The 110251-nt window shown below is 43.6% G+C and overlaps 1 protein-coding gene across 4 annotated transcripts; it reads right to left on the bottom strand.

Annotated features, from left to right (window-relative positions):
- Positions 1 to 20577: 20577 nt before the first annotated feature.
- Positions 20578 to 63704, bottom strand: RGS8 (regulator of G protein signaling 8). 4 transcript variants are annotated; one of them, XM_058430810.1, is made up of 8 exons: positions 63469 to 63679; positions 56765 to 56888; positions 51940 to 52053; positions 50779 to 50852; positions 45981 to 46082; positions 45080 to 45144; positions 26862 to 27028; positions 25421 to 25654 (listed from the first exon to the last, which is right to left on the bottom strand). In XM_058430810.1, exons 3-8 carry the CDS (start codon positions 51943 to 51945, stop codon positions 25472 to 25474), a joined length of 597 nt encoding a protein of 198 aa, XP_058286793.1. In that variant the 5' UTR covers positions 51946 to 52053; positions 56765 to 56888; positions 63469 to 63679; the 3' UTR covers positions 25421 to 25471. The 4 variants fall into 4 exon arrangements, with proteins under 4 accessions (XP_031992939.1, XP_058286793.1, XP_031992943.1 ...); XM_032137048.2 differs by lacking the exon at positions 56765 to 56888 and having other exon boundaries at positions 20578 to 25654; positions 63469 to 63704; XM_032137052.2 differs by lacking the exons at positions 51940 to 52053; positions 56765 to 56888; positions 63469 to 63679 and adding an exon at positions 50971 to 51079.
- Between the last annotated feature and the right edge of the window lie 46547 nt (positions 63705 to 110251).

The following is a 110251-nucleotide window of genomic DNA, read 5'->3' as shown; positions in this document are numbered from 1 at the left end:
AATAATATAATAATTATTATTATATTTCTAATAATATAATAATTATTATTATATTTCTAATAATATAATAATTATTATTATATTTCTAATAATATAATAATTATTATTATATTTCTAATAATATAATAATAATTTTTTTTTGAGACAGAGTCTTGCTCTGTCGCCTGAGCTGGAGTGCAGTGGCACGATCTCAGCTCACTGCAACCTTTGCCTCTCAGGTTCAAGTGTTTCTCCTGCCTCAGCCTCTTGAGTAGCTGGGATTACAGGTGAATGCCACCACGTCCGGTGAAAATTATTTTCAACCTGGAATTCTATGTCACCCAACCCAAGAGTGAGCAGAGAATGAAGATTTTCAGTCAGAAAACTCTCAAAAAAATTATCTCCCATGTACCCGTAGAAAGCTACACTAGAAAATATATAAGTCCATAAAACAAGAAAGGATGAAGTGGAAGACAGAACTCAAGAGATAAGAGGAAGCTGGAAGGAGTTCTCAGGAAGTAGGCAAAGGAAGGGTAGGACAACAGCAGGCTATGAGAGCAGCCAACCCTGAATAAGACATCAAAGAGCTCCAGGAAAGATGTCTCAGAGGCAAAAAAAAAAAAAAAAAAAATCTGATAGACTTGACAATGTGGAAATGTTATTGAGCCATGTTTCACAGAGCTGTAGGAGTACATGGGAGGGCTTAGTCAGGTGCTCATAGAAAACTAAACAAATAAAAATTAGAGGCAATTACTAACTCCAGGAAAAAAGAAAAACAATATGCAAGAATGTACAGGTAATTAAGATATATTACTTGGCTTAATAGTAAACAATATTTATACAATCACAATAACAAAAGCTTTGTTAACCAGAAATTGGAGGACTAGGGAGCTAGCAGAAAAGAGGAAAATATACGTGATTTTAATATCTTCATTACCATAATAGGAAATCTATAACTAATGTCTGAAATTAATGACTCAAGAGACAGCCGCATACTCTGTGAGTTAGAAATATAGGGGAAGTACCATATGAATACCTTAAAGTTGAAAGTGGTTTTCACTGGGGAAAGGGATGTGGGGCGGAGGGGAGGTGAATAAGAGATAGTTAATTTTATTATTTTTTTCTACATATACAACTTAAAACCACTTGCCCAGCAATACTTTTATTTCAAATAAAACTATATTAAATAAATTTTAAAAACAAACACTACTGGTCATGTATGTAATACAGACACATAAACAAATCAGTGAAGGAAAAAGTTCCAGGTGCTACCTGTGCACAGGTAAGGTATGGGCATGAAAGAGAGAGTAGCCAATTCCATCTTGGAAGGGCCAAGTACCTCCTGACTCCTACTTTCCCTTCTTATGCAGAAACACCTCTGCCTATGTGCATCTACAGATTTGGCTCTCTTGAGAAAACCTGAGGATCAAGGTAGAAACTCACCAAACACGGATGGAGAGGCGGTGAAGTCTACTGGCCAGGAACTAACAGCAGAGTGCCAGACCACCTGGGTTTGAATCCTGGCTCTGCCACCGACTAACTGTGTGATTTTGGACAAGTTATATACCTTACGTGCCCTCCTCACATGTTCCTACCTCATAAGGTTATTTCAAGGATTAGATGAGTTAATGTGCCAAGGGCCCAGAACAATTCTTTGTACATGTAAACATCATGTTCTCTCAGCAGACATGAGATGAACCTGCTGAGTGCAGTCACTGGATAAGCACTGGAGGGCACAAACAACCCTAAGCATGCCCCTGTCCTCCAGGAGATTAAGGAGGGGTGGGGAGTGGTGCAGAAGATACAACTGTAAATAGCATATTATCAGCAATATCATCTAGGTGGCTAGATGTAGAATGAGGGGGACCAGTTTCTTAGAGAGGTGGCTGTTAAAATTTGCTCCATGAGAGGGTCTGGGAGACACCTTTTGGATTTTGGCCCCAGTACCCCTCTGTAGAAAGTTTCCCTTCCCCTCTTGCATCCAGGTGGTTGCAGCAGAAATGCTGTGCTCTGATAATGTGATCTTGCCTCCTTGACCAGAGTGAGCATGTTTAAATTAACCTGGGCCAATCCGTCTCTTACCTGGGAATTTTGGACCCCAGGCTGAAGGATAGATTGATTTCCCTCTCAGTGTCTTTTTTTTTTTTTGAGACAGAGTCTGGCTCTTGTCCCCCAGGCTGGAGTGCAATGGTGCGATCTTGGCTCATGCAACCTCCACCTCCCGGGTTCAAGTGATTCTCCTGCCTCAGCCTCCCAAGTAGCTGGGACTACAGGCACCCGCCACCACGCCCAGCTAATTTTTTTGTGTTTTTAGTAGAGATGGGGTTTCATCATGTTGGCCAGGCTGGTCTCGAACTCCTAACCTCGTGATCTGCCCTGCCTTGGCCTCCCAAAGTGCTGGTATTACAGGCATGAGCCACCGTGCCCGGCTGTGTCTTTGTGTTAAGACTGATGATGTAAATGTGGGAACTATTGACCATTTTTTGCCATGTGAACTGGTAAACAGAGAACAGTCTGCAAGAAAAGAGAAAGGTAGTGCACAGAGAGAAACTGAAAAGAGGAGGAAAGTTAGGCCCTCTGCGTTCCTTAGGGTTCTGCTCACTGTTTTTGCTCACAGATTCCATGGGGTGTTCCAGTATTCTCACCAAAACTCCCTTTTATTCATGCTGGTTTGAGTTGAATTTCTGTTGCAAACCAAAATTCTCTAATAATAGAAGGGGACTCCCCCACTTCTCCCTCCTGTATAGGCAGCAGAAAAAGAAATCTGACTATATTCCCTGGTCTGGCAAGATGTTTGATAAGTCTAAACCTGGAAAAAACCCCAAAGAGTCCCTAGGGTTGCATCAAAATATAACCTGGCTCTGGGCCCAGGACAGAGCAGCTCTGGCTTCCTAGCGAAGGGTTAGGACTGTGGGAAGGGATGAAAGGAAGGACCGGAAAGGCTGAGGTTCTGGACTGGAGGGGGAGGTGAGAGCATCTGCAGCTGAGGTGCATTCAAGCTTGAAGTGCAGGGGCTGCGGTGGGAGGTCAGGAGGGTGGTATGGGGAGAGGACCAATAGCCATGGCAACAGGAGGGTCTTCCTTTGCCACTGAGGCAAAGGTGAACTCGGGGGGAGGTAGCCAAGCAACGTATAGGGAGAGGCCAAGTGGTGGTCTTTGCCATCCATTGATTGTGTCCTTTCCTGCCCATTGTATGCTGGGCAGCAACATTTTAGGCATGGGAATGAAAGATTCGATTTTCAGGGACCCAGCTATAGAGGTGAGTCATGGAGCTATGGGGTATTCCCATTGTGCTCCCTTAGGTACAGGTGGCTGAGGAGTCCTTGGTCAGCAGGTGAAAGCATCGTTCAAAGCTACAATTGAGGCAAATACCAGTGATTACAGCTGATTAAGGAACCTAAGAAGACTTCATGGAGGACGTGGACCTTGAAGGATGGATAGGATTTAGACATTTAAAGGCCAAGCTTTACAGGGTACTGTGGCTAGATATTATTCCTTTTTGTAGCTCTACCTCTCACAGTTCTAACACAGCAGATGCTCAAAAATGTTTGCTTAACTGAATTGGATTCCAGGTATAGGAAACAGTATAAGTAAAGTCAAGGGATGAGAAAGGGATGGGGTGTATGTGTTGAGGCCTCAAGGAGAAATCCTGTTTGTTGGTTACAGCAGGCACAAAAGGAGTCAGTCAACAGAAGATATGCTGAAAAAGAAAGCTGAGGCCAGAGCTGAAACTTGGAGATGGCTGATGAGTCCTCCAGCTCCCTGAGGACAGGGAGAGGTCAGGACATTTATCCTGGCCTGCCTAGGGATGAGCTCAGGGCCTATTGCAGGATAGGTGCACAAAAACTATTTAAATGAATGAAAGAATATAAAAAGTTACCCATTAGCAAAAAGTTCACCACTGTGTTCCTTCAAATCCAATGTCCCCTGGTCCATTTAATTTAAGATTCGGTGCACATAAATTAGCTTGCACAAAATTTTTAGAATGAAAACCATGGATGTAATAAACGCTTTGGCACATGAATCTGGGTCTGAATCCCACTTAACCTTTCAGGGCAACACTTCTTTTTGATTCCTGTGTTTTCATAAGAAGGGGTTGCCCTAAAGTTATAATTGTGGCCTGTCTCCCCAACTTTCCCCCTAAATCTAGTAAGCCCTACCCATAGAAGTAGCAACTCATTGCTTGGTGAATTTAGAAAAAGGAACCAGACACACCCACTTCTCTTCAGGAGTGGCCTGTCCCCAGGAGACCCGCAATTCCTACTCTATGGAAAGTTTAGTGGAGCCTGAGAGGAAGTCTGCAATTTGAGAATTAAGTTCAATTCAGGAGAATCTATTAGCAGACCCATTTGGCAGCATGTGGCTCTTAGCCAAGCCCTCAAAACCAGCTTTTTCTGTAATAAAGCTGACGTTTCATCATCAGGTGTCTGACTCCTGTGTCAAAGGGTTCTGAACTCAGGAAGTGAGTGAAAAGCAGAGGAGTTAGTTATTGGCTCCCTCAAACCCCAGCTATTACTGGCGTGAGAATTTCCTTACCAGGAAAATGGAAATGATGATAATATCCGTCATGCAGAGTTTAGTGAAGATCAAAAAAGATAATATGTTTGATGTTCAGTAAATGTTTGTTCTCTTTATTTCCCTGTTTGAAACCCTCTCTTTTAAGCATTTTGCCCATGAAGGCAGGGGGATATTGTACCCCTCTGCATATATCCCCTCTGTATGTCTAGCATGTACTTGGATGTTCTGTAAATGTTAAAAAGGTGGAAATGATTATTGCAGGAAGGCCCAGCAAGTGAGTCATTTATGCCCATATTTTTTAAAATAGCTTTAGTGAGGGTAATCAACATACAGTAAACATGGTTGAAGTGGACAACTTGACAAGTTTTGACATAGGCAAACATCTAGTGAAATCATCACAATCAGAAGAGTGGGCACATCCACTATCCCGAAAGTCTCTCATGCCTCTGTGTAATCCCTGCTGCCCTCCTCCCCACCCTCCTAGCCCCAGGCAACCACTGATCTGCTTTCTGTCACTATGGATTAGTTTGCACTTTTTAGAGTTGTATATAAATGGAATCATATAGTATATTCTCTCTCTCTTTTTTTTTTGTCTGTCTGCCCATATTTTTGAAGAGCAATAAGCACTCATCACTGAATGCTGAAATACTGATCTTGAAGCCCAGAGTCCAGGACTGTGGTTCTGGTTAGACAGCAACATGTTGTTTGACCTTGGACCGGTCATATAACCTTTGTGTGCCTCAGTTCCCCTTATCTGCACTATGGTAGGGAATAGTTGTGTCTGCCCTACCCCCTAGATTTATTTAAGGTGGAAATACTGCATAAGGTATTATACTAAAAAATGGATAATGCACAAGCCATAAAATATTTATGTGTCAGTAGCTAGATGATATTTGGCAATATTAATGTGTGTGTGCCTGTCTGTGTCTGTGTGTTTTTTCTACCTAAAATTTCCTATTTCCCTTCATTCAAGCAGATAGCTGACTGTGCACCTTATTTTGTCAGGCAAGTATTGTACAGAGTAGAAAAACAAAAGTAGCGTGCAGATCTTGCTGGCTTTGGATTTCCCAGACCTAAAGCCTTTAGAAGGGTTCAGGTTTACAGAAAAGGAAAAGGAGAAGGAATTTGTGGGTTTATACAGATGGTATCTTAGGGAAGTGGAGGGAAGGGTAAAGTGAACACTTCTCAGCAGGTTCTGAAACAGTCCTGCTTCCATCAGCTGCCCACCTTCCTGCTGATTTCTCTAGTACCTGAGCCTTTCAGGGTCTCTTGAGGCGAAGAACTTGCCCCTTGTCAGTTAACCCCCACCCCACCCTTCCCTGCTCACCCTCTGGGCTCAGGTTTGGCTTCCATCCTCTCTGGTGAGTCATTTGTCATTCCTGCCTCTGCTGTCTGTCTTCATGTGGGTTACAGATGTTATTCTAGTTTCACTGGGCTAAAGTTTATTTTGCCGTTTCTTATTCTAATTGTTTGCCCATTGTTTTTAAGAAAGAAGGGTACAGAAAGGACTCAACTCTGCCTTCTTGAAATAGGAAACTAGTGATTTATTTGCTTAATTATGCTTTAAAATTAGGCTTTATTTTTTAGAGCAGTTTTAGGTTCACAGCAAAATTGAGGAGAAGGTACAGAGATTCCCACAGATTCCTAGCCTCTATACATGCACAGCATCCCTCGTTATCAGTATCCCCCAGCAGAGGGGTACATTTGTTACAACGGAGGAAGCTGCATTGGCACATCGTTATCACCCAGAGTCCACAGTTTATGTTAGAGTTCACTCTTGGTGCCCTGCATTCTACAAGTTTGGACAATATATAATGACATGCATCCACATCACAGTATCACACAGAGTCATCTCTCTGCCCTAAAAATCCTCTGTGCTCTGCCTATTCTGCTTTCCAAAGCCTCTGGCAATCACTGATCTTTTTACCATCTACAGTTTTATTTTCCTGAATGTCATTGCCTAACATTTCATATTGAGATGTAATTTACAGAAAGCAAAATGCTGGGATCTTAACAGTTTTAATTCAAGAAGTTCTGACAAATGCATTCATTCATGTAACCCACCTCAATATTGATACATGGAACATTCCCATCACCCCAGATAGTTCCCTTGTACCCTCTTCCAATTTCCCACTGCCACCCTGTCCCCAACCAGGCATCTACTTTCCTGATTTTTTTAAAACACAGATTAGTTTGCCTGTTCTAGACTTTGATACAGAATGTAGTCTTTCTGCATCTGGCTGCTTGCACGCTGCACGTTTTTGAGATTCATCTGAGTTGGTGCATTTATCAGTAGTGTGTCTTTTTCCATTGCTGAGTAGAATTCCACAGTATGACTACACCACAATTTCTTATTCATTGTCTTGCTTGTTTGGGTTGTTTCAAGTTTTTGCCTATTGTGAATAAAGCTGTGATGAATATTTGCAGATATGTCTTTTTGTAGACATACATTTTTAGACCTGTGAGTGGAGTAGCTGGGCCATATGGAAGGTATATATTTAGCTTTATAAGAAACTATCAAGCTGCCTTCTAAAGTGCTTTGTACCATTTTACATTTACACCAGCACTATATAAGAATTGCAGTCATGCTACAGCCTTACCAACCCCTTTTTGTTATCTGGATTTTCATTTTACACATTCTAGTGGATACATAGTGGAACTTCACTGTGGGTTTTGGCATTATTTTTCCTAATGGTCCCTAGTCCCTGGAAGACCCTCTTACAGCTCTGAGCAGGAGCCTCTTAGTACTCTTTTTGGTTGTCATTTATATTTCACATGTGCAGCTCTTTATGGGCAGGAGAGAGCCATTATGGTAATACACTAATAGTAATGTGCGTTTCATGTTTACAGAGGGCAGTAACTGCAGCTCACTGGGAGATTGCTCCCTAGCAAAGAGAAATATTAATATGTCATTTGCGAACTTAGAAAAGAGGCCTCCAGGGCAGTAAGTGAAGAATTACATAACCATTGACATCTATGGAAATCTAGCTGTCTCCTCATGGCTTTAGTACTGTAGATAAAAATAATTTGGAGGCAGAGAAGGGATATGAAAAACTCTATAACTAAAATAGGAAAATGTACTTGGAGATCCATGGAACAGAGAAGGGCACAGGCTGTTTCCAATTCTGGCACCACTGTTTACAAAGCAAACTGTTGGCAAATTATCTGATTTGCATTCTCCTAACAAGTGATGGTGTTCACCAGGTTTTGATTTGGTTTATTGGCATTCATGTATATTATTTTGTGAAGTGTCTGTTTAAGTCTCTTGATTAATTTGAAAATTGTATTTTGTTTGTTTCATATTGAGTTGTAGGAATTCTTTACATATTCTTGACATACGTCTATTGTCAGATATATGTATTGCAAATATCTTCTCCCAATCTCACTTCGCTATTTATTTTAACAGTATTATATGATAAGTGGAATTTTTCACTTTTGATGTAGTATAATTTATCAGTTTTTGTTTGTTTGTTTTTGTTTTTGATGGAGTTCGCTCTGTCACCTAGGTTGGAGTACAGTGGCATGATCTTGGCTCATTGCAACTTCTGCCTCCCGGGTTCAAGCAATTCTCCTGCCTCAGCCTCCCGAGTAGCTGGGATTACAGGAGCTCACCACCACACCCGGCTAGTTTTTGTATTTTTAATAGAGACAGGGTTTCACCATGTTGGCCAGGCTAGTCTTGAACTCCTGACCTCAGGTGATCCACCTGCCTCAGCCTCCCAAAGTGCTGGGATTACAGGCGTGAGCCACTGTACCCAACCAATTTATCAGTTTTTTTCCTTTTATGCTTAGAGCTTTTTATGTCCTAAGAAATTTTTGTCTGTCCTCAAGCCATTACAATATTCTCCTGTTTTCTTCTAGAAGCCTTATGGAAATTGTGGCTGCTTGAACTGGCCTCTGAGAAACCCTTGAAGGGCCTCTGGGGGCAATGGTGAAGTCCAGCCAACAGCACCCTGGCCTCCCTCCTCCTCCCCTACCTTCTCTGCCTCTCCTTTCTTCTACCTCCACCTTAATCAAAGCAGCTCCCTTTTCATTTTAGGTACTGGAGTTTTAACTAAAGTTTTCTTTAACAAAAGGATTTCCACATTTTTAAAAATCTCTCCACTCAGCTGTAAATTCCTTGAAGATAGGAATCATGTATATATTATTCTCCTTTATATCTTTAGCTATATACAGTGCCTGCGCACATTGTGAACACTCAATAGAAACTTTTAATTGAAATAAATCAACCCAAATGTGGACTGGAAAAATGGGCTCTGTTCAGTTTAGCCAAATCTTACATAAGATACATTCCTGAGTGTCCAATCTGGGTCGGGCTCCAGTGAATGGAGAAAGGCTCCCATTGGGAGTGAGATCAGAGGCCTTCTCCTGCAGCTGGCTCCATAGGAAGCAGTAATAAAAGCATCGCCTTGCTCTTATGTAACCTTTTACTATTTATAAAACACTTTCATATACCTTAACTCAAAAAAGAGCTCCCAAATATCTTCCCTACTCACAAAGACACAAAAACAAGCAAATATCCCAGAGTTTCAAATATATGGGAGGGTAGGGGAGAGAAGGCAAGCTGCATTTTCAACTAAGACAAAACTCAGCTCCTCTTGCATGGTGAGCAGGGCACCCAAAGGGCCTTGTGATTAAACTCTTCCTTCTCTCCAAATTCTGACTGATGCTCAAAATCTCACCAACTGTTATCCCCAGCTTGGTGTAACTGAGGCTTTTGTCTCAGCTAAATGCAAATGTGGCTGTTGTGATGGGCACACATTAGTCACCCCCCATTTACCACATAGTATGGCAGGATTGGCTCTGTGGAAAGGTCAGTAATGAATGGGAGGGATATTTCTAACTGAGCTGGGGACCTCCAGAGTCACCTTCCCCCCTGAAGTCTCATAACTGTGCCCTGGTCAAAATCCGCAGACACCACCCCCGCCTCTGAGTTAGACAGGCAGGGGTGACCTAAGATACAGGATGCCCTCACTTCCTGTCTGTGGCAGCGGGCAACGCCCACCACCATCAGTCACCTCCACCCCTACTCCTGGTGTCTGCACCCACATTTTCACTGTTTATCTCTGGGTAACCCCATCTGACCTAAGAAACTGTGGCAAGTCTTTTTCTTACCTAGAAAATGAATATTTGGAGACATTCAATGGTTAGATACTGTGAAGATTTTCTTTTTTTAAGTATATAAAAAGCTTAGCACCCTGGCCAGCACATAATGGGTGTTCAGTATATCTCTGTTTTGAAAATAAACGGCAGAATTCACTCCAGGCTTCCTGTCTGTCTCACAGACTGAATCATGCTGCTGGACTGGGCTAAGTCACGTTTTTGGTAAAAAGAGGTAACTTTCTCCAGCCAAGCCTCTCTCCCCTCTGAACACGAAGAGCATGGCCATGTGTCCTTTCCACCTCTAAGTGAGCCTCACAAAGGACTGGAAGCTACCTAGGCTCAAGAGTTGTGTCTTCTTCTTTCATCCACTGATGGAATGCAGGGCACACAGGAAAACAAGAGTGTACTGGGGGCACCGAATAGTCTCAAAGCCTTCTCATATATCCTGTTCCCACAACTCTGTAACATAGGACAGAGAGGATTTATTTACTCTGAGGTGAAGCAGGAGGGTAGAGGAAGGGAGGGAAGAGATGGAAGGAAGTTAGTGGGCAATTTAGGATTCATCCCTAAAGGATCAAAGCACTAAGAATCCTGAATTATTGGAAGCATGATAAGGTCCCTGCTTGGCTAGGAGAATAGAGAGATCAACTTTATTTTTGAACACCTACTGGATGACAGCTAGTGCATTGGTAGGTCATGATGTACATTATCTCATTTAATACGATCTTGCAATCCCATCAATCATATTTGTTAATAGACTTCAGTGCACAAAATTGAATTAATCTTTATAATCCTTGATTCATTTCGTGCTATAATTATTGGTGCATGCTTGGGTCTTAAATATTTATTTGTTCTCTCTTTCAATCATTTATTTTATTGATTTGGTGAATAGCCTTGAACCTATACCCAACCCAGGAATTACACTGATGGCAATTTACATCTATTCATCTGCTTGTTCCCCTCCCTTCCCTTACCCAAGCCAACACCATCCCCAATCATTTCCTTGCTCTCTCTTAGATTTTTTCCATGTATATGGAAACCTTAAAATATATTGCTTATTTTGATTATCTTTAAATTGTAATAAAATAACTTGCCTTTTTCTAATATTATTTTGCTAAGATTCATCTATATGGTTACTATAGTGTCCCTAGAGTTCATTCATTTTCACAGCTTTATGACATTCCACTGTGCACATGTACCACAGTTTGTCCTTCTCATTCTTCTATGAGAGCCCTTTGTATGGTCTCCAGTCTTTTGCTATTGCTAACAACGCTGCTAAAAGCATTCTTGTACATGTTTTCTGGTGTTCACATAAAAAATGTTTCTGAGACTTACATATTTAGGAGTGGAGTTGCTGGGTCCATTTTACAGATGAGGAAACTGAGGCTGAGAGAAGTTAATGAGACTGTTCAAAATCACACAGCTAGTAAATAACCAGAATCAGGATTTGAATCCAGGACTGCTCTAAAGAACAGAAGTTGAGGAAAAAGTTGGAGATGGGGGATGTAGGGGGAAATCAGAGCGATGAGGAAACTACACAAGCTTGAGACAAGAATTTCTATTTACTAGGGGGGAAATGAGAGAAGAGAGACAGACCTTTTCATATTGTTTTATATTGTTTTATACGCAGAAAAAAAAAGAAAAGCGAAACTAAAGGCAGGTAGCCTGAAGCCTAGGAACCAGACCCGAAACCAGGCCTGGGCCTGCCTGACCTAAGCCTGGTAGTTAAAGATCGACCCCTAACCTAACCGGTTATGTTATCTATAGATTCCAGATATTGTATAGAAAAGACATTGTGAAACTTCCCGGTCTGTTCTGTTTCACTCTGACCACCGGTGCATGCAACCCCTGTCACGTACCCTCTGCTTGCTCAATCGATCATGACCCTGTCACGTGGACCCCCTTAGAGTTGTGAGCCCTTAAAAGGGACAGGAATTGCTCACTCGGGGAGCTCAGCTCTTGAGACAGGAGTCTTGCCCGATGCTCCCGGCCGAATAAACCACTTCCTTCTTTAACTCAGTGTCTGAGAAGTTTTGTCTGCGGCTCCTCCTACTACACCTTCCCTTACCCAAGCCAACCCCATCCCCAGTCATTTCCTTGCTCTCTTTTAGATTTATTCCATGTATATGGAAACCTTAAAATAGATTGCTTATTTTGATTATCTTTAAATTGTAATAAAATAACTTGCCTTTTTCCAATGTTATTTTGCTAAGATTCATCTATATGGTTACTATAGTGTCCCTAGAGTTCATTCATTTTCACAGCTTTATGACATTCCACTGTGCACATGTACCACAGTTTGTCCTTCTCATTCTTCTATGAGAGCCCTTTGTATGGTCTCCAGTCTTTTGCTATTGCTAACAGTGCTGCTAAGAGCATTCTTGTACATGTTTTCTGGTGTTCACATAAAAAATGTTTCTGCATTTTACAGATGAGGAAACTGAGGCTGAGAGAAGTTAATGAGACTGAGACTGTTCAAAATCACACAGCTAGTAAATAACCAGAATCAGGATTTGAATCCAGGACTGCTCTAAAGAACAGAAGTTGAGGAAAAAATTGGAGATGGGGGATGTAGGGGGAAATCAGAGCGATGAGGAAACTATACAAGCTTGAGACAAGAATTTCTATTTACTGAAGGTTCTGGGCACTTGTATTCCTGTTTTCGTGTGCCTCGGCCTATGCTGGGAAGCCCCAGAAGTTAGGAAACTTCTGGCCCTGGTTCTGAACAAGAATCCTTTAATCTCCAGGACTGAGGGCTTTGTTATGGAAGGGGCAAATCTTTCCGGGCTTCAGGACAAGCCTGTTCCCAAGACACTTACTCTCTCGCATCAAATAAGGTATTCCCAGGCTCTGCCCCAGTCGGGCCCCACCCTCCCCCACAGTACACTGACACAAAGCCTGAGGCTCCCTTGTTGGAGACTTCTGGCCCTCTGGCCTGGGCTGCCCCCAACCCCAACCCATACATCCAGTAACCAGGGTGAGGCCACCTACAGAGCCATTTAATTATCCCTGAGTGCAAGGCCATGCCGCAGGCGCATGAAACAGGAAGGAAAAACAAGACCTGCAGCTGCACTATGATGTCAGCGATGGGGCAGATGGGCATTCAAATAAAAATTAAAATTACCAGGCAAATATGCCCTTGGCACACCAGCTGTTCACTGCCCTCAGGCTTACAGGGTTCACCGATCTGTGTCTATTTATGTCGTGGTAGGGCCTATAAAACTCCTCTTCGGAGTCCCTTCAGGCTCAGGGACAGGAGTGTCACTCTTTCCCAAGACTACAGATCTTCCTTCAGCCTGGCCTTCTTCTGGTGGAATTTGCTAAAGATTTTAAGGGAGATAAGGGGAGAATGTGGATCCTAGCTGGAAAAATGACCTAAAAAGCCCTACATATAGAGGGTCAGGATATCATCTTTGCACAGAAGGACAGCCCCATGTTACCTTGATGCATCGCACAGCATGTAGATGTTAATCATGTATCCCATAAGTGTCCCGGCCAGGAGGTATCAGATTTGAGTCTTGCCCTCTGAGAGTTTATAGTCTGGGTAAAAAAGGAGAGAATGAACATTAGAGAGGCAGTGTGGCAACTGTTGGCTCTGATCGGGCCCGCAGGGTAGGCTGCATGTGTCCTTGTGGAGGAGAAAGGAGAGTAGGCTGAAGCCCCAGAATTCCTCCAAAGTGGCCTGGCTTTACTAACCTCTGCCCAGCCTCCTGCTAGCTAGTCCAGCTCTGCAACAGATGCTGCTTCTGGTGCAAGGAAGTGGGAGCAGGTCTAGATATTACTGAGACAAAAAGGTCAGCAGGCAAGGACAGCTAAGGGGTTCCTATGCATGGAACCTCAGCATGCTGAGGGCTCCCTGTGTATGGGATCTTAGGTGCGGTGGGCACCCAGGCCACCTTGGAAAACTAATGGCCCAGGCTAGCAAAAACACACCATGCTCACTCACCACTGTACCTCTAGCCCTGTATTCTAGGGATCCGGCTCCTACACTCCTGCTCAGAAAAGGGCTTAGCCTGGGCTTGTGAGCAGGTGGCCAGCAGCTGCTCCCTTGACAGAGCAAGTTTGTCTCCATGGCTGCAGAGCAGGCCCAGATGCTGCCCCTCTGCATGAGGATGTGTCCTCTTAGCTGAAACAAGTCTCTCCACAGAGTCACCTGCAAAGGACCATTAGCCAGCGGGATGAGTGAGGGTCCCATAGCTCCCTTTTCTTCTGCAAGTCACTTTATCACAGCAACCGCAGCCCCTGAGTCTGGAATGCAAGCCTACTTTCCCTCTGGTCTTGGATCAGTCCTCACTGGGCCTGCCCCATTTCAACCAGGCCATGGCCAAAATGAAAGCCAAGACTATTTATGAGCACTTGCTCTATATTCATCCCCCAGAAGCCAACTCTCCTTCTCCCCATGTTGCAGGGAGACGAGAGAGGAAGATTGCCCTGACCCAGCATGCCACTGTCTCCTAGGCTGCTGTGATTTGCATGTGATTATGATACACACAGTCCCACAACCCCTTCCCAGCTCCTCACCCCCTCCTCACTATTTCCTGGGAGATGCTGCCGATCTAGGCTCTGAGGGGTTGCAGGTTTCAATCAATCTTGCTTATTGGTAAAAACTGACCTAATAAAGCACTTACTGGAAAATCCTGACAATTTCATTTTTAGAACATACAATTAAAACCATTTCCTTTAATATCCAACAAACCGGCTGGGCACGTTGGCTCACTCCTGTAATCCCAGCACTTTGGAAGGCCGAGGCGGGTGGATCACAAGGTCAGGAGTTTGAGATGTGGTAGCACATGCCTGTAATCCCAGCTACTCAGGAGGCTGAGGCAGGAGAATTGCTTGAACCTGGGAGGCGGAGGTTGCAGTAAGCCAAGATCATGCCACTGCACTCCAGCCTGGGTGACAGAGCGAGACTCTGTCTCAAAAATAAATAAATAAATAAATAAATAACTCCCCCAGCAAACCTACACACAGCTATTCTGTCATCAAGATGGGTTCCATTTTAATCTATTCCAGAGCCGCTTACAAACTCTACACCTTGAATGAGAATATCCACATCAGTTATGTTTCCAGTGTTTCCCAAAAGTTAAGTAAAAAGTACAATTCTGTTCATCCCAGGATAAATGAGATAAGAGCATATCGAAAGTACGTGATCAGTTGATTTGGCTCAGGGATTTTGTGGTTTTTTTTTTTTTTTTTAACTCTGCCAACTCAAATATCCAGTTAATCTGCTTGTATTTTGGGGGTTGCAGTGAAAAGCCTGTGTGACCAGTGCATCATCCCTGTTATATTTAGCTCATAGGGCACCTAGGGAGGACTGCTAATACCCTAGTTGGGGCACAGCACAATTCTGAATGAAACGCATTTTGTTTTGTTTCTAGCTGACAGAGGACCTCCTTTTCTGCAAGCACACTTACATTCAACCCAACTCCATTGACTGTCTGCTGCTAACTGCTCTACAACATGCGCTGTCCCCCAGACAAGATTTAGAGACTAGCCGGGTGCGGTGGCTCACGCCTGTAATCCCAGCACTTTGGGAGGGAGAGGCAGGCGGATCACGAGGTCAAGAGATTGAAACAATCCTGGCCAACATGGTGAAACTCTGTCTCTACTAAAAATACAAAAATTAGCTGGGTGTGGTGGTGCGCTCCTGGGCAGAGGCAGGAGAATCGCTTGAACCTGGGAGGCAGAGGTTGCAGTGAGCCGAGATCATGCTACTGCACTCCAGCCTGGCGACAGAGTGAGACTCCACCTCATAAAAAAATAAATAAATAAAATAAAGATTTAGAGACCTAGTGCTGCGATGTCTATAAGCCAGGATATCTCCAATACTCACAGCTTCTAATTTTTGAGCAACTACTCAATACCAGGTCCTGCTCCAGATGCTTTGCACATCATCTCTCATCCTTGCAGCAACCTGCCTGGAAATGTGGGTTTTGTGATCCCCCTTTTTCTAATAAGAAAACTGAGGCTATGAGTTGCCAAGTACCATCCCCGGCATCTCACACACACTGAGTAAGCAACAGCATCAGGATTTGAACTCAGGCCTGTCTGCATCCAAATCTCACCTCTATTCCCACATCCCATGGCTCTGGGGAGAGCCCCCTGCCACTCGTGGTGCCTGTGAGCTGGTATTGGTGTGAGAGGAGATGGGGGCTACTTCTCTCTCCTTGAGAAGGGCATGCCTGCAGCCTGCACCCCACTGGTGTGTTCTTTCGGCAGATTCAGGGGATGGAGCAACACTTGTCTTCGGAGTTGTGGGCAGGACTAGGACTCCGCCTCCCCAGGAAGAATGACATGCTCCGAGGATGTGGGACAAACTCGCATGGCTGCGCCTGTACCCACTGCCTGGAAACGAACAGCTTGGGCGGATAATTGGCTGGTCCAATTTCCAGCGGGCTTTGCAGCATGTCTTTTAGCCACCACCATTTCCCACCAGGCCTCCAGCTTCTCCAGGAGCTCAGATTTCTGAGCAAGAAAAAGACAGAGAGAACTGACCCTCCCATTTCTCCTCCTACTTTCATCTCTAGCCGACCAGCATTGGTGTGGACTCATCCATGACATCCTATGAGCAGTTTAGCTCCAGCACCGCTGACAACACCCCACCACCCACATTTCCCTGCCCCCCGGCACCTAGGCACCTGCCCCACTCCCACCCCTTCCCCGTATTTCCATCTAGTCCACAGCACAGTAGAGGTTCAGAGCACCAGCTCTGGATTTCTAAATCCAGGCCTTTAAATCCCACTTCTGCCACGCACACACTGTACGGCCTTGGGTAGATCACTGAAGTACCTCTCTGTGCTTCGGTTTCCTCGCCTGTACATGGGGATTAATAATAGTGTCTATCTGTGATGGGCTGAACTGAGTCTGCCAAATTCCTATGACGAAGCCTAACCCTAGTACTTCAAAATATGTCTGTATTTAGGGATAGGGCTTGTACGAGGTGATTAAGTTAAATGAGGCAATTAGGATGGGGCTTTAATATGACTGGTGTTCTTATAAGAAAAGGAAGAGACACCAGGGGTTAGAATACAGAAGAAAGATTGTGAGGACACAGCAAGAAGGCAGCCATCTACAAGCCAACAGGAGAGACCTCAGAAGAAACCAACCCTGCCAGCACCTTAATCTTGCACTTCTAGCTTCCAGAACTGTGAGACAATAAAACTCTTGTTTAAGCCACTCTGTGTGTGATACTTTGTTTTGGTAGCCCGAGCAAACTCATATATTGCCTCATATAGTTGTTGCAGGGGCTGGGCTTGGTGGCTCGTCCCTGTAATTCCAGCTACTCAGGTGTCTGAGGTGGAAGGAATGCTTGAGCCCAGTTCAAGACCAGCCTGGGCAACATAGTGAGACACTGTCTCTACAAAACAATTTTTTAAATTAGCTGGGTATAGTGGTGCACACCTGCAATCCCAGCTACTTAGGAGGCAGAGGTGGAAGGATTGTGGCGTCCAGGAGTTTGAGGCTGCAGTGAGCTATGATAGCACCACTGTACTCCAGCCTAGGTGACAGACGACACGCATCTCTAAAATAATAATAATGGTAATAATAAACTGTTGCAGGGACTCAACTAGATGAACCATCTAAATTGCTGGTAAAGTACCTGGCCCCTAAATGTTTCCTATTAGCATAGCAGCTTCTCATTATGCAGCCATTTACTTTCTATACCACTCATTTGGTAAGTGCCAAGGCTTATAAAGCGTTAAGTCTTTCTAAGAATCAAGTAAGTTCTATGAGGGTCTAGGTTTTAGATTTCTTGCCTCCACCCCCAATCTACCGAAGTGACTAATCTATAAGAGGTGCTCGGCCGGGCACGGTGGTTCATGCCTGTAATCCCAGCTCTTTGGGAGGCTGAGGCAGGTGGATCACAAGGTCAGGAGATCGAGACCATCCTGGCTAACACGGTGAAACCCCATCTCTACTAAAAATACAAAAAATAGCAGGGCATGGTGGCAGGCACCTGTAGTCCCAGCTACTCGGGAGGCTGAGGTAGGAGAATGGCGTGAACCTGGGAGGCGGAGCTTGCAGTGAGCCGAGATCGTGCCACTGCACTCCAGCCTGGGCGACAGAGCAAGACTCCATCTCACACACAAAAAAAAAAAAAAAAGAAAAGAAAAGAAAAGAAAAGAAAGAGGTGCTCAAAAAACATGTGTAGATGTAATGTTCTTTCAATAAATATTTAGGAACTAGGGCAGTAAACCAAAGAGACCCAGGGAGTCTGGGTCTGGAATTACAATCTCTCTCTACCCTCAGGAATTTTAGAGTTTAGTAGGGAAGGGATGTGATGTTGATTCTGTAATATCATTTGCTTTGAGTGTTTTTCTTTTGGATTTATCTGAGAAGCAAGTGAGCTATGAATAAGGTGCTGGCTTGACTCCCTAGTGATTCCAGTATGAGAGAATGATGCCACTTAGCACACACTGTGCGCCTGCTAGGTGTCACGTTCTTCCTAGCTTAATGTTCATAATGACCCCAAGCAGTTGACTCTGTTATTATTTTAGTTTTACAGATGGGAAAACTGAGGCACAGGGAAGTAAGTTCCCTAGGATCACACAACTTGTAAGAGTTAAAGCTGAGATTGAAACCTAATCTGGCATCACAGCCCAAACTATCAGGAAGAGCATGCTCACATAACCCTAGTCAAAGGCTCTCAGGCTTGTGACTTTTCTGTTTCCATGGCTGAGCATCCAGCCAGTGACCCGGGGTGTGGACTGGGATGTCCCTCTGTGCTGTGGAATGAGGCATGAACATGGGAGGCAGCACGCATAGCATGTCCCCACCTTTTCCCTCCAGCTTTGCTCCCCTTTCTGGATAGGGGACAAGGACAGATTCTAAAAAGGACTGAATATTTGTGTCCAGACCCCAACACTTATATACTGAAACCATGAGCCCAATGGGATGGTATTTAAAAGTGGAGCCTGTGGGAGGTGATTAGGCCATGAAGGTGGAGCCCTTGTGAATGGGATTAGCGACTTTCATAAGAAACCAGAGAGCTAGGTAGCGTTCCTTCCACCATGTGGGGATATAACAAGAAGTTGACAGTCCACAACCTGGAAGAGAGCCCTCCCCAGAGCCCGACCGTGCTGGCACTCTGATCTCGGACTTCCAGGATCCAGAACTGTGAGGAACAATATCCGTTGCTTATAAACCACCAGTCTACGGCACTTTGTTACAGCAGTCCAAACAGATTAAGACAGGCCCCAACTAAGAAGCATATCCTCCAGAGGAAGTTATCTCAGTGACCTCTTCTGTCTATCTCTCCCTCCATGGCTTTGTTTGTAGATCCTAGGACCAGAAGGGACTTGGCTTGTGTTGTTCTACATGTGCTGCATGTTAGTGAGATGCCAGGCAAAGTGCTAAGTGTCTTACAGGTGTAAGAGCCTCTGTCAAGGCCTAGGAGAGTGATCTCAGATACCAAAGCTGGTTGCAGACCAAACCAACACTCCAGGGAGGGAGTGGAGAACCAGTGAGTGGCACTGAGAACCCGTCCCTTAGCAAAAGATCAGGGGCTGGAGAGAACTTGTGAAAGTTTTTGGAGAGAACTATTTGTGTGCCGTGAGCCCCAGCCCCCTGGAAGGATGGGCAGGGTGCCTACGTCTCACCTCACTCCAAGGTAGTGTGGGTTCTGTGGGTCCTTGGAGCCTGACATGTGCCCCCTGATGCTTGAGGACCCAGGAGACGGGTGTCTATTCCAGCCGGGAAAATAAAAAATGTTAGCAGCGGGTTGGCTGGTGGCTCTGGCTACAGAGCAAGAAGAGCAGCTGCTTTCTTCTAATTCTAGGGAAAAATAAGATCCAAATGGTGCCAATGGGCCCACTGTGGGCCTCTGGAGAGAAGACTAGCATGAGTTCAACCTAGGACCCGTCCAAGTGGGCAAGCGGACTGCAGCAGAGAGAAGCTGGGGCACTGTCAGGAAGGACCAGTCCACCCGCCAGAGGGAATCCTTCACCCTCACTGGCAGACTTGCAGGGAGCAGATTCCCAAGACACAGAGACTCCAACGAACCAGGAAGGACTCCCCTTTCCCTCCACAGAGTCCTCCAAGGCTGGAGAGCCCACAGCCTATCTCAGATGGCATCTACATCAGTCCTGACCCCCCACCCACACCCCTCATCCCTGACCTCTCATCTTTCCCCTTCCACTCTCTCCTGGAGGGGTCAGGAGCCCCATGTGGGAATAGGGGTAGAAGGAGTAGAAAAGCAAAGCCAGAAAGACAGAAACCAGCCACACCCCCTCCCCAGTGGTGGACGCCTGTCTGCAGCAGCCCAACCTGCCACTACTCCTTGCCCAGTCTACAAAATTGGAATTGAGGGTGATCATTTGCTTTATAAAAGGACTTTTCTTTTAACCCAAAGGATTCACCTTTGAAGAAATATCAGCTTTCCTTTAAAGACAGACCTTTTCCAAAGCATTTTCAATTATTTGGATGGTTAAGGTTTTGCATATCTCTGTCTTATCACCCCACTTTAAGAATGAGCTTTTGTGAGCAGATACAGTGCCTTATTCTCCTTCTGTCCCCTCCACAGGACCTGATCACCAGAGGCACTTAAAGATCTGATGACTAATACACAATTTTCGGGGACACACTGATTGTATAAAGTGAGGTACAGCCCTAAGCAGGACCAACCCACTGCATTTCCAGATTGCTCCAGCTGAACAAATACACAAACCATCCCCACCCTTTTTTTCTCTTTGCATTTTCAAGCAGTAGGTGGTGGTAATAAAAACACCACCTCGAATTGGGCCAGCACTTTACAGTTTCAAAGCCACTTTCCTAACCCATAGTCACTCTCCACCCCACGCTCATCCCCAAGCCAGGCCCATCCATTTCCACCCACACCCCTGCTTCTCCTGATGGCCAGCCCTGTGCCAGCCACTGCCAGGTGGGGCCACGTGCCCTCCCTCCAGCGAGTCCACGTGTGATGTGGACAGTTTCCTCAGAAAGAGTCAGCTGGGCAGAAATGTGGGCAGAGAGCAGAGAGCAGCTTGTTCAGGTTCTGTTTATTATGTTCTCACAGCCTTGTTTATAGTAAAGGTGAATGACATGATTCCACTTCACACGGTAATGAAACAACTCAATGAGGACTCCATCAGCCGAGCGGTTTATATGGCAGATGAGCTGCTACAAATCTATTGTGTGCTCGCCGCGTGACTCAGCTAATGCTACCGGGGTTGGAGCGCACACCGAGCCCAGCCACCTTTTCCATACCTGACAGAGGGAAGGGAGTGGAAAGACCTAAAAGGGAGTAAGAATCAGGAAAGGAACCGTTTATTGAAAGGACCCAGAGCCCAATCTAGGAAGGCCAGTGGCCCCATCCTGAAATCTCTCATCTTGGTCCACAGCATCTTGTGGAGTCCTGAGAGGCCATGGAGACAGGAAGGCATCTCTGCTCTTGGCTTCTTCCTCCACCATCTCATGCTGAGTGGCATGGTGGGACAGGCTCTCAGTGCCCGGGAGACTTTGCCACCTCTCTTGCTTCTAACCCAGAGGGATGCAGATTTAAAGAGGTCTGACACTTGGCAGAGTGAAGGGTGGCCTGCGATGGAAAACTGTGATGCCTCTGCCTTGCGTGGAAGTGGGCGCAGACAGGGTCAGGAGAACTCTGGACACTCTTGTTGCTGGGAGACCGCCCTGCTTCCGCATTTGCTACTCATCCCTTCTCCTCTGATCCACGAAGAAGTAGACACCATGTTAGCGGCTGGTCTCTCCCACCTGCTCCTTCTTCTTCAGTCTTCCACATTCTACCCTCATCCAGCTCTCAGCATAGTTAAGTTCACAGCTTTCCCTCACAGCAGAGCCAGCTGAGCTGCTCAGCTCAAGTGCCCAGGGCCTGCACCCAGAGGCTGGGCCCACAGCCTGCGCAGAACGCTCTTTCACAGCTTTGGTTTATTCAGAGCAGCAGTTCTGGGGAGAGCACCGGAGATTAAAATCAACTAGGACCTTCCCAGCTGCCATCCAACCTGGGACCAAAGAGGGAATGGTGAGGGCTTGGAAAGGCCTCACAGATCTTGATATCCCCAGGATGTGACACTCTCCACTGAGAAATTTGTAAGTTGTGTTACTACTATTATTATTACCATGACCCTCTTCACTCACCACTTGAGTGGGGATTCCAACTACCTTGTCACGTGGCCTTGGGTACAGAGACACAGCCTAATGCAAAAATGGCCAAACACAAGGGCACAGGAAAACAGACAGGGGAAACAGCCTAGGAGACAAGCTTGGAGGAGACAGGACTCAGAAAGTATGGCAGAGCGTCTTTCAATCAAGGGTCCCTTCAGCTACCACCTTCAGCATGGCCACTGCCCAGCAATGCACGCACCTTTATCTCAAAGGAGCAAGTCAGACCCAGAGGGCATAGAGGCAGCCATCCCGAGTCCGGCTGCAGGGCTGGCCAGGTTCCTCGGTATCTATGTGCTTGCATGTGGAGATACGCCAGCCCCCTTGGCCCGCACATCTGTGTCTCCCCCCAGCCCCCCGCTGTGTTCCTCCTCACTCCTTAGACCAATGCTTCCTAAGTTCAGCTGCACATTGGAATCACCCGTGGAGCATTAAAAGTGACTGATGCCTGGGTCTCTACCAGAAGCTTCTGATTTGGCTCTTCTGGGGTGGGACCTGGACATCTGGGTTTTAAGAACTCCCTAGGTGATTCTAAGGAGCAGCCAAGGTCGTGAGCCTCTGTCTAAGACCATCTTTTTTCCAAGTCCACAGGCCACTAGCCACCTAGGAACTTATTAAAAATATAAATTTCTGGGCCCCATCTCAGGTCTATCAGATCAGCATCTCTGGGTGTGCACCTGGGAATTAGCATTTGTCACAGGCTTTCCAGGTGATTCCTGTGCATGCTCAAGTTTAATGAGAAGGACTGCCTCAGAGGATTCTTCCTCACCCCAGAGGTGCCCAAGGCCATGAATGGTTGATACTGACAGTATTCTATTTAGTTTGCCAAGGGCAATGACGAATCTCACACCAGCCCCCAAACAAGTTAGCCCTCCAGTGGGGCAAGGTCATTCAGGGATGGAGAGCAATTCTAGAAGTCACAGCTCTGCCTAGACTTGCCTGGACTTGCCCTGCCCTGGCTTGCCTGGAGCCTGCACAGGCCCAGGACTGAGCAAGCCTGAAGTCCAGAAGGCAAGTCCACAGTACAGGCCCGGCTTGAGGAGCAAAGGAAGACAGGAAATAAATGGAATGATACCCAAGGACATGGGCTTGTGGAAGAGGCAATGGGAGAGAGGGCAGAACTGGGAAACATGGAAGCTCAGGGATGAGGTATGCTTGGATATTGCTCTAGATGTTGTAAACATTTCTCTTTGTTTTATCACAGACCAAAATCTGGGTTGGCACGACCAGAGTGCCTAAAAGTAGGCATCAGAGTGGAGAGCTCTGCGCCTCTTGTGGGAAGCAGGGCATACAAGGTATGAGGAAAGCTCCACCCCACAGGAAGATCATGTCTGCCGTGTACTAGTCTAATGCTCACAATTGTCACACACACGCAAACACACAGAGACGCTCCACAGGAGTACCATAAATTTAGCTATCACGTTCCTCTACACACGGACACACGCCCACATACCCTTGCTTAGCTGCAAAATTCAGGATCCCCAAGCTGGGTCTTTCACACCTCTCCATTGTGGGAGGAAGTCACCAGGGCCCCATGACACCATCATCTGCAGCCTTCATTTCCTCAATAGTTGGCGAGAACTCTAGGCCTCTCTATGAGGCCATCGCACGACATTCTTGTTCAGGTTTTTCTCCTTGGGATAGTGGAAGTGGTGAAAAGGCCCCTTTTAGAATGTTTACATTTCTATAACTCTGTGCAGTTCCAATTTATATGCACCTCATATTCGACAGTAGAGTTGGCAGCAGATGCACATTTCATATGTAAACAATGTTTAAAATACCCTGTTAGAGAATTTAATCATTAAATTAATTCTGGCAGCTTTATCTAAGAAAGAATGATTTGTTTTTTTAACCACGGTTGGGAGGATGCTACCTAATCTAACTAGGAACACCCATTTCAGGCTTTGGAGTTCTCAAACACAAAATTCCACAGGTCTTTTCGGTGTGAGGGCTAAGAGACATGTATTCTTCTCTCCCCTTGAGGTTCACACAGTCATGCCCACCCTTACTCACAGATAACAATGTGCCGTAGCAGTGCAGTGGCCCTAGCACTAGTGGGACTCAAGGGCCTTCTTGGCCTGGTCTAGCTATAGCTAAAAAAGGAAGAGATTCTCAAAGTTACCAGAGAGGAACACAAGCACTAGAACACCACCAGCATAACCTTAAAAGGCCCCTCACCCCTTAAAAGGAGAATGGTTCAGCCCAGTTCTCAATCGCCTGCACTCCAGAGCTTATGCCTAATCATGTGCTGTTCCACTTAGTCAAGCTGAACGTTTTGTAGATCTGCAATGAATCCAAATCCATTGGTCGTGAATTATCCCAATAGTAACTCCACTCTGTTATCCTCTCCACCTGGAAACCAGCCTCTTACATGCCCCTCTTTCATTTTCTGGTCTCTCTGCTAAAGGTTCATCTCCTTGGCACTAGTCTTGTGCCAAAGTCAGCTTTTTCCTGGGTAGCTAGAGTAGGTTCCAGGCTGCTCACTCATCCTCCAAGGAAGAATTGCCTGACATATTTCCAAGAGCAGCTGCAGGGTACCATGAAAGCATTTTAGGAAGGTTCTCCACGTCCAGATGTTCACAGTGATCTTCTTAGCCACACCTCCTATTTCATGCTCAATTCCAAAAGGTCAAAGATCAAGAAAGAAGCTGCTTCATGGTACCCAAGAGAGACAGATCTTTCTAAGAAAGCATGTTCTCAGGAAGTATGCTGGAAAGAGTTTCAGCCTAAATTCCCATTCTCCCCCATCATAATTACATGACCGGCATGGAAGGGGGGAGGTGCAGATACAGGGAAAGTATTAGGCACCGTGGGAGCACTCCATGCTATAGGAATTCACCTCCCTTTGCCAAGCTGTCATCCTAAGAGATCGGTGATGTATGATGCTGCAGAGAGGTGAGGGCAGAGAAGACACTGAGCAACAGACAGGTTACATGGTACCCCTTTGAATAGAAGTCTACTGGTGCTACATATCCTCGTCTCTTGACTTCTGGAAAAGTTCTTCATAGAATTGAGGAAGATTTGCAAGCTGTATCTTTCTTAATGGCAGTTCCACTTCAGAAGTCATGAAGGACATCTCCCAAGACTCTGGAAATGTAAGGTTAGGGTAGTCTTGTGAATTTCCTAGGCCAAGATGGGAAGTAATCACAGTTTTTCACACTGGTCCAATGGAAATGGAAGAAACAAACAACTCCATGGATTTCACTCCTTCTCCAAGAGGTCACCTGTCAATGACAGAACTAGAAACCTGGAATTCCACAGAAACCTCTCTCCTAAGCTGTGAGGTCCCAGTGAGCAGAGCTGGCCACTACAAATCACAGAGTTGAGCCCAAGTCTTTCAGCTATTCCTCCCAGGGATTTACAACAAGTGGAGAGTCAGGAATCCTAACTGAGGAGGGTGTGGAGGTGGTGGGAATTGCATTTGCATTATTTACAGATTAGCCTAGCACAGCAAATCTGCCCTTTCAGCGGAGGTGACCCAAGGCATTATATGAAGGGCAAGTTGCTGACCCAGAAAAGGGTGACAGCGGCAAGGCGCTACCACTAACCAAAACACAAACGTGGGTAAATGGAATAGAGTCCAAGCTCCGGCAGCTGGGTCATGCTTTGGAATGGCCCTTCATTCCCTCCTCACCCCCGCCTCCCACCCCCAATGCCACCGCTTTTGAACACCTATGACATTTCACATTAGAATATGATCTTGGCAGCAAGGGGAGGGGAAAGCCGGTGATTTCCAGGAGTCTCCTTCTGAGGTCTAACTGAGCCTCCTCTGGCTTTGGGACAGCAGATCTAAGTACATTTTGGACCTCAGGAACCTGGGGTAAGAGTCTTTCTCCATGAGGCTGTGTACTTTTCCTTGGGCTTGGTCAAAGCAAGTCAGGGACGGCTCCTGCAGGTTCTTCCTCGTGGCTTCTCGGGTCTGGAAGTCAATGTTTACCTAGAGATACAAACAGAGAGCAAGGTCACATGCCCTCAAGGGCCAAGGTTTCTGGTAGTTGGCCGTAACTATGCAGTAATTATTAATGACAGCATCTACATGTTTAAGGTGATTTCTGCTTTTCAAATTGCTTCCATGGAGGTCATCCCTTTGATCACAGCAAGAGTCTGAAGACCAGATATTCTCAGTCCCAATTGATAGACAACAATATTGAAAAGAAGAGACTAAAAAGCTTGTTTAAAGTAGTATGGAAAGTTAGTAACAGAGCCAAGGCAAAATCCCAAATTACTTGAATCCCTAATCCAGGGACCTTCACCGTGGCAGGCAAAGGCATAGATCCAAGCCAGTTGTTAATGCACGTCCCCTGAAGTAAGCTTTCTCTCCCGTCCTTTCTTGTCTACTAAGGAAACAAATGCCCTGTGGAGGGAGGCCCTGGTTAGAATGTACATCTCTGTTCCAACCAGTATTATAAAGGGCCTGTGTCATCTTAGCCAACTGGTAAAGACTTCTCGCATCCCAAGTCAAAGCATAATTGAAGGAATCTAAAAATGCAATGCACCTAAACTTGTAGCAAACATTTTTCTTCATTTAAACCCTCCCCTCCCAAGTAACATTCTGTATTATAACTCACAACAGCAGTATAATAGAAATTCATCCTATTATTATAAATAAGTATAATTAAATAATATAAATAATTGTAATTACTCATTAACGAGCAGTGGCAAATGCTGAACAGGTGCCTTATCTCTCATGCTCTGAAAGGTAGGTACGCTTTTACATTGGGGAAATTGAGACCCAGAGAGGTTTAGTAACTTGACCAAGATCTCATAGCTAGTAAGTGGTGGAGCTAAAATTGAAACAAGATTTCAAAGCAGATCTTGTTTTGAAAAGCTATGCTGCCTTCCATCAGGAAAATGAACACAGTCTCGATAGCATTTATGCTTGCAAAATCTCTGTAGCAACACAGTTCCTGCTAGCACATGTTTAACTGACAGACAACTAAAACACTCTTAATGGAGCTCCTTTGATGGAAGCCCTGGGTTTCTGTTTCTTAAAAATGATCCTTTTTTCATCAAGGGCCACCAGAGTGATGAGGCTCAGTTTAGTATAAGAAAGTCCTCATCAAGCCTGGCTCAGATCGTCTCTGAGGAGAGAAATGCAAGCTAGGAGCCGTGGATAGACAGGATGTTCGCTGCTGCCAACACACCTCCCGTGGAGCCTGCACATCCACAAACTCCTCAAAGATCCTATGGGCCTTAGAGACCAGTTTTGCAGTTGACCTGGTCTTCTTGAACTCCTCACAGGCCAACCAGAACTCCAGGTTCTCCTCACTGAACTCCGTCTTCAAGAAGGCACGGAATGCAGCCACCCCATCTGCGGATGTGGGAGGAAGAAAAGAAGAGAGATAGGAAGCAGCTTAAGTTTAAGAACTGTAGACGAAAGAAAGGAATAGTGTGAGGGTGCCCCTAATTGTCCAAGCTCACTGCTCCTCCACACCCTCTTGAAGACCCCATTCTCATCTGGGTGCAGTGGCTCACGCCTGTGATCTCAGCACTTTGGGAGGCCGAGGTGGGTGGATCACCTGAGGTCAGGAGTTTGAGACCAGCCTGGCCAAAATCTCTACAAAAAATACAAAAACAAATTAGCTGGGCATTGTGGCACATGTCTATAATCCCAGCTACTTGGCAGGGAGGCAGGAGAATCACTTGAACCCAGGAGGCAGAGGTTGCAGTGAGCTGAGATCATGATATTGCACTCTAGCCTGGGCGACAGAGCGAGACTCCATCTCAAAAAAAAAGACCCCATTCTCTTAGACACACAAGTGTCCTCAGAGGCAAGCCATGCTTCGTATTCAAGAGCCACAGGGCCGGATGCAGTGTCTCATGCCTGTAATCCCAGCAGTTTGGGAGGCAGAGGCAGGTGGATCATCTGAGGTCAGGAGTTCGAGACCAGCCTGGCCAACATGGCGAAACGTCATCTTTACTAAATACAAAAAATTAGCTGGGCGTGGTGGTGCATGCTTGTAATTCCAGCTACTTGGGAGGCTGAGGTGGGAGAATTGCTTGAACCCGGGGGTCAGAGGTTGCGGTGAGCCGAGATCACGCCACTACACTCCAGCCTGGGTGACAAGAGCAAAAGTACGTCTCATAAAAAAAAAAATAAAAAGAGTCATAGTGATATTACAAAGCCACATTTAGGAAGCTGTAGTAATATATTTGAGGCACAGTTGTCTCTATCCCCTGGGTCTACTGGTGAGCTATGTTGCTATTTAATAATTTGGTCAAATTATTTGTTCTCTAACCTAATCCAAGTCAACCACCCTGAGGAAACACACAACTTGTTACAAGATGAACTAGAGGGAAGTGTGAATGTCTCATCCTTTGCTACCACCAAAAAAAATCTGAAAGTAAACTACCTACTGAAATGCAGTCAGCAGTGTCATTCTGTTACCTGGACGGGGTTGCAAGCCTCTTTTAAAAAAACCCTTTGAGGTGCTGTAATTTGACCTTTTATTCCATGTGTCCTTTATTTTAAAAGATATTGCCTATCAAATTATGTTTTAATTAAGATTGATCATGATTTTTCTGCCAAGTGATTTAACAAATTAATATGCCTTTTCATTTTGATTAATCAATTTCATACATATTGTCAAGCAGTGTTTCCAACCAACACAAGATGAGCAGGGTTACCATGTCGAGTTAGAAAGAGAAATCACATTTATTGATAGCTTATGCATCCAGTTAATGTTTTTATTTAAAATTTTTTTTATAAGTTATTTCAACCTCAACACATTCCCCTCTAATCAAATAACGCTATAGTTTTCTATAAACTGTCCTCAGGGGAAGGGCACATACAACCTAGAATAAAGAAGTGTTCTACTGGTTATAAAAGACCCTGGCAATAATCTTTTCTTTTCTAAAATTCCCCAAAGAACAACATGTTAACAACTCTTTTTTTTTTTTTTTTTTTTTTTTTTTTTTGAGATGGAGTCTTGCTCTGTTGCCAGGCTGGAGTGCAGTGGCACAGTCCCGGCTCACTGCAACCTCTGCCTCCCAGGTTCAAGCGATTCTCCTGCCTCAGCCTCCCGAATAGCTGGGATTACAGGCGTGTGCCACGACGCCCAGCTAATTTTTGTACTTTCAATAGAGACGGGGTTTCACCGTGTTGGCGAGGATGGTCTTGATCTCTTGACCTTGTGATCTGCCTGCCTTGGCCTCCCAAAGTGCTGGGATTACAGGCGTGAGCCACCACTCCCGGCCAACAACTCTTAATTCTAGGTGACAGGATGACCTGGGCATCTGACGTCCACCACTATCCACCAGGACCGTGCACTGGCCAGGGTCATTTGATGGATGGCTGGTGCCATGCTGTTGATATATTCAATGCTTACTTTTACTTTCTTGAAATGTTTTCATTTCTCTGAATAAAAAAGGTCATTGTATATCTTTGTCTTTCAAAATACATATTTTAATGTCTATACTAGAACAGTATCAAAAAAGCCACACCTTTACTTGCAAGAGCCAGGAACTTAAGAGAAAGGTTTCCGGGTGACTCCCAACACTAAGCTTTAAGTCACAAGGAGATTTAAGTTTGGAAGCCTGAGCTTAAAGTCATTTTAAAAAGTAGGAATGGCCGAGCGCAGTCGCTCATACCTGTAGTCTGAACATTTGGGAGGCTAAGGTGAACAGACTGCTTGAGCCCAGGAGTTTGAGACCAGCCTGGGCAACATGGCAAAACCCTGTCTCTACAAAAAATACAAAAATTAGCCAGCTGTGGTGGTTTGTGCCCAGCTATTCGGGAAGTTGAGGTGGGAGGATCACCTGAACCCTAGAGGTTGAGACTTATCCAAGTCAGGTCATTTTGAGAGTGAAGGCTGCATTACTGTTAATTACATGCAGACAATAATTATAAACCATGACCACCATAGGCAAAACCCAGGACACACGATCACCTTAACTCTAAACCACAAAGCATAGAGAAAGAATATAATGTAAGGTTACTTCCTGTCAGGCAGGAGGAAAATAAAATTGTTCCTGTACCAAAAAAAGAAGAGAAGAGTAACGTACTTTAGACTCAAATGAGAGGTCTGCTCAGGGCACCTCCTGCTCCCATTCCTACATTGGATTCAAAACTCTGGAGGAAGGGAATAGAAACCCAAGATAAACTGAAAATCAAAATGAAACAATGACACGGCAATGTTTAGGCAGAGATGGACTGAGAATCATTCATTCAATTCAGCAATGTCTTTTAAAACAACTACTAATGTAACAAAGTACAGATGCTTCTCAACTTATGATGGGGGTATGTCCTGAAAAACCCATCATAGATTGAAAATACCAAGAGTCAAAAATGGGCTTAATAAACCTAACCTACTGAACATCACAGCTCAGCCGAGCCTACCCTAATTGTGTTCAGAACATTTTTGGTACAGTATTTAGTAAATTGCATGAGCTATTCAGCACTTTATTATAAAACAGACACTGTGTTAGATTATTTGGCCCAGCATTGCAAGAGAGTATCACATCACATATTGCTAGCCTGGGAAAAGATCCAAATGCAAAATTTGAAGTATGGTTTCCACTGAATATATATATCACTTTCACACCATCCTAAAGTCAAAAAATCATAAGTTGAACCATAGTAAGTCAGAGAACAAAATCATAAAATCCTTGCCCATGAAATCTCTCAAGGAAACTCTGTCACCCCTCCCTCACTCTGTCCTCTCCATGGAGAAGATCCAGAAGTCTCCACAGGCTCTAGAGGGAACTCGGATTAGAGAGCCAGCCTGCCTGCCAGGAGATCCCCACTGCTTGTAGGAGGGGCCCCTGAGGCAGAGGCTACAGGCAGAGGTTGGAGGGAAAAACAGCTGGAGCTGTGGAAGCCTCAGTGCTCTTGGAGGAGGTTTTCTCCTTGAAGGAGACCCAGTGCCCTTGAGAACTAAGTGAAGGGCTGGTTTAGCAAAGGGGGACTCTGAGCAGTGACCAGTCCACGATTTCATTATCAATGGACACAGGGAGGACCCGAGGGACCGTAGGCCAGAGGTTCCCTCTCTGCCTCCATCTTACCACACTTTCCACTGTATTCAGTGAATGAGGAGGAGAATGAGGGGGCCCTAAAAGACTGTGAATTTATCTAAAAGAGTAACTGGAAAGTGACTTGGAAAAGCAACTCGGAAGAGCCTGTTGTTGGTTTTAAACCAGAAGAGACTACATTTTTCTAATGGGAGAGTTTAAGGTTGTTTGTGTCAGATTTTAATTTTTAACCAAACAGAAACAGGTGCTTATGAGCAAGGTGAATGCAGTTATGAACAAGGAAAGAATATTATCTTTCTGCCTTCCTTCATGGTACTGGTAAAGATAGCCTTGCTAAGGAAACTGTCTGGCCCTGTGCTAGATGAGGCACAGGCATCACCTCCCTAAATCCAGGTTTCAGCTCTGTTGGGTCTTTGTGTGGATGAATAGAGATAACTTCTGCAAAGTGCTCCAGGAGCCTGGCTTTACTTCTCATCTTACAGATGAGGAAACCGATGCTAAGAAAAGTGACTTGCCCAATTTCACACAGCTAACAATATGTAGCATTGAAAACTTCATATAAGGTACACTCACCTTCAATCCAACATAACAATAATGTCATCTTCATTCATTCATTCACTTGTTATGTGACTCAGGCTATGCTATGTGCTAAAAGCAGATATAATCATGACTTCACAGAACTTGCCATCAAGGGGAAGTTTGAGCCAAGAAAACGTAATGATGATGATTATGATGTAGTGTGATAAGTTACATGATAGAGAAAGCAGAGGGGTCATGAAGGACCCAGGAGGGGTGCCTTTGCCAGCCCTGAGGAGGGAAGGGAAGACCTGTGGGAGGAAGAGGCTTCTAAGCTGACATGGGAGGTAGGGGAGAGGGGAGCTAAGCAAGGGAAGGAAGGAGAGGAAGAAGAGAATTTCAGCAAAAGGGAACCACAGGAATGAAGGCCTAGAATTAAGAAAGTTTACTTGAGTAATTGGAAGTAGTTCATTAAGACTAGCATTTAATAATAATACAGCTGAAAATGACTAGGCCTGCTTATAGGATAGCATACACCAAGAGGCCTGTGAAAGAGCCAGAGAGACAGAAGAATTTTGCGGCACTACAAAAGGCCAGGAAGAGAACATTTCAGGAAGGAAGTGGTCACTGTGTCTAGTGCTGCCCAGAGGTCAAGCTAGATACAGTCTGAGAAGCAGTCACTAGATTCAGCAAATGTTGGCAAGAAGAGTTTTCATGGTGTGGTGGGGCTCTAGCTGTCCCATGGTATGTACAGTGGTGAATGAGACTGAAGGAAGTGGAAACAGTCATTCAGATGATGCTTGCAACAAATTTGGTAGAGAAAAAAGTAGAGAAATAAGACAGCATAGCTGGAAGGAAACATGAAGTCAGGAAAGAGATTTTTTTTTTTTTTTAAGATAGACTTGGGTAGAGCCGGGCGCAGTTGCTCACACCTGTAACCCCAGCACTCTGGGAGGCCGAGGAGAGCAGATTATGAGGTCAGGAGTTCGAGATCAGCCTGACCAACATGGTAAAACCCCATCTCTACTAAAAATACAAAAATTAGCCAGATGCAGTGGCATACGCCTGTAATCCCAGCTACTCAGGAGGCTGAGGCAGGAGAATTGCTTGAACCTGGGAGGTGGAGGTCGCAGTGAGCCAAGATCGCACCACTGCACTCCAGCCTGGGCAACAGAGTGAGACTCTGTCTCAAAAATAAAAAAATTTTAAAAAAGTAAAGAGATAGACTTGGGTATGTGTAAATGTTGATCTGATCAGAAAAGACCAGTTGAGCAGCAGAAGCTGAAGTTCAAGAAAAGAATCTGACAAAATGTTGCACCCAGGAAGGTAGAAGAAATATGATGAGGAGCAAAAAGAGGAGCTATGTATGAATGCAGGGAAGTTTCTCATTTCAGGCAGGAACTTGAAAGTCTGTCTGATGTTACCTGGAGAAGATGGTAGGGCCTAGGAAAGGCAGGGTGTTGTTTTTACTTATTTATTTAGGATCTGGGGCAAAGAATTTTACTTATTTACTATACACCAAGCTTTTTGCTCAGGACTTTACAAAACATTAGCTCAATTTATTTTCACAATGCTGATCCATAGATAATATCACTCCACTTTCCACAGGAAGAAACTAAAGCTTAGAGAAGTGGAATGCATGGCCGAATTACACAACCAGCAAGAGCAGGGCCAAGATTCCCAGCCAGGTCCATATGACTCCAAACCAAGGTCTCTCCAGATGTGTGTGCAGACAGAAGGGAAAGGGCACTGAAAATGAGAGATTAAAAGAAGCAAAAGAATAGTATTTGGTGAAGGCAAATTTTAGAGTAGAGGGACCAAGAAAAAGTGAAAGAACTTCTTTTCCTTAAGGACAAAGGCAAAGAAAAAAAAGAGAGAGGTAGAGGAAGATAGAGAAAAACAGCCAGAAAAGGGACATATTTGAGAAATGTCAAGTGAGACAGCCTTAATCTTTGTTATTAATTTGGGATAAGGTCATTGTGAATGTGGGCTGCACCGACGTGCTAGGTTTTGGGGCTACGGCACAAACACATAAGATAAAGTCACCACCTCATAGAATTTAGAGGCTAGTCTAGTGTAACTGACATTAAGTGATAATTTACAATAATCAGTTGAGTAATTACAAACGCAGAGTGGGCTATAGTGGGGAACTCTAAGAGTGGGAAGGGTTTGGAACAGCGACCTTGGAAAAGTAAATAAAAATGTGATAAAAAACAGTCAAACAATTGTAAAGGCTTAAACTTAGATTCCTGGTGGAGTGACAATGCACCAAAAAGGGAGCAAGAACTTTTAATTTGATGGTGCATCTATTATTCAAAGAGAGGATCCATCAGTTCCAGGCTGGCAGATGATCCTTGAATCTGGAGAATAGCAAGGATTTAGCAAGTGGCAATTGGGACAATAGAGGAAGAGGAGAAAGATAAGCAGGAAGTTAAAAAAAAGGTTGAAGCCGGAGAAAGAATTTTAAAGTAACATCAGAAAGCATTGATAGCACACTTACTTTGGGCCCAGCACCACACCTGGTGGTTTATGAATCTTATGGTACTGGCTTCTCATGGCACATCTATAGCTTAGGTCCTGATATTTTCACCACTTTTTAGGAGAAAAAAACAAAGCTTAGAGAAGCCAAATAACTTCCCCAAGGTCACACAGTCTGTAAGTGGCAAGGATGCTAAACTGCAAAGCCAGCATTCTCACGCATGTAGAAGGACTAGCCTCTAGCTCTGTGTGACAGTAGCCTGAGGGATGCCTGTGCCAGTGACCACTGAAGTGGAGGGAGAGGACCCCCACTGTAGGGCAAGACAAGGAGGCCACAAGTGACACCATAGATGGTGACATTTCCAGGTGGGGTGTAGAGAAAATGAGAAAAGTCACTGCAGAAGGCAGAGGGGTATCTGAGCATATGTCAACATAGAAACAGGGTGCACATGGGCAGGAGAGTTCAACCAAGTTACACCACAAGCAGTTAAGGCTGACTCAGCAGGGATGGAGATTTGGAGTTGGAGATGTGTGGTGAACTCATAGCCAGCTCTCATTACCTAGCAGCCTGCTGAGGCAGAAGCTCCACAAGTCTTAGCTGGGAGCACCAGTTCTGACCAAAATCAGCCCCGTCATTAACTGTGTGACTTTGGACAACACACTCAACTTCACTGGGCCCCAGCATCCTCATCTGTAAACTAAGGGGGTTGGATATGATGAGCTTTCCCAGGTAGAGTTAGCTCCCTGTTCCATGTCCTCATGGCAACTTAGATTAGCCTGTATCAGACACAGCTCTTAGCTGATTGATTTTCACAGCTCCACAGTTCCATCCTTCTCCTCGTCAATGTCAATGTCAATGTCATCAGCGAGTTCTGTGCTGCCCAGTTTATATACAATAACTCAATCCTTACATCAACACTCCTAAGCAGACAGAGGCTCTGGAGTCACACAGCCTGGCATGACCTTGGAAAAGTGCCTTAACATCTCCAAGCCCAAGCGTTCTCATCTCTAAAATGAGAATAATGAATAATGTCAGGACTTACTGAATTGGGCTGTTATAAGGATTAAATGAGGCAAGCCACGTAAAAGTGCCTAGTAGTTCATTATAAGCAGTCAATAAGTGTTAGCTCTTAGCAAAGTGTGTTTTATAAATAAGGAAAGTGAGACATGGAGAGTTAGTTTGTAGTCACTTGGCCAGTAAAAGGTGAGAAGTGGATTTGCATACACGTCTGCGTGACTTCAGAGCCACCCTCCTCTCTCCTCTGGTGACAGCTGGCAGGCCTCCAAAGGAGAGATGGCCTGTAAGCCCAAATCAGGCAAACACACCACACACATACTACAGCCCAGCAAGTGTACCATTTGGCTCACAGACCTGGAGATTCTCCACCAAAAGGACACCTGCTGTCGCCTTCTCTGTGGTAAGAACTGAGGCCATTAGGTGCCACCAATAACTTGGAACCTGCCTAAAGTCTCTTCTCTCCCACAGAACTGATGGCCCGGTGGGGTGGCTTTTTCATGTCAAAAGAACTGAAGTGTGAGCAGAAAGGCATCTTTCCCAACCATGGCCAGGGGACGCTGTAACGAAGAACAGCTGAGTGGCCTTGTAAAGATGCCATGTTCTCTCAGGCAGCCTCAGCTCAAAATGTGGTGGCCTGCATTTGCAGGGCAGGCTCAGCAAGAGTGAGAGGAAAACCAAAAGAAACTTGAAAGTTGCCTGGAATTTCAAGGGAAGTGCTTGAGAGATGGGAAAGGAGGGGAGAATGGCCCTCCCTCATGGGCCCTTCCTGGGAGGGCCTGGACCTGAGATGCAACAGAGAACAGATTGTGGCAAAGACACCCCAACAGACACAGATCACAAAGGCTTGTGCAGACTGCACCTGCCCTCACCCCTCCTCCTCTGCTCACCCACTTTGTATGCCTACCCCTCTCAGCCCCAATCTCCCCCAACCCTTTTTATATTCCCTGAGCCTGCACTGAACAAAGAGATACTTTAGTCTGAACAATGGAAGGGAGAAGGTGGTAGAGGGCACTGCTGCAGGAGCCCCTCCTCTTGCCTGGAGCAGATGGCAGCAGTGGGCTTCTGTGGACAGACCACTTGTTCCCCCACCCACCCACCTGGCCCACCTTTCCTGCTTATGTGACCAAGCAAACAAATCCAAACACAACTGCGTAAAATCCTAGCCTATTGCGTGGAATAGAGCCAGCTCCACACTGCTTCTCCCCTTCCATCCACCTCCCACCTCCTCCCAGCAAGCTTTTCATCTGCTTCTTTCCCTGACTCCTCAGCATCTTTCCCTGCCCCTCTCCCTTTTCTCCTGTTCTTTTTCCTTTTTGTCCTCTTCCTCTATCTTTCCCCTTTCCCTCCACCAGGACTCTCCTGCTTGTCCATGAACTGTAGTTGGTTCCAAATACAGGATGCTGGTTTATTTCTGAAAGGCCCATTAATGTCTCCTAGCATCTCTCAGGGTGACATACTTTGCATTAGCTGTGTTTCCTCTGCCGAGGCCCCACATATCCCAGACCCTGCTCCCTCCCCAAGCCCAGACAACTGAAGTCCCCCCGCCCCAGTTTCCCCCGACAGATCTCAGGCAGTCGGAAAGAGTGACTACTCTCTGACCCCTGAAGCTGTTCTGCCTGGGATTCTGTCCTGGCTCTAACCCACACCAGCTAAGTGTGAGCTTGGGCAAGAGACTTAACCACTCTGTGCCTCAGTTCTCTCACTTGTAAGATGCAGGTCCTAACAGCATCTGCTCCATAGGGTTATGGGATGTGGTAAGTTCATACATGTAAACAACATGCAGGCCTGACACATAGACAGTGATTGCTCAATCCAGGTTAGTGACTATTATTCCTGCACTTCAGTGGCTTAAGGAGTCATCATACAGAACATAACATACCCAATACAAAACAATCCTGAGTAACTGAAAGTCAAGGAGGTGATGAACAGTTTGGGAAAATGGGAAGAGAAATGACAGAAGGACCTGCCGTTTTGTCATTTCATATTTATTTCACTTTGGTTTTCTTTGTATGACCCTTCAAGAAGTCAAGAGTGCTAAGAAAATTATAATTTTTTGAGATTGATACACATCTAGTGACAGGAAGGGAAAGACTTGTGTCCAGAATTCTTGGAACAGTGAGCAGAATGTTGGCATCTACCTGAGCATCCACAGAATCTCCAAGAACGCACCGCAGCTGTGCATGCTGCTTGCAGCTGGCTTTCTCCCTCTAGTTATTTGATGGAGGATGCTTACATAAGAAAGGAAACTGGGTCACTATGAATGAGCAGTGCAGCTGGACAGCAGGGAGTGAAGCTTAGGTGACAGTTCAAGGCCCAGGAGCCCTGATGTAGCTGGCATCAGGGTGGGCTTGAGCCTAGCTCAGTTCCCAGGCTTGGAAAAATACAAGAGCACAACAACAAAAACAATTTATTTTAAGTTCTCTATTTATGAAAATGCTGTCCTAAAAACCAGAGTCCTCTTGTATCCCCGAACAACTGGAGAAAATAAGCTGGTGAATGGGTTCCAAGACCAGACAGAGGAGAAGAATGGAAATTACATTTCTAAAATCCAGGATACATATACTAATAGTGATGCCAAAACTTCTTTGATCCAGAGACAAATCACTGCTTTGAAATTCATGATGAGAATAGCATCAGGATCACAGCTTTTCTTTTGTGAAATCTGTGAAATAAATTGTTTTTAAACAAATAACTGGAGGTGGCCACAGTGGTTTGCACCTGTAATTCCAAATATTCAGGAGGCCAAGGCAGGAGGATCTCTCGAGCCCAGGAGTTCAGGGCTGCAGTGAGCTATGACCATGCTACTGCACTCTAGCCCGGGCCACAGAGCAAGACCCTGTCTCTAAAAAATTTTAAAAATAACTGGGATTAAGTAAGATTTATGTAGAGAGATTACGTGGAGAACAAACTATTTCCAGTTGTGACATTTTATTGGCAACCATTTGATATGCTAATTATACTTCAGTAGTGTGATTAACGTAATTTTCTTCATGATCTCTACTTCATTAGTATATACGTAGCAAGATGATTTATTATAGTTGTATTAGGACTTGAAGATTGTTAAAGTCTTTGCACCAGAAAGGACATGAGAGAGCCTATGATCAAACCCTACACTGGACACAAAAATGGTGAACTCTGAGGTGGCATGGCTTCTTATTCCTAGGATGTGATAGAAGAGTAGGGAGAGCCTGGGTTTACAACTCCTATTCCAATGTTCTTTCCTATTTTATCAAGGAGAAGCTGAGTCAGGTAACCAGAAAATCAAGGTGGAGCCTGTATCTGCAACTATTATAAGAAATCAGTGGGGTCGGGGGAGGGGAGAGGGATAGCATTAGGAGATATACCTAATGCTAAATGACGAGTTAATGGGTGCAGCACACCAACATGGCACATGTATACATATGTAACAAACCTGCACATTGTGCACATGTACCCTAAAACTTGAAGTATAATAATAATAAAATTTAAAAAAAAAGAAAAAAAAATACCCGGGTGATGAAATAATCTGTACAACAAATCCTCATGACCCAAATTTACCTATATAACAAACCTGCACATGTACCGCTGAACTTAAAAAAAGCAAAATACAAAATATACAAAATGCATGTGATTACAACAACGTCAAAATATTTTCTTTTATATCTTAATTTTTAAACTTCAATAAGTGTGTATTTTAGGAATTGGAATAAAACAAATGTTATTTATAAAAAAAAAAGAAATCAGCAAGAAATTTCCATTAAGGGGTAGACAAAAGAAGTGTCCCCCTAACAGGGTGAAGGTTTAGCATTCACAATGGAATCCTTTAATACTGGAGAAGTATTTTAAAACCTCATGTAGCCGGGCGCGGTGGCTCACGCCTACAATCTCGGCACTTTGGGAGGCTGAGGCGGGCAGATCGCGAGGTCAGGAGTTTGAGACCAGCCTGACCAACGTGGTGAAACCCCGTCTCTACTAAAAATGCAAAAATTACCGGGCACAGTGGCAGGCGCTTGTAATCCCAGCTACTCAGGAGGCTGAGGCAGGAGAATCGCTTGAACCCTGGAGGCGGAGGTTGCAGTAAGCCAAAATAGTGCCACTGCACTCCAGCTTGGGCAACAGAGTGAGACTCCGTACCCCACCCCCCTGAAAAAAGAAACCCTCATGAACACCAGTCCATAGCCTAAAAGATTTTGAAACTCAAGTATCCAGAAATATTGGTCTAGTTAGTTTGATGTAGAAATACCGCAGGGACTCACAAAAAAAAAAAAAAAAAAAAAGGGAATATACCAAATTTACCTTCTGGGCTTTTAAAAACTACATCCTCAATGGAATTCCCTCACATGCATGGGGAGGTTTGAAGAGGGGCTGCCAAAAGCTCATGAGGCAAAGGGGACGAGTGTGATGGGATTCAAAGAAGCCCTATTGGCAATTCTAATACTACCTCCAATCCACAAACTCAAGCTGCCTGTGGGATCAAGAAGCTGACACCATCTCTGGCATATAAGAGGTATGAAATGCATGTTTTCTCAATGAATTTAATATTATGTTAGAGCAAAAATAACTACAATAGTTATTTTTTATTGAGTGCCTCTATGGAGAAGTCATCATGCTTAGCATTTCAGAACCGTGATCACGCTGAACTCTCACAACTGTACAAGGTAAGCCTCATCATTCCCCTTCTACAGATGAGGAAGTGAGGTTCACAGAGGTTAAGTAATCTGAATACAGTCACATCACTGGTAAGTGACAGAATGGGTTAGAAGCCTGTCCAGTTGCTTTCATTCATACCTTTCTCAACAGGCTTTTAGTAGTTGCCTAATATATTCCAGGCATTCCTTCAATAAAGACCAACTGCACCCACATTTCTGGGTCCAAGTACAAACTACAACAAATGTGAAGATGACAGCAAGGAAGCAAAGACGTTTATTTTCCACCCATCTCTACTTTGCACATCTTTTTCTAGCTCTTATCCTCAATATATCCAGAAAGCACACCTGCCATATTTGTTTATTTACTGTGGAACCCTCCTCCCTACATATGTGGAAACTGGGATTCACAATGTACTGCTAGGGATGCGCTGCCTGAGCACTTTGGAAAGCTTCCATATGAGATACAGTCTTTAGTATGTTTCTTGGAAAGCACAGGCCACCTGCCCCACCAGGATGCTCCAGATTCCTGGTTTTACTCATGTGCCTTTGAGAACAGGGCTTCTCAAGCTGAGATGTGCATAAACCTTCCTGGAGGGTTTGTGAGAAAAAGATCCCCAGGCTCCAGCCCCAGGGATCCTGATTCAGTAGGTCCGAGAGGACCCCCAGATTTTTATTTCTCACAAGCTCCCAGCAGATATTGGTGCTGCCTCCCTTGGACACCACTTGGAGTAACGCTGTTCTAGAACCTTTTGGCTTGGAGAGGGATGTGGGGAGGACTGTGCAGTGAATGGAAGCCTGACTGTTCAACTATATGTTCTAGAGCTACAGGCCATTTAGATGAATAGTTTAAGAAATTTCATGAATTGATAATTTTAATGTTTGTTTATTTGATTGTTTGGGGTCTTCTGCTCGGTTGCTGTGTGACCAGCTCCAGTCATTATATTTTTATATCTCAACCATTATCTCAAAAGGGGCTAATTTTTAAAAACTAAAAGTCTCTCTGTGGGTATCCTGTTCTCAGAGATAGATAACAGCTCTGCAAATGCAGAAGAGCTTTTAACTGTACTATCTATTAACCCAGCATCCCCTGGGCCTGGTGGAATAGGTCAGGGAGACCCTCCACGGTCCGTGCAAACAGCGAAACAAGGCTAAACACCAAATAAATGCCTGGGGTGAGGTGCTCATTCACCCAGATGTGTGGTCACATATAAGAAGTGAGAGGAAAGGGGAGGAAACCTTGCCTTCACCTTCACCTTAAAACTGGAATAAATCTAACTTTTTATGTCCAAAAAGTATCAAAGAACAGACGGAGGCAAGAAGGAAGGGAGAAATAAGGGAAGGAAGGGAGGGAGGAAGGGAGGAAGGAAAGAAAGAGAATGAAGGGGAGGAAGGGAGCACCAACTCAGAGTTCAGGACTTAATGTCTCACTAAAAGCTAAACAAATAAAAAACGTTTGCATGAACCTCGTGAGGAATAAAGAAGAATACACACGATTTTGTGCCTATTTCCCAGCGACCTGTCAGAAAAGATCTTCCACAAATGAGGAACCTTTGCTCTCTTGGGTATAAGCTGCAGAAAAGAAAGTCTCCTGAGTGTACACACATTCACACACACACACACACACACACACACACACACACACACTCTTGGGGCCAGACTACAAGCACAACTCACAGACATGGAGCCTAATTGTTACTGGTGAACAGGAAAAAGATGCCAAATTAATGCACATTAGAAATCCTTCCGTATTTAATGAAGCCATCAGCAATTTCAATTTCATTGTTTGTTAGTGTTTGTTTGTTTGTTTTTAAGAGTCCTTAGCTAGTGGTTACTTTGCGGACCCCCATGGGTGCTTCTTCCACTTTGTATGGCATTTGTAAACAAATATAATTGGAAATAAAATGGCTCCAAACATTTGCCCTCCAGATTTTTAAATTCTAAGGTTTAAAAAATAGCAAAGTTGCTTTCTTTGGCTTGAGATTTCAGCCTATGAGGTGCTCAGCCAAGGAAAGGAGAAGCTCTTTAACACAGGCACCATAGCCCCTCTTCTGGTGCTGGAGCCATTTCAGCTCTGAAGCAGTATTTTATATAACCCTGCAGGCAGCGCTGAGTCAAACTACCTGCCAAAGGTGATTGGTTATTGCCCAGCCTCTCTCTTTGCTACAGAGAGCATCCTGGATCCAGCTTCTGACACCACCTCCTACTCCAGATCCTTCATTGTATAGGTGAAGAAACAGAATCTCTAAGAGATTGAGAGATCCCATCCCGATCATCCAGATATCCAGTAATAGAGCTGGGTCAAAATCGAGAGCACAGATCTGACTACCAGACAATGCTCTTTGCTTAATTGTCCAAAAGCACGTTCCCCAATTAAGTGGAAACCATGCTGTAAACCCAAAGCAGCCTCTGCCCCCAGATCAGTTAGGTCTTCTAATATTGACAAGACGGAATTGAAGAGAAGCACTGATGTCAGGATTCTATTTGGAATCTTGAGGCCACCCAGCGTGTGTAGTCAGCACACTGCATTGTTTCCTGTGTTATTGGTATGCATGCCTGTTCGCTCAGAGGCTGCATTCTCCACCAGAGATGGACTGTGCCTTGTTCATCTTTGTGCTTCCCCCCCTCCAGCTGCTTACCATAGTTTTTGCACATCATGAGCACTCAGTACATCTTTTTAAACATAAATGAGTGCCCAAAACACCCAACAGAACAGGGATGGCAAAGATGTCCTATAGATTGAGAATGGGGGGGAGGGTAATAATCATCTGTATTTTCTGAAACAGAAATCTTAAGGGGGACAGCTGCCTACATGTAGAGAATTACCAGGGAGTGGGTTCGAGACTCATGTACATTTTTTTTGGAGCCCAGTCATTCACGGATTCTTCAGTCTTCACTTCTTAGGACATGTTATTGTCTTAATTGCAAGCTCCACAAACCTCTGATCAACACTGCCCCTCCTAAGAGACCAGCACACGTGCGATCCCTTTGGAAAAGCTTAATCAGCCCTAATTGAGTCACAATACCAACCCAAATTAATTAGACTTTCAAAAAGTTGTCAACATCCTTCAAGATAACCTGGGCTGACTGCTCCATAGCCTTCACAGGGGAGTACATGTTCAAATTCTAAAAGCTTGAAATTCTACCAGTGACTCCTGAATAAAGACCCCTTCTTTTCAAAGACGTTCACTCCACTAGCTTTTTACTTCTATACTAAACAGAAACATAAACAGAACATCGGACTCCAAGAAGGATCACAAAACTTCAAAGTTCAAAAAGCCTATTTCTGCAGTAGTTTTATAAAGAAGCAATCTAGTGTCAGCTTGTTGTTTTGTTTTTTAAGAAACAGGGTCTCACTCTGTCACCCAGGCTGGAGTACAGTGGTGTGACCACAGATCACTGCAGCCTCAACCTCCTGGGCTTTAGCAAAATCCTCCTGCCTCAGCCTCCCGAGTAGCTAGGACTGCAGGCATTCACCATCACACTCCACTAATTTTTTATTTTAGTACAGACAGGGTCTCACTATGTTTCCCAAGCTGGCCCTGAACTCCTAAGCTCAAGTGATCCTGCCACTTCAGCCTCCTAGGTAGCTGGGACTACAGGCACATGCCACCACATCCAGATAATTTGTTAGAATTATTATTTTTTTAGAGATGGGGTCTTGCCATGTTGCCCAGGCTGGCCTTGAACCCCTGGCCTCAAGTGATCCTCCTGCCTCAGCCTCTAAAACGCTGGAATTATAGGTCTGAGCCACTGCACCTGTCAGCTTGTAACTCCTTATCAGAGTCTCCATCTCAGAAAAGTGTCATTGCATTCCTGAAAACCAAAAGCATCCCTGACAGAAGCAGAACCAAGTGTCTTCAGATTTAAAAGTCATCAAACCAGACAAATAAAATTAAACCTCTTACATTTCTAGGTCTTGCTACTGCAGCAATCTAAATATATCCTAAGCTTCCTATCACTAATTTCACCACCATAAACTCTGACCATAATGGCTTAATATTAATAATTGGCAGCAAAATTTGTAATCTTATTCTCAAGGCACATTTATTTTGCATTTGACAAATAAAAGTTTCATTTTAAAAAAAACCCCACCATATCCTTACAAAATACCTTTAAGTAGAGAACCTTTAATTAGAGAACCCGAAATCAATGAAAGGTGTCCTCTTATTAAATTTCTCATATTCAGTGACAGGTAGCAAGCATCTCCATCCCCATTTTAGAATGAGGAAACAGCCTCAGGGACTTGAACTGAGTCAGTTGTGAGGCTAAAATAGAAACCAAACTTCAAGATGACCTTGAATGAAATCCAGCCAGAAAAGAAGGCGTAAATTGGTAGTGACACTTGTTTAGCCTAATGTGACTCCAGGAAAAAAGTCAGAATAGCCTCATTAAAAAAAAATAGCATTACTGCAAATCCTAAATATTATTATACATTTGTCATTACCTTGGCAAATTCATCACATAAGCTTGCTGTTTGGGGTGTAGCCATATGTTACATATGCTATATCTATGCTGTCTTATTTTCCTTCCTAAGTGCAATCCACAGAAAACTAAAGTGACTGTCTCACAAAACTGCTTGCTACAATATGTACTTATTCTTAGATTTTGCATTTCATTTTAAAATCTATTCAAACGTATTTATTAATTAGTTTATCCAGATCAGCAGCATAGCTGGAGGGAACTGCTCATCAAATTGAAAGCAAAATCACTTCTAAAGATATCTGAAGACTGAGATTTTCTGTCAAGACCACCCAACTACTTAGTAACAATGCTGAGTCAAAATCAAGAACGCAGGTCTGACTCCCACCCAGTGCCTTTCATTTAATTGTACCAAACCATTTTCTCCAATTAAGTGGAAACACTACTCCAGACTAAAAGCAGCCCTCTGTTCCCAGATCAGTTAGGGCTTCTAATATCACTGCGACATATTTAAAAGGAGCAGGAAATGTCTATTTGAAGCCTCCTTTCTCTTCACAAAACCCCTCCCTCTTCCTCACTCCTGCTCTGCCATGCCCAGGTATTAAATGCCACCAGTTTCAAAGCCCATTGAATTTGAACTTGCACATAATGAGAAAAAGCAAGAGATGAAAAGTTTGGCTGACATCAAATTGCCCTCTCCACACCACGATATGCACAACTATTTCTGCCTTTGTGGGAAACAAAAGGCATTACAGATGAGGAAGAGAAAAATGGGAAAGAAAGGATAGCAGAAGTTGTATTCCAGTAAAATGTATAGTCAGTAAGAAATTGAGGGGTAAAATGCAGCTGGGATAGCAAACCCTCAAAATAAAAAGCAACAATAAAACTGAAAAACTGTCAACTCAAGTGAATAATAAAATGCACAAAATATTCATTTGACTGATGCATAGCCCAAGACGCTCCCATAATTTGCAGGGAGGCCATTCAATTCTACAAGCAAGATCTGGCTGGAACCTAGCTTCTCTCATTCCCAAGTGAGCCCGTCATTCCAAACCCCTAAGCTAAACTCTCTCTTGCTAAAACTGCTGAGAATACAAAGGCTTCTTGGGATCATACTTTGAACCCAGAAAACAGAAAAGAAGGCCCTCATCTCACTGCATTTAAATCATTCATTTTCTTTTCTATATGCTCCTCTAGGCAGGAGGCTCTGTGAGAGCAGGGCCCACAGAGGTCTGGAACACCTAGTACATACCTGAATCATCACAGGCCTATGGTACATCTCTCACTAAATGGATGATTTGCCATGTCATGATATGACCTGAATTCTACTTACACTTATGAGAGAGAAGCACATCAAAGGAATCTGCCCACCTCGTAGCTTCTTCTGTGGATAATCTCCTAGAAAAAAAGAAACATCTGTCTTGAATGTTTCTGAAATAACCTCCTTGCCCTCAACAACCACTAAGATTTGCTCAAGAAAACAAATTGGAAAAATGTGGGGAGGGGTGCGGGTAGCAGATGAAGACTATACCTGGATTCCTGCAATTCTGTCACTGTAAATTTGTACATTCTTAAGTAACTGATGAAAAAAAACCCGAAGACTGGAATTCAGTGAATTTTGTCTGTTGGCTTTTAGTCTAAAGAACAAAGCTAAGTAAGTACATGATTTAAAGGTATCGAGGTAACACAATGGAAAGAAACAGTCTTAGAGTCAGAAAAGTTCGACTCAGCTCCTGACTCCATTCTTACTGTCAGCTAAATGTCTGCATTTCTGAAATGGGGATAATGATGCCCATTACACAGTTGTGTGAGGGTTACACAAGGTAACATCTATGACATTTAATACAGCACCAGCACAGAAGAGGTACTGAATTCAGGTTACTTGAATCTAAGCATATTTTTAGAGTAAGTTTGAACATTTATTTCCAAATTGAGAGCTCAGATTGACAACTAAGTAGAACCAAGAAGTATCCTTTGCCACCCACAGTTTTATGAGTGATGGATGATATGGCTTTCTAAGGAAAAAAAAAAAGAGGATTCCCATTCTGAGATCACTAAGCTATACATTTTGAAAAGGAAAATAAACATTCCTTTCACTCACGTCCGGGGATATAAAAGGAGCTGCCAAGAGACAGGATTTTTCTGGTGGCTCATCTGGTCAGCAACTCACTAAAGAAGTGAGCTATATGACTTGCTGTATTACCCAGGGAATGGCACGTGGCCATACTACTCACTTGAGAGCGCGGTTGGGTTTGTCTGGAAGAATAGCTGTGAAATCACTACATGAGTCTGACTTGTGAGACAGGCATCCCAGTCGAGTCCTCATCCCTTTGTTCCTGCAACAAGCACAGGGGCAGAAGGACGGGGAAACTCTCATGATCACAGCTGTCAGCTCTATACAGGGCCCCTGGAGCTGCTGCTACGGGAGCCAGCACTGCCCCCACCCTTCCCCAGGTGGTCTCTGAAGACTTCATGAACAGGAAGAGACCACCTAGAGAATCAATAACTACCTGAACAGTCATAGGTACCCTACCCGACCCCCTAGAGGATTAATGCTTTTTAAAGCTGACACAGCAAGTTGGTGGTAAGTCAATGAAGGTCATTAGCTTGGAAGAATTTCTAAATTAGGATTCTCTGTAGGGAAAGAAAATACAGTGATAACAAAATAACAATCCACATTTTGCTTTTCCACAAGGAGGGCAAAGTAACAGCAGCAGCAGCAGCAGCAGCTCGTGATTGCAAAGACCCAGAAGGGGTACCCACACCAGGAGCAGAGGGATGTTTGCAGGGTGCAGGGTGCATATCAGAGTCTTAAGCACAAAGTAGGGGGCCTCAAGGCAGGTCAGTTCCAACTCAAGTTCTCCCCACTCATCCCACAAATCCAGCTATAGTCAACCCATAGGACTGGTGCCTGCAGGGGGAGAAGAGTAATTGGTACAATCAGTAATTAAGAATCAATGTCCCCTTTGTCAGTTCTTATGCTTGCCAAACCAAGCTCATGTATTCCTATTTACATTTCGGCTTATCTCAATAAGCATAATTAAATTTTTAACATGTTTGTTTACATTTCTCATATGTTTTATTTTCCAAAGGACCCATATAATGACATCAGGCACTTAAATAGTTATCTCTTATAACAGATTCAGTGAGAAGTTACTCTAATGTCTCTTTCTGACTCCCAACATTAGTCTCCGTGTACCACTTTACATTTTTTTAATATGTTTAATTTTTTTTTTTTAGAGACACGGTCTTGCTATATTACCCAGGCTGGTCTCAAGCTCCTGGCCTCGAGTGATCTTCCTGCCTCAGCCTCCTGAGTAGCTGGGATGACAGGCCCAAGCCACCATGCCCAGCTAGCCTCTGCTAACCTTTAATCAGAGGTTGACAAACTATAGCCCTGAAAAGGTGCCTGTCTGTGTAAATAAAACTTTATTGCAACACAACCACACCATTTGTTTACAAATTGTCTAAAGCTGCTTTCAACTACAAGGGCAGAGTTGGGTAGTTGCAACACAGAAAATATGGCCCACAAACCCAAAAATATTTACTCTCTAGCCCTTGATAGAATAAGTTTGCTGACCCCTGACCTTTAACTATGACAACTCCTTGTGTTGAGGGCAAAGGTAAGTGGGATATGTTTAGTATAATCAAATCAGGACTTAAGAGTGACTTAGAAAAAGGAAGTGCCGCTTGCACATTTGCAAAAATTTGCCACAGAAATAGTCCTAGAAGATGCCATTCTGCATGTTGAAAGGAGTCCCTCTGGCCTAGCTTTCTTTCCTCTTTTTCCTGGGGGTGGGAAGAGACCTTAGAGGTCATCCAATTCAACCTCTTTTACTTCAAATGGATTTTCATCCCTGGTAATTGTCTTTGTTCACAGAAATCTTATCCAAGAAATGTCTGCTGGGATGGTATTATATTTGGCAGGGATGGACAGCATTTGTATTCCACAGCACATCTCTGAAGAGCCTCCTAGGGCTGGAACATCCAAGTTCCCAGAAATATCCTCTCTCCTGCAAAAAATTGGGGCCTGCACGTCCCCTGCTCCCACCTTGAATCTCAGCCAGGCCGCATTGTGAAGCCATCCATTTCATGGCATTTCCAAACATTGGCTACTGCTATTCTCTCTCCTGCGACAGCGGGCATCTTATGTGTCCACTCACGCTTGAAAATCGCAGAGTGTCTGACAGCACGCCTTGGGAGAAGCTGATTAAGGGCCCTCGAGTCATCACATTCCATGAATTCAAGTTAAGGTCCTGCTCAGGCTGCCCCACAGACCAAAGCCCAACTTTCAGTGAGTTGGTTCATTCCTCGTGCCTCAGGATCATCAATCATAAAACACTCAGGTCACTGCCCTCAGAGGGCAATCAAGAAGACTTTCAAAAAATGGCAAATCCATGCAAGCCATTTAACAAGGTTCAGCAGGGACCAGTGTAAAGGATGCTGCTTGTTACCAAGACAACTGTGATTCTCCCAAATAGTTTGCAAAAATCTTCAACAAAATATTCTTTGGGACAAAATGGTTTTTATTTTTCATCTTTCTAGCTAAGACCTCAATTATAATCTTCTTAGCTAGGTCTGAGATAATGAGGGCGGAAGTAGGAGTCAAAGGTTAAGGATACTTTTTTAAAAATAACGAGGCTTTCCCTCAACTGTCTCCTTTCTACAGCCCCTATCCCAGTAACTCACAGAGATCCCTAAATTGTTCCATACAAGCTCATGCACAGTCCCTCATCCCACCCCATAAGTCACTGCCAAGCTGTCTCACCAGTCAATGTGAGGGCTTCAGCTAAGGCAGGTCCTGCTTGCAAGGCCACAACTTTGCAAGAGGCATACAGACAAAAACCGTGCAGTTCACACAGGAGGCCTATGGGGACAGATGCAAGTAGACCACGCATAGGCTCAGAAGGCTTGGGCCAGACTCAAGTAACAGAGGGGGTGACAAGGCGGAGAAAAGAGGAAAGGGTCAGGGGCAAGAAAACAGGCCATTGATTCATTACCTGCGTGGCATCAGTAAGGCCGCCATACAGGCATCCGCTTACGGTTAACCCTTGGGCTGGTATGCAGGGACGTCAGGGCAGGAAATAAGACTGCGGGGCTCAGGAATTTACCCTTGCACGTCCTCTCACCTAAAATCAAAGAATCTGCTGTAAGAGGGGCCACCCTCTCTCATCTGACTGCACTACATTTCCTCTCAGACAGGTTTCCGCCAGCGGAACACCTCCCCACACACATCCCCCCAGCCCCACAAATGTCCACTTGTCCTTAGCAGGGGCGACAAACCAAGGATGGACAAGAACAAATTGTTGGTGGCTTCATGTTGTTGATTATTGGTTAGGAGTTCCTGATTCCCCAACCACTGGCCATCAAATATAAAGTGGGACGTGTGCCTCAGGGGAGGCGTGGGCCTAGCAAACCAAAAATTACTGCTCTCTTTCTCTTACTAAAGTGGGGCCCAAGTGACCAGCCAGCGGGGTTGAAGGAGGGGGTCGGCACTTGCTCCAAAATAATCTGATTGGATGCTGCTCTGCTTCTCGCCTCCCTCCAAGGGCACCTGTCCCAGGTGGGAGTGCATGGAGTCTCGGGAAAGTGGGAGTGGGAGGGAGGTTGGAGGAACTCCAAGAGAGGCTTGTCAGGCACCATCACCACACAGGCTTGCTCCTCTGCAGGGATCACAGGTGCAGGCTGAAGAAATGAATATGCAAGTCACCCTTTCTCGCCCATATGGAGCCTACATGACCTTCCTCAGCCTGGGGACTGGCCTATTCTTGACGCGAAGCAAGAAGGACATGAGTGTGGGAAGACAGGGGTCATTGAGGTTGAAAGCTGATTGACTTACAGTCTTCCTCTCCTGAGGGTCCCATTCTCAGTGCTTCAAACCCTTTGTTCCCACAGAAGACCTCTGATAGGAAGAAATACGTGAGGAGAGCAGCCTATCCATAAAGGGCTCCCCTGGGGAACTCTGACATCAAACATAGAACCCATTTTAAAAGGAACCTGATTTAGATAGATAAGACTCCTATGTGAGCTACACCATTTAAATTATTTTTATATTACCGCGACTATTTCACAAGTACTTTTTAAAAATAGCTTCTTTAATAATACTGTAATTAATAAAATTAAAAGATTTCTTTGTTAAAACTAGAAAAAAAATTAGTCAGACTATGTATGAAGGTCCATTGTCACGGATTGTGTTCCCTGGCTGCAGGGACATTTCCTTAATCTTTCTTCTAACCGGGCTTACACCTGCTTCCCCAGAAGTCACGAAATCAAAGCTTTTGTAGCTGTGACGGTCCCTAGAAGTCATGTTTGGGGCACCTAGGCCTCTTGCTGTGGGATATGGCCCCAGGGGAAGGGGAAACCTGTGCAGGGACCTTTATTATCCTAGAGCCAAGTGGAACCAGAGATGACGACCCACCTATATCTCAGGCAAGGTCATTTGGGGCAGGGGATCACCCAGCCTTCTGTCCCTGCCGTGTCTCTTTTCCCATCCCACTGCCAGCCCACACTGGCTTGCCCATGCTGTTCAGATGCCTGTCTCTCTCCTTCAAATCCAGCGCTGCCCAAATTGCTACTCAGACCCTCCACTACCCATCTGATGCTCTCAGCCACAGATGCCAATAAATAAGAATCAGCAGGACACTCTGACCTAGCTGCCTTACCCATCCCACCACCTCAGGGCTTTTATCCCATTTGGCCCTGGACTTCTGAGAGTTAGGAGTTACCCAAAGCCCAGGAAGTTCAAAGGTGTGATTGCCCCCACAGTGCATGTGCCCTCATAGGTGGGCATCAAGTCACAGGTGCTTCTGGGGCAGACAGGATGAGACAGAATGGGAAGAGAGGATACTCAAAGAAAAAACAAACGTTAAAAGCAAAGAGCAAAGATTTACCAAGAGGGGGAGAGAAACTAGAGCCTCCGAGGGAAGAAAGCAATCAATATGCATGAAGAGGCAAGTTAATTAAATATGGATAATGCAATCGGTGCACACAGACACCCCGGAGAAGAAAGAGAAAAGCAAAGGCAATACTCACTGTCTTTGGCCAGTCCTCATGGCCTGAGGGTCTTTGCCAACTGGATGGTCAGAGAGGCTGCAGGTTAAGGCGCTCTGGGGAAAAAGTAGATCTTTCTTTTAGCAGTCAAATCCTCGGCGAGTGAAGGGCATGTGTGCAGCAACACATAGGCGCACACACACACATATACACACACAGACATGCACAACACACCTCCCACCACTTGAGCCAGGCAGCAAGCAGCCCCGCTGAAAGCTCTTCTCTCTGCTTGTCACATCCAGTAAATACTGAAGCAGCCTACACCCAGCGGGCGGCGGCTCAGCTCCCGGGCACAGTCTGCACGCCCATCCTCATTGGCAGGATGCAGAAGGTGCCCCTGAGCTGAGCTCAGCCTCACTAACCTGAAGCTCCTCTGGCTGCAGCTCAGGGAGAAGTCCCCACAGCCCACAGCTGCCTCCCTCTGCACCAGAGGCTGTGCAGGGGGCAGCAAAGAATAGGTATTAACTCTTTCCAGTCACCAGTGAGCTGAAAATCAAGTGTCCAGGGGGCCCTCTTCTAATGAGCCCCGCTGCTGGCTGAAGGTTGGCTGCTGCACCGGGAGTGGGGAGTGTAAAGATCTTGCCCCAGACAGCTGCTGACAGCAGGAGCCACTCCAAATCAAATCTCCTAATGAGCCAGGAGGAGGGGGGCTGTCTTGCTGGGTGTGATGTGATGTGATAAATGCAGAGAGCAAGAAAGCTACAGGGCAGGTCACACATCTAAATTCCACCCCCTTTCTCCCAATTTCTATTGTGCTGCACTACCAAGCCAAGCCACACAGCCCTGAAATTAGCCCTCTCTGCCACATCTCAGCTGTGCCCCTTACTCTACAGAGGCATTTCTCCCCCAGCTCATCTCCACTCCCACCCTAACCAGTGCCAACCACACCACTCCCCACTTCTTAATGAGAAATTTCCACCTCCTCTGCCTTCCCAAACATGCATATTTCCAACTGTATGCTCCTGCCTCTCACCTGGTTTTTCCTACAGTAGAAACTCACCTCTCTCCCTCATCCATCACCTAGCAACTTCCCCCTACTTGCATTTGTTATGGAGTGAGACTTTTCCTTTTGTTCTGCCCGATCTGCACATGATCCCTATTTTTCTGTCTTTTCCATTTCTTTCTTCTTCCAAACCCCCTTACCCACATCGGTCTTCACACTGCCTGCTTCAGTTCCAGAAGGAGGACTCTCTTCCTGCTTGCCCTAGTGTAGTGGTTCTCCAAGCATGGTCCCTGGACCAGCAGTGTCAGCATCACCTGAGAAGTATCAGAAATGCAAATATTCAGGCCCCACCCCTAGACCTACAGAATCAGAAACTCTGGGGACAGTAATCAGCCTTCCAGGTGACTGTGATGCATGCTAAAGTTTGCAAACCGCTGCCCTGGGAGAAAGCTTGTCTTCTCATTATGCTCTAGGTCGCTAAGGCTGAGTCTACACTCCCACTCATGAACTAGCTCCAAAGACACATAGCCTTTGCTGCAAACCATTTCTGAAACCCAGAAGGCAGCAGAAATCTCAACAGAAAGTGATGGCTTTATAATAATGGAAATGAATTCGATTTTTTAAACCTTTTTAAATGTATAAAGCATTTTCATGTATTGTCACTCAGCAATCCTATGCCATCGTCAGAGAGAGTATTATTATTCCCATGTTACAGATGACAAAACCGAGGCCAGAAAAGGTGATGTACCTTTATCAAAGCAACCCAACGTGCCAGAGGAGGCACAAGGACCAGAATTTGAGTCTTATGACTTTAACAGCAGAGTTCTTTCTACTATATCATACCAGAACCCAGTCTTTCTGGCCAGATCTATTGGTGCAAAACCTGAATTCTCTCAGTGAAATGATTCTGCTGCAACTACTCATTGCCTGATGATAAGATGAAATAAAAATTCCGATGCTGCCTCCACAGTGACTCATTGTCTCTTTCTGATATCGTCCACAGTGCCCCTCTATTAAAGAAAGGGAACTTTGTGTTATAAAATGAGATGCAAAAGAAAAGTTTCTCATTTCTTATTACCCCTTTCTTGAACCCTGTTGCTAATTGGGGTTTAGAATTTAAGCAGAAAGAGAACCCTTCATTTCTGGACATTTTCTTGGTACACGGCACCATAAGAAACTGGTACACAGATAAACTGGTGAATAAAAGCCCGTTGATAAGCACTCCCCTAATTCAAGATATGTTTATAGAATAAGGTGAATCCACATAGCTAATGTTTAATGAGCAGTTAGTATGTGCCAGACACTATGCCAAACATCGCATTTGAGTTATCTGTTTAATTTTCAGAAAAAATTTACAAAGCCAACACCTTTATCATCTCCCTTTTACAGATGGAGACACAGAGATGCGTCATTTAAAAGTGGCAGAGCTGGTATCTAGCACCAAACCTGATGCTTCCAGCCTCTGCTCTGCTCCTCGCTTTAACACAAAGGTAGTGCCATCATAGGACACTTCCTACCAGCAGTAAAACAGCGGAACAAAGGCCTCCCCCAAATCTCATGCTGCCCCAGCCAGTATCCAGGGGGTAAAGGCCCCAAGGAAAGAGAGCAGGGCTGCAAATGGGCCTGCGTCGCAAGTGGAAGCTAATCAATATTAAGCAGGCATCAGAATCTTCAATTAGCCTTTGGAAAAATAATATAGTCACAGGAAGTCAATAAGTCCAATGTTTAAAAAGAGCTATAGTAAACAAGAAAAATGTAGAAGAAAGAACAGGAATATAAAGAGCAGAGGGACAAAAGTGTGTGGACATGAATAACACAAGGAAACGGAACATTAAAACTAGTCCAAGCTTTTTTTTTTTTTCTAATCAAAACACTCCTAAATGCCAAAAAGTAATCACAGAGGACCATAGTTTGAGAAGCACGGACCTAGCGCAGGCCCCTCTCACAAGAGGACACCAGCATAATCTTCCAAAGAGACCAGGGCATAATTTCAGGGAGGAGAATTAAGCTGAACCTAAAGTAAAGCATTCTAGCATTGTCTTCTTTCCTGAAACAAATAAACAGAAAAGGCAAGCACAGTTAAGTGCTCGTGAGAAAGGAATTTAACACCTTGGACTCTGCATTCCCCAGGCTTAGAGCCCTGGCCCAGGAATGTAGAGCTCTGGGTTCTTTTCCAGCTACTGCTCCTGACTTGCTAGCTGCAGTTGGCACAGGACATCTCAACTGGCCACAACTCACGTTTCTTACAGGAACACAGTGATTGCAAGCCCTGCTCCTGCCTCTGGGCTGTCCTGCCCCACTCTGAACTTTCCAGTCTATACTCACTCCCCTTGGGAAGCCCTGCCCTCTCCAGGCACCCACCACTCCTCTCCAGAATCAGTGCTTCAATCTTGCCTCTTCGACTCTAGGCTGCTTTTCCAGAGGTTTGCTGGACAGCTCCTCACATCTCAGACCCTGCACGCTATATTGTCTCTAAACAGACCCTGCATGCTGTACTGTCTCTAAACAATCACTCTCCCCCATCCTCCATTCCTGCTGGGCTCCCTGTGCTTACTTGTGACATTACTTGGCCCAAGTCCCACAAGGGACCCTAAGCCTAATCCTAACCCCAACAAGTACAGACATTTCTGGCTTCTTTTTCTCCATTCCCTTCCTAAATTGGTTTTTAAATCTTGTCATATTTTTGAAATATTTCTCAACTTCATTCCCTCCCATCCACTGACGCTGCCATATGAGAAGTTATTCAACCCCCAGCACCTGCACAACCCCCTGCCCTCTCTTAAATAACTGATCTCCCTGCCCGCATTTCTTTCTCTGCCCACCCACAAACCTTCTTGCACACTACACTACCACCAGAGTACCACTGAACAGATACCATAAAGTGGATCATCTGTGCAATCATCTTTGATGGGCTCCATTGCAGCTCCTTGTCCTGCCTGACAATGAGTTTGTCCCATTTGCCTATCCAGGTTTTCTATCCCACAAACATGCATGATTCCTCTGCTGTCCCTTCCACCCGGAATGTCCCCACCCTTGATCCGCTTGTTAACTCTCAGCTTCTTACCTGAACCCATTACCTCAAGCTAAAAATTCTCCTTTCCAAACCTTTTTCAGAATTCTCCCAATCAGAAGGAACGAACCCCCTTGATCCCAATAGCACCACCTTGCTGTAAGGCCCTCTGACAGCCCACATCACAGGCATAGTTTATTCTTGAGATTTCTCTTTTCTGAGCCTCTCAACTGACTGTGTGCTCCAAAAAGACAGACTCTTTTACTTACTCTCCTTACTATTAATTCTCATTACCTCGCAGAGAGCAGGTGTTGAGTAAATGTCGGCTAAATTTGATTTCGAGCTCATGAAAAAAAAAATCTGAAAAATCTCCGAGGATTCTTTATGGCAGAAACATGTTAGACTTCTGCAGCCTTCTGGTCAAGACTGAAGTCAACAGAATGCTAACGACACTCAGGGTCAGCTGCACAGGTACATAAGGCATTTGCAAACTAACCCAATAGCCTGGTGAGGGCAGGGTGGAATTCATCAAGAGCAAAAGGAGCACCTGGCATTGTCACACAGGCCATGAGAATGTAATTAAATTGAAGATAAAGGGAGTTTAAGTCTGCAATATAATATTTTAAAAAGCCATGAGAGTGGAGGAGGAGGTTTATTGCCAAATGCCCCTGTGTGTTTATCTAATCAACATACTACCTAGGATAATACCACATTTAAAGCTTTTAATAAAACAGTCATTTGGATATTAGATTTGAATTCTGGTCAACATGCTAAAGCTCTTCCGTAAATCTTTTAAAAGCAATTTCCACTTCGTAGCTTCCTAGTAACAGTAGAAACATGAATCAACATATGCTGCATTGATTTAGGGTTTCCATGGAGACCGGAAGGACACAGGGAAGGGCAGGACAGAAGGAGGCCACTTGGCCCAAAATTCTACTTTAAAAAATGCACCTCTGTCTCATTCCTCTGAGCATTAGCAGCCTCATTTCCTGTTCATCAGTTCAAGCATCCACATATTTAATTTATAATAATGCTACTCAACTCCTCATAAGGAACATCAGAGGGGACGTGGAGAAAAGTCAGCAGCTAAAGCTGTGTGCCCATGAGGTTTGCAAAGAAAACCAAGAAGCACAGGATTTGGAATCAGAAGAAAGGGCCTTTGGTACTAACTCTGCAGTTAACTAGCTCCATGACACTAACTGCTTCTACTAGCTCTGTGATCACCAACTAACATCACCAAGACATTTCAACTTCAATTTCCTCATCTGTAAAACACAAATTAACACACCTGCCCGGTCTATTTTTCAGGGTGATTATATGCAAAGAAATGAGAAAGTCTGTGGGGGAAATGTCCTGTAAATTCCAGTACATCACACCCTATTATTATATTTGAATATGATCTTGGCTTCACTTTAAATGGAATTTTGCCAGTGAGCAAGGAGATGAAAAAAAAAATTCCTGATTTAGTGGAGATTAGACTGACTGGAAAAGAAAGTGGTGGATTTGACAGCCCTGAGCTTCAACCCCAACTCCGTAATTTTCCAGATTAAGAGCAGATCCAGAACTGTGGGCAAGCTACTCGCCCTGTCTGAGTATCATTTTCATCATGGATAAAATGAAGATAATAACAATAGCAATGTCATAGTCTTGTTATAAGGATTGAATTAGATAATGTAACGCAGTCTTCATCACAAATCTTGACAAACGGCAAATAGCTGTCCTGTGTGAGCCACTTTTATCATTATTCGTAGTCTTTTCAACTATATTTTATCATCTGTAAAATGGGAATTAAATTTCCTACTACTTCCTCATTTTACATAGAGGATTACTTAGATGTCTGTTCAGCTATTTAATAAGCTGTTTGGGGAAAGGTGCTATATAAATAGAATGCCATTATTTAAAGATTCATATTTTTACCACCTGCTCACCGAGGTGAGACAAAAATGTATAAGATAGCACATCTGTAACGATTCTCGAGCTGCTCAGTGGCTGGGGGTTACGTAAGTCTCTGTTACCTTTCTCATTTCCTTTTGTTCCTCTTGAGCATTCATTTGTCTCCTCACCGCTCACTGCAGGGTTTTCCTCTTGCCAGCCTCTTTTCTTTATTCACTATCTTTATACTCCCCTTTCTAAGTGTGTCTAGAAAGAAATTTCAAAGTTAAATTTTGGAGGCTTTGGTATCTAAGCCTGCAATTCTTCCTTAGGTCTCCTAAAATGAAATGGTATAGCAACAGCAAGGGAAAGAAACAAAATCAGGAGATGTTAGAGGATTACATAGTGCTGCCTTGCAGACAATGGCCATCGGGGTTAAAAATAAAGCTTAAGAAACACCTCAGCCAAATGTAATACGTGGACTTTGTGTTGAATCCTGATTCAAATGGAAAATTTTAAAAATAATACAGTGCAACTGAGAAAATCTAAACACTGATTGGATATTTAATAGTATTAAGATATTATTGTTAATTTATAGTGCAATTTTGATATCGAGGCTTTTTTTAAGAGACCTTATCTTTTAGGGGTATACTCTGAAATGTTTATAGTCGAAACGATGTGCTATCATGAACTGCTTCAACATCATCCTGGGTGGGAAGCTGGGTGGTAGGTACACAGGGACTCATTCATTGTTCTGTTCTCTTGACTTGTGTATATTTGAAATTGTGCCTACAATGTGTGGCTTCAGTAAAATAAACCAACAAAGTGCAAGAAAACTGAAATACAGAAGTAGGAGACTGTTTGAATGGAACCTGATTTTCTGTACATTTTTCATTGTAAGTTTTTCTCCCCTTGAATACATCCATTTTAAGAAAAGTCTACTATTTTATGCCTAGGGAGCAGGTGCTAAAATTCACAGAGGTTTAGAATGGGTATAACTCCTAGACATCACCTACAGAAACTAAACTTTGAAGACTTTGTCCAATGTCACATTTCTTAGAGGCATAACCAGGACTCCAACTCAGAGTTCCTGGGTGGAATCCAGCCATATCCTTTGTTCCCACTGCTGAGCTGCCCATCTATACAGGCAGAATCCAGGGCCATACGTTAACACTGGACAAGGAGACAAATGATGGCCTGTTTGCTCACCTCCCCAGCCCTTCTCTGTTCCTACTACGATCACAGCCTTAAACACTGAACTCAGGTTTTATAAATGACCTTTCCAGTGGCCAACTAGTTTCTGTGAGGGCAGCTGAAGGGCAGGAAGGTAGAGTGGAGAGAGAGAGCTCATGCAACATACACAACTCTTCACACCCTCACAACCTGATCTCCTGTCCCAACAAGATCATCAAGGCCTCAGGTATGAAATACCTGGACCTGTTTTCACTTACTAACAACTCCTACTAATCTATCCATGTTACACACACCCTGATCTCCTTCCAGCTGCTCTCAGATGTGTCTATTTAAGGTGAATTCTTCCTCCTGTGGCCTTCCACCTATCCTTTCCCATGGACCCTCCTTTATGAACTCTATCTTTATTTTCTCTTTCTCATATGTTATTCTGCACTTAACAAAAACAATGTTCATCTCTTTTATTTAAAAAAAAATTCCCCTTGGGTGTTTCTCCTTTTATCAGCAAAACTGCTTGAAAGAGTCTCCTCTGCTTCCTCACTTCCTATCCCCTCCTAACCCCTTTGCCATTTGGCTTCCATTTCCACTATTCCCCCGAAACACAGCCTCCATACTGTGAGGTCCAAGTGCAAATGTTTCAGTACTTGTCTTTATGAACCTCTTTGCTGCCTTTGCCATGGTGACCATTCATTTCTTGCATCTCTCTCCTTCGACTTCCAAACATTACACTCCCCTGGCTGCCCTTCCCCTTGGTCTCCTTTGCTGGCTCCTCCTCCTCTGTCCACCCCATAAACACTGGTATTTTCTTTCCTCTCCAATCTTAGCTTCCTGCCTCTCTCACCTTGCATGCTACTTGGGCAATCTCATCTTTGCCCATAGTCCTAACTACATTGGGTATATTGACCATTTCTAAATATTTTTCTCCAACTCTAGCCCCTCTCCCAACAGGTAGACCCCAATAGCTCCCAATCATGTAGACTCCGACAGCCCTTGAGTTGCTGAACATACCCCTCAGATGTCCTACAGGCCCAACAACTGCAAATATATCTAAATAATGGACACATCATATTCCCATCTTTTCTTGGCCCATTTTATCTGCCACCCTCACCACACCCACCTCCCACCCGACCCGCACCCCCTACACACACATATAAACCTTGGCTTCCTCTGGAATTGCTGATCTCAGTTTCTGGCACCACCATCTACTGAGTAACTCAAGCCAGAAATAGGAAAGTAATTACAGGCAACTCCCTTTCTCTCATCTCCTGTCGACAACCAATTACCAAATCATACTGATTAAATCTTTCATAGTTTTCAAATCTGTCTCCTCCCCTCCATCCTTGCTACCACTGCTCTGGCTCATGTCCTCATGGTCCTGGTTCATGTCCTCACAGTCTCTGGTCTCCATGAGATAGCCTATTTTCTTAAATTCAGCTCCAATCTGCAGCCATAATCACCTGGTTAGTCACAAACATGACTGCATTTCCTTCTCCTCAAAACCTTTAAGCCCTTCTATTCTAGGGATAAAGTTCCAGCTTAAGAAGGATCCTGATACACAAACTCCCCAAGGTCTGGCTACCTTGAGAGTCACCTACCACTTCCCTGGCTTGCCCTTCAGGCCCCAATAACTCTACACTTTCGACAATCATGAGCACACATCACAGAGTTCCATGGCTTTGGGCCTCCTTTATTCCATTTCCTCTGCCCAGAATGTCCTTGATCTGAGTGAGTCCTGCTCATCCTTAAGCTGCACTTCAGGACGACTTCTCCAAAAGCCTCACCTGAACACCCAAGTTCAGGAAGTGCCCTCTGTGCTCCTATGGCTTCCAGGCACACGTCTCTATGTCAGCACCTGGCATAGCTAGGTACCTGCAACTCTCTTCTCCTAACCAGACCCTAAGTTCATCAAGGGCAGGGAGCATGGGTTCATTCATTCATTCATTCAGTCATTTGACTAATATTTAAGTGTCTCCTATGTGCCAAGCAAGGTCCCAGGCATGGGTACATTACATTCCCTATGTACATTGCCTAGGTAAAAGGTATATTTTTCATCTCTACACCTCCAAAATGTAGCACAGTCCCCGGCAACAGGAAGAGGCTCAGTTAATGTATGTTGAGCTGACATGAGCCCCCCAGCAGGTAGGTGAGGAAACTATGTTTGGTGTAGGATGCTGGCCAACAGAGACAGCGTGGGGTCACAGAGTGGCACAGGCTCCAGGGTCAGCAACAAGGGTTCAAGCTCCAACTCTGCCCCTTTATGGCAGGCTCTCCTTGGCTTAGGACCTTGCCTTCTCCTCTCTGAAATCAGAATTACTAAGGCAATGCCCACTTCCTGTGTTACTGCAAGAATTCAGTGAAATATATAAGTAAACATGGGATGTACATCACTTAGGCTTATGAAAACATTAAGTCACAGGGAGAACATCAGAGTCCGAGAAGGCAGAAGCCCCACACCCAGTGGGGAGAGGTGTGGAGGCTGCACGGACGGGACAGGAGGGCCAAAGGCGGAGAAGCAGAGGGATGTAGTTTTCAAAGCCATGGAGCTGAGAGGCAAGCATGAAACCCTGCCACAACTAAAATGTGGCTTTCCCTCCTATCTCTCAGTGCCAGGGTGCTGGTTATCAATCTCTTTCCCTTCTCAGATAGTAACAAAAGCTTTACCGTTTCCATCACAGTCTACAGCTGTGGGCAGAGAGCAGCTTCAGCACTCTCCCCCTCCTCTGAATATAAAATAAGCTCTTTCTAATCCTCCATTTTTAATGACTTCAGGCAATGGCTTTCATGTCCTCCCTCCTAGCTCCATTCTAGCCAGACACCTAGAATCACACAGCAAGGAGAATCCACAGCCATCGGACCCAGGAGTGGGGTTCAGCCACAGCAACAGCAGCAGGGAATAGTGGAGTGGAGCCCGGGACTCTGGGGACAGTTCTCCCACTGGTATCTGCTCCGAAATTCACAGAGAATTGGGAACTGAGAGCACTCAGTGAGACGCCTTGCTTGCGGGCATGTGCTGATGCACGTTAATGTCTGTGCTGGGGGCGGGAGGAGGGACGAGGGCTGTGTGGGTGCACTCTGATGCACGGAGATGCTGAGCAAATTCCCCTTGACACTTTTCCTTGAGAGACAAGGCCCTGGGAGGAATCTACCTTAAGCCACTCAGCTTTTCTGAGACCCTCTTCCTTCTAGAACCTTTTACTACTGAATTCAAAAGCCTTTGGGAAATTCCATACAGAGAACATTGACAAATTCCATATAGAGAACACTAGCAAAGGTTCAGATGATGCTGCTGATGTTTCTTGGACAGTGAAAAATACCCCCAGGCACAGAGGGGAAGCAAGGAAGCATTTCTGACATCTCTAGAAATGTAGGTGTTTGGACAAAGAAGAAACCAGAAAGCACAAAACAGAGAGCCTGGAATAGAATGGACAGGAAAATTGTTCTAAGCCATAAAGTCATTATACGTAACAAAACTTACATTTGTATAGTGCAGTCACAAGTTGGGTTGTGCTATACAAATGTGAGTTTTGTTACTTATAATTACAAGTCACAAGTTGGAGTTGGGACTGAGAAAGGAAGATGGAGAACAAAAAGGACATTTGAGGCTTAGCACCTGCTAAGTAGGAAGAACAGGCATATTTCTGCACCCTTGCTCCTGGCAAGAGTGGTGGGCTTAAAGGTTCTGAAGAGTCTGTTAGAGAGTAAATGGGGATGATGATACAAGGACAGGTGCTTTCACTTCTCTGGCTGAACTTCATTGAGTTTTTTTACCCCCCTTGAGCCTCAATTTGTTCCAGGAAGTTGGGAGAATTAAACAGCATCATGTGGGGCAAGTACCTGGCAAAGTTGTTCAGCACATCTTGACCATTGGGAGCTATCATTCCTTTCAGCTTATCCTCACAAGCTCCTTTGAAAGTGAGCCAGACACTTGTTATCACTCTCATTTTACAGATGAAGCTGCTCAGTGGCCCTGAGTGGAGGGCCCAGGGTAATTCAATTAATGGCCCTAGGAAGACTTGAACCCAAGACCTCCAGTACTTTTTTCACCCCAACTCTGCCTATTCAGCTCATGCTGCTGCTGACCCATAGCTGAGATCCACACTTGGAGAGGTTTTCTTAACAGGAATATGAGGGTTTGGTTCAGCTGTCCATCCACACTCTTGCTCTGTCCTCTAAGAGCCCCTAGCTGTAGTGGCATGGCTGTTGTGACTAAGGAACCATGTTTTCCAGGTCAGAGTTCACTGACCCACAGGAGAAAGACCTTCACCTAACTGGCATGTTTCGTTTACCTGGACAAGAATAAGAGCAAGTTTTCAGATCCCTTTGTGTGTTAGACACTATGTGGAAAAAATTTTTAAACAAAGAAGAAGCTAGAAGGATGTGATTCCCAGGGGAGGCTTACCTTGACCTGGCCATGGTGAGATGTGGGCCACACTACACACTCTACTCCCCACTCACTCATCAATTTTCCAGTCTAACACACACTTCTTTCAGGAAACCTGCTCTAAGAATGGGTGGAGCAAACAGTTAATAAAGACTAGTTTACTGGAGTGATTGCTCACCGGACTCTCATTCTCAAAATAATAACAGCCATCATCAGCGTAATACCATGTTGCATGTTCAGAGCTTTTAACTGTAACCAAGCACTACTATGATCTCATGAATACAGTTATCTCACTCCCACTTGCCAGCGCCTCCTCCATTTTCCAGGAAAACTCTAAAGTTCTTCAAATCTATAGGAACAAATAATCCAGAATTAACCCAGACTTCAGGATGGGGTAAGCTTTCCTTCATTATTTCATTAGACTGTAAGCACCCCAAGGTCAGGACCTACAAACACTTGCAAGCCAGGTTCTCAGTATGTAGTTCAACAATAGGTTGATATTGAGTCACCACTCTATCACAGAAAGAGAAGAGCAACCCTTTTCCCAGTGCTCAAAAAAAAAAAAAAAAAAAAAGTCACTGACTAGACAGTGCTGAGAAGGACCCATTTAGCTGATGCCACGGACTCTTCAGTCCCTGTAGGAGGCAACTGTGCCCTCAACTCACTGCTTAGAAATTGGTGACCTCCAATTTTAATCTCCCTCCAACTCATTGTGATTGTGAGTCCTTCTGCATCGGAATGTGTCACCAACGTTAGTCACCAGCAACACCAAAGACCTGCACATGTACTGGAAACAAAACAGATTCTGTGTGCTGCCAGACTGCTGTGCAAGCAACCCATTTAAAACAACAGCAGAAAAAGACATGAATGAAACTAAAAATAAAGAGACAGTGTTATCGTCCAGATATCAACCTACAATATTTTCAGAGCCCCCTAAGGGAGCTGAGGGAAGAAACAGGATCACCTTTGAACAGAAAGCAGGTTTTAGGGGACCTGAGGAGTTGGGGTTGAGGAAGGAGGATGGAGAACAAAAAGGACATTTGAGGCTTAGCACCTGCTAACTGGGAAGAACAGGCATATTTCTACACCCTTGCTCCTGGCAGGGTTGGCGGGCTTAATAGCTCTGAGGAGTCAGAGAGTAAATGGGGACAATGACAGGAGGCCAGAACCTTTTCTGCCCTGCAGTGTCCTGCACCTCTCAGCAAGACTTACAGCCTGGGCTGACCTGCCCAGGGACCCACTCAGGCCCTGATAGAAGCAGCTGCTCTTTCTTACCTGCCTGGCGGTGGGCAGCACAGCTGGGAAGGTGTTGCTGGTGCGGGCCCCAGCTGGGCATGGTTCGGTGAGGCCCTGAGTGACAGAGTCAGCCACCTCCTCCTGGCACCTGGGAGAGGGTGGCAGAGGGCAGCCCACTTCACCCAGCGCCCCTAGAATAGCGGCTGCAACATGCTGCTCCCGCCGGCTCCGCTCTTCTCCAGGCTCTGCATCTCATGAAAAGGGAAAGAGCGAGTGAGCGGCAGGGGAGCGGGTGGGGAAGCAGAGGGAGGGGAGAGGGGCACTCTGACAGATGATGCGCACTGCCACGCAGAGTCGGGGGAGGACCGCAGGCTCCAGCAGGATGGCACTGCCTGTGTGGCTCTCCCGCTGCCAGCTCGCTCACGGGCAGCTGCCTCCGAGGGGCTGGTGGCTCTCCAGAATTCAGGGAGAGGCAGAGTTCAGAGGGGACGGCAGAGGGGGAGGTGAGGGAGGGAGGAGATCACCTGGGACACAAGGAGGCGAAGTGGGGTAACTGGCTTGTGGGAGAAAGGATAACCTGCTTTTGCTCAAGACATTCCAGGGTGAAAGTGGTTGCTTTATGAGAGTTGGTGAAGGGGGAAAGATAAAGCCCCATATTCCTAGCCTGGCTTCAAGGTTGTCGCTCTCCTTTCATAACCAACAAGGCCACTTTTGCTTAGGATTTCAGCAATGGCTAAGGCAATTTATATCACGCACAGCTCCAACTTTCTCAAAGAGGCAAAAAAAAAAAAATTAGGCATGAAAGGGTGTAATGCATGAAATGTTCTGTGTCATTTGTCACCCTCTGCTGCAAACAAGCCTGACTGTCCCCTCGACCACCTGCCCATTGTGTGGCCAGGGGGTGGTGGTGGCAAGAACAGGCGCAAGAGGAAGCATCATGGAGAAATGGGGAGAATGTGACGCTTCTGTCTCTAAAGGTCCATTTGGAGAGTCAGGACAAAACCTCTTGGACAGTTTGGGCCAGAGCCCAGAGCAGCTTTGGAGTGGAGAGGTGACCCTTCACATGGATCCCACAGTCTCCTGGACCTGCCATGCACGAGGCAGGTTCACTGCACAGGCCCGGAGCTTACAGTCACCAGCTCTATTTCCAACCACAGCCAGAGAAAGAGGCTGACAGGGAAGTAAATCAACAAACCATGGAAGACAGAGAAGACCAAAGGAAGCTGCAGCTGGGGAACTCTCCACAAACACAGCTAATGATGGGAAGAGCAATCTCAAGCAAGGGCCGTCTCTGGAGGGAGGGAACAGGAGGCAGAGGGAGGGCAGAACAAGACTGCTGCAGGTCTCCTGTGAACTGTCCTTCCCTGCTGCACTCTGGGCATTCTCAGTCAAGCCTGACTCCAGGGGTCCTGACAAGCACTGACCCAAGAGATGACCCCTCAGGGGACAGGTCACCATTTCACTGCTGCACCATTTCAACAAAATCAGGCCAATTCAGCAGACAACCCTTGGGAACCTAGTATGTGCTGTGGGGGATGCAGTGACGACTAAGACCTCCTTGTCATGTATTAGGTGACCCAGTGGAGGAGAGAGAGATTTAAATAGCTGACTCCAATGCACGGAGAAGTGAGTTAAGCACTCACAGAGCTCTGCGGAAATGCTGGGGGAGCACAGAGGAAGAGGGATTAAGTCCAACTGGGAAGTCAGGGAAATCCCCTCAGAGGAGGCGTCATCCTCTGGACACAACCTGCACCCTGAAGGTTACATGTGGATGTCGACAAGCAGAGTCGACTGGGCTGGAGAACGCAAGGCTGAGGAACAGCCTGGGCAATGGCATGGAGTCTAGAGGTACCTGGTATGTTTGGGAAACAGTGAGTGTTCTTTCTAGGGAGGCAGGAGAAAAAAGTAGAGTATGATAGGATGCCATAGTGATGAATGCAATGTAAAGGGTCCATTGGGACCACACGGTAAAAACTTTAAACAAAGAAGTGTTGATCAAATTTTCTTTTATCATCAGATCTGTGTTTTGAGAAGATACTAAGTGGAGAGGGATTGGAGGCAAGTGAAGCCCATCAAAACTTGTTACAAATTCCTAGGTGAGAGAAGATGAGAGCCAAAAAAAGACAATGGGCTTGAGAGGAAAGGACAAAGTACAGAGATTTGGGGAGACTGAATTAGCATGACGAGATCCTCTGTGAAGGATAGGGTGAGCTCAGAGTGGGGGGCTTGGGGATGGGAAGGAGCTGAGAATGACTCTACAATCCCATTTGAGAACTAGTTTTTAAGGCTAAGGGACCTAGGAGGAAAAGCAGACTTTGCCCTGTAAATGAAAACTAATCGTGTGTTTGCCTGAGCTCTGTTGATAGGCCAGGGCAGAAGCGGAAGAGGAGATGGAAATACAGCATTCGATCTTAGCAGAGAGGTAGGAGTTGGGAGCTCTCCACCTGAAGAAAAGAGATGAGGGGAGTAAATGGAATCACCCAAGGACAGCAAGAGAAGAGGGACTGAGGGCAGGACTTTGAGAAGTGACTACATTTACAGGAGGAGCAGAGAAAGACGAGCCAACCAAAGATACTGAGAAAAATCATCTGAGAGAAAGAGAGTAGGAGGACCAGAGGAATGAAGTGTCACAGGAGCCAGGAAAGATGAGCTTTTGAGAAGAGTCAAATACGGCAGAGAAGTTAATGTGGGTGAGAACTGAGATGAAAATGGCAAAATGAATTTTTGTCATAGGTGACCACCGGGAATGTGGCTTAGTGCAGTGCGTCTCAGACTTTAAGGAGCATGAGAGTCCTCTAGAGCACTTATTAAAATACGGATTTCTGGCCCCACTCCCAGGGTTACCAATTCGACAGGTCTAGGGTGGGGTCTGGGAATTTGCATTTATTTCTTTTTCTGTTTATTTTCCCCCAAAGATGGGGTCTCACTATGTTGCCCACGCTGGACTTAAACTCCTGGCCCCTCAAGGGATCCTTGGGCCTCACCCTCTGAAGAAGGTGGGACTATAGGCCTGAGGGCTCCAGGAATTTGGATTTCTAACAACTTTCCAAAGATGCCAATGTTGCTGGTCTGGGTACTCCACCTGACAACTATCGGCTTAGAGTATTGCTTCTCAGATTTTCAAATCATGGCACACACAGAAAATAATTTTTGTATGGAACACCAGAGTAAATGGAACCCAGGGCTCTGCCAGACTGCCCAAGGGCTGAGGGAAGAAATATCTCAGCACACGGCAGTGTACACTAACCAAACAGGTTGGGGAGGTTTGGCTGAGAGGGATAAAAGGGGAAAAGGTCAAATACAAAATGTGAGTGATCACTAGGCTGTCAAAGCAACAGAAATGGATTTTGCTTTCAAGAACAGGGACTCTCTCTCATCTTTGTACCTCCAGCACCAAGTAAGTATCTAGCATATATAGGGACTCTGTATTTGTTAGAATAAACTGAATTAAGAAGTTTGGCTGAGAAGGAAAAGGGAGAAATTTTTGCCTGCAGAAAATACAGAACCAACTGAACCAATACAGAAAATACAGAAATAAAGAAGAAAGAAACCCAGGTTTAAGAAGGCAGAAACATTTCTTTACCTATCCCTGACCAAGGAACTCCACCATTTCCTTAGTGAAGAGGGATTGGAAGACATCTCAGACTACATGGAGTTTATGGTACATTTACACTGACTTATGATAAACTGCATAGCTTTTAAACTGCATATGTCCTATTGTCTGGTAGAGGTAAGGCTTTAGAAACCTTCTGCCATTGTGCGAATCTCTTTATTAATTCACTTGCCAGTGTTTAGAGTGTTTATTCTTAGGATAAGAAGATCTGAATATTCAGAGGAAGTGATTAAAGAGATTAAATGTATAAGAAACGTATACCACCTAATACCTTGTCTTGATTTTTATCTTTTATTAAAATGAATTCTCCCAATAAATTGTAAGCTCTCTGAGAGCAGAGGCTATAACTAATTCATCTTTTTTAGCCAGTGCCCTGTGCAGTGCCTGTTACTTAGTAGATAGTACACACACACACACACACACTTTCTCTCTCATGCGCATGCGCTCTCTCTCTCATCTTCATTTGGTGGGAATTGAACAATGAGAACTCATGGACACAGGAAGGGGAACATCACACTCCGGGGACTGTTGTGGGGTGGGGGGAGGGGGGAGGGACAGCATTAGGAGATATACCTAATGCTAAATGACGAGTTAATGGGTGCAGCAAAACAACATGGCACGTGGATACATATGTAACAAACCTGCACATTTTGCACGTGTACCCTAAAACCTAAAGTATAATAATAAAAAAAAAAGAAAGAAGGAAAGAATGAAAGGGAGAAGAAAGATGAGGAAGAAAGAGAGGGAAAAGCAGAAAAAGAGGCAAGGTGTTATATGTAATGACCGCAGAAAATGTCCATGCCCTAATCCTTGGAACCTGTGACTATGTTGTCTTACTTGGCAAAGGGACTTTGCAGATATGGTTAAGGTTAAAGACCTTGAGATGAAAATATTATCCTGGGTTATCTAGGCAGACTCAATCAAATCAAATGAGTGGATTCCTTAAAAGTGGAAGAGGAAGACAGAAGAGTGAGTCAGAGATAAAGCCAAAGAAGGAGAGATTCAAACTATGAGAGGGACTCAACCCATGTTTGCTAGCTTTGAAATGGAGAAAGAAGGCCAGGAGCCCAGGAATACAGTTGCCACTAGAAGCTGGAGACCAACCCAGCTGGAGTTCATCAAGGACACAGGACATCAGTTCTGTAATCACAAGGAATTGAATGCAGCGCAACAACCCAAATGAGCAGGGAAACAGAACCTCCCCTCTAGCCTCCAGAAGGGAATGCAGACCCGGCAACACTGATTTTAGCCCAATGAGACCCCTGTGGGAATTTCAACCTACAGAGCTGTAAGATAATAAATCTATGCTGTTTAAGTCACTGTGTCTGTGGTAATTTGTTATGGTAGTAACCGAAAACTAACATAGAGGGGCTTTTCTTGGTTGTAGTAAGGACATGTCTTTGCATTTCAACAGGAGCAGAAAGCAAAAAAACAATATAGAGATACAGAAGACTTGAAAAACCAAAATCAGAAACTAGATGGCCTTTGCCTTTTAGTGAAATGTAAGATCTAAATCTCTCCCTAACAGTATCTCTCTCTCTCTTTCTCTCTCTCTCTCTTTCTCTCGTGCGCGCGCTTGTGCGCGCGCGCGCGCACACACACACACACACACACACACACACACACACACTCCCCACAAGTGAATATCTGAGCTCAATCTTAAATAATTTATTAGGATCCCTTTCCTTCCCTGGCATATCTTACTTCCAGTAAAAATAGCTTTATCTCTCTGATTGATTAGCTATTGTTGAGGAAGTCTTTCTTTGCTCTCCTATACAGTATTATCTGTCACAGGGAACACAACAAATGCCTAAGGTATAGGAGGAGAAAAGTAGAGAGGGGCCATCTCCCCTGGCAAGAGAAGAGAGCCTCTGGTGATGAGAATGCAGAGCCCACTAACAGAAGGAAAGAAAGTAAATAGACAGCAGAAATACAATCAAAATCACCCAGTCCTGGGATAGGAAGGAGTCAGAAGATTCCAGGTAGACAGAAAATAGGATGGATGAATGGATGGATATGGATATAGATATAGTTAATGGTCAAAGGAACAAAGAAAGCTGCTGAACTCCACCATATGGAACAATTTATATAGAGAGCCATGAAAGTTAAACTCTGCCTAGACTTGGGCGCAGATGGACACAGGCCAGCATGTGAGCACATGCACATACGCAATGACACTCATCACTCACAGAGGTTAAATCTTGTGATATCTCAAGGTCACGTCTAGGGAATAGAATTTAAAATATCTGTCTGGAGATCCTGTTCTTGGCCTGATCATCCTGTCTGAATAGTCCTTGGACTCCATTCATTTTTCTTATTCCATTTCCATAGGCAGAATGTGGGCTCTAGGGTCAGAGAGGTACTCTGAGGACAAATTCCAGCTCAGCCACTTACCAGTTATGTGACCTTGAGCAAGTCACTTAACCTCTCTATGCCACAGGATATTTTCCTAGAACAGAGGGATACTCATCATACCTGTCTCATTGGGTTGTAAAGAGAAATAATAAGTTTATGTGTGAAAAGCCTTGACAACTAATGGATAGCCCCCTGCTCCTTCATAATTCATGCCCCCCGATATCTCATAACATCCTGTACTTCTCTGGTACAACAATAGCACACTACTTTTTAATTACCCATTTTCTTGTCTGTGTCACCTGGCTAGACCATAAGCTCCATGAAGGCAGGGACTGAATCTATCTTGTTTCACTCTGCTAGCCTCACCTTATCCCAGGTATTCAAATATCAGTGATGGAGTTGTACCTCTCACCCTAGGTTATTAAATTGTTAGCATATAGGCATGGATGTTTAAAATATTTATCAGTACCTAGCTCTGTCCCTTTGGGCAAGTCATTTAAATTCTTTGGGTCCCCATTTTCTTTTCTGTTAAATGACAGGGCTAGACTAGGTCATCTGTAAATTTGTTTCCAACTCTACAATTCTACAATTCTGTGCTTCATTTATACTTCTGGTCTCATCTGAAATAAATTGTTAAGCAGTTTTGACAAAAAACATCTCGTGATTTGATAAAACCATTACTAGGATATTATCAACAGCTGTGGCAGATTGTTGAAGTGATGGCCCTTCATTTGTTCACAGCTCTCTCTATCCATGACCTCTCTATCCATTCCATGGTACTCTCTCCCACCCTGACTCTAGGTTTAGCTACGTAACTTGCTTTGGCCTACAGGACAATAGCAAACAGGATGCAAGTAGACTTGAAAAGCACTTACAATTGGGGCTTGCTTTCTCTTGCCACTCTTGCAATACTGTAGCTTCCTCATGAGGAACCCTGCACTAACTTGCTTCATGAATGAAAACATTTGATCCAGTCCTCTCTATTGTACCAACCCACAGCCAGTCTGCTGCCAGACATGTGAGTGAGGTCATATTAGATAATCCAGCCACCAGCCAATCCACCAGCTGACTGTTGATATAAGAGTGAGCCCAGCCAAGATTAGCTAAACTAGCTCCAAACTAGAAGAATTACCCAACTGACTCACAGAATTATGACCTAATAAATGGTTGTTGTTTTAAACCACTAAGTTTTAGGATGTTTTGTTACACAGCAAAAGCTCACTGATACATCACGGAGTAGCCCAAATTTTAGCTCTCTTCCTTGAACACCAATTATTTTTAATTTACCCCTTCCAACTTCATTTCTAGTATCAAAGAGCAAAACTGACAAAGGCAACTAAATGAAATCTGGACTTGTGAGAATCTGAATCCAGCAGCATGTCAAAAAAGTTAATCCACCATGATTAAGTAGGCCTTATTCTTGGGATGCAAGTTTGGCATAACATATGCGAGTCAATAAATATGATTCATCACATAAAAAGGACTAAAAACAAAAACCACATGATTATCTCAATAGATGCAGAAAAGGCTTTCAATAAAATTCAACATTCCTTCATGTTAAAAAAAAAAAAACCTCAACAAACCAGGCATCAAAAATGCATATCTCAAAATAGTAAGAGCTATCTATTTCAAACCCACAGCCCACGTCATACTGGATGGGCAAAAGCTGGAAGCATTTCCCTTGAAAGCTGGAACAAGACAACGATGCCCACTCTCACCACTCCTATCCAACATAGTACTAGAAGTCCTAGCCAGAGCAATCAGGCAAGAGAAAGAAACAAAAGGCATCCAAATAGAAATAGAGGATATCTCTCAGACAATATAATACTATACCTAGAAAACTCCAGTCTTTGCCCAAAGGCTCCTAAATCTAATAAACAACTTCAGCAAAGTTTCAGGATACAAAACCAATGTATGAAAATTAACATTTCTTTTTTTTTGTTTGTTTTGAGATGGAGTCTTGCTCTGTTGCCCAGGCTGGAGTGCAGTGTCACAATCTCAACTCACTGCAAACTCTGCCTCCTGGATTCAAGCGATTCTCCTGCCTCAGCCTCCTGCGTAGCTGGGATTAAAGGCACGTGCCACCACACTAACTAACTTTTGTATTTTTAGTAGAAACAGGCTTTCAGCATGTTGGTCAGGCTGGTCTCAAACCCCTGACCTCGTGATCTGCCCACCTCGGCCTCCCAAAGTGCTGGGATTACAGGCATGAACCATCGGACCCAGCAGTTAGTAGCATTTCTATACACCAATAATGTCCAGGCTGAGAACCAAATCAACAAAGCAATCCCATTTACAATAGCCACAAAAAGAATAAAATATCTAGGAATATAACTAACCAGGGAGGTGAAAGATCTCTACAATAGGAATTACAAAACACTACTGAAAGAAATCATAGATGACACAAACAAATGGAAAAACATTCCATGCTCACGGATAAGAAGAATCTATGTTGTTAAAATAGCCATACTAATGAAAGCTATTTACAGATTCAGTGCTATACCTATCAAACTACCAATGATATTTTTCACAGAATTAAAAAAAAATTCTAAAATTCATTTGGAACCAAAAGAGAGCCAAATAGTCAAAGCAATCCTAAGCAAAAAAAAAAAAAAAAAAAAAAAAAAAAGCTGGAGGTATCACACTACCCAACTTCAAACTGTACAAGGCCACAGTAAATAAAACAGCATGGTCCTGGTACAAAAATAGACACATAGACCAATAGAACAGGTTAGAGAACCCAGAAATAAAGCTGCACACCCACAACCTTCTGATCTTTGACAAAGCCCACAAAAACAAGCAATGGGGAAAGGATTCCCTATTCAGTAAATGCTGCTGGAATAACTGACTAACCATATACAGAAGATTGAAACCAGACCCCTTCCTTATACCATATACACAAATCAACCAATGTGGATTAAAGACTTAAATATAAAACCTAAAACTATAAACACCCTTGGAGAAAATCTAGGAAATATCATTCTGGGCATTGGCCAAGGCAAATACTTTATGGAGAAGACTCCAAAAGCAATTACAACAAAAACAAAAATAGACAAGTGAGGCCTAGTTAAAGAGCTTCTACACAGCAAAAGCAACTATCAACAGAATAAACAGACAACCTAAAGAATGGGAGAAAATAATTGCAAATTATGCATCCAACAAAGGTTTACTATCCAGAACCTATAAGGAACATAAACAAATTTACAAGAAAAAACAATCCTATTAAAAAATGGGCAAAGGACATGAACAGACACTTCTCAAAAGAAGACATACACATGGCTGACAAGCATATGAGAAAATGCTCAACATCACTAATCATTAGAGAAATACAAATCAAAACCACAATGAGATACCATCTCACACCAGTCAGAATGGCTATTATTAAGACATCAAAAACATAATAGATGTTAGCAACCTTGTGGAGAAAAGGGAACACTTAGACACAATTGGTGGGAATGTAAATTAGTTCAGCCACTGTGGAAAGCCATCTGGAGATTTCTCAAAGAACTTAAAACAGAATTACCATTTGACCCACCATTTTCATTATTTGGTATATACCCAAATGAATATAAATCTTTCTACCATAAAGACACATGCACATGTGTGTTCATTGCAGCACTATTCACAATAGCAAAGACATGGAATTAACCTAGACACCCATCAGTGGGTGGACTGGATAAAGAAAATGTGGTACATATACACCATTGAATATTACACAGCTATTAAAAAATGAGATCATGGCCTCTGCAGCAACATGGATGGTGCTGGAGGTCATTATCCTAAGCAAATTAATGCAGGAACAAAAAAACCAAGTGCCACATGTTCTCAATTATAAGTAGGTGCTAAACATTGAGTACACATGGACATAAAGAGAAGAACAAAGACACAGGGCCGTATTTGAGAGTGGAGGGTGGGAGGAGAGTGAGGATAGTATCCAGTATCCTACTGGGTACTGTGCTTATTACATAGGTGACAAAATTATCTGTACACCAAACCCCCATGACACACAGTTTGCCTATATAATAAACCTTCACATATACCCCTGAACCTAAAATAAAATATGGAAAGAAAAAAAAAAAAGAAAGTTTACTTGTATTTGTTTCTTCTGAAATCTTGGTCAACCCTTCTTTACCTCAGGACGGTAAATTTTTTTGAATATGTTTATTAAATTACACCTATCATGACAGCTCCCGCTTATCTAATACTGCTTTGCGAGCTAACTGTCTGCCAGCTATTTTGCCCAAATGTCTAATCTTCCCAAAGGAAGTGCTTAGTCTTGGAGAGAAGGAGCCATACTTCTTTGTCCTTCACAGTGTCCACTGTGGCCTTTCTTTCTGTGATTTCCAGACTTGTAAAGCTTGGCCTAGTCAACCTTTTAAAAATTCCCATGCAGCATCCACAGCATCATCAATTGTTTATTTTTCCAAGTAAGAACATTAAAAAATGGTTACCTATGGCTGGGCACGGTGGCTCACGCCTGTAATCCCAGCACTTTGGGAGGCCGAGTTGGGCGGATCACTTGAGGTCAGGAGTTTGGGACCAGCCTGGCCAACGTGGTGAAACCCTGTCTCTACTAAAAATACAAAAAATTAGCCGGATATGATGGCACACACCTGTAATCCCAGCTACTTGGGAGGCTGAGGCATGAGAATCACTTGAACCCAGGAGACAGAGGTTGCAGTGAACCAAGATGGAGCCACTGCACTCCAGCCTGGGTGATAGAACAAGACTCCTACTCAAAAAAAAAAAAAAAAAAAAAAAAAAAAGAAGTTATCTACTATTGCCATCACTTTATAAAATAAAGAAAATTTTAATGTCAGAAAAGTATGAAACACATAATTGCAGAATGAAGGATAAGTCTTCGCACAAAAGCACAACTGACGAACTTGCACCCACATATAGGTACACAGAAATTGATATGAAGAAACATATACACACTACACTGCATTGGATTTTTTTTTTCTCTCACTTTTCTGTGTTCAGTGATGACTTTTTCTTTGACTGCTACCTATAGATAGACCGTATTTGGGAATCACTGGCCTACATCATTGCATGCATGAAACAATAACTGAGAATACCAAAAGACCACAATCAGATAAGGTATTCGGCAAGAACACCTAAGAAATATCTTAGCATTCATAACTTCTGCTAAAGCGGTTAGTCTTTTTTCATATTGACTCTGGAAACCTAGAGATTTGGCCTCTAGGTTTTGACCCCTCCTACCACAGTAGCAGATCCAAGTAAGACAAGTTTTTGGCGCCACAAAAAATGGACATGTAATAAATAGCCACAACTCACATTTTGCAGAATACTTTGAAGAAAAACAAACCTTCCTCCATTTTAGCACACTCAGAGCTATTGGAGCTCAGGAATCCTATTGAAGGGGACTCTGCAGGCCAAATCTAAATTTTGAGCCACTGTAAAACTATCGCAATCACTTTAAAAAAAAATTAAGAGATAGGGTCTTGTTATGTTGCCCAGGCTGGATTCGAACCCCTGGGCTCAAGCAAATCTCCCACTTCAGCCTTCTGAGTAGCTGGGACTACAGGCACATGCTGATGCACATGGCTCTACAATTGCTCTTAGCCATTTAAGAAAGTATTTCCTCTAACCCAGGCTAATACCTGATATGAACAGCAAGGGATACAGAAGTGGTCAACAGACAACGCAGAAGCAAGATAAAACAGAACAGTCATTTCCTAGTGCATACCAACTGCATCATTTACTCAGTCTTTAGAGAGGAGAGATTGGAGTTCAGTACACTACAGCTTAATGTACATGTGCATATGCTTAAGATAAATATCGGGTTATATACATTCTGTATCTGGTAGATGTGTAATTTCAAAACTTCCACAGAATCGTGCACTTACACCTGCCCATTTACAAGTTTCTGCACCCATATATAGTGCTCAATATAAATTTTGTTTAAAGGATGAATGAATATCTAAACCTTCTGCTGGGGAGAGGATTTATTAATGTAATTAACATATTTATTTTGTACCTTTTATAGGCCAGACATTGTGCTAAGGATACATTTGCTGGGGCTACTCCCACAAAAGAAACAATCTTGGTTTCTTCTCTAGTTCTCATTCTCCCTACCCTGCCTCTGTCCCTCTGTAAGAACCCATCCAATTTAGGAATTCACCAACTGCTCAACTTTTAGACATCCCAAAGCCATTCTCAACAATTGCCCTCCAAGCCTGTCTTTTGTTTCTGAACTGCTATTACTCCAAACCTAGTCTCTGTCTAGCTTTATATTTTATTTTATTTTATTTTATTTTATTTTATTTTATTTTATTTTATTTTATTTTATTTTATTTTATTTTATTTTATTTTATTTTATTTTATTTTTGAGATGGAGTCTGGCTCAATAACTGCTCAGAGACTTATTGTATGTCTGGCTCTGTCGCCCAGGCTGGAATGTAGTGTCATGATCTTGGCTCACTGCAACCTCAGCCTCCTGGATTCAAGTGATTCTCATGCCCCAGCCTCCCGAGTAGCTGGGATTACAGGCACCCACCACCACACCTGGCTAATTTTTGTATTTTTAGTAGAGATGGGATTTCACCATGTTCACCAGGCTGCTCTCAAACTCCTGACCTCAAGTGATCTATCCTGCCCCAGCCTCTCAAAGTGCTGGGATTATAGGCGTGAGCCACCATGCCCAGCCTCTGTTTAACTTTAAACCTTGGATCTGGTGCCCTGATTTCAATCCTGTCTTTGTGCCTTGTAGCTATTGCTGTGTAACCACTCAAAAGCTTTGTGGCTTCAAATAATCACCATTTGTTATTGATCATGAATCTCTGAGTCATTTAGCTGATTCGGCTTTTCTGGGGCAGGCTTGGTTGATCTTTGCTGGGCTGGCTTATGAACCTGAAGGGAGCTGGTGGATCAGCTGAGACTGGTTGGTCTAGAATGCTCTCACTCACGTGCCTGACATTTGGCTGTCTGCAGGCTAGGGTGCTAGGGGTGGCTGGGCCACATGTTTCTCATCATCTGTCTGGCTAAGAAAGCTTTTCCATTTTTATGGCAGAAGTAGGAGTCCCAAGAGAAACAGCAGAAGTGTAAAGACATTTTCAAGCCCAGGTTTGGATCTACTGCAACCTCACTCTGCCACATTGTACTGGCAAACCCAAGCCATAAAGCCAGCCCAGATTCAAGAGGCAGAGAAACTCCATATCTTGACGAGAAAAGTTGCAGTCATGTTATAAAGGCATGGATATGGGGAGAGGTAGAGAATTGGGGCCATTTTAATGCTGAATCTACCACAATCTTGGTACTTGAATTTATTTCTAGAGTTTGAAACTCTTGCCTCTTCCTGTTGATATCAGACCTAGCTCATGTCTCTGACTTTTCCAACCCTGCTACCTCAGGTAAGATCTCCACTCAATTTTCGCCCCTTAGGGGGCACCCTCTGAAGCCAGCTCCTTGCTAACAAGAAGAAAATTCAGACCCCGTCCATGAATCAGTTCACTTATTCTTAAGTAATCTTTCTCTTGTCTTGAAAAAAAGAACCCCTTCAGCTATTGTTAAAAATAGATATCTGAACCAGGCTGAACTCCGGCTGACAACTGTAATCAAAATTCTGACACCCAGAGAGGACAGACCACATAAGAAGAACCCTTACAAGATGCTGCCGTAACAAGGCTGAATCCTTATTGAAAGACAGAAATAAAATACTGTATTTTCTCAATTCTAAAACACCTTTTTTTCACATTTTCACATTTCTAAAGCTGAGATGTCTTCTAATCAGTGTGTATCTATAATGTAGTAAGGTTGGTGACTATCCCTCACCCCAGCCAATCCTCCTGAAAAAATAAAGCTGAATTAAAAACATAATTCATCTTTCAATTGATAGAATCTTGTAACTGTGGTGGACCACCACTCTTCATTGCAAATGCCAATTGAGTGCTTACCAGAATTATTTAAACTGAAGCAGGAGAAAAGTAAGGCCATGAGAACTGGTAGGGCTTCCAAAAGCTTCGGTGTGTTAATGTCTCCAATTCAGGGACTTAGAGGGAATACTAGCAATACCAGGCAGGATGACACAAACAGGCGATTGCCGTCCTCCCTTGACTTTTTCTAGAATGATGATTATTGAAAGGGAACAGATGTGAGTTTCCCGGTTCTCCCTTCCCCTGCTACCCTCTGGCACTGTGGCTGCTGACCACTAGAATGGAGAGAAAGGTAAAATCAAGGAGAAGAAAGAAGCCAAAGCCACAAACCAGTTGGTGGTCTTTCTGTAAGGAGCTGGCATCATCTGGTCATTGCTTGATTTGTTTCATTTGGTTGGTTTCTTTTATTGTGTCCATCATAGTAGTTAAGCAGGCAGGCTCTAGAGTCAGACTGCCTTGGTTTAAATCCCAGCTCTACTATTTTAAAGTGGTGTGACTTTAGGCAAGTAATAACCCTGCCGTGCCTCAGTTTCTCCATCTGTAAAACAGGGGTCAAATATTAGCTGATATTTGTACACTTACAATAATATCTGCCACATAGAAACATGAAATAATTTGTTATTATTGCCTTCTACTTGAAATTCCCTTGAAGAAGAAGAATCTCCTTTCTCTGGAAAGCCAAACATAATTCCTTAAAGTCCTAGAAGCAACCTTAAGTCCCTCCCTGATGCTTATTTTCCCCCTAAGATTAAAGCCACATAACCTTTTCCCCAAGATGTTTGCTTTTTTGTGGGTGAAAAAAATCAGCAATATTATCATGACGAGAGTGAATTTGCTATTGAGCATATTCCTTTTTTGGTATTCAAAACTCCACCAGTCCTAAGAAAAGGGCAGAGTCGCCCCAGCTAGTCAGGTGCTTGTCATCATTTTGTTTAACCTTGAAATAATTCTTACTTCGTAAGCACAGAATTCACTGCATAAATTAGACCAAGGGGAATTAAAACAATGTGTGTGTAACTGTGTGCACACACGTCTCTGTAATGAACATGGAGTTACAAATATTCAGCACGTCTGTGTAAGCGCCCAGAGACTTATTGTATGCCTGAAAAATAGAGCCCAGAGAGGCATAAAGCTATTTATTTGGAAGAAATTAGTCTGTTTTTTATGATTCTGAAAAGGTTAAGGCAGAAGATAGGTGGCTGCGTAGAGGGAGTTATGACTTGCGCATTTTGATTTATCTTTTCTTATTAAAAGCCGCCTCTCCAGCTGCTATACTTTCGTCACCCTGCATGCCTCCATCCCTGGGCCAGAGGGGTTTTCACATCACCACAGAGGCAGGCCTTCCTTCATTTTATTTATTCCATTTGGGATTAAACACATTGAAAGGGGGCCATGGCTAAATGGGTGTTTCTCGCCTGGCTGGGTATTTGGAAATCAAAGAAGGAGCTTCATGGTGTATGTGGAAGGGGATGGAGTGTAGAGAGGAGGAGGCGGTTTCTGCAGACAGGCAGCTCTTCCCGTCTTCCCAGGAGCAAAGATTAGTTCCCAGGGCCCAGGCCTCAGTGGCAGGGGGCCAAGGAAAGCAGGCCCAAGGCCTTTCCTAACTCTTAGACCCCAGGGATTGGCACATGCCACGGGGAAAGTGAAAAACATTTTACAAAACAGGCTAGACACGTGCCACATGGCTGTGTCCTTAGAAACTTCCCACAGATCCCTGTTGGAGGTTCTTGTCCCTGTGCTGTGGCTCCCCAAAGCCTGCTTCGTTGCTGCAGGGACCTTAAGAATCCGAGGGGATTCACAGAGCCCTGGAGATTGCAACGGGATTACCGGAGAGGGATGCAGGGAAAATCCCGAGAGGCCTGCGATGTGCTGCAGGCTTGGGGGCCTTCCTGGCAGGACGGATATCTCTATTCCTGGAGCCAAAAGTTCTGGGATCTGCAGAAAGGGATCCCTCGGGGACTATAATGAATGCCGTGTTCCAGCAGTGCCAGCTCGGTTCAGCTGCTTGATTAATGACATATGAGAGGGCTCACGGCAAATTTAACAGGAGGGCGCACCCTCACACAGTGCCTGCCCTGGATAAGATTCGGCACCTCACACCCTACAGGAGACTGCAGAGGGGCTCACAGGACTCCTTCCCCAGCTCTGGATCCAGGGCGAAGCCTGTGAAGAGCCCGCCTGGGTCTCAGGTTCTGAGTCTTCAGTGCATAACAATGCGCCCCAGAGCCCGCCGAGGGGAGGACTAGCTCCATCTGCTCCTTCCCAATTCTCGGCTCCGGCGAGGGGGAGGGGGATCCCTCGGCAGTTAGGCCGGGTCCTGCACGGTTATTGGCTGACACATTTTCAAAGCTACTCTCAAAGGCTTTTATGAAAATGCTGTTGCCGGGCAGCAGCTGAAGCCATTTGCCCTAGAAAAATGGATGGAAGCAGGTGTAACCACTCACCCCAATATGACCCCCAAAACGTTCCCCGCGACACACACGCTAGTCTACAGTGTGTTACTTTGTCCCTGTACATTTCAATAAGCGCACCAATCTGACACCTCAGCATTTCCCCCCGAAAATGTAACCATGAGCATTGTTCTTCCTGGTTTCTCTTTCAAGAGAAAGGAGGGGCCAGTCCAGGGTGGTATTCCAAGAGACACGCCAGGTTCAGCCTCGGGCCGCCTCTGGCGGCAGAAGACACAGCGTGCATCTTCCGTCTTCTAATTCCCATAGCTTTCAGGAGACAGCAGAATTGCTGGAAGTCATGACTGTCTTAGAAAGACTGAATGCTTTTTGTTAGAGTTCTCATTCTACTAAGTACACAAAACCAAACAGCATTTAAAAATTAATGCAATGTCTAATTTTGTTAACTGATGAAATTTTATATTTCAAAGTGCTTTGAATTTGAAGCTTTGTATTCAAAAGGACTCTCACAATCATCTAATTTGATCACCATGATAGTCCAGTGGACTACTTACATTGGAGGAAATTGAGATACCAGCAAAAAGTAATTATTTAAGGATTTATCATGTGTAACATAGCAGAACTGGGATTTAAGTGCAAGTTTTCCAAATTCCAGTCCAATATTCTAAGCTTCCCCATTGTAATGAATGGGTTACATATATTATGAATCATTGTAACAAATTCATCATATAAATTTACCCAACATGTTTGTCATGTTTTCTTGAGAAGGTGTTAAATGTGTCAAATGTGACATTTAGGTCCTCTTCTTCACCTACTTGTAGCTCCGTCCCAAATGAGGCAAATAAGTGAAACTAATGGCATGGGGCAGAATAGTGGGGTTTTGAGTTGATGGACAATAGGCAACCATTGCATTTCTTTGAGCAGAATTGTGACACCATAAATCAGCATTTTAGGAAACCTCATTGGGCAGCAGGCATCAGATGACTTCTGTGACTTCCTAAGTAGATATTACATGTATCCATGACTTCCTAAAGAAATTCAGTTTTTCAATACTGTTACCTAACCCCTAAGTGATAATAACAATGGGAATTTCAGGCCAGGTCAAAGGCACAGGTCACTGAGACATGACTCCGAGGAAAAGGCAGGGCAGAGTTATCAGCTCCCTTGAGTCGTATCCATGTCCAGCTTTCCTTTGAGACAAATGTAAATTTTTGTCCCTTAAATGCAACTTTTTGTCACTTGAGGAGTACCATAAAGGAGGTTCTTACACCACTTAGATCAGAGGTAGGCACGACTGGGAGAAGTTAAGATTATAGAGTTGGTCTCAAGGTTACTGTTTAGATGCAGCCCTGTATCCAGCAGCCTGGAAAACTGAATGCTATTCAGGAAGCAGGACCCCCAGCTAAGTAGGCAGAGGCAAAGGAATCCTTCTTAGTGGCCCAGTCAATCTTTGAGCTGAAATTCTTGAGCTGCCATCTACCCCTGGATCTTCCCTTCTTCGCTGCTGGGGTTCTCTACTTTTAAACTATTTGTTTTATATGAAAAAAATGCTCCCCATCACTAATCATCAGAGAAATGTAAATAAAAACCAAATGAAATACCATCTCACACCAGTCAGAATGGCTACTATTAAAAAGTTAAAAAGCAACAGATGCTGGTGAGGCTGCAGAGGAAAAAGTAACACACACTATTGGTGGGAATGTAAATTAGTTCAGCAACTGTGGAAAGCAGTTTGGAGATTTCTCAAAGAACTTAAAACAGAGCTGCCATCTGACCCAGCAATCCCATTACTGGGTATATACCTAAAAGAAAATAAATCATTCTACTAAAAAGGCACTGTGCTATTCACAGTAGCAAAGACGTGGAATCAACCCAGGTGCCCATCAATGTTGGGTTGGATAAAGAAAATGTGGTACATATACACCATGGAATACTATGTAGCCATAAAAAGAACAAAATCATGTCCTTTGCAGCAACATGGATGCAGCTGGAGGCCATAATCCTAAGCGAATTAACCCAGGAACAGGAAACCAAATGCCACATAAACATTGGGTACTCATGGAAATAAAGATGGCAAGAATTGAAAAGATGACTAGAGTAGGGAGGAAGTGAGGGGGGCAACAGTTGAAAAACTATTGGATACTATGCTCAGTACCTGGGTGACAGGATCAGTCATACCCCAAAACCCAGCATCATGCAATATACCCAGGTAACAAATCTGCACATGTACCCCTGAATCTAAAATAAAACTTGAAATTATAACTTTTTAAAAAAAACTTGTTGTGTCATACACTTGTTGACAAAGGGATCAGTCGGCTAAATAATAAACTAATAAGGCTAAAGATCCAATCCTAAGTAAAATATTTATATCATCAGTGATTTCCTAATTAGATATTGCATGTATCCATGACTTCCTAAAGAAATTCAATTATTCAATATTGTTATTTAACCTCTAAGTGATAATAATAATGGGAATTTCAGGCCAGGTCAAATGCACAGATCACTGAGAGATGACGCAATATTTTGAAAGCGATAAAAAGTTTTGTTCTTTATTTAGACCAAATAGGTGTTCACCTACCATATGTACATTCACAGCCCATCTAACTGCAAATATATGGACAGTAAGTCACCTCTCTAAAGGCGAGTGCAGTGGGTCATTACAATGTATAGGCAATGATAAAGGGGCAGAAAAGGAACACTTGGATTGTTCCCAGTAAGTTCATTTGAGCACTCGCCCTCTCATTTATTCACCCAGGAAGTTATCCTTTTTGAGTACCTATTATGTACCATGCACTTTGCAATGCTGGACAAGATAGAGTTCTAGACAGTTCTATCTGAGTAAATAATCCCAAGCCAGTGCTTTGACCTAAGTTTTGCAAAGATTCCTTACCCTCTACAAATTCCCTGCCTATGCCTTCTGAAGGGAAAGGGGCATTTTCTCCTGCAGCCCAAATTTCTGAGAGAGATGCTTGTGTGGCAGCAAAAGTTGCAAACCAGAACCTTCCCTGGAGGCTGGGAAAATTGTGTTATCTCAAGAGGAGATTACACTAATCTGAATAACAAACTGCTCTGACCCACAAATCCTACCTACCACCCCCAAATCCTGAACTAACCTGATGAGATAGCAAACAGAATTGGAGCTTGTGGAGGGGTGGCCGAAAGGTACATTTGCATAGACCTCGGCTAAGAAAAATAATATCCTTTTGTTTTTGTGTCTTCAGTTCACCACAACTTCAGGGGTTTTGTGACTTTATTTTGTCCTAATCCATGCTCACAGCATCCTTCTACCTTCTACCTCTATTCTAAAGTGAAAATACAGAACCAATATCAGCTATAACCTGATTATCTGTAAAAATTAGGCCAGCACAGGGTCATGGATAATAACCACAGACAATTTTGAAAGTCATTTAAATTTGCCTTTGGCCTACATTTGTTTACACAAGTGCATTTCAAAGCAGATTCGCCTTCCTAATTACATTTTGTTTGCATTCCCTCAGCACATATCGACTGGGAAGTCAGGGAGGGGTGATGCCGAGTAGGCTGAGTGTTGAGAAAAACTGATTAGAGATAAAAATTTGTAGGAGTTAAACCACAAATTTTATTATTCATTTAACAAATATTTATTGAACATTAACAAATGGTACAGCACGGCACTTGGTTTTGCAGGAAATATAAAGTTGAAATGAAATAGTTTCTGACCTGAAGAAGTTTGACTTCTTAGAGAGGCAATATATAAAGACTTTACATTTATGCAATAAAGATTTCACTATAGCTTTAACTGTAAGCCTAAATAGAACTGTTTTTACTTCAGGTATCTGCAGGGCCCAGGGGGCTTTTGATTGAATGGAATTCAGACAAATAGTGATTCCTCCAATAACCATAACTGTAATTTTCTGTGTTTCTCCACTTGTATAAAATACAAGTTTCTCAGCTTGCATAAAATAGTCACAGAATCACTTCCCTGGGTACTAAAACTCTCAGGACAATGGGTTGGAGAGGTTTTTCCTTGAAACTGCACATCTGCAGGTATTGAGGAGTTCATCACCGAAGAAGCAAATACTCAGTGTCTCTCACTGTCCTCAGTTAAACCATTCTCAGGCAGGCCCTGTCATGAGCCCTTCTTTTGGTTTATCTCTATTCCTGGAATCTGCATTACACTACCCCTAAAAGGCCAGGAGCCCTCCCAATTTCAGTCCTCCACAGAAGAAAAGTGTGCCAGTTTGGAAAAAAGCAGGTAAGGGGGGGCATCTTGGACCCATATGCAGATTGGGACAAAGGTGTGGCTCCACAGTACTAACCCTTCCCCTAGCCTCTCCCTCTAAACCTGGTTCCTTTCCACTCCCCTGCTGCCATTTCCACGGTGGAAAGAGGAATCAGGGATGCGGATTATGTATGTGTCACTTGCTGGGTGTGAGTCGCAGACCCACTCTTACTGCCCTCACTCCTGGCAAGACCATGTTGGATCCAAGCTGTCCTTGATACAGTGCAGGGAGGTGGCTTTATGCTAGGGATGAGTGAAGAATTCGCACAAGACACCTCCAGCCAGGCTTACCCAGGGCCAACATTGTCACTATCAGCACCATCATCAGAGGCACTCACACCCCACGTGCCCATCTGTGCACAGGCAAGCCAGGTGTGAACATGGGTCCCAGCCTCCTACTGCAGGTTGTGACCTATGAAATCATTTTTAGAGGTCAAACAATGTTTTTGATATATAGTAAGGGTAAGTACTGTTATGTGAAACAACATATCATTATGTATATTCTTACTCTGTATCACAGTTTTGTTAGGATTCTCCAGAGAAACCGAAGCAACACCATCCATATAGATATATAAAAATAAATTCATTATGAGAGATTGGCTCATGTGATTATGAAGGCTGAGAAGTCCCAGAGTTTGCTGTCTGGAAGCAGGAGGTGCAAAAAAGCCCATGACCAATGGTATAAACCCCAGTTCAAGTATGAAGGCCTGAGAACCAAGGGTACCCATGCCTGACAGCAGAAGACAGATGCCTCAGCTCAAGCAGAGAGAGCAAATTTACCCTTCCTCTGCCTTTTTATTCTATTCAGGCCCTCAATGCAGTGGATGCTGTCCACCAACATGGGTGAGAGAAATCTTTATTCCGTCTACAGATTAATGCTAATCTCGTCCAGAACACGCCCCACAGTCACACGCAGAAGTAATGCTTTACCAGCTCTCTGGGCATCCCTTAGTCTAGTCAAGTTGAAGCATAAAAAGAATCCCAAGATTTTTTTTATAGCTACTTTATCTAGAACATGCAGCATTGATGTGGGTGAGCATGAAGGAGAAGGCCTTAGGAATGATCACGTAATACTCATTGAATCAATACTAAGATAATAGTAAATATCTGTATCATCTACAAGCAAACGACAACATAAATAAAAAGACACGAAATGTGTAGGGTGAAGTTCCATTTTAAACAAGACTATGTATAGAGAGTTGCCAGTTCCTTCCAATTCTTATCATGGATTTTACATTTCCAGAAATGGCGCTTATGTCCCTGACTCAGCAAGGGAATCAGCAGCGGCCCCGTTCAACAGCTTCTTCTATAAATGAAGAATTTTAGGAGCAAGTGGGTGTGGGGCAGAGGACATTGGAGCAACAGGCCCTCTCCTCAGTGTCAGATTCAGTCCCCCAGTATCCCTGAGAAACATTTTGGAGATGCAACTTTTTTTTTTTTTTTTTTTGTGGAGACAGGGTCTCATTCTCTCACTCAGGCTGAAGTGCACTGGCACCATCTCGGGTCCCTGCAACCTCTGCCTCCCAGGCTCAAGTAATCCTCCCACCTCAGCCTCCCAAGTGGCTGGGACTACAGGTATGCACTACTACGCCCAGCTAATTTTTGTATTTTTTTGTAGAGATGGGTTTTCACCGTGTTGCCCAGGCTGGTCTCAAACTCCTGGGCTCAAGTGATCTGTCTGCTCACTTCAGCCTCCCACAGTGCTTGGATTATACATGTGCACCACCACACCTGGCCTGGAGATATGTCTTATATGTCAGGACAACAATCTGGCTCCCCTGTTCAACTAGTGCTGCTGATTGTGCCACCTGCTAGAACTGAGCTAAAAAGAGATTTGAAGACCAGGAAATTAACCACCTAAGTAGGAAGACCTAATGCTCCCAGAATGCCTTCCTCATCCATGGGCTAACTCATTTTTTTTGTTTGTTTTTTCCTTTTTTGAGACAGAGTCTCACTCTTGCCGCCCAGGCTGGAGTACAGTGGCATGATCTCGGCTCACTGCAACCTCCGCCTCCTGGGTTCAAGCAATTCTCGTGACTTAGCCTCCCAAGTAGCTGGGACTACAGGCGCGTGCCACCGCGCATGGCTAATTTTTGTATTTTTATTAGAGATGGGGTTTCACCATGTTGGCCAGGTCTCAAACTCCTGACCTCAGATATCCACCCACCTCAGCCTCCCAAGGTGCTGGGATTATAGGCGTGAGCCACCATGCCCAGCCATCCATGGGCTAACTCTTAAAATCAATGTGGGAGTACATTATTTCATATCAAACTCTAAATTCCCCTGAAGTGGTAACACTTTAGGCCATCAGTCATTTATATCTCAGTATGAATTCATTTCAGATTTTTTTTCTAAAACTAAGTATCTTGGGAGGCCGAGGCAGGCAGATCACCTGAGGTCAGGAGTTCAAGACCAGCCTGCCCAACATAGCAAAATCCCGTCTCTACTAAAAATACAAAAAATTAGCCGGGCATGGTGGGGGGCCCCTATAATCCCAGCTACTCGGGAGGCTGAGGCAGGAGAATAGCTTGAACTGGGAGGTGGAGGTTGCAGTGAGCCGAGATCGCACCACTGCACTCCAGCCTGGGCAACAAGAGCAGGACTCCATCTCAAAAAACAAACAAACAAATAAAAACTAGGTATCGATAGGAACAAAAACAAGATTGTGCCTGAGAGGACACTACTACTGTAATAGCAGCCCGAAGGAAGGAGGCTGGAGAGGCAGACAACCTTTTGTACTTTGCTGTAATGAGAGCTGGTCCAGCTGAGGAACATGGCCTTCTGCCCACTAAGAACACTGCAGCCAACAGTGGTTTGAGCCAGCTTTCTAAGAACATTGGCCATTTGAGTTTGGCTTTGAACCTAGAAGTCCAAATTCAAGTATGAAGCAGGGGAAGGTGTGGCAAAGGCATCGAGATTTTATTTTAATATTTGTCAAACCATCCTGCTCCTTTTCCTGCCCCTATCTCTACTATCACTGCCACTAGAAGAATCATTCCAATAACCCCCTAACTTGGGGCCAGATGATCTCTATGGTTTGGCCAGGAAAAGTCCAAGGGCAGAGGCACCTAAGACAACTATGTAGTCATCATCATAATCAATAAATAACATTAGGAATTTTCTACATGCCAGCAAGGTGCTAAGTTTTTGTTTGTTTGTTTTGTTTTGTTTTTGAGATGGAATCTTGCTCTGTCACCCAGGCTGGAGTGCAGTGGCATGATCTTGGCTCACTGCAAGCTCCGCCTCCCGGGTTCATGCCATTCTCCTGCCTCAGTCTCCTGAGTAGTGGGGACTACAGGCGCCCACCACCATGTCCAGCTAATTTTTTGTATTTTTGTAGAGACGGGGTTTCACCATGTTAGCCAGGATGGTCTCGATCTCCTGACCTCGTGATCCTCCCACCTCGGCCTCCCAAAGTGCTAGGATTACAGGCATGAGATGCTAAGCTTTTTATAGGGATTATTTCTTTCAATCATCACAAAACTCCATGAGACAAGTCTGTCATTGTATAGATGATAAAACTAAAGCTTAGAAAGGTTAAGCAATAGGCCACAGTCACAGGGCTCGTCAGTAGTGCAGATGGAATTCAGCCAAGGCCGTCTGACCCCAAACTCCTAATCACTAGGCTAAGCAGCAGCACCCCTTGGGAAGAAGTACTAGTCACTCAAGGAGTCCACCAGAAAAGGTCTGCTTCCCTCTGTTTGTCTTCCACTCAAGCCTCATCCCTTCACAATGTGACCTGGAAAGGAATATTCCCGATACTGCCTCCCAGGAAGCCATGGAAAGGAAGCCCCGGCTGGCCCCTGCAGTGTCCTTGAAGGAAATGGATGAAGGTGAGGCAGACCTGACTCACAGCCGCTGCGGGTCCCTGTGCTGGGAAGCAGCCTCTCTACGGAGGTGCACCTGGGCTCCCCACACCCCTGAGATGATATAATGGCTCAGACAAAGGGTTTGAAGCCATCAATGGACTGATAGCATAATACCCATGACTTTCACAGAACGTGTCTTTAAGCGGAAGAAATAAGGGCAGGATAATTTTAGCTCTGTGTCCCTTAGCACGGCTCCATCTCTCCTGCCACCAGGCTGGCTCCCAGACAGAGACCACTTGTCTCTTTCTGCATTGAGGCCCTCAAACCCGGCCAAGAACAACAGACTGCAAAGTTTGCAGAGTAAGTTTGGCCGCGTGGAGGGATCAGAGCTCAAGGCTCCTGCCCCATACTTGGGAACTGTTGTGTCAGCAGGAAGTCACTTTGTCTTTGAACACAGCCATGAGCTGGCGAGACTTCTGAATGTCCAAGGAGACAGTGGTGCTCCTAACATCTGGTCACTGATGCACTGCTCCCCAAGCAGCTGTGGGCAGGCGGAAAGTAGGGGCAGGGAAAGGATGACCTGTGCGGCCTGCCGAGATGGTGAACGCCCTTGCATCTAGGAACAGCAGCCTGATGAAAGCGCCTTTTCCCATTTCCCGCACATCTTCTTCTCTCCGTTTCTCTCTTTGGTTTTAGTGGTTCTTCCTTCCTTTTCCTGACTTTCTTTCTACTTCTGTAGATGTGCTTTTATGTATGTGTGGGGTTTTGTTTTTGTTTTATCCCCATTAGAGCATTGTCCACCTTTTTCTCACTTTCCCAACGTTGTGGGTCCTTAGTGGGAAAACACTGGGCCTCATAGTTTCTACTCTTACTGAAAAGTTTTACGCTTTTCAGCCCTCCCGTCTTTGCTCACCAAAGTCCAGGCATATGTGCTTATTGATATAAAAGATTCAAGAATCTGAACTATGAAGTGCACACACGCATGTATTCTCTCTCTTGCTCTCTCTCTCACACACACACACGCACACACACACATCCTTTCCATACCCACTCAAACCAGAATACTCTTGATTCAACCTCATCAGAGCCAGTTAAAGATAATGATCTTTCTCTGATTATGGTCTCCACATCAGTGTGACACCTCATATCCAACCATCTTTGGAACTCAGGGACTGAGTTTATTTAGCTCCTGGTGAAATGTAAGTGACCCCATAAGGCCAAAGACTGGATGAGCACGTACCAAGGAGTGTACCAGGTATTGCCACTGGGCGATACTATATCTCATCGGCACTCCCCTGCCTAGGTGGCAAGTAAAGTTCTGACACACTATATCTATTCCCTGACTTTAAGAAAAAGGTGCAGAGTTGCAAACTACTGCCAACCTAATCTTATTTTTTCGACTCCCCCCATAGTCACTTACTTGTTTTATGAATGCGAACCATCTTAGCATCTCTTTGCATCAGTTTCTTCATCTGTAAAATGGGGATAATAAAAATTACCTATTCCTTAGGGTCATTATGTCAAATGAATGTGAAACAGTTATAGTTCTTGGCTGCAAGCAACAGAATCCAACTCTAGATTCTGGGCTATAGGAGTGAATAATTTATTTGGGACAGCCCTGTCAGAATTAGTCAACTCCAATCATTTTTCCATCCTCGTTTCACTAAGGTTTCATGTTTCTAAGACAGAGAGAGGGCCTGATTGGTCTAGCATAGGCCACATACCCATCCTTTTTACCAGCGAAGGACACAGGAGTTTGACTCACAGGTGTGGTATGAGACCTAAAGTTATGGCCCAAAATGATGAAGGCCTCGAATGACCTAACTGCAAACTTCTTTCTCCTTCTCCTCCTACAAATAAGGTCCCCTAGCCAAACATCTCTCCTTATCAAATGAACAAAGTGCCGTTCCTGCTTATCCCTGAATAGTGGGTTTCAGTTCCCTGCTGGCCTGTGGAATTACTCAAATGACCCAGTCACATCTTTATAAGGTAGCAGGAACACCCCTACCCTCTTGATACTACAAAGTCTGTCTCCCACAGCCTCTGCTTGTTCACTGTATTCCTGAGCACAACCCCCTATGGCTCTGTGTAGCCAGTGGTGTCCTCCTCCCCCAGGCTGTGTGTATAAGTGACGAATAAAATGCTGGCAACCTCATCTGTCCAGGGTCAGGTGTCCTGTGTGTTCAGCCATCCCCATAACCCTGCAACAAAGATCCCTATCCCACCAATGGGGAGAAGAGAAGGCAAACAAAACAAAAGGCCCCCAAAGATTGCATGTAATGGGGAATAGGTGGGCTCCAAAAGGAAAATCAAGAGTTGATTTTCTGCTTTAAATCTGCTGTTACCACAAGAGGAGGAGGGATGCAGGACAAGCAAAAACAACAGGCATTCAAACACCATGAAAAGTGCTTAACACAGTACCTGAGAAACAGAAGAGGACCTGAAAATGTAGGTAGTAGTAATATTATTTTCATATTATTATGGAATTCAACAAACTCTCCAAAAAGAAACCTCTCATTGCAGCATTTTTCATGTTCATGGAGTACTTTTTGTCCCTGCCCCCTGCAACTTTTCCCCGGCACCTACACAACAGTGCAGGGCGACAAGCATCAAGAAACCAAAGGCATCTTTAAGGCAACCACAGGTATGAGTCCCAATGCAAGAGGCACAAAGATGCCAGCAGACGACACCCCTTTGCATGGGATTCCTGAGTTGGCAGGTGAATGAGGCCCAAGAAGTGGATCACACAAGGACCTTGCTTTGCAAATGAAGTCACTGTCAGCCAAAAAGGCATCAGGCCGGAAGTGAACAGGTGACGAGCCAGTACCTCTGTACTGAACCACTCCCCTGATCATTTGCCTTTTTCAGTGAACACTTGAAAACACTATTTCTGGCAAGGCTTGGACTTCAGAGTAGACAGTGTGGCCACTGCACCATGATGTATCCCAGTCGCAAGTGCCAGACAGAGCCCACTGACCCCAAATACCAATCCATTGTCTATCATTCTGCCATTAAAATGCCATTCATCTGATTTCCAAGAGTCCTTTTCGAAATGACACAGGTCCCACCTTGTCAGCAAATACTTTACCTGCAACATTTGATCTCCTTAAGCTGGGAAGCAAAATAGGACACAGGCTGGGTACCTGACTGGAAGCAGAGCACCTGACTAGGACAAGACCCAGGAGGGAGGAAAGGAGGACTGATAAGTGGCTGGGAACACACACCAGCAACAAATATTGAGACAGATACTCAGTGGGCTGGGGTCAGCCAGCATTACCCCTGACTTGAACTGTGGAACCATTCAGCTAAGTGATGTGGCTGCACCCTGGCATCACCCTAACCTTTGTCTACCAGGAGCTCAAGGCCTTGGCATCTGCATTGACAGCCAGGAGTATCTTGGCCCCAGATAGTGGCTAAGTTCCAAAAATCTCCAGATGCGACACAGGGCCTGAGATCTCACCACCTTGAACAGCAGGAAACTCTAACCTGATCTTCCCATCGTATTAATCTCTGTTTTCCTCCTTTGCTTTCCACCATCCTAGAGCTTCTAATTTGCAGAATTTAGAAATCAAAATTCTTGAGCAGTTGCTTGCATAGCTCTGTCCTGTTTCAGAGTATGAACGATAACAACAGTAGGTGCAACAATTTTTTAGAGCGTATCGAATGCCAGGAACCCTATAAGTAACTTATTTACTCCCCTACAATAACCCTGCAAAGTGAACTTTGTTACTCCCATTTAACAAGTGAAGAAATCTAAGTCACACATAGTAGAGGGAAGAGCTGGAATTCAGATCTAACTCTAAAGCCTCAAACACACTCATTGCCTCTTGAAAAAGGATGCTGGACTTATCATCATGTGCCAATCCTGCCAAACAGGTTAGCCACACATCCATGAAGGACCCACGAAAATGTGAGTTTTTCCTGAAGTAAAGCTTCTCATGCATTCAGAGTGTAAACTCATACAACTACTTGGATGTCAATCCATGGCCACATTTGACCTGATTACTCAGGTCATACAGAGCCCAGACCCTGCCCTAGATGCTAATAAACACATCTTGTTCTATCTGAATTTGACCATAAAATCCAGCTATCTTTTTAGTCTGTTTCTAGAGTCCTTATTGATATATCCTTCTAATGTGCTCACATGTCACCCACGGCCAGAACATAAAAATGTCTCTGGCTTGGAACACCATATGAACAGTATTTACACCTTTTAAAAATATGGGCATCTTTCAAAATACCCACACTTTATTATAAACAATACCATTTAGGATGTTCTAACACAGAAGTATTCTATTCCTTCTGTTCTTCTATTGTAGTCATGGAGACCTCAGATTTGATTGAAATAAACAGACAAAATTAAAACCTGCACAAAAAGTTGGTATCAGAGCAAACAATATTGACAGTTTATATTTCAGGGGTATTTTTGTCTGAGGAAATCAATCATTCTACAGACATGACCTCATTCTGATCTCTTAGGTAGGAAAAGGACAGTGCTGCCTTCCTCTTAAGATCCACAAAGGACTCCTGGTGACGACCAGGTAAAGGGGAGACTGGGGCTGTAGCACCCTGAAATATATGGCTGAAACTAAAGGATTTCACCCACCCAGTTGTTTGGCATCAGACTGATCAAATTAATCATTTGAATTTAATATTTTAGTTGGTCAAGTCAGCCAAGGTGGTCTACACAGATAAGAATTAGCCAAGTTGCCATTGTCCCAAATTGAGCCATGCGACCAACTAAGAATAAATCTTGGGTGGCTCACTTGAAGATACATATAATTTTTAAAAAGAAATATTTCCCTGCTGTTAACAACATTGCTCTTTTTATTTTATTTTATTTTTTCTTTTTCTTTGAGACAGAGTCTCGCTCTGTCGCCTAGGCTGGAGTGCAGTGGCGTGATCTCGGCTTACTGCAAGCTCCGGCTCCCAGGTTCAAGCAATTCTCCTGCCTCAGCCTCCCAAGTAGCTGGGATTACAGATGCGTGCCACCACACCTGGCTAATTTTTGTATTTTTAGTAGAGACGGGGTTTCACCATGTTGGCCAGGCTGTTCTAGATCTCCTGACCTCAAGTGATCTGCCTGCCTCAGCCTCCCAAAGTGCTGGGATTACAGGTGTGAGCCACCGCACCTGGCCTCTCTTTAATGACTGCAGTTGTCCCATAGATTGCACTGGCACTGGGGGATGCCTCTAAAATACAAATCTAATCACCTTACCCCCACTGACCACAGGATGAACCTGAGGTCCTTCCTGATGACACAAGGGACTTAACTGACCTCTGGACCACTTTCCTGTTTCACCTGTCTCCCCTGTCCCCACTGCCATGCTGTAGTTGCAAGATGCTATTAGTAACTAGCAATTATTTAAATGCTCAAGCTGTTGCCAAAGCCATTTACTTTGCCTGGAAATACTACATCTCCCACGGATACGCGTACACACCAGCCCTGACCCCATCATTGCCTGTTTGAAAAACATCAATTTATCTCTCTTTTCTTTTATGGTTATTTTTTAAAGTAATTTTTTATTGCAAAAGAAGTACACAGAAAATACAGTACATAAAACAGAAATAAGAAAAGCAGAAGTACACATTATCATGATACCAAAGATAAAATTGTTTGCATTTTGATATATTCCTCACAATCCTCTTCATGTGCACATTTATAGACATTTTCTACCACGCCAATTTGACTTTTGAGACTCATCTCAAATGCCACTTCCTGTAAGAAGACTTTTCCAACCTTTCCTCCCCCTCATGCCCCCAAACTTAATCTCACTCACTCCTACTCACCCTACAGGTTTCAGCTTAAATGTCATATCCTCAGACAGTTTTCTCCTGACCCCCATAGTAAATGACATCACCCCAGTTACTCTCTTTGATAGCACACTGTTCTTTCTTTCATAAAACTATCTGAATTTATCATTATAAATATATTTATTTGTGTATTTATGCATTCATGTCTTTCTTTCCATTAGGCTATAAGGTTCACGAGAGTAGAGACGATTGCTGGCTGTGCTTATCACTGTAGACCCAAAGGCCTGAAATAGCATCTGGTTCATTAAACACACGATGAATATGTGTTGAATAACTAAATGAATGAAAACACCGTTCTTCAAGCTCCCACTAACACCGTACCACTCTCTACCATGTCAACTTATTTTATTATAACAATTGCTCACCATTAAACCATATGGTCCTGGAAGACAAAGACTGTCTTTAGGTCTATAAAGTCATATTTATATATGAAATCATAATTACATTCCCATAACACAATGTCCTACACATGGTAGATATTCAATTCTTCAGACTGAGAAAAATGGAATGAATGAATGAATTGCTATATGGGCAAGGCAGCTTGCCAGTGATGCTCTCAAGTGATCCTATTTCTTAAATAAATCTTTTCTTCCTGGTTTTAATAATAGTTTCCATATCACACCAAAATGTAACTGAAAAGTAAAAACATTGCTTTGTGCTCCAGATGTTTCATTTTCAGAAGCCAAACATCCAGATCATTTGGACCCATATGAAAAACTGAGCATCTCTTCATCCAAATGTCTGGCATTTTCTTGGCTTATTCAGAGTCCAAAGGAAGAAAGAAATGGATGCGTTACCCCTCCGCCATCAATACAGAGAGAAAACGAAAATAAATAATTAGTATGATTAAAGCCCACATTTTCAATGCGCCATAATCTTTCTATAATACATTCCAAAGAGCACTGATTTACATAAGAGACAACCGTTGTATGGGAACATCAGTGAGTTTGCTTTCAGCTACAAAGAAGAAAACCCACTGAAAGTGGCTTACCCATCAATAATATTTATTATAACATATAAGAGGAAGTCTGAAGGTTGGCTTATTCAGCAGCTCAGCAGCATCAACAAAGACCTCGGTATTTTCTAACTTTATACCCTGTCTTTCCTAGAAAACATCTTTCTCTCAGTTTCAAAGTGATGGAAGTAGTCCAGGTGTCACATACACAACAAATAGCATCCTGCAAAGCAGGCAGTTACTCTCACATACCCCTTTAAATTGGCACAAAAAGCCTGAGCATGCTCCCCACTCCCCATCTGGCTTCTTCTCAGGTCCTATAGGCCATGATTGGGCCCTGTGTCTATGCTTCACCCCGTTATTGGAAAGGAGAATAAGATTGTCAGTATTGGTTTAGATTAGCAGTTTCCTAACTTTAGCCCATATCAGAATTACCTAGAAGTGACCCAGCATCACCCAGATTGTGGGGCTCTATCCCCAGAGTCTTTTATTCAAGCGGGGCCTGAAATTTTGCATTTAGAATAAGTTCCCAGATAATATTGATGCTGCTTGTCTTGACATTTTTGGAACATCTGATTTAGACCAATTATGACCCACCTGCCAGCAATGGGGAGGGAGCCAAGCCTGCCAGGTGTCTTGGTTGCCTGAGAGCTATACAGAACTGTGGTTTTTCTCAGCAACGAACAGCAATGTGGCTAGTAATATTAGGGTCTGCCACAGTGAAACAGAATAATAATACTGGAATGTATTGAGAGCTTTGTATGCACCAAAAATTGCTCTAAAAACACAATATAGTCACCCTTGATACCCAAGGAGGATAGGTTCTTTCGTATCCAAGGGGCATAGGTTCCCATGGTACCAAAATCCATAGATATTCAAGTCCCTCATATAAAATGGCATTGTATTTGCATATAACGTACACACATCCTCCCCGTACTTTAAATCATCTCTAGATTGCTTATAATACCTAATACAATGTAAATGGAATGAAAATAGTATTTATACTGTTTTTTTTTCTTTTTTTTTTCCAGAGACAGAGTCTCACTTTGTCGCCCAGGCTGGAGTGCAGTGGCTTGATCACAGCTCACTGCAACTTCCACCTCCCAGATTCAAGCAATTCTCCTGCCTCAGCCTCCCGAGTAGCTGGGACTACAGGTGTATGCCACCATGCGTAGCTAATTTTTTGTATTTTAGTAAAGTTTCACTGTGTTGCCCAGGCTGGTCTTGAACTCCTGAGCTCAGCCAATCTGCCCGCCTTGGCCTGCCAAAGTGCTAGGATTACAGGCATGAGCCACCACACCTGGCCTGTATTTTTATTTATATTATTTTTGTTGTTGTATTGCTATTTTTTATTGGTTTTTTCTGAATATTTTTCATCCACAATCGGTTGAATCTGCAAATATGGGAACCCCCAGACATGGAAGGCCAAGTGTATACATTTTTAAATCTCTCAAATGATTCTTTGAGGTAGGTATCTATTATGCCCGTTTACACATCAGAAAATTGAGAAACAGAAAGCTACAGAAATTGCCCATAGTCATACTGCTAGTAATTTCTGCAGCCTGAGTTTAAACCATGATCTGTGTAACTTTCACAGCCCAAACTCTTAGCTATGATGCAATTTGGGGACCTGAGTTTGAATTCTGGCCCTGCCGCTTTTCTGTGCCTCGGATCATCATCCAAGGTCAAGTACAAATGCCACCACCTAGATTCACCTTGAGAATGATCACAATTTAGTGAAAAGTGAGTGCACTTTGGGATCAGGCAGAAAATCAGGCTTCCTGCTGTGTGACTTGGCTAAGTCTTTTCATCTGTCCAATCTCAGCTTCCCCCAAGGTATAATGAACATAGTAATTCTTGTCTCACAGGAAATTTGGAAGAATTGTGTGGTAAAATACTTTACCCTATCCCTGGCACATAGTAGCCAGTCAATATGAGTGGCTCTTATTACTATTAATTACCAGCTCTGTGACCTTGGACACTCATCTGTAAAACTAGAGCTTTACAGAATACTTAGGAAGTCTAAACAAGCTCTGAGAAAATGCCTGGTACATTTTTATGCAAATGACCTGCTGCATTATAATTGTATGCAGTTAAATGAAAGCCACACTACCTCCTCTTATAAGAAAGTGAAAACCATCCTTATCTTCAACCTCAACAGAAGGAGAAAACTAAGGCTGAGGCTGGAGGAGCAAGAGGGAAAGAAGAGGCTCCTGGAACCATCAGTTACTTTCCTATGGAAAAGAGTCGGACTCATTTTTCTTCCTGAAACTAACAGAGTATCTCCTTCCTTTTACATGCTAATGATTTTCACCTGAAATTGTTGAGATACGATGACACAGCTAACCTCAGCACACAGACGGTTCCATTATGTCATCATTTCAGCTCATTTCATCAGTGAAACCATGAAAAGGACTTACCTGCAATTGAAAGAACTAAAATTCTGGTGTTTCAGAGTCTCAGCAAGGCCTGCCCTAGTGGGTCTCCCTATCTGAAAGAGTGCCCCCATCCTGTGCCCACTGTCACGCTTGGCTCCCTCCCGTATTGTGTTTTCTTCAGGGAACCTACCACCTTCTAAAATTACAATGTCAGTTTACTTGCTAATGGTCTGCCTCCCCCATAAGAAGTAAACTCTAAGAAGAGAGGAAGTTTGTCTGTCTTGGTCACTGGTATGTCCTCAATCCCTAGAACCATCTTTGGCTTACAGTAGTTGCTAATTAAATAAATTGAATGAATGAAGAAATAAATAAATGGATATTTAAATAACAGAGACAAGCTCATCTCTTTTTCCAAGCTGAAATTTTACTGAGTATAAGACAGTAACCCAATTATCCTAATGGTATACTCATTAACATTTCATCAAAGGAGAGAATACAAATGAAAGGACTATGAAAACTGTTGTCCATGTAGCTGGAATCTTACCTTGAGGGCCTAAGTCTGTGCTGAGATGTAGACAAGTTTAAGCATGACCAAGGGTGTGATGACCTCACATGGTGGGGGCCAAAGCACCTCTGTCCTGGGACAGAGCATGTCCAAAGGTAAGAGAGAGTTGGAATATCTAGGAAAGATCCCAGACAAGCCAGTGTGAAGGAATATTTTGAGGCAAGCCAGGCTCTATGTCCCAGCAGGTCCTACAACCACAGACTTACATCTGAGTCCTAGAGAGACAGAACCCAAAAAGAAACAGAATTGATTCAGCAGTTGGAGCAGTAGACAACGAACATCTGCATCTGGAAGGGGAAATCCCAAAGATGTTGTCAAATGTGGACGGCACCATGGTATTTTCAGAGGCATTAGAAACACCTCCACAAGGCAGTGGCAGCAAGACCTCCACCTGGCATCGCACTTCCTGAAGCAGCCAGGCAGATGCCAGCAGTGGAGCCTCAAGTGGACATCTCTGGCATGGTGGGAGCCATGATACTGCAGTGAACTCAGAGACATCATCTAAGCTGACTAGAATAGAGAAAATTGGCAGACTCCACATGACAGCTGAGAGGACAGGTTAATGAGCACACATTAAGCAACATGGAATCTAGAGCCCTAGAACAATATGAGAAAAATGGAAGATGGACTAGAGAACAGAACATTGTTTTCTGGCTGTTGTCTTAACCCTCTTCTTTTTATAGTTTTAATTGCTGTGATATGGCGTGCTTTACCAAAAAATAAATAAATAAATAAAACTAGGTCATCTTAAGAGCCTCTCCTCTCACCTTGAATCCAATCTCAACACATTGACAAGTTAGGCAAACATATGTACATTCACAAATCTCACTGTAATAGCATCGGATGGAAATGGGACATTTTAATGAAAATGTTGAAGGGATTCAGAGGTTGATGTGACACCTTTTTCCCGAATAAACAGTTTCTAAAAATTGCTTTTGAAAGGCATGCTTACCCACTCAACTACCTCCACAATGACTGAAATCTTCCCATGTTTCCCTGATTTCATTCTTGTCCCAACAGCTCATTCCCCATCTGTCCCAGGTATCCCATTATTAGGCCTTCTTGGTCCCGTGCTTTCTCTATGCACAAAGGCCAGGAGCTGCGCAGCACAGAGTAGCCTTCCTCCTGGGAAGGGAGTGTTAACGCTCACGCTCATTCTTCCTCTATCACAGAAATCAAAATCAGAAAAGCAGTTTTAAGTGAGAGGAGAAAAAAAGTTAGACTCTTTCCAAAAATGTATAAGTATCCTTTACAAATGATACCACAAGAAAAGAAGAAAATTCATGCAAATGTAGAAAAATAGGATGCCTAAAGAGTAGAAACATGAATTGTTTGAAAATTTTCAAAATCAAAAGTAAACTCTATTTTTTTTCTTTCTTTCTTTTTTTTTTTTTTTAAGACAGAGTCTTCTCTCTGTCACCCAGTGGCGCAATCTTGACCTCCTAGGTTCAAGCGATCCTCCCACCTCAGCCTCCTGAGTAGCTGGGACTACAGGCACATACCACTGCCCCCTGCTTCCCCCTACCTTCCCGTAAAGATGAGGTCTTGCTATATTGCCCAGGCTGTTCTCAAACTCCTGGGTTCAGTGATCCTCCTGCCTTGGCCTCCCAAAGTGCTATGATTATAGGCATGAGCCACCACACCCAGCTATTTTTCATTTACACAGACTGGGGAGAAAGGAAAAGAAAAACACTGTTGCAGAGCAACCAAAATAAATGCAGTATGTTTATACCGCTTATAGTCACTTTTGTTAGTTAAGGGTAAAATATGTTACACACTGTAACTTGGATTCCTTATGAAATTATCATTTTTTTCCTCCAATCTCTCTAATTTGCCCATACCCTATTTCTTCTAGTCTAATCAGTTTTGCTTACACTAACCTCCAGCCAGTTTGCCTAATTGACCTTTGTTTCTGAGCTATTCACATAATTTCTGCTTCTTCAGAAATATGTTTAGATGATTCTCATCTAAATCATCTGATCACTTTGTAATTGCTAAAAACTTATCTTAAATATTTTATTCATTATTTTGAATTTTTCCAAAAGATAAAATTGACCTGAAGATTTTTTTTTTTTTTTTTTGAGACGGAGTCTCGCTCTGTTGCCCAGGCTGGAGTGCAGTGGCGCAATCTCGGCTCACTGCAAGCTCTGCCTCCCGGGTTCACGCCATTCTCCTGCCTCAGCCTCTCCGAGTAGCTGGGACTACAGGCGCCCGCCACCACGCCCGGCTGATATTTTTTGTATTTTTAGCAGAGACGGGGTTTCACCGTGGTCTTGATCTCCTGACCTTGTGATCCGCCCTCCTCGGCCTCCCAAAGTGCTGGGATTACAAGCGTGAGCCACCGCGCCCGGCCCTGAAGATTTTAAAAAGTGCTTTCTCGTTTGTTTGTTTGTTTGCTTTGTTTTGTTTTTCTTTCCTCTACCTCCCTCGGAGCTTACAGTTCTATTTTTGAGTAGCAAAAGTTGCAAATAGGTTTTTGAGAAATGATTGGATTTAACTGCAGATTTTCATAAGAAAATAACTAGTCATAAGATAGCAGTGGACTACATGGTGTCATTTGAAAGTTCTCTCGCAAAAATCTTCACCAACCCTGCTTTATGACCCCAAATGCTTACTATGTAAGAGTATGGCCTTTTAAGTAGAAGCTTTGGATTTTCTGTTAAAATGAAACCATCTATGGAAGGGATAATATCTCACTTCTCTGCTCAAAATCATCCATTCATTCCCCACTGGCTACCAAATAAATTCCAAGTTCTTCGATTTGTCATTCAAAGCTCTCAGAGATGTGCCAACTCTGCCTTCTCAGCATCGTCCCATTAACCTCCTTCAGAAATGCACTACCACCGTTCACTGCAGGCCCATGTTCTGAGCATGCCCAGTATATTCCTTCCTCTGGGGCTTTGCTTATAATGTGCTCAGCATGCCCGCCCTCTCTATTTACCCATGTGTGCTCATCAGTATCCTTCCTCCAGCACTTCGTCTGCAGCACTTCAATGCTTGATTATAATTATACATATGTGTGTGTGTGTGTGTGTGTGTGTGTGAGTGCGTGCATATGTGTGTGTATAATTATACATATATGTGTGTATATATATATATACATATATATATCATTTTAATCTCCCTGATTTAGTCTTCTTTAGTCTGATAAAGATCTTCTTCACTTTAACATGACAGAAACCCCCAATTTATTCATTTACTCGATAAATATTTATTTAGTGCCTATCATGTCCCAGGTTCTAGAAATTGGGATGCCACAGTGAAAAATGCAGAACAGACAGACCATTCAAGTTGAATTAAGCAAAAACAGGAGAGGGGAAATGTATTGGCTCATGTCACTGGAAAACTAAACTTGGTCAATCACAAAGATCTAGGGATGCCTTTAGAAATTAATATCACTCTCTCAAAATATTTATCTTAATTCTGCTTTTCTTGGGTATGCTTTGTTCTCGGCAAAATTTCTTCACAGCATGACAGAAATAGCCACCGGCAGCAGTGTGCTTCCATCATCCTAGAGCCGGTAATGCCTAAGAAAAGACAGTGCTGCTTTCCCAGGGAAAGGGCATCTCAGGGATCTGCTAAGGGTAAGTGGAGCCAGGGATATTGACTTCGAGCTTTTCTATGTATCTGTTGGTCACTTTTATGTACATTAAGTCATTTCTAGCCATCCTGGTGTAGGGATGGCTTCCAGGAACACTGCTGTCACCCACTGTGCTGACTCGTTCAGCTTTACAACACAAAGATGAAAGGTCAGGGTTCATATCATGACATGAAAATGAGCAGCACTGGAAGCATGTGTGTAGCAGAGGAGAAATGAAGTTTGAAGCCTACAGAGTCAGAAGCTAGTCTATGGAAAATTCTTCCAATCACATATATGTACAATTCCTAACAGATAATTTGGTATCATTAATGTCTAGTCAAAATGTACACTCCCTATCACAGTGCACACAATTATAAAAGTAACACAGTACTTCCTTCCCCTTCTATGATGGAGATCGGCAAAATCAAATGTATCAGAATTGCTGTGTTTTAGGACATAGAGCTGTAGCACCACAGATTCTGTGTATGAAGCTGTGTGCTTTACACAACTTGGGACGTATTATATCTTAGCATATCTGATTCCTCTTGTCCTGATGAAGAAGGTAGTTCCAGAGGAAATTTTGCAAAATTGCCAAAAAAAGAGGAAAAATAATAAGTGTCCTGAAGAAACAAGTGTTTTTTTTTTTTTTTTTCACATATGTAGTCATTGAGAAGTCAATGAATATTGTAAAAGAGTAATTTGGTCACCTAATTGTATTTGTTATCCATTGCTGCCTCACAGATTGCTCTGTATGAGTTTCTCAGGGCTGCCATAGCAAATTACCAAAAAAAAAAAAAAAAAAAAATTGGGTGACTCAGAATAACAGAAAATTATTATCTGTCAATTCTGGAGACCAGAAGCCTGCAACCAAGGTGTCAGCCTGCCATGCTCCCTCCTGAGGACTCTGGAGAAAAATCTCTCTTTGGCTCTTTCCCTGTGCCTGGTGGCTCTTTCTATGCACCTCTTGGCTCTTTCTATGTGCCTCTTGGCTCTTTCTATGTCTGTTACTTGGGGTTACTTGGCTTGCAGCTGCATCCCTCCCATCTCCACCTCTGTCATCCTGTGGCCTTCTTGCCTGCATCTCTATGTGTCTTCTCTGTTTATAAAGATGCCAGTCAGGCCAGGCGTGGTGGCTCACACCTGTAATCCCAGCACTTTGGGAGGCCGAGGCAGGTGGATCACGAGGTCAGGAGATCGAGACCACCCTGGCTAACACGGTAAAACCCCGTCTCTACTAAAAAATAGAAAAAATTAGCCGGGCTTGGTTGCAGGCGCCTGTAGTCCCAGCTACTTGGGAGACTGAGGCAGGAGAGTGATGTGAACCCGGGAGGCGGAGCTTGCACTGAGCAGAGATCGCGCCACTGCACTCCAGCCTGGGCGACAGAGTGAGACTCCGTCTCAAAAAAAAAAATAAATAAAGATGCCAGTCACTGGATGAAGAACTCAGCCTACTCCAGTATGGCCTCATCTTAACTAATTACATCTTCAAAGACTCTATTTCCAAATAAGGTCACATTTTTATGTTCTGGGTTGGGGGGGACATTATTCAACCAATTATATACCCCCAAACTTGGCATCTTAAAATAAAAAAGTGTTATTTCACATCACAATTTCTGAGGAATCCAGGAATGGCTTAGCAGGATGGTTCTGGCTCAGAGTCTCCCAGAATTACAGTCCAGCCATCAGTGAGGGCTGCAGTCATCTCAAGGCTCAACTAGGGCTGGAGAATCGGCTTCCAAGCTCACACATGAAGTTGCTGGCTGCCTGGGATCCTCTCTGGCTGTTGGCGCGAGGCCTCAGCTCCTTACTACATGGGCCTGGCTCCACAGGCTGGAAAGTTTCTCTATGACACAGAAGCTGGCTTCTCCCAGAGCAGTGATTTAAGAGAGAGAAACAGAAAGAGAGAGAGAACAAACTAGCAAAAATGGAAGAGAGTGCTCAAGACAGAAACTGCAATCTTATTAAATCTAATCTGAAAAATGATGTGTTACTTGTACTGTATGCTGCCGTTGGTCCCACAGACCAACTCAAGAACAACAAGGGAGGAGACTATGCAAGGGTCTAAAACCAGGAAGCCCAGGTCCTTGGGGGTCATCTTGGAGGCTGCCTACTGCAAAAATAATGCAGCTCAATACATCACGGCAGCAATTTTTTAAGTGTATCTAAATTGTTCCTTTGTATGCCTTAATTCCAGATTAAACTGTATTTTACTTAGAATCGGTGATGACTCTAATTTTAAAAGTATTGTTAAAAGAAAAACTTTAAATAAGTTAACAGAGTTTAATTGAGCAAGGAATAATTTGAAAATCGGGCAGCCCCCCCAAACCAGAATAGGTTCAGAGCAGCTCCAGGACTGCCACGTGGTTGGATAATGTGATGGTTGATACTGAGTGTCAACTTGATTGGATTGAAGTATGCAAAGTATTGATCTTGGGTGTGTCTGTGAGGGTGTTGGCAAAGGAGATTAACATTTGAGTCAGTGGGCTGGGAAAAGCAGACCCACCCTCAGTCTGGGTGGGCACCAAAGAATCAGCTGCCAGCGTGGCCAGAATATAAATATAAAGCAGGCAGAAAAACGTGAAAAGGCTAGACTGGATATATATATTTTATATATACATATGTTTGATATATATATAATATATATGTTATATATATTATATATGTACATATATATGTTATATATAATATATGTTATATATGTTATATATATAATATGTATGTTATATATATTATATATGCTATATATTTTTATATATATATATATATATATATATATCTCCTATTAGTTCTGTCCCTCTAGAGAACCCTGACTCATACAGATAGCATTCATGGACAGAAAAAGGAAATAGGACAGAAAAAAGAAGACACAGTGAGGTATAGAAATAACTGGGCATTTGCCTTATTTGAACGTGGGTGGGAAAATTGACAATCTGTGATTGGCCGAAACTTGGCTGCTGTGATTGGCTGACTCAGCTACTTGTTATAAGAGTAGGTTACAGCCTGTTTACACCTCCAGTTAGGTTACAGTTCACTATGTGCAGAAAAGCTTTTAGGTCAAACTTCAAAATATGTAAGGAGGAGACTTTAGGATAAATTTTTTATTTTTTGTTTATTTTATTTTATTTTATATTTTTTGAGACGGAGTCTTGCTCTGTCACCCAGGCTGGAATGCAGTGGTGCCATCTCGGCCCACTGCAACCTCTGACTCCTGGGTTCAAGAGATTCTCCTGCCTCAGCCTCCCAAGTAGCTGGGATTACAGGTGCCTGCCACCACACCCAGCTGATTTTTGTATTTTTAGAAGAGATGGGGTTTCACCATGTTGGTCAGGCTGATCTCGAACTCCTGACCTCAGGTGATCAACCCACCTCGGCCTCCCAAAGTGCTGGGATTACAGGCATGAGCCACCGCGCCCGGCCTAGGCTAAACTTAGTTTAACAATTTTGAGAGGTTGACCAAAGCTTTAGGCATTGATATCATTCTGTCACTGTTGTAAGTGGATGTATTTGGTCTCAAATCCCACTGGGAAATAGCCTAATGGTGAGTTTTATAAGGTGGGAATAAGGAAAATGAACAATAGAGAAAAAGCCTGGTGGGTTAACATCAGGTTACTTCAGGTTACCTTTTTGTAAAGGTTAGAGCTGAGGGGGTTTCCTTATTATGCTGGAATCTCCTGTTTTGAGGAGAAAGAAAATGGTCTGTTTTGGGATCTATTGGCTTCCTTAAAGTTTCAGTTTGATTCCCACATGCCGTGTAGCAAGAGGGACTCCATTTTGGTTTTTCTGATCTGTTAGAGCCTAGTACACAAGTTTAGTTCAAAACAATGCCCCCCAGCCCTGATAATTTTAACATTATAGAAGTTGCCATGAAGTTACTTGTTAAAACAGACCCCTAAATACAGCAGATGCTCACAATACTCCCTGCGGGACTGCTGCCAACTTCCTGTGGACTCAGACTGGATGTGTCTTAATGTTTCTGCGGACACTTCTTAGACCAACAAGAGCATCTGAACCTTTCCCACACTTTCAAAATTAGCAAAGCCAGCTGGCCCTCCAGCAGGATCCTGAGAAAGAACACACGAGAGGGGGACATGGGGACAGGAATGAGGATGAGTGATGGGCCAGAAATCCAAGAGTCACTTCCTATGAGGAGCCATAAGACGTGCTGGGTAGCCCCTGAACCCTAGGAGTGGGGAGAAGGGCTCACAAATGAAACTTGGTGCTACAAGCCACCATTTCATAAGTCTTAGTTTGTAAGGCTGGTATTTTTGGTATTCAAGAAGTGGTATGTTACCTGATAGATTCTGTCTGGAATTCTGGTGGGCTCAGCCACACAGCAGTGTCTGAGGTCACGGTGTGTGATTCAATCAGCCAGCCTTCCCCTAGTTACAGGCAAAAGAAAGATATATTAATTGGGCCTAAATAAACAAAGCATCACTCCATTAAAGTCACAAAATGTTAATGTTAAACAATTCATGAGTAACATTTGCACACATTTTAAAGGGTGCAGTGTAGAAAAGATAGTTAATAAATGATGAACACTTAGGCACAAGTAAAGCAGCTGTCTCAGCTTCCACAACTGCTATTAGCACTGCTTAAATTGCCTCTGGATCTTTAACATCTGGGCCTAGTACTCCTACTCAGTGGCTTCTCAGCAGCTTGCAGTTTGCAGTTCTTAGTTAATTGCAGTAAACCGGCACTGATTGCTTTTGGGAAAGAATTTCATTTGTGCCTATGTGATGCTAATCTCAAAAACAAAAAATCTTCAGGTTTCCAAAACTTCCATGTTTCTAAGCTTTTCTCTGTAGAATGTTTTCAAGTATCCTCTAAGTGGCCCTGGTTAACCCTCTTTCCTCTAGGAGTAGAGATAGGTCTATGCAGTGCCCCCCAGTCTCAATCTCCATGCTCTGATAAGATGCCATGCCATGGCCAGGTGCAGTGGCACACGCCTGTAATCCCAGTACTTTGGGAGGCTGAGGCAGGCAAATCATCTGATGTCGGGAGTTGGAGACCAGCCTGACCAACACGGAGAAACTCCATCTTTACTAAAAATACAAAATTAGCCGGGCGTGGTGGTGCATGCCTATAATCCCAGCTACTCAGAAGTCAGAGGCAGGAGAATCGCTTGAACCCGAGAGGCAGAGGTTGTGGTGAGCCGAGATTGCACCGTTGCACTCCAGCCTGGGTAACAAAAGCAAGACTCTGTCTCAAAATAAAAAGATGCCACTCCACTGTAATTTCCGTGCCACCACAGTTCTCCCAAGCAAACTAGAAAGTAATGCACTACTTAATGAAACTAGAATGTTGCAGCCATCTTCATGAATAGTCTTATGAAGTGAGAAGGAAAACCCATGATGGAAGCCAGCCACAACAGCCTGTGCATTGCAGCAAGTCCCTCGCCTCAAAGGGCCCTGTAGTCATTACAGGCATGAGGTGTTTGATATAGACTTTTTTTTTATCATGGACCCTCCTGGCTGCAGCAGGCTTCTTCACCTTCTGGGGCCATGTACACCCTCCAGAGGTTGGGACAGTGAGAGATGAATAACTTATCAGCTCCTCCCTCTCTCATTCCAACATTCCCCATCCCATTCCAGTAACTGATGATAAGAACTTTTAATGGTTGCTTCCCACAAGTCAGGAACTCCACCTAAGCATTTTCTAGGTATATCTCATATAAGAAATCATACCTAATGCTAAATGACTAGTTAATGGGTACAGCAAAACAACATGGCACATGGATACATATGTAAGAAACCTGCACATTGTGCACATGTATCCTAAAACCTAAATAAAAAAATAAAAAAAAAAAGAAATCATACCATGGTTAGGATCATGGACTCAAGTCAGACCACCTGGCTTCAAATCCTGCACTACCACTTACTAGCCATGTGACCTTGGACAAATAACTTAACCTCTCTGTACCTTAGCTCTTCATCTGTAGAATGAGCTAATAATAGCCAGACCTCATGGGACTGTTGGGAGAATTAAATGAGTTAATATAGAAAGAACAGTGCCTGGCTCATAATAAGTGTAATTTAAGTACTGGCTAATAATATGTCTGGAATGAAGACAACTTATGATGAATTTTGTTTTTTATGATTTGGAGTTTTTCTCTTCGTGACATTTCAAGGGAGTAAAATTGACATTCTGCTCTTTAATCATTTGCATAAAATGTGAAGAATTTGGAAAAATAGAACCTTTTCTTGAACAACTCATAACCTATATGGAATTAGATAACTAAAAGCAGTTCCTAAATGTTACTTTGCTTAATATTGTGCATTTTAGAACAACAAATAATTCTATAAAGATTAGAATTATGTCATCTATTCTGTATTTTTCTACTTTTTATTATAATTAATTTAATGTTATAAATATTTTAGGCTCTATAGAGTTTTTTCTAAAGTAATCTACCCAATGTATTGTCTCATTATGCATATTAATCTGTGTTCTTTCCTTATTTATTGTTCAAAAGTTCATAGTAATTTTATATATAAAATGAATAGTTTCACAATCATGTTAATTATTGCAGGATTTTACTGTTACAATAACAAATGTACATTTACACTTCATTTGACTGAGACATTTAACTGAATAAAACACACAAAGGGATTTTTTAATTCCAAGTTACATCTAGAATAAGACTTACCTATATTTGAATAGCCTAATATTCTGATACTCCAATATCTACAACAAATCCAAATAGCACAATATGTTCATTTTACAGAAGTTGTTACACTGATATTTGGTGGTGGTAAACTAAATAATTACAAAATCACTGCTCACACCAACATTCAAAATGTCAGAAATGACATTGAAGCAGGCATTAATCTATCTGAGCTTCCAAAGACTAAACCTGAACCAAAGCTGAATAGCATATTCTGGCTAAACATAAAAGCAAAGCCAAGCTTCAGTGCATTCCTAAGAAAATAGAACAATATGCAACTATGAAGGATGTGGTCTAAAAAATAAAGATACCGAAAAACGCTCCTGATAGCATCAGAGTACATAAGAAGACAAGATATTTAATTATATAAATATGATTCAAATAATTTCAATATGAATCTTTAGATTCTAAAGACCCACTCTAGCTAGCACAAGTAAACAGAAGTTTAGCATAATGATAAACATTGAGCAATATGGATAATGTCAATGAAATCCAAGAGCAGAAACTTCATGGAGCTGAAAAGGAGGAAGAAAAAGTAGAGGAAGAGTAAGGTGCTAAAATCCTCACCTAAATGATGGGTATTAAGAGGCAAGGTCCAAATCTGATGGACCCAAAAAAAGAGAAAATTTAATAATATTCTTTAAAGACTCAACAAAGGAAATCAACAGAAGAACTAACAATAATTGCATTAAGAATTAGAAGGGGAAGTGGACAAGAATAGTGCAATACTCTTATTTGATAGGAGAGAATCAACAGATAATATCCTAAAGTAATCAGTCAAAAATTAGTAGGACAAGTGTACTATTTAGAAATAGAAAGGTAACGATCAAAACCCTAAAAACATTGTCACTTAAAGATGGTTGTCTCTGCTAATGCATGCTGGGCTTAATACCTAGGTAATGGGTTGACAGGTGCAGCAAACCACCATGACACACATTTACCTGTGTCACAAACCTGCACATCCTGTACATGTACCCCAGAACTTAAACAATACAGTAAAATAAAAAGATGGTTGCCTCTGGCAAGTGGAAATGGGGTAAGGCAAGACAACCTGCTTCTTTTACAAGGCTTTCTGCATAATCCTTTTTAAAATTCAAGTTTCATGAATTAGCTGGATAAAAAAATTTTAATGAAATGGTTGATTGTATTAGAGATATTCTTTTCTTAGGATATGTATGTCTGAATGGATGGTCAAAATGCTGGCTTGTGAGTAACTTCAACTCTTTTCACCCCAGAATACCTCGGGATGAGTGGGGATAGTCTGGACTGGTGAATTCTGACGGGCATCTTCCATGCTTCTAGAATCAGAGGGCAACTCTTCTGCCCTTATTTATCCAATATAGATATCCCTTTCACTAGTGATGTTAACACTGATTATTGGCAAAAGTGGGAAACTTCCATTTTTATTTAAAAATCATCCTTTCTCCAAAGACAGTACAGTGAAATCATTTCTCATTTACATTTAGTAACTCCCTTAGTCACATAATAAGTCAGAATTCTATGAAAATGTGCGTTGTTCTGTAAATGTGAATGACTTTAAAAAACAAAGCATTATTTAAAAATATAGGGTCCTTCCTTGCTACCTAAGTGAACCCTGATGAAGGTATATTAATATACTGATTAGTAATTTTTGCACATTAAAAATCTTATATAGATTTAATACCATTTTCAGCTTTTGTTTAATGAATATTTAATTCAGAAAGCTACGAAATAATAGGTAATTATAGCTCTACAAGAACACATATTGACATGTAGTTTAAAAGACTCTGAAAGGTGCCTTGTGCTTGCAGTGAGTTTATAATTTAAACACAAAGAAAAATTTTAAGGTTGCCAATCAAATATTCCTCAGAAGAAAGAACGAACGGAGGATTCCACTTCCTCAGGGCACATATGCAAAGGAGATACTAAAAATAACATAGGCCAAGCTTGGCAGACCATGTTTAGGCAAAATTCCAAACACATCTAAAAAAGGCTGGTGAAGAAAAAAGTTTCCCTAACTTCAGGCATATAAGGGTCAGGTTTAGAAAAGATGATGGGGATAATAAGCAAAGGGCCTTAGAGGTACGAGCAAATGGCAAATCCAAGGAGTTTGAAATTCACTTCCCTAACCTTCCTTTTAATATCTTTTTCTTAGTTTGAGCAGTCTTCCAATATCTCCAACCCTGACTCCACCAAGGAGCCCTGACTCCCTTCTGCTGTCCATAAGAAACTCATTCACTCACAAAGCTGGAGGCATCACGCTACCTGACTTCAAACTATACTACAAGGCTACAGTAACCAAAACAGCATGGTACTGGTACCAAAACAGAGACATAGATCAATGGAACAGAACAGAGCCCTCAGAAATAATGCCGCATATCTACAACCATCTGATCTTTGACAAACCTGACAAAAACAAGCAATGGGGAAAGGATTCCCTATTTAATAAATAGTGCTGGGAAAACTGGCTAGCCATATGTAGAAAGCTGAAACTGGATCCCTTCCTTACACCTTATACAAAAATTAATTCAAGATGGATTAAAGACTTA

Source organism: Hylobates moloch, unplaced genomic scaffold, assembly GCF_009828535.3.
Source record: "Hylobates moloch isolate HMO894 unplaced genomic scaffold, HMol_V3 SCAFFOLD_18, whole genome shotgun sequence".
Lineage (NCBI taxonomy): Eukaryota > Metazoa > Chordata > Mammalia > Primates > Hylobatidae > Hylobates > Hylobates moloch.
The sequence above is the reverse complement of the archived record's forward strand: the minus strand, read 5'-3'. Positions and strand labels throughout refer to the sequence as shown.

Excerpts from the sequence above, each read along its gene's own strand:
- RGS8 (XM_032137048.2), bottom strand. Across the intron at positions 45,145-45,980 it reads AAACCCAACCGCGCTCTCAA|GAGATTATCCACAGAAGAAG; the intron begins GTGAGTAGTATG and ends CTTTTTTTCTAG. Across the intron at positions 27,029-45,079 it reads TGTGCTTCTCTCTCATAAGT|ATGGGGTGGCTGCATTCCGT; the intron begins GTAAGTAGAATT and ends CCACATCCGCAG.